Below are 144,179 nucleotides of genomic sequence, written 5' to 3' on the forward strand. Positions count from 1 at the left end.
ATTTTACTCAACATTTTAATATCACCCTCACAGGGTTTATTTGCAACAACTCTGTTCCTATTTTATTTTACTGATAAGAAAAGAAGTTTAGAGAGAAGGTAACTTTCTGAGGTTTTGAGTGGTCAGATAAGTATTTGAAATATGTCTTCTGCTCTGGTCTCTCTGTTACCTCTCTACCATGCTTAATATGCTTTCGTGCTTGGTGAGTAACTACACACACACTCTTTAAGTTACAGGTTTATCAAGATACTGTTCACATTCTGTGCAGTTCATGCAGTTACAACAACGTGCAGTTTAAAGTTTTGAATGCATTCAGGGTTGGGTGGTCATCAGTTCAATCCATTTTACAACATTTCCATGTCTCCATAATGAAAACCCCTACCTTTCAGCCATTATTCCCTACTTCCTATTCCCCTGCAGCTGGCAGTTGCTAATCTGATGTCATCTCATACTTGCCAACTTTGGGTATTTCACATGAGCGGAATCATGCTAAATATCATCTTTTGTGTGTGGTTCCTTTCACTTAGGATTGATGTCTTCAAAGTTTGTCTATGCAGTAGGCATATGTTAGAACTTCATTCCTTTTTATGGCTGAATGCTATTCTACTGTATGGCTAATATCCCATTTTGTTGATCCACTTATTAGCTGATGGATATTTGGGTTGTTTCTACCTGTTGGAAATCATGAATAATGCTGTTATGAACATGGAAATGTTTATTTAAAAATACTTTTATATAAGATTAAGTCTAATTTGTATTTAAATTATATCACAGAAGCATTTTTTCCTTTTTAAACTCTCAACTAAAAATTTCTCTTATGTCAACATACTGGTTAAGTTTCATGGACAAATGGACTTGAATGAAGAAATAATGTGAATAATAAATACTTCGATAGTTAGTGTTATTGTTGCTAATCAATTACAAATCATGCTGAGATAGCAATATAGTGTCCTGCAATTGAATAGCATGTTGAAACTTATCACTTACATGTGACATTATTTTAAAAATTCTATTAATATAAAGATGAGTTCATGTAATTCATAGATACAATTTTAAACAGATTGTGTATCTCCAATTTATTTAATTATAAACATAATGAATAGAAGCTATTGCAATAGTTCAGGGTGGCAAAAAAAGGGATGGTGTAAGTTTATTATTACAATGTTAGCTCATGGCAACGTTCTGTTGTGATGACAGATACACATCAAGTATGTTCATGTAAAACAAAATATGTACCATAAAATCTTGGGATAGTTTAGTGTCCTGAAAGCGGAAAAATCTTGCAATTATGAAATAAAAAAATTTCTCGAAAGACAAAAGTGGTTTTTAAATTTGAAAATACATATGGGGGCTATTGTCCCGTTAATAAAAGCAGCATATTTGTGGTATTTAGTCCCAGGTGGGAGGATTTTTTTTTTTTTTTTTTTTTTACTTATTTGAAAGGAGGAGAGACAGAGATATCTTCCATCCTTGAGTTCACTTCTCAAAGGCAGCAACAGCTAGGACGGGGCAGAAACCACGACCCTGGAACCAAGGGTGGCAAGGACTCTCTTGAGCCATCATGTCTGTATCCCAGGGTGGACATTAAGAGGAAGCTGGATCAGGAGCCTTGCTGAGACTCCAACCCCTGCACTCAGGCATCGGATGCCTGTTTCTCAAGAGGCATCCTAACCGCTGCCCCAAACACTTGCTCCTTGATTCAACTTTTATTGATAACGAATGAATCTCAAATTGCACTAGATTACGTTGCATTTATTAAATTTACACTTCAGTCTTCACAGAGTCCTTTATGGATGGTTAGCTTCATTAAAAACTTGATGTTCATCAATATTGTGTGAAACTTCTAAGTTGTAACATCACATGTCTATTAGCAGCCAGCGGTGTCAGACAATCGTGAAATTGAGGTCCAATTCCTGCTTCCACTTGGTGGAAAAGTAACCAACGCCACCACTTGTAATCCCACTAACAACCGCCAGGGAGAGACCAAAGAGGCATCACTTTCATCTTTACGTGGAGTCTTGGAAATCTCCAGCACCATGACGTCCCCCGAAGACGTAGGTGTAGACGAGGAACAAAAGACCCTCGTGGACGCGGCCCTAGGTCCGCCTCCCTCGGGCGCCGTCTGTCCCTGGCCCGGCTCCCGGGGGAGCGCGGGGGCCGCACTGGGTGGGCGAAGCGATGGAGCCTCCATCAACCGTTGAGGACAAGGAGATGGTGGAGAGGCCGAGGGAGGCCGGGGAGGGCCAGCGCACGGGTGTGCAAAGAAGACGGCAGCGCTGGGGGCGTCCCCAGGGCAGGCCTGGGTCCCATGAGCGGGCGGGAGCCCAGCTCCAGGGGAGCCCGCAACTCCCTCCATCTTGGTTGATGGAGGCGGGGAGCGGCGTCTGGGTCTCCCCACCGTCGCGCCCGCGCCCACCCCCCGCCACGGCCACGGGGCCGCGGCCGCCGGAAGCGGGGGCCGTTCCCTCGGCCGAATGGCAGAACCCAGTGCGGGCCGCTCAGGGCCAAGTTTCTGGGCCCCACGGGGTTAGGATTTGAAAGGGTCCCAAGTTCCCAGAGCAGTTCCGACAAAATGGAGGACGTCGTCTCCTCCTGCTGCAGCCATGACGGGAGGTGGGGGGACTCTTCCCCACGGGGGCGAGGCGAGGGTGGAAGTGTCCCCCTAGCCCTCAGAGCCTCTGGAGTCCCCTTATTCCGTGGCCCGGACCGCGCCCTCGGCCTCGCTCTGATTCCTTCCTGGGCTCGCCCCTCGCGAGGGGGATTCAAGGGACTGGACAGGGAGGGCGTTGGGGCATCGAGGCCGCGTACGTCCTCGGGCAGAGTCGTTAGGAGCCGCGGCGGCCTGCGCGTCCCGGTCCAGGCTAGGGCAGGCGTCGCCGCGTCAGCCCTCGGGCCGTCCCAGCCCCGGAGAACCCTCGGGTCCCAGGGGTCGAGCCGCGGCCCGTGCGGCTGGCCACGAAAGTCGGGCTCCTGACCCTGGCGGCCCCGGGGGTGGGGGCGGGGGCTCCGAGGGGAGGGGACGCGGCCGCCAGCCGAGGGCCGGCGGAGGGGGGAGTGGAACGGCAGGGCCGGGGGTGTGGCTCTCGCCAGACAGACAGGCTTTCGGACCACCCCACCGAGGGGGGTCTTGAAGGAAGGCGGACACATCCAATGGCAATCTCTCAAGCTCCTTGGCCCACCTCCGTCGCCTGCCAATGAGCGCGTGGAGGGCGGGGCCTCCCCGGGCTCGGCCGCGCTGCCGCCGCCTCCGCCTCCTCCTCCTCACCAGCGCTAAAGCCGGGACTGGACCGAGCGGAGTTGTGCGTGTCGCCGAAGGGGGGTGGGCCGGGGGAGGGGAGGTTCGTTCCGCGGAGCCGCAGCCAGAACCGGGTGAGGCTTCTCCCCGCTGTCTTTCCAGTCCAGGGCCGCCGAGAGTGGGGGAGGCTGGGAGCAGCGCAGCCTCCGGAGGAGGAGGCGGAGGCGGAGGCGACTGGGGAGGCGGAGATGGGTGAGGGCAGCCTCCGGAGCCTCCCACCGACCCGGGCTTAATACCCCGCGGCGCGGCCGCCGTCGCCGCTGCCGCGTCGGGGCCTCGGGGGCTGCTCGGGGCTGCGCTCATGTCACGGGCGCCTTCGCGTGCGGCCCGAAGGCTGCGCGGGCGCGGCCGGGCGGGCTGGGTGAGGCGGACGCCGGCGGCGGGGGTCGCCGGGCCGGCGGGGCCGCGGGGCGGGGGGTGCGGGCCGGCGGGGCGGTCGCGGGGTATTTTCCTTTCTCTCCTGCGGGGGTGGGGGGGAGGGGCGCCGGTCGGCGATCGCGCTCTCGGGGCTGCGCGCCCACCCTGTCGGCCCGAGCTGAGGTCTTCAAGTTTTTTCGGGGCGAGGGCTGCTGCCTGTGGCCCCGCCGGGTCCCCTCCTTCGCTCTGCTCTTCCCCGGCGCTGCGCTGCGCGGCTCTTGCTCCTCACGTATTGTTTGGCTGGGTCTCTAATGGCGGACGGGGAGGCAGCGCTGCCGGTCGCCGACTGCAGGGGGGGGCAAACCTCGGGCCCAGGGCAACAGCTTGGGGCAAATATGGGCGATATCTGCCCAGCAGTGACGTGAGCCGTCCCTACTTCCAAATTGGTGCTGAGAGTGATGGGAATGACGCTGGTGGGCGAATTTAGGAGGGAATGCACATCCCTGGCTGGCGTCGAGGCAACGTTTGCCCTTCCCCCTCCCTTTCCAGGAGCGGGCTTGGTGCCCTCGGGCCACTCTCTCCCCCAGATCTTGGCTTTCACGTGGATTATTGGCCCCCAATACATATTTTTGCTGCTGTTGTGCCCCACTTACGTTGGAAGGGGCTGTTTGCAGGGTGGGGGTAATAATAGAAGGGCCGTACTTCCTTGACCTCTTATTGCCTTTTCTGCCTCCTTCTGGCGAAAAAGGCTCGGTGTTCCCACCAGGTTGGGTATTCTTGCTCCATTTTCCATTTTTTCTTTTCATCCCAGGACCAGGAATCACCTACAGCCCTGTCTGGTGCATCTTTGGCAGAAAGTGAGGAGGAAAACACCCCCATTGTGAGTCCTTTGCTCCTGATTTTGCTGCTCTGTAAAGAGGATGTTGTCAGGTTGTAGAGGTTCAGCCTTGGGACATGGCCCTTCCCGTTGTTTTGAGGGGGAGGAGCTTTCCCCTTGGGTGGCAGCTGCCCCCGGGGCGAAGCCCGGGTAATGGCTGTTGAGGCAGCTGGGAGTGGGCGCTGCTGTTTGCACCGCTGCAGACATCGCTCCTGCTGCTGCAATACCAACCTCAGCAACCAGACGACGGGCTTCTGCAGCTGCTCACGTTACTGGAGAGGAGGGGTGGTGCGAAGGAGGGCATATTTCTGGTGCCCTCTAGAGTTCCAAAGTGGGAATTCAAGTTACTTCATTTTAAATGCTATGTATGTATCCATTTTTGACATCCCCCCCCCCCCAATGGATCACTGATTTAAAGGATTGGGAGCAGTCTTTTAACTTTTTGGTTATATCCTGATCTAAAATAAAAATGTTATGTCCTGATCTAAAACACAAATTTTGTCTCTTATGGTTCATGAGTTACTAGATCTTTTTCATATTTTTGCTTGGGAACGGGCATGGAGGGCTGGCCTCTGATCTGTAGTGTCTTAGATCACCAGCTTGTATGCTGGTTCGACCAGTATACCGATCTAGTTACCTTTTCTCCCATCTAACGTGTTGGTCATTCTTAAGACGCATTCTTGATTTGATGCTTGTAATTTGCTGTGCAATCTTGGAGTGTGTTAGACAGTGAGATAAAGGTTACTGGTTAAATTGTACTTCAGTTCCTTGAAACTAGTTACAGAGTGTCAGTGAAGTCAGCACTCTGGATACATTATATCTCTTGAACCTGTTTACAGTTGATACTGTAACTTTCAGGGCTCTGGCAATGGTGGGACATAAGTGTAGTAGCTTATGACTAAATGTTTTGTCCAAGTGGGTCAAAAGATACTGAATTCAAGATAAGGAATTGTCTAATACAGATTGTGAAAGCTGATATGATGTTGGCAACTTAAATTGAATACACACTATTTTAGGTACAGTGGGACACATTTATGTGTTAATTTCCTTTAATCTTAGCAAGTATTGTGCAGAGTAATAAAAGCATTTATTGAGCTGTATATACCAGCCCAATTGTAAGCTTTTAAAAAAACTTTATTGTGGAAGCATTACAATTCCTAAGTGAGAATAGTATACTGGATGTCCATACTTCATATTCTAAAATTGACACATGTCCAAACCAATCTTGACATGTATTAAGTAATTTAATCATAACCCATTGATGGAGAGACTGTTTTTATTGCTAATTTGTAGAAGAGTAAGCAGACATAGGGAGATACCCAACAAGAGTATTCAGTAGAGCAAGGATCTGAATTTAAGCAGTTTCTTTACAGAGGCTAAGTTCAGCAGCTATACTCTACTGTTTTAAAGTACATTAAATGCTTGTTTTACAAATTAGAAATTTAGACAGTGAAAAAAAATCCAAGGTTAGTCTTCTCAGTTTATTGTCTTTCTACTTAGCAAATGGTGTATAAACAAATAGAAAGTACTGTGCCTCATTGAGTACCTTTTTTTTTTTTTAAATAAGAAAGCTATAGTTATCAGTTACTTTTTAAAAAAAGATTTTACTTACTTGAAAGGCAGAGTTAGAGGGGGTGAGAGAGAGAAACACAGAGACCTTCATCTGTTGGTTCATTCCCCAAATGGCCGCAATGGCTGAGCCTGGGCCAGGCCAAAGCCTGGAGCCAGGCATTTCATATGGGCCTCCTGTGTGGGTGACACGGGCCCAAGTACTTGGGTCATTTTCCACTGCTTTTCCCAGGTGCATTAGCAGGGAGCTGAACTGGTAGTGTAGTAGCTGGCACATGAAGCAGTACCCATATGGGATGCCAGTGATGCAGGCAGCGACTCAACCCACTACACCACAGTGCTGGCCTCATAGCAGTTACTTTTTCATGCTAACTCACCAAATGCCTGCAGCAGCCAAGGCTGGCACAGCTGGAAGCCAGGAGCTGGGAACTCATTCCTGGTCTTCCATATGGGTAACAAGGGCCCACCTACTTGAGTCATCACTTCCTTCCTCCAAGGGTGTGTATTAACAGGAAGCTAGAATAGAGGGTAGGTCTGATAACTTGAACCCAGCCACTCTAATAGGTGATGGGTGCATCCCTAGTGGTGTCTCAACTGATAGGCCAATTTTACTGTGTCTGTATGATTTAGTCTGTAGTTTCCTAAATAATATAACTTGAATGAATATATGTTCATTATTTCTCTAATGAGTTTAAACTCTTTAGGCATTAGATCATCCAAATATGATAGATCAAGGATCACATCTTTTCAAATGGATGGACAGTACTTATTACCACATATTTTAACAAATGATTTATCTTTCCAGGATTATTTCTTTTGTTCTTGGTTGAATTGTTGATGATTGGTTAAGTTTGGTAAGAGATTTGGAGATGAGGGACTTAGAAAATGTATAGTTAGGATTTTTCTGAAATATCAGCATATATATTAATGGAATACAATGATTTTTTAAAAAACATCTATTTCTTTTGAAAGAGTTACAGAGAGAGAGGGAGAAACAGAGAGAAAGAGACTTTACATCTATTGATTCATTCCCCAGATGGTCTCAGTGGCCAGTGCCAGGCCATGGTGAAGCCAGGAGCCAGAAACTTTGTATGGGTCTCCCATGTGGATGGTAGGGACTTAAACATTTGGGCCATCTTCTGCTGCTTTCTGAGGCCATTAGCAGGGAGCTGGATTGGAAGTGGAGCAGCTGGGACATGATTTGGCATCCATATAGGATGCCAGTGCTGCATACAGAGGCTGTACCTGCTGCACCACAACACTGGCTCTGATTCTTTTAAATAATACCAAAATGTGGTTCTCATTTTGCTATTTAATGACTTAACTAAGAATTAAAATTTATTAGCAATTCCAACTGGTGGTGTTTTATTACTATATCTTATAGTAAGATGAAGATAACCTGACAATTTTTAATTGACCTTAACTAAATAAGTTGCCTTATTAGATTAGCATTTATTGTACATTTAATGTGAAGTGAGTGCTTTTAGATGTATTCACAAAATATTTTGACTTAAAAATACATTGTACACTTTTTGTGTCTTAGTATATTCTTTTTTTTTTTTTTTTTTTTTGACAGGCAGAGTGGACAGTGAGAGAGAGAGACAGAGAGAAAGGTTTTCCTTTGCCGTTGGTTCACCCTCCAATGGCCGCCACGGCCGGTGCGCTGTGGCCAGCGCACTGCACTGATCTGATGGCAAGAGCCAGGTACTTATCCTGGTCTCCCATGGGGTGCAGGGCCCAAGGACTTGGGCCATCCTCCACTGCCCTCCCTGGCCACAGCAGAGAGCTGGCCTGGAAGAGGGGCAGCCGGGACAGAATCCGGCTCCCCGACCTGGACTAGAACCCGGTGTGCTGGTGCTGCAGGCGGAGGATTAGCCTAGTGAGCTGCGGCGCCGGCTTTAGTATATTTTTTTTTTTTGAAAGATTTATTTATTTATTTGAGAGGTAGAGTTACAGACAGAGAGGGAGAGACAGAGAGAAGGTCTTCCCATCCACTGGTTCACTCTCCAAATGGCTGCAATGGCCAGAGCTGGGTGTATCCGAAGCCAGGAGCTTCTTCCACTGTCTCCCAAGAGAGTGCAGGGGCTCAAGTCCTTGGGCCATCTTCTATTGCTCTCCGAGGCCATTAGCAGGGAACTGGATCAGAGGTAGAGCAGCCAGGACTTGAACTCACCCTTATGGGAGCCGGCACTGCAGGTGGCAGCTTTACCCACCAAAATGTCAGCCCCTCACCTATCTTTTTAAATAGCTGGGGGAAAGATAAAAGGTGATCTTTACTTTCCCATGTTCTGCTTTTCTGAAACCTCATGTGCTGGACTTTTGTACCTCATTTGGTAGGACAACTCTGAATCAGTTATCACACAGATCCTGATATAAATTTTTTACTTTTGTGTTGATGTAGAGCTTGTGATATCATTTGTAAATCATTATTCATACTTTTAGATATCTCCTATCTTTAGGCATTGATATTGATCACCACCATAGTTGACAATATTAGCATAATCTTACATTAAGAGACATTTTAAGAAGATTTTGGCATAATTTTTTTAAGATCTATATTTATTTGAAAAGCAGAGTTAGAGACAGAGTGAGAGGTCTTCTATCCACTGGTTCACTACCCAAATGGCAACAATGACAAGGGCTGGGCCAGGCTGAAGCCAGGAGCCAGGAGCTTCTTCCAGGTCTCCTATGTGGGTATAGGAACCCAAGCACTTGGGTCATTTGCTGCTTTCCCAGAAGCATTAACAGGGAGCTGGATCTGAAGTGGAGCAGGCAGGACTCAAACTAGTTCCCATTGTATGAGATGCTGGCATTGCAGGCAGTGGCTTTACCTGCTATGCAACAGTGTTGGTCCCTGGCATAATAACTTTAATGTGTTTTTTTCCAAGAGATGCAAGAAAAGCCCACATTAAAGTGTTTTCTCACATTGGATTCTCAGATGATCTTAAGTTAGGAAACAGAGATGGCTTTGAATTCATTTGTTTTCCTTTTTTTTTTTTTTTAATTTCAGTTGATTAATTTTTTTCTATTGCTGTCCCAGCATAGACTCAAGATTTTAGAATTGTATAGACTTTTGAAGTTTTCAAATCTAAAACAATGTGTTAGACTCATAAAATTGTCACTAAGAATTTCTGTCAGATAAATCCATAACTTTGAACTATAGGGTTCTGCATAAATATTGCAGTTCATTTTTGTGTTTTATTTTGATTGTATACCAGTCAGGAAGTAATGTATTTGCAACCTGGTTTTTAAGTAAGTCACCTTGTAATCTTAGATTTCTTATAAAGGTGGGAAGAGGATCTTTGTGGAGGCCAGCAAAAAATACTTAGGTGATACGGAGATGAATTGTGTTAAAATTTGGATTATAACACTTTAGAACATGTCTGTTACTTTGTTACATATTTTAGGATATATTAAATTTTTGAAAGATTTATTTCTTTATTTGAAAACCAGAGTTTTAGAGAGAGAGAGGGAAATAGATTTTCCAACTGTTGGTTGACTCCTCAGATGGCCGCAACAGTTAGGACTGGGCCAGGCTGCAGCCAGGAGCCAGGAGCTTCCTCCAGGTCTCCCACATGTGTGGCTGAGGCCCAAACACTTGGACCATACCCTGCTGGTTCTCCTAGGCTATTAGCAGGGACCTAGATCAGAAGTGGAGCTGCAGCGAACCAGTGCCCTTATGGAATGCTGGCATCCCTCCTGGCAGCTTTACCCTGTATGTCACAACACCAGCCTAGGATATATTATTTTTTGGATCAAGTTTTACCTAGAACTTGAAGCATTTCTGTTGGACTGTAAAGTAAATTTGTGTAAATCACGGAAAAATCTTCTTTAAATAATGTGTAGAGAGGTTAACAAAATCACTTGGTCACGTGACTTTGGGTTGATTCTATTTTATTTTTAACTTAAGAATCATTGAAAAATGGAAGTAATCAAATTGAATAAAAATGGTGTTTAATTTGAAAGGAGGGATTGACTTGGATTTTTAAATGTTATTGAATTGATCAATATTCTGTTAAGTATTTGTGTTTGCTATTTTAAGAAGGAATTTGAGAGTAACCTTTGGATATTTAAAAGTAAGTAATGAAAATTTAATAGGTCTGGCTTTAAGAAACTTGCATTTATGTTTTATTAGTACCAATTATCTTGCTTTTGTTTGTTCTTTAAATACTACCAGATTATTGCTAGAGAATTTAGGCTGCTCAGGATTAGATTTTCTCTTACCTCTTTAGAGGGTTGAGATTTTTTTTCTTTCTAATGTTCCTAGTAAATTGGAGGGTCAGATTTCATTTTGTGCATTTATAAATTAGTCTAAAGGTTTAAAAATATTTTATCCTCAAATTATTATATTTTTAAGTATGATTTTGATTTTAAGGTAAACTTCATTTTTCCAGATAAATTTAGTAGAAACAGAATTACTACAACTTCGTAAAAAGTTGAGAAAGATCTGTTGCTATTCTTGCAGTACACTTTTTTTAAAAAAAGGTTTTATATGAAAAAGTTACAGAGAGGGAGAGAGAAATTTTCTTTTTAAAGATTTATTTATTTATTTATTTGAAAGTCAGAGTTATACAGAGAGGAGAGGCAGAGAGAGAGTCTGCCATCCACTGGTTTACTCTCCAATTGGCCACAACCACTGGACCACTGGACCACGACTGGAGCTGTGCTGATCCGAAGCCAGGGGCCAGGAGCTTCTTCCAGGTCTCTCACATGCGGGCAGGGGCCCAAGGACTTGGGCCATCTTCCACCACTTTGCCAGGCCACAGCAGAGAGCTGGATCAGAAGTGGAGCAGCCAGGACTGCAGGCGGTGGCTTCATCTGCTACGCCACTGAGCAGGCCCCAAGAAATTTTCCATGCATTGATTCTTTCCCCAAGATGGCTGCAACTGCCTGTGCTGGGCCATGCTGATATAAGGAGCTTCATCCAGATCTTCCACTGGAGTGGCAGGGCCCAAGTACTTGGGCCTTCTTCCATTGCTTTCCCCAGGCCATTAGCAGGGAGCTGGATCATCAGTGGAGCAGCCAGGACTCGAACCAGCATCCATATGGGATGCCGGGGATGCCAGTGTCACAGGTGGCAGCTTTACGTTTTATGCCTCAGCACAGACCCCAGTAAATTTCTTTCTAATCATACATTTAGATTTGATAAGTAAAGTAGTTAGTCATTTTTAAAAAAAGATTTATTTATTTATTTGAAAGGCAGAGTTACAGATAGAGAAGGAGAGACAGATTTTCCATCTGCTGGTTTACTCCCCAAATGGCTGCAACCACCTGGGCTGGGCAAGGCTGAAGCTAGAAGCCAGGAGCCAGGAGCTTCTTCTGGGTCTCCCACATGGGTGAATGGGATCAAGGACTTGGGCCATTCTCCTCGGCTTTCCCAGACACATTAGCAGGGAGCTAGATTGGAAGTGGGACAGCTGAGACTCCAACTTTAGCTATGATAACACAATGCTAGCCCCAACAAATTGGATATTATAACACCTACTAGATTTAATTTCAGGTAGTCAGAAAAGATATGTTCTATTAATGGTTGGCTAATCAGTTTTTTTGGCTTTTTTATAGCCAGGAGGAGTATTTCATTTTGACTTTTGATGCTATACTATACAGGATCCTAATTAGGAGTTTGTAAATTTTTGGTTTTGCTCAATAATTATCAGATTAACTGTGATTCCATTTCTATAAAACTAAGTAAAGGTTTGAGTAGAAGTGAAGCTTTAGGGGCCAGCATTGTGGCGCAGCGGGTTAACGCCCTGGCCTGAAGCGCCAGCATCCCTTATGGGCGCTGGTTCTAGTCCTAACTGCTCCACTTCCGATCCAGCTCTCTGCTGTGGCCTGGGATAGCAGTAGAGGATGGCCCAAGTCCTTGGGTCCCTGCACCCTTGTGGGTCGGCACAGTTCTGGCCGTTGCGGCCAACTGTGGAGTGAACTGTTGGGTGGAAGATATCTCTCTGCCTCTCCTCTCTCTGTGTAACTCTGACTCTCAAGTAAAAAAAAAAGAAAAAAAAGAAGTGAAGTTTTAGGTTAAATGAATTTTTTATTTTACCCTCTTTTTTTCTTTCAATCATATCATATTTTGTTTGAATTATTTTGTTATTTTAATTGTTTTTGGCCCCAAAATGGTAAAGATTGAACATCCCTAAACTGAAAATCAGAAATCTAAAATGCTCCAAAACTCAAAACCTTTTTAAAAAAAGATTTATTTATTTGAAAGGTAGAGTGACTGAGAGAGGGAGAGACAGAGAGAGAGAGAGAGAAAGGCAGATGTTCCAGCCAGTGGTTCACTTCCCATGTGGCTGCAATGGCCAGGGCTGAGCCAGGCCCATTCCAGGAGCCTGGAACTCCATTCTAGCCCATCCTGAGATAGCAAACTGATAAATATTAGGGCAACACTTTTATTTTGTTATAAGATTTATTTATTTATTTGAAAGAATTAGAGAGGAAGAGATAAATCTTCCTCCTGCTGGTTTACTCTATATGGCCACAATGGCCAGCATGGGGTTAGGCTGGAGCCAGGAGCTTCCTCTGGGTCTCCCATGTGGGTGGCAGGGGCTCAATTACTTGGGTCATCTGCTGCTGCTTTTCTCAGGCTATTAGTGAGAGCTGGATTGGAAGTGGAGCAGCAACCCACATGGGATGCCTGAGTTGCATGTGACTCGAGGTGTCACAACACCGGCTCCTATAACTTTGTTTTATTGTTAACAATTTCATTGAGTACAATTTATATACAGTAAAATTTATGTTAAAAGCTTCATAAATTTTAATAAATGTATATGTTTGTTCAGCCAATACCACAATCTAGTTTTAGAACACTCCATCACCCAAAAGGTAGACTAGGGTAGATTTGGAATCTGTCATGTGAGAACTTTTTTGGGCAGAAAAGCTCCAAAATTAAGTTTTTAGCCTTTTAACCTCCTTCGTTCTCAGTAGTCCCTTTTCCATGTGACGTTCCCACCCACATCCCATGATCGCAAATTCAGAAGTTGTTACTAACAAGAAAATTCACCCTGAGAGCAAGGTATAAGTAGACTTTAGGACATAGGATGTGGTAACAGATGTTGTGTGGTCTTGTTAAAAATACAAAAGGAATGGAAAGGAAAAAAAATACTTAAGTTTAGGGAGAAGATAGAGAAACAGCCAGGTAAGGCCATTAAGATGAAAGGTCTGATATACAAATGGAGAGAAGATGGAATAATTTAAGTCAGGTGCATGTGTCATGGAAAACAAACAATCAAATAGAAACTTCTCAGAGCAGTGTAAAGCTATTTGGAGATATAAGATGAAATTACATAAGGCAGGATTAACACTTATTTGGAAACAGGAATGTACAATATGAAAATATTAAATGTACAATATGAAAACAGTATTTGATACTCAAAAATTGTAAAACTAAATTTCACAGTAATGATTTTGTGGATCTGATTAAGAAATGGGTGACAGAGAATCATGAACATAGGAGAGTTCAGGGACAGCTTGAGTACCCTGATCCAAAATGCTAGGGGCAGGTGCTGTGGCGCAGCATAACACCCTGGCCTGAAGCGCTGGCATCCCAGATGGGCACCTGTTTGAGACTTGGCTGCCACTTCCAATCTGCCATGGCCTGGGAAAGCAGTAGAAGGTGGCCCAAGTCCTTGGGCCCCTGCACCCATGTGGGAGACCTGGAAGAAGCTCCTGGCTCCTGGCTTCAGATTGGCATAGCTCCGGCCGTTGCAGCCAATTGGGGAGTGAACCACTGGATGGAAGACATCTCTCTTTCTGCCTCTCCTCTCTCTGTGTAACTCTGACTTTCAAATAAATAAATAAATCTTAAGAAAACAAAAAAAAACAAGACAAAATTCTAGAGACCAGAAGTGTTCTAGATTTCATATTTATTTCAATTTTGAAATATTTGCATCTATATACTAAGGTATCTTGAGTATGAGACAAAAATCTAAACATGAAATTCATTTGTGTTTCATATATAATTTTGTATATAACCTGAAAGTAACTTAGTGAATTATTTTTAGGGTGTCTGAATTTTGACTGTGATCCATTGCATGAGGTCAGGTGGGAAATTTTCCACCTGTGGCATTATGTCTGAGTTCAAAAGTTTTTTGGGGGAGCAGTGTTGTGGCACGGGGGTTAAGCTACTGTTGGAACACCAGCAAACTATATCAGAGTGCTAGTTTGAGTCCTGGCTACTCTTGCAATGCAGCTCCCCTTGGAAAAGCAGGGGATGATGGCAAGTCACTTAACCTCTGAATTTTAGTTTACTCTTTTAACAAATGAGTATAGTAATACATGCTTTCCTGAAATTGCTGACATAAACACTTAAAATTGTATAGGGTATGTGACTGGCCAGTAACTAGTTGGGTATTCAGTTAATAGCAGCTGCAATTCTTAACCTGTCTGTATTGACCAAACATGATGCTTGCTGTGGCTTCTGATACAGTAAAGGCAACATGTGCTCATCTAATGGTGGCTAGGAATTCTGTCTTTTGACCAACGTGTCTCTGCATGCTGTTACTAGTTTATCAGTATGCCAAGTGATCTTTCCTTCAGCATCTTTTTCATGCTACTCTATTATATATTTTTCCCATACTTTTTGAAAGACATTCACCATTCACTGCCAGTTTGTAATCTGTCAATGCTATACCAAATTTGCTCTTTTTGAAATCACTGGTACATAATTGCCAATTCCTTAACTGCTGATTTTTGGTTTTAATTTGGTAGTATTTGAAATTAATGTTTCAAATTTAACTTTTATTTAATTTTATTTATTTATTTATTTTTCATTTATTTGAGAGAAATTTTCCGTTCACTAGTTCATTCCCTAAATGGCTCCCACAGCCAACACTAGGCCAGCTGGAAGCAGGCAGCCGGGAATTCCATCTGGGTCTCCCATGTGGGTTGCAGGAGCCCAAGTACTTGGACTGTTTTCCACTGCTTTCTTAGGTGCATTAACAGGAAGCTGGATCAGAAGTGGAGCAGCCAGAACTGGAACCGGTTCTCTAGTATTTAGGGTACCTTAATCTGCTGTGTCACAACACGAACCTCTCAGATTTAACACTTAAACTCTTAACTTCTGGCACTTTGATTTTTTTTTTTTAAGATTTATTTATTTGAGAGGTAGAGATACAGACAAAGGGAGAGACAGAGAGAAAGGTCTTCTGTCTGCTAGTTCACTCCCCAAATGGCTACAACGGCCCAAGCTAGGCTGATCCGAAGCTAGGAGCCAGGAGCTTCTTCTGGGTCTTCCATGTGGGTGCAGTGGCCTTTCCCAGGCTGTAGCAGAGAGCTGGATCAGAAGAGAAGCAGCTGGGACTCAAACTAGGGCCTATATGGAATGCTAGCACTACAGGTAGAGGCTTAACCTACTACTTCACAGTGCCCGCCCTGGCATTTTGATCTTAATGTGGTCTCCTACTGCTGACCATCTTCTGTATTGCCTCTTCTTAGGGTGAAATGTTGAGATTTTTAAGTATCATTATTTCTTTTTTTTTCTTTCTTTTCTTTTCTTTTCTTTCTTTTTTTTTTTGACAGGCAGAGTGGACAGTGAGAGAGAGAGAGACAGAGAGAAAAGTCTTCCTTTGCCGTTGGTTCACCCTCCAATGGCCGCCGCGGCTGGCAGAGTAGACAGTGAGAGAGAGAGAGACAGAGAGAAAGGTCTTCCTTTGCCGTTGGTTCACCCTCCAATGGCCGCCGCGGCCGGCGCACAAGTATCATTATTTCTTAAGGTAGTATCTTTAGATCTCTCCTGTTTTGCTTTGTTCTTGAACCTTAACCCATTATGTTAGGAAGCAGGGAGTTTATTTGTAACGCAGTTTTCCTGTGGTCCACAGTCAGATAAATTTTTCCTAAAGCCCAGTCTGATCACATCACTTCCTTGGCAAAAATGTGAGGGATTCCTGTGGCCAGCACTGTGGCGTAGCTGGTAAAGCCTCTGCCTGCAGTTCCGGCATCCCATGTGGGTGCTGGTTCAAGTCTCATCTCCTCCACTTCTGATCCAGCTCTCTGCTATGGCCTGTGAAAGCAGTAGAAGATGGCCCAACTCCTTGGGCCCCTGCACCCACCTGGGAGACCTGGAAGAAACTCCTGGCTCCTGGCTTTGGATCAGCTATTGCAGCCATTTGGGGAGTGAACCAGTGGATGGAAGACCTTGCTCTCTCTACCTCTTCTTCTCTCTCAGTGTAACTCAGCCTTTCAAATAAATAAATAATCTTTAAAAAAAAAGTGAGGAATTCCTGTTGGCATATGAAACAAAATGCGAACTAAGCCTGGACTTTAGAAAGAAGAATTCAACTAGGAAGTGTGGTGTGTGTTTTTTAGGTAAGTTCGCACTACAATTTGGCAAGATAGTTATATAAATGAATAAATATGAACAATGAGGTACGGTTGGCAATATATAGAAATGAGTAACTATATGCATATCAGAAAAGGATAGTTATAAAAGACTATTTTGGTTCTAAAATTGAATATGATCTTAAACCTTCAAGCAGTAAAAATATGTGACAAAAATCAAAGTTACCCCATAGTCTCACTCTGAGGCCAGTTTTAAATAGTCTTAGAATTTTTTCCCAGATTTTTATACTCATTATATATATATATATATGATATGCTATCAACAATTGACATACTTGACAGTTTGACATTCTTATAATTCCTGTCCATATGTTATGAAAGTCTTCAGCTAATTGTTTGAATTCTAATGGTCAGTTCATAAGGCTCAGTTCTATTTGAGTAGGAGACATGTGATATAATGAAAAGTGTGTGAACTTTAGGTACAAACTCTGGGTCTGCCACTTAGCAACTGTGTGCCATAGGAAATTTGCTTGATTATATAGTGTATTCATTTGCAAAATGATATAATATATTTAAGAAACAATATTTCAAGGTAGTTGTGATTAAAGTGGTACCAAATGTATCTTTTATGAAGTTGGTAGTTTATGATCTTGTTAGATGTAATGAAATTCAGAGACAAAAAGTAGAACTCAAGGGATTGAATTGAGGGATTGAATAAAGGGAATAAGTAAATTAAAACTTAATATTTTCTTTACTTCAGATTCATTTTAAAGAATTTTAAGTATTCACTAGGTAAATAAATAAATTGGAAATCTGTAAATGATAGGGTAGTCTGTTTACTTTTGAAATTTGTTTATTAATTTTGTTTGATGTACTCCATATTCTCTTCCTTTGAATTTTGAAGGCATTTAGTGAAATACATGAGGAACACATCTCAAGGAAAAGATGGTATTAAACATTGTCATGGATTTTGAATCTTATGAAACATTTTATTTAATAACTGCATTAGAGAAATAGATTCTTGGTAGCTGAAGTCTAGCCTTTTTGAATCTGTGGTCTCATTTGCTTATTGATGCAAGTGTTATTGTTTCTTTAGGTTAGATGAGGTCTAATCATGGAGCATTTGAAGTCATGTAAAGAAGGTAAACTTTTTGAGCCCTCTATTCCATCATGTTTAAACATTGGGGGAGAATTTGTAATCAAAACATAGATTTGGGACACAAGTAGTCATAAGAATAAATTAATGTTTTGATGATTTGTTTCCAAATTAACATATGTAGTGGAAGTTTATTTGTGTTGTAGTTTTTTTTTTTTTCTTAAGATTGATTTTTATTTATTTGGAAGGTGCAGTTAGAGAGAGATCTTCCATCCACTAGTTTACTCCCCAGATGGCGGCAACAGCTGGTTCTTGGCTCGTCTGAAACCAAGAGAAAGGAGTCTGGGTGCAGGGGCCCAAGGATGTGAGCCATCTTCCACTGCTTTCCCAGGCATGTTAGCAGGGAGCTGGATTGGAAGTAGAGCAGCCAGGACCCTAACTGGTGCCCATATGGGATACTGTCATAGGCATAACTGCTGACCTCATAGCCTTAACCACTATATGACAATGTCTTCTCCTTCCCCTTTGTTTTAAAAGATGTATTTTTATTTATTTGATAGGCACAGTTTCAGAGAGAGGGAGGGTGGGAGGGATGATAACCATTTAAGGGACTAAGATCGTATTACTAAGTGTAATTATGTAAATAATAGAGAAGTAAAGATAGTAGGACTGAGATTCTTATTTTAGCTTATTTCCTGTTTTATAATGGGGGAAACAAAGGCTCAGGGATGAAGTGATTGTACTGTGGAACACAGGAAAGTTTGAATTAGAATTCAGTGGGCTAGGGAAGAATTAAAAAATAAAAAACACAGAAAGATTATTCACTTTATTTATTAGGAAAAATATTCATTCAGTAAATATTTATTTACTAGGACTTTTAAGTTTAGGGGATACAGCAAAAGACAGTAAAAACACAAGTCTTTACCCTCTTGGAATATGCAGTCTAATGAGGGATACAGATTACAAATTAATAAGTAAACATAATTACATATTAGATAAGTATAGTTGGGGAAACTATGCATTTTGATGTGAGAGTAGAGCAGGAGACCTAATTGAGATCAGGGATAGGTTAGTAGAGTGTTTGGCACAGAATAATCTTTGAGACTAAATTGATACTTTGGAAAGAATCCTGAGACAGGAAGGAACTTGGGCCTTTCCTTGAACCAAGACAGTATAGCTGAAGCTTTAGTAAGCAAGACAGAGAAAGAATAGTGTTGAAAGTGAACCTGGATTTTAGGCAGGGATCAGATGAGGTAAAAATCTCACATGTTGAGGGAAGAATCATGTTTTCTCTTAAGTGCTCTAGAAAACCATCTACACTAAACAAAGTAAATGGTGTAGTCTGATTAAATTTTTTTTTCTTTTTTCTTTTTTTTTTTTTTTTTGACAGGCAGAGTGGACAGTGAGAGAGAGAGACAGAGAGAAAGGTCTTCCTTTGCCGTTGGTTCACTCTCCAATGGCCGCCGCGGCCAGCACGCTGCGGCCGGCGCACCGCGCTGATCCGATGGCAGGAGCCAGGAGCCAGGTGCTTTTCCTGGTCTCCCATGGGGTGCAGGGCCCAAGCACTTGGGCCATCCTCCACTGCACTCCTTGGCCACAGCAGAGGGCTGGCCTGGAAGAGGGGCAACCGGGACAGAATCCGGCGCCCCAACCGGGACTAGAACCCGGTGTGCCGGCGCCGCTAGGCGGAGGATTAGCCTAGTGAGCCGCGGCGCCGGCCTGATTAAATTTTTTAAGAGTTCTTTAGGTATGCTAGGGACTAGAGTAGATAATGTCATTAATCCAGCATAAAAGTGGTGGTGGTTTTCTAGGGGTAGAAAGCTATCTGTAGAGATAGGTAAAAGTGAAGTTTCAAGATCTATTTTGAATGCTAAAAAAAAACTTCAAGAAAAATTTTACTTATTTATTTAAAGACAGAGTGTCAGAGGAAGTTTCAGAAATCTTTTATCTGCTGGCTTACTTTACAAATGCCTGCAGCAGCCAGGGCTGGACCAGGCCAAAGCCAGGAACCAAGAACTCCATCTAGGTGTTCCTTGGAGGTAGTAGGAACCCAAGTACTTGGGCCATCATACATTGCCTTCAAGGTATAGCTTAGAAGGACATTAACAAGAAGCTGGATCAGAAGAGGAGGCAGGATTTGATTCCAAGTACTCTGATAGGGGATAATAGTCATCCCAAGTGGAGCCCAACCAGTTGTGCTACAACTCCTGCCCCTTTTTAAACCTTTTGATCTTTGTCAATATAAGAGAAAATTGGTGGCCTTTAGAATTCGCGATTTTTTTTGGAGCAGGAATTAGCTTAGCAGCTAGGACTCCTGTACTCTACATTGGAGTGCCTGGCTTCCATTTCTGGCTCATGTTTCCTGATGTCTCCTGTTTGGAGAACTTCCAGACTGAATACATGGAAGTTTCATGGAGTGGTGTCTCAAAGAGGGCATGAGAACTCCTATCCTTTCTCACAAGCCCTGTTCTATGCATCTGATAATTTGTATCTTTTGTAATATTCTTAATGATAAATCAGTAAATGTAAATTAAGTGTTTCCTTGAGTTCTGTGGCCTGCTCTAGCAAACTGAAGTGAGATTTTCAGGAACCTTGATTTATTGGTAGTCTATCAGAAACACAGATAAAACAACAAAACCACCTGTGGCTTGCAATTGGCATCTGAAGTGGGAAGTCAGTCTTGGGACCAGGCCCCCAACCTGCGCTGTCTCCAAGTAAAGAATGTCTGGGAAGGGAATTAGAGGACACCCAGCTGATACTGGCTTTAGACTGGATTGTTTGCTTGCTGTGTAGTATTTTCACCTATATGGGTAAATGATCTTAAATTTCCTTTCTTTTTTCCTTTTTTTAAAAAGATTTTTATTGATTTATTTGAAAGAGTTAAATAGAGAGAGGGAGAGAGAGATCTTCCATACTCCGTGGTTCACTCCACAGATGGCCAGAATGGCTGGGGCTGGGTCAAGGTGGACCCAGGTGCCAGGAGCTTCTTCCAGGTCTCCCACATGGGCAACATGGACCCAAACACTTGGGTCATCATTTGCTGCTTCTCCCAGGCCTTTAGTGGGGAGCTGGATCAGAAGTGGAGCCTCTGGGACTTGAATCTGCCCATTTGGGATGCTGGCATAACCCTCTATGCCATGACACTGGCCTTTTTTTTTCCTTTTTAAAAGAAATTCTGGTATAAATACTAACATAAAATATACCATTTTTAAGTGCATACAATTCAGTGACATAGTGTTTTGCAAATATCACCACTACCCATTTCCCAAACTTTTTTGTTTGTTTAAAGATTCATTTGAAAGGCAGAATCACAGAAAGAGGGCAAGACAGAGAGAAAGGTCATTTCCCAAACTTTTATCATCCTAAAAGGACACTCTTGTAGATAAAAGAATCCCAGTCTCCCAGCCCCCTGTTTTCTGGTAACTTCTGTCTTTTTGTCTCTGAATTTGCCTGTTGTAAGTAGTGGAATAATACAATATTGTCCTTTTATGTCTGGCTTATTCACTTAGTATGCTATTGTCGAGGTTCATCTACATTGTACACATGTATAAAAATTCGATTCATTTTTGTGTGTGGGGAAAAACACTGAGTAATATTCTATTTTTTTTTAAAGATTTATTTGAAAGTCAGAGTTACACAGAGAAGGAGAGGCAAAGAAAGAGAGAGGAGAGAAAGAGAGTTTTTTCATCTGCTGGTTCACTCCCCAATTGGCCATAACAGCCAGAGCTGCACAAATCCAAAGTCGGGAGCCAGGAGCCTCCTCTGGGTCTTGCCTCACAGGTGCAGGGCCCCAAGGACTTGGGCTATCTTCTACTGCTTTCCCAAGCCATAGCAGAGAGCTGGATTGGTGGTAGAGCAGCCTGGACTTGAACCAGCACCCATATGGGATGCTGGTGCTACAGGCAATGGCTTTGCCTGCTACGCCACAGTGCTGGCCCCAGAGTAATATTCTTTTGTGTATGTATACCAACATTTTGTTTATCTATTCATTTGTTGATAGATACAGGTATCTATTGGAGTCTTTACTTTCAATTTTTTGGGGTATACAGCTTTCTATGTGACTAATTTATTTATTTGACAGATGGGGAGAGACAGATAGAGGTCCTCTCTGCTGGTTAACTTGCCAGATACCCCCAATGGCGAGGGCTAACTCAGGCCAAAGCAAAGAGCCAGGACTCCATCTGTGGTGTCTCCCACATGGGTGGTAGGAACAAAACTAGTTGAGCCATCACCTGCTGAGCCACAGGGTGTATATTACCGTAAAACTGGGATGGAGAGTAGAGTGGGGACTCAAACCCAGGCACTGTGATATGGATTGCAGGTGTCCCAGCTGGTGGCTAACAGCTAGGCCAAATGCCTGACCCTATATACGACTTTTTGAAGAACTGTCAGGCTATTTCCCACAATGCTATACCATTTTTAAAATTCAACCAGCTGTTCACAAAAGTTCCATTTATAGACATCCTCATCAGTATTTGTTATTTTACTTTGCCTTTTTTTTTTTTTTTTAAATTTATTTGACAGGTAGAGTTACAGACAGAGAGAGAGAGACAGAGAGAAAGGTCTTCCTTCCATTGGTTCACTCCCCAAATGGCTGCTACGGCCAGCGCTGTGCCAATCTGAAGCCAGGAGCCAGGTGCTTCTTCCTGGTCTCCCATAGCACTTGGGCCATCTGCCACTGCTCCCAGGCTCTTAAGCAGGGCGTGGGATTGGAAGTAGAGCAGCTGGAACTTGAACTGGTGCCCATATGGGATGCTGGCACTGCAGATGGTGGCTTTACTCACTATGCCACAGCGCTGGACCTTCTTTACTTTATTCCTTCCTTTCTTTTCTCTTTTTTATTTTTTTAAGGAAAAAATTCAATTATTTGAAAGTTAGTGTTACAGAGAGGAAGAGGGAGAGACAGATCTATCTTTCATCTGCTGGTTCATTCCACAGATGGCCAGTGCTGGACCAGGCTGAAGCCAGGAGCAAGAGCTTCATTTAGGTCTCCCATGTAGGTGGCAGGGACCCAAGCATTTGGGCCATCTTCCACTGCTTCCCCAGGCCATTAGCAGGGAGCTGTATCAGATGTAGAACAGCTGGGACGTGATCCAGAGCTATATGAGTTATGTGTGTTGAAGTGGCAGGTTTGGTGGCTTTACCAACTACTCCACAATGCCAGTCCCTCCTTATTTTTTATTTCTAATTGTAGTTTAAAAAAAAAATAGGGCCAGCACTGTGGTGTAGTAGGTTAAGCCTCTGCCTGTGGCATTGGCATCTCATATGGGCACCAGTTTGAGTCCTGGCTGCTCCACTTCGATCCAGCTCCCTGCTGATGGCCTGGGAAAGCAGTAGAAGATGGCCCAAGGGCTTGGGCCTCTGCATCCTTGTGGGAGACTCAGAAGAAGTTTCTGGCTCCTGGCTTCTGATTGTCTCAGCTCTAGCCTTTGTGGCTATTTGGGAAGTTTACCAGCAGGTGGAAGGCTTCTCTTTCTCTCTCTCCCTCTCTGTAACCCTACCTTGCAAGTAAATAAATAATTTTTTCTTTTCTTTTTAGAAAAAAGGACTGAACATTTGGCACATAGGTTCAAATTCTGCTTGGGAGGCCTGGGTCCCTTGTTGGAGTTCCTGGGTTAGAGTCCCACCTCTGCTCCCCATCCAGCTTCTTGCTAAGCATCATGGGAAACAGCTGGTGATGACTAAAGTACTTGGATCCTTGCTACCCATATGGGAAACACTGAGGGAGTTCTTCGCCTTGGTTTCATCCTGGCACAGCCCCAACTCTTGTGGGCATTTAAAGAATGAACCAGCAAATGGAAGATCTCTGTCTCCTTTTCAAAATAAAATAAAAATAAATAAAAAAGAAAAAAGAAATTTACCATCTTAACCATTTTTAACTGTACAGCAGTGGTAGCGTTAAATATGTCATTGTAACAGATCTTCTGAAATTTTATGTCTTGAAAAACTAAAACTCCAGGCTGGCGTTATAGCATAAGCCTGTAATGCCAGCATCCCAAATGGCTGCAACAGTTAGGGCTGTGCTGGGCTAAAGCCAGGAGCCAGGAACTCTGTGGAAGTCCATTTTGGTCTTCCACAGGGGTGGCAGGATTCTAAATATTTGGGTCATCTTCTGCTGCCTTCCCAGGTCCGTTAGCAGAAAGCTCAAATAGCTGGGACTCCAATATGGAATGCTAGCATTCCAAGTGGTGGCTTAACCTGCTGGGATACAACGCTGGTCCCTGGATTCTGTTTTTTTTTTTTTTTTTTTTTTTTAAACAATATTTTTGATAGCTTTTTATGAGAAAGCTTTTGGAAAATCATATTCTTTTTTAATTTATTTGAAAGGCAGTTACAGACAGGGAGAGGCAGAGAGTGAGTTTCCATTTACTGGTTCACTCCCCAAATGGCTGCAATGGCTGGAGCTTGGCCAATCTGAACCTGGAGCTAGAAGCTTCTTCCAGGTCTCCCATGTGGGTGGAGGGGCCCAAGCACCTGGCCATCTTCTGCTGCTTTCCTAGGCCATTAGAGAGCTGGATCGGAAGTGGAGAGCTAAGACTTGAACCAGTGAACATGTGGGTGCCACAGGTGGGGCTTAACCTACTACACCACAGCGCCAGTCCTGGATTTTTTTTTTTTTTTTAAGATTTATTTATTTATTTGAAAGGCAGAGTTGCAGAGAGGCAGAGGCAGAGAGAAAGAGAGAGAGAGGTCTTCCATCCACTGGTTCACTCCCCAGTTTGCTACAATGGCCGGAGCTGGGCCCATCTGAAGCCAGAGGTAGGAGCTTTCTCCCACATGGTGCGGGGGCCCAAACATTTGAACCATCTTCTGCTGCTTTTCCAGCAGCAGGGAGCTGGATCGGAAGTAGAGCAGCCTCCCCCTTCTCCCCACTGTTTTTTAATTGTACCTGTCAGTCTCTTTTATAGGAGAATTTAATCTGTTTACATTTCAGATTTTGCTATTTTTTGTATGTCTCATGTTTTTTCTTCCCATTTCTTTTTTGTGTTAATTTTTTTCCTATTATCTTGATTCCTGTTTCTATATATTTTATTTTTTTTTTAAGATTTATTTATTTATTTGACAGAGTTACACAGAGAGAAGGAGAGGCAGAGAGAGAGAAAGATCTTCCATCTGCTGGTTCACTCCCCAATTTGCTGCAATGGCCAGAGCTGCACCGATCTTATGCCAGGAGTCAGGAGCTTCTTCCAGGTCTCCCACGCGGGTGCAGGGGCCCAAGGACTTGGGCCATTTTCTGCTTCTTTCTCAGGCCATAGCAGAGAGCTGGATCTGAAGTGGAGCAGCCGGGACTCTTAACTGGCACCCATATGGGATGCCGCCACTGCAGGCAGTGGCTTTACTGGCTGCACCACAGCGCCGGTCCCTATATATTTTATTTTATTGAAGATTTACTCCATTTATTTGAAAGAGTAGCAGAGAGAGAGAGAGAGAGAAAGAGATCTTCATCTGCTGGTTCACTCCCCAAATAGTTGCAGCAGTCATAACTGGACCAAGCTGAAGCCAGGAGTCAGGAGCTAGGAGCTTCTTCCACGTCTCCCTTACGGTGCAAGGGCCCAAATACTTGGACCATCTTCTGCTGCTTTCTCAGCCACATTAGCATGGAGCTAGATTGAAGTTGGAGCATTAGGGACTTGAACCAGCTCCCATATGGTATTACCAACACAGCAGGTGGCAGCTTAACCTTCTTTGCTACAGTGCTGGCCCCTCTGGAAATGTTTTAATTTCTCTTTATTTCGGGAGGAGTCTTTTGATGGATACAGGATTGTTGGTTGACAGATTTTTTTCTTTCATTATAGAAATAACTGACAATGTAAATTACCCTTTTGAGAGTCCTTTATATGTAATGGGTCACTTCTGTCTTGCTGCTTTCAAAATCATTATTTTTGGGTCCACAATATGTATCTCTAGACTTTATCCTGCTTTTTGAGTGAATTGAGCTTCTTGGGTGTATGTATCTTCAACATGTCTGGAACGTTTCTGACCAATCTTCAAATATTTTTTCTGTTCCTTTTTATTTACAATGTGGATGTTGGGAGCACTTGATGGTATCCCACAGGTCCTACTGGCTCTGTTCACTTTTTTTCTTTTTTTGTTCATTTTTTCTTTCTGTTCCTCAGACTGGGTAATTTCAGTTATGTTATCTTCAAGTTTAGGGATTCTTCTGTTTTGATCTTCTGTTAAACCCTGCTAGTAACATTTTCATTTTGTTATTGTACTCTTCATTCCCTCAAATTTTTGGGTTACTTTTTATAATTTTATTTATTTATATATTTTTTATTTATATTGTTCATCTTTCTGATTTCTTTTAGTAATTTGTATACATTTTCCTTTAGTTTGTTGAGCATATTTAAGATAGTGCATGTCTTTGGTAATTACAGTGTTTGGATTTCTCAGAGATGGTTTTCTTTCAGTCTTTCATTTCTGTGAATGAGACCTTTTATTTTTGTTTTCTTTTTATGTTTTGTAATATTTTTGTTGAGAATTAGACATTCTAAATATTATTATGTTTTGGTAGCTCTGTAAATCTGATTCTCCTAATGTATAGTTTGCTGAATTTTACTTAAGAAATTCAGCCACTCATGTGACTTTTTTTCCTAAACTATTTTTTCTTGCACAGTTTGTATTTTTTTAAAAACCTGACATCTAGAATGTGAGCCATTTTATATTTATTTATTTTAGCTATTTGTAAGGAGAGAGAGAGAGTGAGAAAGAGAGGAGATACAGAGATTTACCTATTGATTCATTAGCAGGAAGGTGGAATCAGAAGCAAAACTGAGACTTGTGTACTTCAATACAGGATATTGGTGTCCTAAGCAGCATCATTCCTGCTGTGCCAGACTTCTGCTCCACATGGTTTATATTTCTTGTTTTTTATTTTATTTATTTATTTATTTTTGTGGTCATTGCAGTTTCTATTCTATTATTGCTGACAAAGATTTTCTTAAATGTCCAGATTGGGGAAAAAAAAAAAAAGATGGGGAAAAAAGCATTATGTCTGGTTAAATCTTCTGATAGATGCTCCAGGGGAAGCAGCTGTTGCCCAGAAGGCTGAAACCACGAGAAGTATTGGCGCTAGATCAACCCAAGCACACAATCCCAAATTTTGGTAGAAGATCTCACAACTGCTAGCCTTGTATCCAATCAGCTGCTCTAGTAATGTAGAATGAGGTGGAGTAAGGAATGGGAGCTGATGTCTGGGTTGTGCTAGTTTTATGAATAATCAGCAGCCTCTTTGCCTAGTACTCACTCGCCTGGTTGTTGCAAGTGTATTTAGGTTTCAGGATTGAAAGAAATTGGATCCTATTACTTTTTCCAACTTAATGGTTGTTTAGCTGGAAGTATCCATAACTAGAATTTCTCACTTCATTGTTTTGCCTGAAGTCTGTCTTCATCTAATTTTTGTGTGTGTTATATTTACAAGGGCCTTGCCAACTCCAAGATTATAAAAAATAAAGTATCATTATTTTCTTGTGATTTTTTTAATCCATTTTTGCCTTGTTTAAAAACAATTTTTATATTGAGGTTTTTTTAGTTGTTCAGCGCCAGCCCCCTTCAAGGTACCATTTTCCCATAGCTTCTTGTTGTTTCATAATACTTTACTGAAGAATTCATATCCCTGTTAAAATCACCATTGGATACTAAGTGTCTTCATATATTGAGTGTAAAGACTTTCTTATGTATTTTGCCTGTGGTCCATTTTCTGTACCTTTTATCTGTTTATTATAGCTTTATAATATGCTAATTCCTTCTAATATTAATTTCCTTTCATAATTTTCTTTTTCCTGCTTATTTATCTATGTAAATTTGAGAATCAGTTTATCTAATTAAAAATTTTGGTTATTTTTATTAGGATCAAAGTAAATTTGAAGATTAATTAGGGAAAATTGATATCTTTTATGTTATTGAATCTTCCTTTGTAATTAGAATTGCTTTTGGTGGTATTAGATCATAATCAACTCATGGATTTAAACAAATTCGATGCATTTTATTCATTGCAGTGATTTTTTTCTGCCATTCTTTCTTACTGGCCCATTTGGAGCTTATTCATATTAGCCCTGGAGTCCTTTAAACCTTTATTCCAACCCCCATCTCTGCCTCCAGTAATCACAATAGTTTATGTTTTAGGCTCATCTTGTGCATTTCTGGTCTCTGACCTGTAATAAACCATTTCTTCAAGGAGTTCTTGCTTTTTTAACACAGAGGAATAAGTTTTTCCTCTAAATATTTACTTTTTTTAAAAGTGTATTTATTTACTTGAAAGAGTAACAGAGAGAGGGAAAGGTATCTTCTCCCCAAATATCTGCAATAGCCAGGAATGAGCCAAACTGAAGCCAGGATCCCAGAACTCCATCAAGGTCTCCCATGTGGGTGGCAGGAACCCAAGTATTTGGACTGTCATCTGCTGCTTCCCAAGCTTATTAGTAGGGAGCTGTCTTGGAAGTACGGATTTGCCTGGATTGAAACCAGGTACTCTGGTATGGGATGCAGATGTCCCAAACTGCTGCTTGACAACCACTGCCTCACAACAGCCCCTCCATCCCATCCCCTGCATGTGCCGCATTTGTGTTTTCATGAAGGTAATCGTTCATACTTTTTCTTAGTTGATAATCCTTGGTTGTCTGTTCATAATCAGAAGTGAACTCCTAAGAGCTGTCTGGATATGCTAAGCCCTTGAGGGGAGTAAGGGTACTGTTGGATATCTTACTCCATTATAGATGATCTGAGTGTGTGTTTGTTTAGAAATCCCCATTTCTGGTATCTTTTAATGTTGTAGTGATGTTTCCCAGAAAAGAGTCTGCTTCTCAAGTGGAGAGATTTGTGGACTGTGATTTTATTTTTTTAGCTTTTATTTAAAAGGCAGAGAGATGGCCAGAGACAGATAGGAGGCCGGCTCCGCAGCTCAATAGGCTAATCCTCCACCTGCAGCACTGGCACACTGGGTTCTGGTTCCGGTCGGGGTGCCGGATTCTGTCCCGGTTGTTCCTCTTCTAGGCCAGCTCTCTGCTATGGCCTGGGAGTGCAGTGGAGGATGGCCTAAGTCCTGGCCCCTGCACCTGCATGGGAGACCAGGAGAAGCACCTGGCTCCTGCCTTTGGATCAGCGTGATGTGCTGGCCGAAGTGTGCTGGCCTCGGCTTCTATTGGAGGGTGAACCAACGGCAAAGGGAAGACCTTTCTCTCTGTCTCTGTATCTCTCTCTTCTCACTATCCACTCTGCCTGTCCAAAAAAAAAAAAAAAAAAAAAACAACACAGGGAGAAGGTTTGTTTTATATCCTACATTCAAATGAAATAAAGTACTTGGCCTTAAACTGCCAAAGTCCTTCTTCCTTCTTGTACTTTCTCAGTAGATTAAACCTCTGGCTGTACTTGAATGGGAAGGAAATATAGTACCTAATGACTTTTCAGCTACTTTTTACTTACTGCTTATGCAAAGCTCTAGTAGGGATATCATCTCCTTTGGGTCTTCTTTCTCTCTTTTTTTGGTTAGTTAGGCCAAAGATACATCATTGTTTTATTTTTTCAAATAACTCGCTTTTTGTTACCCTGATCTTTTGTAGGTATTTTTTTTTTTTTAAAACAACTTTTCTTTTTTTTTTTATTTTTTTTTATTTTTTATTTTTGACAGGCAGAGTGGAGAGTGAGAGAGAGAGACAGAGAGAGAAAGGTCTTCCTTTGCCGTTGGTTCACCCTCCGATGGCCGCCGCTGCAGCCGGCGCACCGTGCTGATCCGATGGCAGGAGCCAGGAGCCAGGTGCTTTTCCTGGTCTCCCATGGGGTGCAGGGCCCAAGCACTTGGGCCATCCTCCACTGCACTCCCTGGCCATAGCAGAGAGCTGGCCTGGAAGAGGGGCAACCGGGACAGAATCCGGCGCCCCGACCGGGACTAGAACCCGGTGTGCCGGCGCCGCAAGGTGGAGGATTAGCCTATTGAGCCATGGCGCCGGCTCTGTAGGTATTTTTTTTTGTTTCAATTTTGTTGATTTCTTCTCTAATTTTAATTATTTTATTTTCTCCTACTAGTTTTGGTTTAGGTTTGATGCTGTTGTTCTATATCCTTATGATATATTGATAGCTCATTTATTTGTTGCCTTTCCAATTTGTTAAGGTATGTACCTATTACTATAAACTTTCCTCTTAAAACTGCTTTTGTTGTATCCCATAAATTTTGATATGTTCTATCGCCATCTTCATTCGTTTCCAGAATTTTTTTGAGTTGTCCTTGGATTTCTTCAATGGCCCACTGTTCATTCAGGAACATGTTCAGTCTTCATATGCTTACATATGTTCTGGAGATTCTTGAGTTGATTTACAGCTTTTTCCCATTGTGGTTAGAGAAGATGCATGGTATGATTTTGAAGTTGAGACTGTACTGTTTGAAGACAACTTTTACTGTTAATTCTCATAGTACAGCTCATTAAGGACGGAGGTCCTACATGTGGAGCAAGTACACACAAGTGACTCCTGTTATTGATTTAACAATTGACACTCTTATTTATGACATCAGCGATCACCCGAGGCTCTTGTCATGAGCTGCCAAAGCTATGGAAGCCTTTTGAGTCCACAAACTGTCATTATTTAGACAGGGCTGTAAGCAAAGTGGAAAGTCTTTCCTCCCTTCAGAGAGAGATATCTCCTTCTTTGATGGTCCCTTCTTTCTCATATAGTGTCAGTTAACTCTGTTGTTCCTTGCTGAATTTCTTTCTGGTTGAGCTGTACGTTGTTGAAAGTGGAGTATTGAAGTCCCCCATTATTATTGTATTGGAGTCTATGTCTCCCTTTAGATCCATTAGCATTTCTTTTTGTCTGATACTAGGATGGCTACACCAGCTCTTTTTTGGTTTCTGTTAACATGGAATATCTTTTCCCATCCTTTCTCTCTCTCTCCCTCCCTCCCTCCCTCCCTCTCTCTCTCTCTCTCTCTCTCTTCCTTCCTTCCTTCCTTCCTTCCTCTTCTTCTTCCTCTTCTTCCTCTTCCTCCTCCTCCTCCTCCTCTTCTTCTTCCTTTTTTTTTTTTTTTTTTTTTTAATTTGACAGGCAGAGTTAGACAGAGAGAAAGGTCTTTCTTTCACCCCCCAAATGGCTGCTATGGCCAGTGCGTTGCAATGATCTGAAGCCAGGAGCCAGGTGCTTCCTCCTGTTCTCCCGTGTGGGTGCAGGGCCCAAGCACTTGGGCCATCCTCCACTGCCATCCCAGGCTACAGCCTAGAGCTGGACTGGAAGAGAGGCAACCGGGACAGAATCCGGCGCCCCAACCAGGGCTAGAACCCAGGATACCGGTGCTGCAGGCAGAGGATTAGCCAAGTAAGTTGCGGCGCCAGCCCATCCTTTCACTTTTAATCTGCATGTATTGTTGTTGGTGAGATATATTTCTTGTAGGCAGCAAATAGATGTGTTTTTGCTTTTTAATCCATTCAGCCAGTCTGTACCTTTTAACTGAAGAGTTGAGCATTCAAGGTGACTGTTGATAAATAACGACTTGGCCTTGCCATTTTCCCATAAATATTCCTATTGTTTACTTTCATTGTCTTTTTTATTTTTATTGGGAGTTTTTCTGGCTTTACCTTCTTTCATAGTGATGACCATGTTTCTGTGTATAGCACATCCTTAAGCATCTTTTGTAAGGCTGGACGAGTGGTGAGAAATTCTTTGTTTCTGTTTGTTATGGAAGGTCTTTATTTCTTTTCTTTTCTTTTTTTTTTTTTTGACAGGCAGAGTGGACAGTGAGAGAGAGAGAGAGAGAGAGAGAGAGAGAGAAAGGTCTTCCTTTGCCGTTGGTTCACCCTCCAATGGCCGCCGCGGCCGGCGCACCACGCTGATCTGATGGCAGGAGCCAGGAGCCAGGTGCTTTTCCTGGTCTCCCATGGGGTGCAGGGCCCAAGCACCTGGGCCATCCTCCACTGCACTCCCTGGCCACAGCAGAGGGCTGGCCTGGAAGAGGGGCAACCGGGACAGAATCCGGCACCCCGACCGGGACTAGAACCTGGTGTGCCAGCGCCGCTAGGTGAGGATTAGCCTAGTGAGCCGTGGCGCCGGCCTTGAAAGGTCTTTATTTCATCTTCATTCATAAATGTGAGCTCTGCAGGGTACAGTATTTGGGCTGTTTTTTCTCTTTAGACTTGGACTATGTTTTGCTATTCTTCCTAACCTGTAGTGTTTTTGATGAGAAGTCATCTGTGAGTCTAATTGGAGATCCTCTGAAGTTAATCTGATGTTTCTCTTGTGCACATTTTAGAATCTTTATGTTTTTCTGTGGAATATCTGACTACTGTGGGTTGTGGTGAAGATCTTTTATGGTGATGTCATTAGGAGTTATATGTGCTTCCTGTACTTGAATGTCCCTTTCTTTCTCCAAATCAGGGAAATTTTCTGTAGTTATTTCAATTAAAAAAAAAATCCCTCTAATCCGTTTTGTCTTTCCATGCCTTCAGAAACTCCCAAGACCCATACGTCGGGTCATTTGAAGTATTCCATAAATCTCCAGCACTGTTTTTTAGTTTTCTAATTTCTTCTTCCTTTTTTTTTTTTTTTTTTTTTTGTTTTTGGTCTGACTGTAAAATTTCCAGAGATTTGTCTTCTAACTTGGATATTCTTTCTTCTGCCTAACTGAGTCTGTTCTTAAGGCTTTCTACTGTATATTTTAGTTGTTCTGTTGAATTCTTCATTTCCAGTATTTTGTTTGTTTCTTTTCAAATTCTTAATTTTGTGGAAAAAATTTTCATTCATTCCATGTATGATTTCTTTAGTTAATGAATTTGCTTCTGATTACTTCTAAGTAATCCACAAGTTTTTGAATTCCGTTTCTGGTATTTTGTCAGTCTCTTCATCTTCACATTCTGTTATTGAAGTGTTGTGTTATTTTGGGAGCATCATGCTATCTTCCTTATTCTTGTTTCTTAAATTGCTGTGTTTATTATTAGGCATTTGTGGTGATACTTTTTTTCTCCTGTGATGGCTTTTATCTTTGGACTATGCCTCTGTAGCTTAGTGGAGTGTTTGCTGTTTCAGTGAATACCAAGAGTCTTGTGCTGTGTGTTGTCTGGTCTGGGAGTTCTGTTCAGTGCCCTAGAGTGAGGGGAGTGTCCAGAGTGGCATCCAAGTTGGGTGTGGTAAATCTCTTTTTTTTTTGTTTTTTAACAGAGGGGAATTTTGTTTTGTTCTGTTGGTGTATTCTCCTGATCACTTCCTCTCCTCAAAGAAGACCAATGCCTGGACACTGGCTCTAGTGTGTAGTTTTCATTGGCACTGCTGTTAAGAACCACACGAAGGATCCGTGTTGTCTTTGCTGTGAACACAGATCCTGCAGCAGTGACCTTCACCAGGGAAATCAGGAGTTCCCAAGCATATGGAGCTGCCTATGGTGACTGCCCAAAGTCCTAGCTCCCACAGTCAAGCGCTCCCAGTCCCCTGTCAGTTCTCCCAACCAGACTTAGTCATCTCCTCTTGGCTGGTTGCTGGGTGCAGGGACATAAGCTGACACAGCTGTCGCTTATGTTTAAAATGGCACTGGCTCTCTAGTTACAGGACATTGGTGATGGGTGGTCAATGGGAGAGAAATGTATCCCTTCTTTTTCCCTCTAGGTTGGCAGGTATAGTGTCTCCCACAGGGCTTCAAGCTGGACTCAACGCCAGCCTCTTCCCTCAGCTTTGTCACCAGTGGCTTGGGCTGCTGCAGTCTGGTCTCAACCTTACTCCAAAGCTGGTGCTGAGGCTTTCTGCTGCTGGGTTCCTGAGTTGTGTGCTTCCACACCCTCTACATAGTGTCCCTCTAGTTTGCTATTTTCTTCCAAACTCATCCCTGAGATTCCTCTCTCTCCACTTTTTTTAAAACTACCTTTCCCCTAGACAAGAGCAGTGAGCTCCCTCCCTATTCTGCCATCTTGAAAAACTCCATCAGATACATTTGTAAGTGAAAAAATGTTTTTGTCATAGAGCTTTGAAGTTTTTTCTTTGTAATTTTCTTTGAAGATTCATAAACTGTTTCAACAATTAGTATTTTCTTGTTATAAATACATCATTTATAGATTTATACTGCAACTGCATTGCTTTTGATGAGAATATCAACTGTTAATTGATTCTTATTGAATCAAAATTGAAAGCATTTATGATGAAGGAATATTACAAGTTAACTTAAAAAGTATTTGGAGATTTTCTGAAATCCTGTGGTACAGGAAAAGTTGCCTGGTAATTCTTTTGAAAGGAGTATGTGAAGTGGTGCTTTCATATCCAGTTATGTCTTTGAATTCCAAAAAAGCCTTGTGAATCATTTTTACATCATTTACTGTAGGAAAAATTGAAGCTGAGAGGTGATTTTTTTTTTGTGGCCAGTTTTAATAAGTAATTAGAATTTATTTGAGGTAGAAAAGTAGCTAAATTGAGTAGATTTTACTTGGAAAATAGGGAAGTGTCTTTATAGGTTTGTGGTTGAGATATAGTCTCAGTAATATGAGAGGTGACCAGATTTATAGTCTTAAGCTTGAAAACAGATGTCATCGTTGAATGGCTGTTCTGTATGAGAAGTAGGTTACTGCAGTGCGCAGTGACTGTGGTAATAAAGTCCTGCTATTTATTCTGTGCCCCACTGTTTTCTTCTGAGGAGACTGAATATACATGAACCAACCACCAGAGGGCACTGTGAAGCCAGTTCTGGCTTTTCTGTCTCATATTTTCTCCCCAGTAGGAAGTATGCTAAAACTTAGAAGGATCCAGAGAACTCACACATTAAAAGCATATACATTTTGTAATATTAGTAGCTGTTGCCTCATTTCTGTGAAAATGGTTTTGTTGATTAGAATATCTCTTACCTTATGAAAATGCTTAGCCACAAAGTTCAACTTTTTATTTTTTACTTTGATGATTTATTTATTTATTTGAAAGTCAGAATTAGGGAGAGACAGAGATCTTCCACGTGCTGGTTCACTCCCCAGATAGTCTGCAATGGCCAGGGCTGAGCCTGGCTGAAACCAGGAGCAAGCCAGGAGCTTCATCCAGGTCTCCTGTGTGAGTGGCAGGGGCCCAAGTACTTGGGCCATCTTCTGCTTTCCCAGGTGCATTAGCAGGGAGTTGGATTGGAAGTGGAACAGCCGAGACTCAAATTAGAACTCATGGGATACTGGCGTTGCAGGTGACAGCTTAACCTGCTGTGCCACAGCATTGGCCCCACAAGTTCAACTTTTAAAATTTTTAAAAATTTATTTATTTGATAGAATTAGGGAGAGAGTGCTCCCATCTGCTAGTTTGCTTCCTAATGGCTCTGTGCTGAAATTGGGAGCCAGGACCTTATCTAGGCTCTTCATGTGGGTGGGAGGAGCCCAAGGGTCCCTATCAGTGGAAATTGGGAATCAGAAGCTGGAGCTGGTGCTGGCACTGTGGAGTAGAAGGTTAAGCCTCTTCTGCAGGGACCCATGTGGGTGCGGGTTCAAGTCTTGGCTGCTCCAATTCTGATCTAGCTCTGTACAAATGCACCTGGGAAGGCAACGGGAGATGGCCCAAGTATTTTGGGCCTCTGCATCCACGTAGGAGACCCAGAAGCAGCTTCTGGCTTCTCCCTGGCCCAGCCCTGGCCATTGCATCTATTTGAGGAGTGAATGGGATCTCTCTCTCTCTCTCTGTGATTCTACCTTTCAAATAAAATAAATCTTAAATAAATAAATAAATAAAAAGCTGGAGCTAGGTATTGAAACAAGGTTGTATAATGTGGGGTATGGACTTCCTAACATCTTAAGTGCAAGTCAGTTGCCCATCCCTAGTTTATTAGTTATTGATTTTGAAAGGCAGAGTGACAGAGAAGGGAAGGGGGAGGGAAACAGATGGGTAGATATAGATTAGTCTTCCATTTGCTGGTTTACTCACTACCCAAATGGCTGCAACAACCAAGTCTGGGAGAGACCAAAGTCAGGAGCCGGGAACTCCATCTCCCATGTGTGTGACAGTGTCCAAGTTTTTGGACCAAGCAGAAAGCTGAATCAGAAGTGGGGTAGGTGGGACTCCATAGAATTTTGGCATCACAAATGGTGGCTTAATCCATTGCACACTGGCTCCATCTCATTATTTTTTACAATCTTTTAACTTGCCACTTTGGGCTTGATATTCCTTTCTTTTGAAGCTTGTATGTTTTGAATATTGATTAGGTTATTTAATTGAATGGCTGCAGTTAAAAGGTTGTATTATTTATCTTATTTAATACTTAATTGCAGGGGCTGGTGCTGTGGCTGCAGCCTGCAGCATTGGTATCCCACATGGTCACTTATTCAAGTCCTGGGTATTCCACTTCAATCCAGCTCCCTGCTAATGCACCTAGGAAACCATTGCAGGATTGTTCAAGTTCCTGGGTCCCATCATCTACGTGGGAGGCCTGGAAGAAGCTCCGGGCTCCTGGTAGCCGTGGCCATTATGGCCATTTGGAGAGTGAACCAGTGGCTAGAAGACCTCTCTCTCTCTCCCTCTCTTTGTCTGTAACTCTACCTTTCAAATAAATAAATCTTTAAAAAAAGTACTTCATTGCGTAATACATAGTAGTTATGAATATTTAAATTCTGACTTTGACTACTTCCTGGCTGAGGTCTTGGTAAGCTTTCATAACTTTTGAGATCTTTAAAAATAAAATCTGTAAATAGAGGTAATATTAATTCTGCTTCATGAGGTTGCTATAATGCTTAACTGTCTTGAATATTTGGCTTGTAAAAAGCATTATTTAAATGTTAACTATTATTAAATTGGCTGTACTCACATTTAAAACACCATTTTAACTGAATTGGTTATGAAACTTTTAAATCAATGTTATTTGATGTTTCAAATTTCTATAGCAGTAATATTAAAACATTTCACCTTATCTGAAGGTTTCACCTTTCATCTTATCCTTATTTCTAAGGATAGGAATGCTTCCTTGTTGTGTTTACTGATTTTTTTCCCCGTGTGTCTGAAAAGGTGTCTGTGCATACTAGGTGCATTATAAATCTGTTGAATATAACTAATGAATTTAATTGTTGGTCTGGGTGAATTTTTCTGCACCTATTTTTCCTTGTCATCTCATTCTCCTCTTCCCCTCCTACTATGTTCCCACCATATTGACTTTATTCTGTTGCTTAAATTGGACAACTTCATTTCCTATATATTTTTTTTTAATTTTAATTTTTATTTGAGAGGTAGAGTTATAGACAGTGAGAGAGAGAGACAGAGAGAAAGGTCTTCCTTCTGTCGGTTCACTCCCCAAATGGCTGCTACAGCCGGCACTGCACCGATCCAAAGCCAGGAGCCGGGTGCCTCCTCCCAGTCTTCCATGCCGGTGCAGGGCCCAAGCATTTGGGCCATCCTCCACTGCATTCCTGGGCCACAGCAGAGAGCTGGCCTGGAAGAGGGGCAACCGGGACAGAATCCGGCGTCCCGATCGGGACTAGAACTCGGTGTGCTGGTGCTGCAGGTGGAGGATTAGCCTATTGAGCCGTGGCGCCGGCCAGTCTTTATCATTTCTGTTTTTGAAAATTTAAATTTAGAGGCCCATGCTGTGGCCCAGTGGTTTAAACTGCATCCCATATCAGAGTGCTGGTCCTTCCTACTCCTTTCTGATCCAGCTTCTTGCTAATGTGCTTTGGAAGCAGCAGAAGATGGCTCAGATTCTTGAGTTCCTGCAACCTACATGGTAACCTGGAGTGGAGTTCCTAGCTCCTGGCTGGCCAGCCCTGGCTGTTAACAGATTATTTTGGAGTGAATCAGCAGATGAAAAATCTCTCTCTCTCTCTCTCGCTCTCTCGCTGACTTTCAAATATGTAATTCTTAAAAAAATTAAATTTAAAGGCAGGTGTTTGGCTTAGCTGTTAACTTGGGACACCTACATAGCATATTGGAATGCCTGGATTTGAGACCCAGTTTCTTGCCCTCACTTCCAGCTTTCTGCTAATGCACACCCTGGGAGGCAACAAGTGTTGGCTTAAGTATTTGGGTCCCTGTGACCTGACTGGTAGACTTAGATTCAGTTCCTGACCCCTGGTTTCAGCCTGACTCAGCCCTGGCTATTGTGGATATTTGAGGAGTGAATGATGGATGGGAGATCTCTTTGTGGCTCTGTCTCTAAGCGCTTCAAAATAAATTAAATAACTTTAAAGATTTAAGTTTATTTAAAAAATAGATGATAAATCATGTGGTCTAAAAATTAAGAAAATGCTTTAAGATAAACAACATTTTCTCTACTCTATGACCCATTAATCATAGTTTTTATTTATATTAGCCTCTCTCTCTCTCTCTCTCTTTTTTTTTTTTTTTTATGACAGGCAGAGTGGATAGTGAGAGAGAGAGAGACAGAGAAAGGTCTTCCTTTTTGCCATTGGTTTACCCTCCAATGGCTGCCATGGCTGGTGCGCTGCGGCCGGCGCACCGCACTGATCTGAAGGCAGGAGCCAGGTGCTCCTCCTGGTCTCCCATGGGGTGCAGGGCCCAAGCACTTGGGCCATCCTCCACTGCCCTCCCGGGCCACAGCAGAGAGCTGGCCTGGAAGAGGGGCAGCCAGGAAAGAATCCGGCACCCCGACTGGTACTAGAACCCGGTGTGCTGGCGTCGCTAGGTGGAGGATTAGCCTATTGAGCCGTGGCACTGGCCTATATTAGTCTCTTTCTAATCCTTGTGAAGGGTGTTTCTTTTTTAAGTAAACATCTTTTAATTCTATTTTTCCATAAATTACTATTATTACTTTTTAAATATTTATTTATTTTACTTGAAAGCCAGAGTTACACAGAGAAAGAAGGAGAGGCAGAGAGAGAGAGAGAGAGGTCTTCCATCTGCTGGTTCACTCCCCAATTGGCTGCAATGGCTGGAGCTGCACTGGTCTGAAGCCAGGATTCAGGAGCTTCCTCTGGGTCTCCCACGTGGGTGCAGGGGCCCAAGGACTTGGACCATCTTCTACTTCTTTTCCAGGCCATAGGCAGAAAGCTGGATCAGAAGTGGAGCAGCAGGGACTCAAACTGCCACCCGTATGGGATGTGGGCACTGCAGGCGGCGGCGGCCTTACCTGCTACGCCACAGCGCTGGCCCCTGGCTCAGTGTTCTTAAGCCAGTGTTTAAGATCTGTAAAAACCCTGTTTCCTCACCTTCTCAATAATTTACTCTATGAAAATGAGGCTGACTTCCATTTCCCATCTTTCCATCTATGAATTTGCCTACAGTGTATACTCACTCTTCATTTTTTTCCTTTTAATTGTTTTTTTCCTTCTCTTTTAGTCTGTGAAAACAAAGTGACTTCAGGTCAGTGTTAGTCATACTGTCAGCTGTGCCCATTTAATATATTCCCTCCATCTGCTGGAGAACTTTGTTCCAGGCTCTTTGGCTTCAGCATAGCCTGGCACATAGTAGGTATACAGAAAAAAATAGATGAATATAGCAGAGTGATGAAGAGTTTGAACTTTTTGAGTTTTAGAGACCTTGGTATTCATCCTAGCTAGCATCTGAAGCTAAAATTTCTTATCATTAGCATGAAACAGAATTTATACCTATGTCAAGGGTTGTTTTCTCTCATAGTTTTGGAGGATAAAATCTATTTCATTGGGATCAGTCAAGGTGTCTGAAGGGTCATGCTTTCTTGGGAGGCTCTAGGGGAGAATCTGTTCTTTGCTTCTTTTCTGTGTTCTGGTGACCACCAGCATTCTTTGGCTCCAGTTAGCCCCCAAGGTCACATCACTTCTCTTCTTTTTGTAGTGTAGTCTTCTACATCGATCTTCTCTCCTCTCCCCTCGCCTCCCCTCCCCTCGCCTCCCCTCCCCTCCCCTCGCCTTGCCTCCTCCCACCACACCACAGCATTGGCCCCTTCTGTATCTTTCTTACAAGGGTATTTGTAACTGCATTCGGGGTCTACCCAGAGAATCCCAAATGATCTCTCTTTAAAATCCTTAACTTAAATCATATCTGCAAAGACCCATTTTCCATGTAAGATTACATTTATAGGTCCTAGGGATTGAGATGTGATATTTTTGGCAGCTTTGGTATAAAGCACACCGTTTAGTGCATGGCAACAAAGGATTTAGGCTTTTTAGTTAGGGTCAAGAAAGATTTTATGAGGTGGGCATAGTGATCCAGTGGGTTAAGCAGCTGCTTGGGAAACCGGCATCCCATATTAGAGTGCTTTGGATTGAGTTCCACTTACTCTTCGAATCTGTTTTCCTACTAAAATGCCTGGGAGGCAGTACATGATGGCTCAAGTTCCTGCTGTTCATGTGGGAGACTCAGGATGGAATTCCTGGCTCCTGGCTTTGGCCTGGATCTGCTTCTGGGGAGTGAACCAGTAGATGGAAGATCTGTTTCTGTCTCTTTGTCTCTCTACCTTTCAAATAAATAAATAATTTTAAAAAGGAGCAATTTCAAATTTTCAGAAAGATTTGATCATGTAGTTACATGGGAGCCTGGAGAAATGAGAAAAGGAGATTACAGGAAGATAGAATTTGGGAAATTAGTGATTAGGCTGAATCATTTTTTTAAATATAATGAATAAATGGGATAATATTATCAAAGTGCTGATCTTTATTGTTATATTTTGGTTTTCCTATTCAAATATGTAGAAAGATTTACTTATGTTTTTAGTGTTAATGTTTTTAAATAGTGTACTCTGGGAAGGAGGTGTGACAGAATATATTGCATATGATTACTGGCAATTAGATAACTGCCTTTCTTGTTATCCTATAATGCATGAAATGATTAATGAATGAGACGATCACAGAATGTATGCTGTATATTCCCTGGATATTAGATAAGAATTATTTTAATTTAGAATTAAAAAAAGAAAAGAAAATTGCCTTTTAAAAAATGGTTTCATTTGAGTAACATGAAATGTCTTATCCTGACATTTTTTTCTTTTTTTTGACCTCCTTCACAGGTTCTTTGGCATGGATACAAGTTCATTGGGAGGATTAGAATTGACTGATCAGACTCCTGTTTTATTGGGGAATACGGCCATGGCAACCAGTCTCACGAATGTAGGAAATTCATTCAGTGGTCCACCTAATCCTTTGGTGTCTAGATCTAATAAATTTCAAAACTCATCAGTGGAAGATGATGATGATGTTGTTTTTATTGAACCTGTACAACCTCCCCCACCTTCTGCACCAGTGGTAACTGATCAAAGAACCATAACATTTACATCTTCAAAAAGTGAAGAACTACAAGGAAATGATTCCAAAATCCTTCCTTCTTCAAAAGAGCTGTCTTCTCAGAAGGGAAGTGTAAGTGAGACAATTGTCATTGATGATGAAGAGGACATGGAAACAAATCAAGGGCAAGAGAAAAATTCCTCCAATTTTATTGAAAGGAGACCTTCTGAAACTAAAAACAGAACCAATGATGTGGATTTCTCCACTTCCAGTTTTTCAAGAAGTAAGGTAAATGCAGGAATGGGTAGTAGTGGTATCACCACAGAACCAGACTCTGAAATTCAGATTGCTAATGTTACAACTTTAGAAACAGGTGTAAGCTCTGTGAATGATAGCCAATTAGAAAATACTGACGGCCGAGATATGAACTTAATGATTACACATGTAACATCACTGCAGAATACCAACTTGGGCGATGTCTCTAACGGACTGCAGTCAAGTAGTTTCGGTGTTAATATACAAACATACACCCCATCTTTAACTTCACAGACCAAGACTGGAGTAGGACCTTTTAATCCTGGTAGAATGAATGTGACAGGAGATGTATTTCAGAATGGAGAATCTGCAACTCATCATAATCCTGGTAAGCAGTGAGAGATATTCTACCTCATCTAAGTGAAGTTAAAACTTTTGGCTGAATTTTTTTTTTTTGTAGTGATTGGGGCTACCTTGTTAAGTGTCTTTGACATGTGAAATATGCCAATTCTATGGACTTTGTTTTAAATTTGTCATCTTAACTAAAAGTTGTAAAACAGTGTTTAGTATTTCTGTGAAGACTGTTAGACAATTAATTACAAAGTGATTTATGTTTAAAGGATTAAAAAATATTACTCTACATTTGGTACCACCAATGTCTGATGGTTTCTTTATTATCTTGTTAATGTTTTTACTAGTGTTGTTTTAATATGTAAATTGGAGAACAAAAAGATTCATGACACCTGTAAAGAAAAATTTAATATTATATGATAATTACATTTGGCCTGGTTGTTTGACATGCTGGTTAAGATGCCTACATACCATATCTTAGTGCCTGGGTTTGAGTCCTGGCACCACTTCTGATTCCAGCTTCCTGCTATTGTGTGCCCTGGGGGTAGCAGGTGATGGCTGAAGTGTTTGGAGTCTGGACGGAATTCCTGGCTCCTGGCTTCTACCTGGGCTAATCCTGGCTGTTACAGGCAATTGGGGAGTGAACCTAAAAGATCCCTCTCTGTGCCCCCCCCCCCCCCCCCCCCGTCTGTCTTTCAAATAAGTAAATCTTAAAACAAATCAAAACAAAACAAAAACTAGGGGCTGGCATTGTGGTGCCTTTTGTGTCATTACCATCCCATATTGGAGCACTGGTTTGAGTCCTGGCTATTCTGCTTCTGATTCAGCTTCTGCTGATGTGCCTGGGAGGGATGTAGATGATGGCTCAAGTAGTTTGGCCACTGCCGCTCATGTGGGGGACCTGGAATGGGGTTCCTGGCTCTTCACTTTAGCCTGACCAAGTCCTGACTGAACCAGCAGATAGAAGATCTCTTTCTCTGCCCTTCCCTTTGTGTCACTCTACCTTTGAAATAAATAAATATTTTTTAAAGTAATGCACATTAAAAAAATTTGATTCAGATTACACTTCTGCTGTTTTTATAATTTTTATTAAGAATTTAAGGTTTTATTTTTCTTACTTTTGAAAAAAAGCCAAACATTCTTTTTAAAAATCACTTTACAGTTATGATCATGATGTAAAAGGCTGTGCATACTTAATTGCATACAGTTGTATGAGTTTGGAGTTCCTGTGTATATTTTTGACAGCCTATTTATATTTTAGCTTTTAATTAACATTTTACTTTTTTTTTCATTTTTGAAGATGGGTAGATTTCCTGCTTGTTTGAAAAATTTTTTGTAATCAGCCTTGGTCTGAGAAGACGTTACAATTTAGAAAATAGGGGTGAGTGAATGACTTAGTGGTTAAATTACCTGCATCCCATATTGGAGTACCTGGATTTGAGTCCTGACTCCATTCCCAATTCAAGCTTCCTGCTGATATGCAACCTGGAAGTCAGTTCAAGTACTTGAGTCTGCCACACACATGAGAGAACTGGATTGAGTTCCTGACTCCTGACTTTGGACTGGCCTAGATTGGTTGGTTGTTGGCATTTGAAGAGTGAACCAGCAAATGGGAATGCGCACTCTCTCTCATTCCCTGTTTGTCTGTCTTTTTGCCTCTCAAGGAAACATTTTTAAAAGGTTTAAAAACGTAGAAATTATAAGAACTATCTGGCTTTTTCATGACTCTGTCTGTGTCTGTCTCTCTTACTTCCCCACCTAAATCTGTGCACGCATGTGTGTGCATGCCTCTTTCTCATATACCTCTCCATAAGCCTATGTTATTTTTTCATTCTAATAACTTTATTAGCTTAGGAATTACAGAGAAGTAGGTAGTAACTAGAATCTAGGTAGTATAGAATGCTCTTTTGAGTGCTATTTATTTATTTAGACAATAGTGTCTAATTATTGAAAAATGTATAGCAGGTAAAGCCACCGCCTGCAGTGCCGGTATCCCATTTGGGCATTGGTTCAAGTCCTAGCTGCTCCACTTCAGATCCAGCTTCCTGCTAATGTGCTTGGGAATGCAATAGAGGACAGCCCAAGTGCTTGGGCCCTTGCAACCATGTGGAGGACTCAGAAGAACCTCCTGGCTCCTGGCTTCAGACCAGCCCAGCTTCACTCAGTGTGGCCATCTGGGAAGTGAAGCAGCGGATGGAAAACCTCTCTGTCTCCACATTCACCCCAACACCCGCTCTGTAACTCTGCCTTTCAAATAAATCTTAAAAAAAAAAAAGAGGGAGAAAATGCCATGTAATTTTACTAAGTAAAAATGACTACTGTTATTGCTTTCAATTTGTTTCTATATTTTTTAAGTTAATTTTAATTTTTAATTAGTTTTTAACATATTCAATGTGATTTGCAGATAAAATTCTAAGAACATAATGGTATTCCCTTCCTTCCTTCCTCCGTCCCTGTTTCTGTATTCTTTTAAACCTTGTACCCATGTCCCATATTTTGCTATTATAAGCCTGTGATGAACCCATCAGTTCACTTTCTATTTCTTTAGAATATATTCCAAGTGGTAAAAGTTACTGTACCTGCATTTATTTGGAGATTTTTATTTTTGAATATAACTGGTTTTTAGTTTTAAAAGAATTAGGCTTCTTATTAATCAGTCTTGAAATTTCTCAATATGTATATGTATTTGTAGGTATGTAGAGATATATTTGTATGTATATGGGTGTTGGTGGGTGTATGTATGAGTTTGTATGAGCATTTCTTTTTTTTTTTTTTTTTTTTTTTTTTTTTTTTTTTTTTTTTTTTTTACAGGCAGAGTGGATAGTGAGAGAGAGAGACGCAGAGAGAAAGGTCTTCCTTTGCCGTTGGTTCACCCTCCAATGGCCGCCGCTGCAGCCGGCGCACCGCGCTGATCCTGGCAGGAGCCAGGAGCCAGGTGCTTTTCCTGGTCTCCCATGGGGTGCAGGGCCCAAGCACCTGGGCCATCCTCCACTGCACTCCCTGGCCATAGCAGAGAGCTGGCCTGGAAGAGGGGCAACCGGGACAGAATCCGGCGCCCCAACCGGGACTAGAACCCGGTGTGCCGGCGCCGCAAGGTGGAGGATTAGCCTATTGAGCCACGGCGCCGGCTCTGTATGAGCATTTCTAACTTATAGAAATATATTGTGATGTTGCTTTCCAGAAGGTTCTTAGCAATATATATTGCCACCAGCCATTCATTAGAATGTTTTTAATTATAACTTTCTACCTTTGTATAAAAGTCTAAAAAATGATAATGTTTAAAGTAGTTTTAAAATGTTGTGTTTCTAATAAGAATACCAAAATACTAGAGTATGAAGAAGAAAATGACAGTTTCAACATTGAAAATTAATTACTTAAGGGTATGCATTCAGTTCTAACTTGAGATTATAATGTAGGTACAGTTTTGCAGCCTCTCCCTTCCTGCTGGTCCTTTACCTAACAATAGATCTTAAACTTTTATCCATATCACACATAAATGTGTGAAATCTGTTCTCTGTTTAGCTCAGTTACAGTTTTTCATATTTAAATACCTCTTTGAGAGTATTCTTGTGTGTATATATATTTTGGGATATTCAATTCCTTAGAAATATTGCTGGGTTAGAGGAGCTATATCATCATAAGAAATATGTTCCTGTTAAGCTTTTTTTTTTTAATGTATTAGTTTATTTGAAAGAAAGAGTTGCCCAGAGAGGTTTTCCATCCTTTGGTTCACTCTCCAAATGGCCACAATGGCCAGGGGTTGGCCAGGCCGAAGCCAGTAGCCTGAATTATCTGGGTTTCCCACGTAGGTGGCAGGGGCCCAAGCACTTGGTCCATCATCTGTTGATTTCCCAGGTGCATTATTAGGGAGTTGGACTGGAAGTGGAGCAGACAGAACTAGTATGGGATGCTGACATTACTGGCTGTGGTTTAACACACTGTGTCACAATGCTGGCCTCCTATTAAAACAAGGGAATCTATAGGCCTCATCAGAACAACTGAGAGCAAGCAGACATACCTCTTGTTCTAAACATTTATGAAGTGGCTCTTATGTTTATGTGCTGTTTTTATTTGTAATAGAGAATACAGTTCAAGAGTTATAAAATTTTGGCTAAAAATTTTCTACTTGTTATTAGGCTAATTGTAACTTGGGCAGATTTAAGTGCTATTCTCTTAATATCTTTTGTACGTAATTGGGGATTTAGACAAAATGATTAGGTGTCTTTTCTTTTGACATTGGGAGAGGTGAAAGGATGAAAATAAGGGAAAAGTTAAAAATATAGTTATTATATAGTTAATATTATAAAATATGATAGTTAAATGGTATATATATATAAAAGTTAAAATATAAATATAGGCCTTTATTTATACAGGGCCTAAATTGAATCAAAAAAGTCAAGGTGGTTGGCTGAAATCCTTAAATTTAAATAGTCTTCTTTAAGTGTATATTTAAATGTGAAACCTATAAATCGAAAATCCTTTGGAACTGGTATTTTTGTTGCAAAAAGCTATTCTTCCAGCATTTTTCAAACATAACGTTTGATTGAAGACCCTGTTTCTTTCATAAGATTTGTTTTCTTTGTTGATTTGTATTTTTACCTGTTTATTAAAACTCATAATAGCAAGATACCAGGATACCAGAATGTACTGTGTGTAATGTGTGTATAAAGTCTTGCTTGTTTGTTTTAATTGAGGGGTTATATGGAGTCAGGTAAAAATCTGAATAGCTGTGTATGTAACCCCTTAAAAAATCATTAGGTTCATGGAATGAATGACTCTGAACTAAGATATTGCTGCCCTCTTCAAGGTTTTGATAGTCATTTCCCTAAGCTCTGTTGTATTTGTATTTTTTTTTTAAAGATTTATGTATTCATTTGAAAGAGAGAGAGGTCATCCATTCACTTCTCATATGGCTGCAATGGCCTGGGCCAGGCTGAAGCCAGGGGCCTGGAGCCTCTTCCAGGTCTCCCCCGTGGCTGCAGGAGCCCAACACTTGGGCTGTCCTCCACTGCCATCCCAGGCACATTAGCAGGGAGCTGGATCAGAAGTGGATCAGAAGTAGCTGAGAATTGAACCAGCACCCATACGGGATACCGGAGTTGAAGGCAGTGGCTAAACCCACAATGCTGCTGTGTAGTGTTTATGTATGGAAGTTCAAAACTCAGAAGAAATTGAAAGGAAATTTTTTGAGAGATGGTAGTAGAAATTAGAAGTAGTGATGTGGGGGCCAGTGGTGTGGCATAGCAAGTGAGGCCACTATCTGCAGTGCTGCCATTCTGTATGGGTGCCAGTTCAAGTCTCAGCTGCTCTACTTCCAATCCAGCTCTCTGCTATGGCCTGGGAAAGGAGTAGAAGATGCCCAAGTCCTTGGGCCCCTGCACCCACGTGGGAGACCTAGAAACCCAGAGGAAGCTCCTGGCTCCAGGGTTTGGATCGGTGCAGCTATGGCAGTTGTGGCCATCTGGGGAGTAAACCACTGGATGCAAGACTTCTCTCTGTCCCTCTCTGCCTCTGCCTTTCGAATAAGTAAATAAGTCTTAAAAAAAAAAAAGTGGTGGTGTGGAAAATTTTAAAATGAAGAAAGTTTGTAATATTGTAACTATTACTTGAAGCTGAAGACATCTTGTTAAGTACTAAAGAGCTTAGAATGAAAGAGAATATCTGAATACTCTTTTATTAATAGTTACACAAACTCAATGTTGTGCAGTGCCTCTGTAGTGGTAGTAACTTGCAGAATAATGTTGGATTGGTCAGTATTTGTTACTGCATCATTTCTGTGTAATACTCTTCTGTGAGATTATGCAGTATATTTAGAGGGTCTAGAACTAAATGTATATGCAAAAATTTCAAAAGCTGTTTTGGAAATGATATTTTTATACAAATTTGTATAATCTGTGTTTGTCAAAAATTCTATTTGGTCAAGATTTTGTTACATGTTGATGTGTTCTTTGCCAAAAATAATATTCTCTAACTTCATGCATGTCATTGCTTTATTACCTGTATCATCTCATTTATTGTTTACTATTCATAGAGATTAGTACCATTTCCAGTTTAGAGAACAGTAAATTATAAAGTTGAAGTAGTCTCCCAATCTTGTAAAAGTGATAGAGCCAGAATAAGAACAATCTTTTTTAAATTAATTTTTAAATTTTTTTTAGAAAATTGACTGTTTATTGTATAAAACATGTTTTGTAATATATGTGTATATGTATATAGTGGAATAGCTAATCAAGCTGATTAGCATTTGCATTATCTTATACTCAGCCATTTTCAAGACTAGAATACTGGGTTGTGAAACATGTTTTTACTGTGAAACTTGTGCTATATAACTTTTTGCTATATGTTGCTGATGCTTTAACATCTTAAATTTACAAGATGGGAAATTAAAACTATTCTCCGGTATAAAATTTACTATGTGTAAATACCTGTTTCAAATGATTTTTTTTTTCTTGTACGTTTTGTTTTTAAGATTCTTGGATCTCCCAGTCAGCTTCATTTCCCCGTAATCAGAAACAACCAGGGGTGGACTCATTATCACCAGTGGCCTCGCTTCCTAAGCAGATTTTCCCGCCTTCAGCCCAGCAGCAACCCACTAAACCAGTTAAAGTCACCTGTGCAAACTGCAAAAAACCTTTACAGAAGGGACAGACAGCATATCAGCGCAAAGGATCTGCTCACCTCTTTTGTTCTACCACCTGCCTTTCTTCTTTTTCTCACAAACCTGCTCCAAAGAAACTTTGTGTTATGTGTAAAAAGTAAGGTTTGCCTCTCAACATTCCATATGGTTGACTATTGGTGACATGAAATTTTAAGAAAGTTGTTAGTAAGTCTCTTAGTGGTGATTTTCTTGTATTTTAAAAATGAGTAAGCAAGCTTGAATCTTGAAGCCAAACTTATAAGAGATAGCAATGGAAGTTTACCAGTCTAGGTGTTAATGGAGAAGAGGCTTCCTGTTTGGTTAGGTATTGAGGTTGATTTAGATAGGTCTTTATATCAATTTTATTGTAGTCTCCATTGCACTCTTTGAATTTATAAAAATATGTATTTATTTACTTCAATTGTAAGGTTTTAGTTCTATCTAGATAGAAATATTAAACATGAAATGCTTACATATAATTATCTCTGTGTTAATGCTATCTTCAGATTGAGATTATTTAAAATCAGCAACTGTGAATTTTATATATGTTTGTTTGTTCTGAACATTAAGGCACTGGTAAAGACTCAGGTATGATTTTTGCCTGCCTTGGAAAAAAGAATCATCTCTTGCCTCTTTTTGGGTCTGGCTACACTGGTTAAAAATAGCTGGAATGGTATATCATATGCAAGGTCAAACAGGGTGGATTTTCTATACCATGTCTTGAAGTAGCCAAGTCTGTGAAGTTATGTTTAGATCTTGGTAAACTCTGGAAAGGGCTTAGTGCTCTATACATGTTTATTACAGTTAAATATTAAAGCAATTGTTTTATAGGTTTTTGATTGCTTTATTAAGGTAGTTGACTTAAACACTGTAGTATGTAATCTTAAAATTCAGAATTAAAATCTTCATAGATTTGAATATTATTTCCTAACATTTCTAACATCTTTCTAGGAATGATGTATAGAATGGTGGTTGACATTATTTTGGGGTTGGATGGCAAAGAGGGTGGATTTACCTTTAGGCACCCCTCTGGGATGCATGCCACATTCCTGTGACCTTAGGTGTCTCATGTTTTCTGCTTATCTAGGAGCAAGAGGTGGGTGGAAACAAGGGATGAGGGAAATGAACAGGTACAAATTGAGAATCCCATAACCCTGAAGACCAGAAATCTGAAATGTTATAAAATTCAAAACTTTTGAGCACTAACTTGCTACAAGTGGGAAATTTCATATCTCACCTCTTGTGACAGGTTGTAGTCAAAATACAGATACTCTAAAATATTGTATAAGGTTATTTGTGTATATAAGGTATATGTGAAACAAATAAATTTCATGTTTAGACTTGGGTCCCCTGCCTAAGATATCACATTATGTAAGTACAGATATTCCAAAATCTGAATTCACAGTCAGAAACATTTCTCCTTCCAAGTGTTTTTGATAAGAGATATTTACCTGGATTATGCATTTATACCTCAATAAAATAGTTCTCAACATTAACTCCATATAGTTAATAACTTTTTTTTTTTTTTTTTTTTTGACAGGCAGAGTGGACAGTGAGAGAGAGACAGAGAGAAAGGTCTTCTTTTTGCCGTTGGTTCACCCTCCAATGGCCGCTGCGGCTGGCGCACCGCGCTGATCCGATGGCAGGAGCCAGGTGCTTCTCCTGGTCTCCCATGGGGTGCAGGGCCCAAGCACTTGGGCCATCCTCCACTGCCCTCCCGGGCCACAGCAGAGAGCTGGCCTGGAAGAGGGGCAACCGGGACAGAATCCGGCGCCCCAACCAGGACTAGAACCCGGTGTGCCGGCGCCGCAAGGCAGAGGATTAGGCTAGTGAGCCCCGGCGCTGGCAGTTAATAACTTCTTGTTTGATGTTTATGGGATCTGTAAGGAAGCCTTATTGAATTTCAAGATAGGTCAGGTAGTGGCAAGGATTTAATAGTATGAAATAGTGTTGCTTTTCAGTCTTTATTGCCAAGAGTTTCTCAATAGTAAAAATGATGTATTGGATCCAAAGATGGTGTTTAGTTTCCAGGATTTACTCTGTAGAGGTGAAAAATGTCAACTATTACTCTTAGATTTTAATTCTTTTAAAATGAGATTTTACTGTAAGTTGTCCATCTTACATTTCAGAGACATAACTACAATGAAAGGAACCATTGTTGCTCAAGTGGATTCAAGTGAATCCTTCCAGGAATTCTGTAGTACATCTTGTTTGTCTCTCTATGAAGACAAACAGAATCCTACTAAAGGAGCTCTAAATAAATCAAGATGTACAATCTGTGGTAAACTAACAGAGGTTTGTATTTTTTCAGTTGGTTCTATCTAAGAATCTTCTAAACTGTATTTAGCAGTTATTACCTACTCTATAACTATCCTACTATGTAATCACTTTCCCCTCTAGGGAGAGTGATTAAGAAAAATCACAATGTTAATTGCCTGTTTTTTTATGGAGGTTGTTGGGAGCACTAACAGATAAGGTGATACAGCACATGGTTGATTTTAGTCTAGAATGTTTATACAAGTAGGTCACTATGCAAGAAAGCCAATTTTGCTGAAAAGTTGAACAAGTGTATGCATAATGTCATTTGAATTATTTATATTATTTCTTTGGAGGAGTGTACTTTACATGTCATTTAGATTTGTCTGAAGATTTCCAATCTGTTTATGAAATTTAATATTAACACTAACTAAACTTGGTTGTTTTTCTACCATTTTTGATACCTCTAGAGAAATTTGTAGTTATGTAATTGGTGGAATTTTCTTTTTCTTGGAGCCATACATGGGTTCTGTGTGTATAAAAACAGTATAAAATAATTGTGAAATATATTTTGTTTCTCCTTTTCCTCAAACCAAATTGGGGCATCTTTGTTTCTGTTTGAACATCTGGATTTTTAGCTACTTTGTCAGACTGATACTTTTTTTGTTCATTGTTTTTCTTTTAGATTCGACATGAAGTTAGCTTTAAAAATATGACTCATAAGCTGTGCAGTGACCACTGCTTTAATAGATACAGAATGGCCAATGGTCTAATAATGAATTGCTGTGAACAGTGTGGAGAATATTTGCCCAGTAAAGGTGCTGGAAATAATGTTCTTGTGATTGATGGTCAGCAGAAGAGATTTTGCTGTCAGAGTTGTGTCAGTGAATATAAGCAGGTAATTCATATTCTGATCAAAATTTGGCATTCTTTGAATGTATTGGAAAGTTCTGTAATAGTTTTACGGTAATATTTTATTAACCAAGTGTACATTGAAATCTCATTTAATTCTATTAAATGTAATGTCATGGGCATAATCTACTTGAAATAAATGCTGTATGTAGATTATTGGAAATAAGGTTTTTGAATTTTCTCTTTTGACAGTTAGGGGTTAGGAATAGAATTTTTCAAACTGTTGAAACTTAGCTTGGCAATGATTATCTTGTTTAAATTTTAAGGTTAATTTTAAGATTTTAAAATTTATTTTTGTATTAAAACATGGGATTCAAAAGTAAACATATATAGAAAGCTATACTCAGAAAAGTTTAATGGGGCTGGTGTTGTGGCGCAGCATTAAAGCCCTGGTCTATAGCGCTGGCATCCCAAATAGGCGCCAGATCAAATCCTGGCTGCTCCACTTCCAATCCAGCTCCCTGCTATGACCTGGGAAAGCAGTAGAAGATGGCCCAAGTTCTTGGGCCTCTGTACCCATGTGGGAGACCTGGAAGAAGCTCCTGGCTCCTGGCTTCGGATCTGTGCAGCTCCAGCCATTGTGGCCATCTGGGTAGTGAACCAGTGGATAGAAGATCTCTCTCTCTCTCTCTCTCTCTCTTTTTCTCTCTGCCTCTGCCTCTCTAACCTGCCTTTCAAATAAATGAATAAATCTTTAAAAAAGAAGAAAGAAAAGTTTAACTCCCATTTTTATTTTCTGTTCTTGGCATTGTTTTATAGGTATCCCTTTTCAGTTCTTACTATTTTATATTTCCTGTTTTTGAAAAATTTAGAAAATACATTGTCATTGTTTTCCTTTTTTCTTATACAAAAGGCAGCTAATTACATAAGAATCGTATATCCAGATACTGTCATGCACTTAATGACAGGGATGTTTTCTGAGAAATGTAGAGGTTATGCTGTGAGAAATGGATCATTAGGTAATTTCCTGTGAACACTGTAGACTGTGAGGTATATTTACACAAACTTAGGTGGTACAGACCAATCACTTGAGGTATCCTATTAGTGCAATCAAGAGACGTGGTAAACATGAAATGTATGAAGCTGCTGAAGGTGTGATATCTTTTAGTAATTTAAAAAATTTATTTATTTGAAAGGCTGAGTGACAGAGAAGGTCGGCAGGAGGAAAAAAGAGATCTTCCACACTCACTGATTTATATCCCCAATGGCCAGGTTTGGACCTTCCTGATCTCCCACATGGGTGTGCTCATATTCTTGGGCCATCTTCTCCTGCCTTCCCAGATACATTAGCAGGAAGCTTAATTTTAAGTGGGGCAGCCAGGACTTGAACTGGTGCCCTGATACAATACATTTATTTTATTTGTTTTAAAGATTTATTTATTTGAAAGTCAGAGTTAGAGGAGAGGCAGATAGAGAGTGGTCTTCTATCAACTGATTCACTCCCCAAATGCTTGCTGTGCCGATTTGAAGCCAGGAGCTTCTTCCTGGTCTCCCATGCTGGTGCAGAGGCCCAAGGACTTGGGCCATCCTCCACTGCTTTCCTAGGCCATAGCAGTGAGCTGGATTGGAAATGGGGCAGCCAGGACTTAAACCGGCACCCATATGGGATGCCAGCACTGAAGGCGACAGCTCCAGCCCCTACATTTATTTATTTTAAAGATTTATTTATTTGAAAGGCACAGTTGCGGGAGGTCTTCCATCTGCTGTTTCACTCCCCACATAGCTGCAATGGCCTGAGCTAGGCCAATCTGAAACCAGGATCCAGGAGCTTCTTTGAGTCTCCCATGTGAGTTTAGGGGCCCAATTACTTGGGCCATCTTCCTCTGCTTTTCCAGGTGCATTAACAGGGAGCTGGAACGGAAGTGGAACAGCTGGAACTCAAACCAGCTTCCCATATGGGAAGCTGTGCTTCAGGTTGGGGCTTTAACTGCTGTGCCATAGCACCAGCCCCTGGCACTGTGGTATTGAATGCTGGTATTGCTAATGATGGTTTAACCTGCTGTACTGCAAGAGTGTCCTCTGTCCCTGCCCCCTGCCTTTAATATAACTAGAAGGACTACACTTCAAAATAATAATTAAAGAGTACAGTATAATGAATACATAAACCAGTAACATAGTCTCTTGTTATCCAGTGTTAGGTATCCTATGTAAATTGTTATATGGCTGGTAGTGCAGTAGGTTTACACAATTGTCACCATAAATAAGTAACACATTGTGCAATGACGTTATGCTATCAGTAGGTGATAAGCATTTTCCAGCTCCATCATTAATTTTTATGGTACCAGCATTGAATATGATTGTCATTGACTGAAACATTCTTATTTGGCACATGACTGTAAGTTAAGTCAAGATACAAGTTTGAGGGACCGAAACGCAATTGGCTTAGTTGGTAAAGCCACCGCCTGCAGTGCTGGCATCCCATGTGGACGTTGGTTTGAGTTCCAGCTGCTCCACTTCCGATTCAGCTCTCTGCTATGGCCTCGGAAAGCAGTAGAAGATGCCCAAGTATTCGGGCCCCTGCACCTGCATGGGAGACTCTGGAAAAGCTCCTGGCTTCAGATCTGTGAAGTTCCGGCCATTGTGGCCATTTGGGGTAGTGAACCAGCAGATGGAAGACCTTCTCTCTCTCTGCCTCTCCATGACTCTGCCTTTCAAATATATAAATAAATCTTTTTTTTTTTTTTTTTTTTTTAAGATACAAATTGAGCTGGTGCCATGGCTCACTTGGTTAATCCTCCACCTGCGGCGCCAGCATCCCATGTGGGCGTCGGGTTCTGGTCCCCATTGCTCTCTTCCAGTCCAGCTCTCTGCCGTGGCCTGGGAGGGCAGTGGAAGATGGCCCAAATGTTTATTTTTTAAATTTTTTTATTTGGGAATGGTATGTTTTTCATGTTTCAAACTCATCTTTTCTTTCCTGCAAATTGTTTGTTTCTTGATCTTTTACCCCTTTTTTTGTTTGGGCTTTTTCTCAGGTTTTTTTCTCTTTAAATCGAACATTTATTTAACGGTGAAAATGAGTATGTGATTTCTTCATGAAACACTTATCCATAAGCTACTACGCTCCAGACACTGTGGTTGTTGCTAGGAATAATATAGTGGAGATATAAAATGGACATAGATCCTACCTTCATAGAATTTACAATTGGCGTAGCATACTTCAAATTCTTGGAGATAGGGAGAGCTACATAATGATGGAAATGTTCAGACTTTTAAAATTCTTTGATTAATCATATTGTATGATGTTATTATTGATGTTGCCTTTTCTGTATTTTGATACCTAAAAGGTACTTTTTTTTTAGTTGTTGAGAGGCACAGAGAGAGCTCCCATAGCTGGTTTGCTTTGCAGATTCCTGCTGCAGCCACAGTTGGGCCAGGTTGAAGCTGGGAGAAGGGAATTAAATTCAAGTTTCCCATGTGGTTTGCAGAAACCCAGTCACTTAAACCATTACTCTACCTGCAAGTCTATTTCAATAGGAAACTGGAATCAGGAGTCAGAGACAGGAATTGAAGCCAGGCTTTTCAATGTAGGACCTGGGTGTCTTAACCATTAAGCTAAACACATACACTACCTGGATGGTTGGAGTACTGACTTCACAGTTAGTTGGCCTGGGTTAAAATCCTGGCCCCACCAATTATAAACTTTGTGATCTGGACAAATTACTTAACCTCCCTGGGCCTGGCCTCTTTTTGTCATCTGTAAAGTTGGGAAAATATTAATCCTTGGTTTATAGTTTTATTATAAAGTCTTTGCCTTTCATCTTGATTTTATAAAAATTATTTTATTTGGAAGGCACACAGCAGACAGAGTGAGAGCATCAGAGTCAGATTATACATAGGTCTTCTGTCTTCTGGCTCACTCCTCAAAAGCCCACAACAGCTAGGGCTTGGGCAGGTTAAGTAGGTAATTCAATCCAGGTCTTCCCTGTAGGTGGCAGGGACCCAGAATACTTGAGCCATCTACCAGCTATTTCCCAGGTGTGTTAGCAGAAAACTGGTATTGAAAGCAGATCTGGGACTTGAACCCAGGTACTCTGACTTAGAATGTGGGCATTTCAAGCAGTGCCTTAATAGCTGTACCAAAAGGTCTAACTCAGTCTTGATTTTCAAGAACTTCATTCAAGAAATTGAGCATTAACAACATTAACAACTTTCTATCTGCTCTTACGTCCTTGAACTTAACCACTTTATTTGACTAATATTTGATGAAGTTCAGCCTTGTTAGTATATTTACTGATATGGGATGCTAGTGTTGCAGGCTACATCTCAACCCATTGTGCTACAGTACTGGCCCCTAAATTCCCAATTTTAATAGAGTTTTATTGATTCTGAATTTTGCATCATAGGCTTTTCCTTCTAGGTTGTAAAGGAATATTTTCTTTTAATATTTGTAATGAAAATATTCAACTCAAATAACTTGCAAATGAAAACAAAAGAGAAGTAAATAAGGGTAGAAGTTAATAAAATGTAATACTGAAAGAATTTAGAATACTATCTCTGAAAAATGTCTTTGGAAAACTAGAAATGAAAACAATAATTAATCAGTCACAAAAAGAGGTTGAAAAATAAATGCAAAGTAAGGGCAAGTAGGCTTAGACAATATTTATCAGTATTAGCCCTAGTTACTAATTTGGACAATCCCATATAAAAATGATGCATCTAGATTAAGTGATTTTCTATGAAAATAGTTTCCCTAAATTGATTTCACAACAGATAACATTAAGTAGGTGAACTTCCACAGAGAAAATAGATTAAAAATAAAACTAGCCAATAATTTAAGTTTCAGATTGTTTTTTCAGGGAAATTGCATCAGATTTAAACAACACCTCAGTAGTATTTTTTTTAAAGATTTTGTTTATTTGTTTGAAAGATGGAGTTACAGACAGTGAGAAGTAGGGACAGACAGAAAGGCCTTCCATCCACTGGTTCACTCCCTAAATGGCCACAATGGCCAGAGCTGGGCTGGTCCAAAGCCAGGACCCTGGAGCTTCTTCTGGGTCTCCCACACAGATGTAGGGGCCAAAGGACTTGGACCATTTTCTACTGCTTTCCCAAACCATAGCATAGAGCAAGATAGGAAGAGCAGCCAGAACACGAACCAGCTCCCATATGGGATGGCAGGGCTACAGGCCCTAATTTATGTTTTGTCTCTCTGAATTTTTATATTCTATACATTTCATTATAGTGGGATTGTACGATATTTGTTCTGTTATGTCTGGATTATTTTACATGGTGTAATGTTTTGAGTTTTATCAGAACCTCCTTACCTTTTATAGTTGAATAATCATTGTATGTGTCACATTTTGTTTATCAATTCATTATTCATATGATGGAGACTATGGTTTTCCTACCTTTTGGTAATTATGAATAATGCTTCAGTGAATGCTAGCAGTTTAATATAACTGTGTCCTGGTTTCCCATTCTTTTGGTTACAAATCTTGGAGTGGAATTGCTGGGTTATATGGTAATTCTATTTGTTTAGCTTTTTGAGGAATTATCTGTTTTCCACAACAGCCACAACATTTTCTGTTTCCATCAATCCACAAAGCTTCTGTTATCTGTGTTTAAATTTTATTATTATTTCTTTTAGAGGTAGAAGGATAGGAACCCATCTACGGTTCATTCTCCAGTTGTCCAGAGCTAATTAGCTCAGATCTAGGGGCCAGAAACTCAATCCAGATCACCACTATAGGTGACAGGAAGCAAGTTACTTTAACAGTCACCACTCCTTCCCTTCCAGGGTTTGTTTTAGCAGGAAACTCATCTGTTGTCAGGAATCAGAGATTTTTTTTTTTTAGACAGGCAGAGTTAGACAGTGAGAGAGAGAGACAGAGAGAAAGGTCTTCCTTTGCCGTTGGTTCATCCTCCAATGGCCGCCGCAGCCGGCGCGCTGCAGCCGGCGCACTGCACTGATCCGAAGTCAGGAGCCAGGTACTTATCCTGGTCTCCCATGGGGTGCAGGGCCCAAGCACCTGGGCCATCCTCCACTGCACTCCCTGGCCATAGCAGAGAGCTGGCCTGGAAGAGGGGCAACCGGGACAGAATCCGGCACCCCGACCAGGACTAGCACTTGGTGTGCCGGCGGCGCAGGTGGAGGATTAGCCTATTGAGCCGCGGCGCTGGCCGGTTCATTCTTCAGTTGTACTCAACAGCTAGGTTGGACCACAGCAAAGCTCAGAGCCTGAAACCCAATCTGGGTCTCCATGTATGTGGCAGGGACTCAAGTACCTGAACTGTCATCTGCTACTTCCCAGGGTGCACTTTAGCAGGAAGTTGGATTGGAGGCTGAGTAGCTGGGACATGAATCAGGAACTAGGATATGGAATGTGGGCCAAATGCCTACCCTGTGTTGTTTATACTTTGGATGTTGAATTGTAGGGTTCTTCATGTATTCTGGGTATTAATCATGGTCTTGAAAAGTTTCATGGAAAATACGTATTATGAAAAAAAAACCCATTTGTGGATATTAATTTTTTTGCACCAAAGTAAATTTCTCATTTAATTTTATTTTTCCATGAACTTTTTGAAGCATTTTTGGAAATTTTATTTCCCATTCATTGGGTTGTTTATTTATTGATTGATTTTTAAAGATTATTTGAGAGGCAGAGTTACAGACAGAGTTTGTGTTCTTCCATCTGCTGGTTCACTCTACAAATGGCAGCAGTGTTTGGTGAAGTCTTAAAGTTATAGTCATCTTAATGTTATTGTCATTCAAATGTGGTGCTTTGCTCACATTTTTTGGTGATGCTATTGTAAACAAATCTGTACTGCCTTTCATATAACAGTATAGCGTGTAATTGTATATAGTTACTAATATTTGATAATAAACAACTATGTTAACTGAGTTATGTATTCACTATAGTATACTTTTTGTTACTATTTTATTTATAAAAAATGCTGACTGTAAACCTGTATGCTGCTTTTACAGTTGCAGCAGCCCAGATACCTCATGTTTACTACATCTCTTGATTTTACACATTTTTTTTCTTCTTGTGCTTCTTTTAATCTGTGGTGCTTTGTTCCTGATAGCCCCTAAACATACAAAATCCATTGTTATTGTTAGTGAGGAAAAGGCCACAAGTGATTGACCTGGGAATAGTATTAAAAGTGGTTGATTGAGCCGGCGCCACGGCTCAACAGGCTAATTCTCCGCCTAGTGGTGCCGGCATACCGGGTTCTAGTCCCAATCGGGGCGCCGGATTCTGTCCCGGTTGCCCCTCTTCCAGGCCAGCTCTCTGCTATGGCCAGGAGTGCAGTGGAGGATGGCCCAAGTGCTTTTGCCCTGTACCCCATGGGAGACCAGGAGAAGCACCTGGCGCCTGCCTTCAGATCAGCGCAGTGCGCCGTCCGTGGCGGCCATTGGAGGGTGAACCAACAGCAAAGGAAGGCCTTTCTTTTCTCTCTGTCTCTCTCTCTCACCGTTCACTCTGTCAAAAAAAAAAAAAAAAAAAAGAAGAAGAAGAAGAAAGAAAAAAAAAGTAGTTGATTGTTATGAAGGTGAAAAGTCAGTGATGGTTATGCCTCACCAGTTTGGCATTCTCATTTAAATAAAATTCCCATTCAAATTCTGAAACATTTTGAGAATATATCATTAGATGATTTCATCATTGTATAAATTTTTTTTTTTTTTGACAGGCAGAGTTAGAGAGAGAGAGACAAAGACAAAGGTCTTCCTTCCTTTGGTTCACCCCCCAAATGCCTGCTACGGCCAGTGCGTTGCACTGATCCGAAGCCAGGAGGCAGGTGCTTCTTCCTGGTCTCCCAAGTGTGTGCAGGGCCGAAGCACTTGGGCCATCCTCCACTGCCTTCCTGGGCCACAGCAGAGAGCTGGACTGGAAGAGGAGCAACCGGGACTAGAACCCGGCACCCATATGGGATGCCGGCACCACAGGCATCATTTAGATAACCAGAGCTAGCAATAAATTCAACATCACAGTCTGGGTAATATCTTTTTATTTCAACATTACAAACTTTACTCTGGTCATGATTCATCATGGTTCTGGGAAGGAAATACTTTTTGACGGCCTCCCTGTATGGATGATTTCAGAATTTTTGGCACTAAAATAAACACTTTCCAGTTAGATTTTTCCATGAACTTTTTTGAAGTTCCCTCAGTAGGTGTGTCATTTTCCTCCATAGGTTTCAAGATTGTTTTCTTTGTGCATTTTCAGAAATTTGTGGTGTATCTTGTTGTTTTATCTTTTTTTTTTTTTAAAGACTTATTTATTGTATTTGAAAGGCAGAGTTACGGGGGTGGGTGTTGGGCGGAGAGAGAGAATTTTCTATCTGCAATGGCCAGGACTGTGCCAGACTGGAGAAAGGAGCGTCCTCTGGGTCTCCCACGTGAGTTCAGGGGCTCAAGTTCTTGCTTTCCTAAGTGAATTAGTAGAGAGCTGGATCAGGGGTGGCACAGCTGGAGTCTAACGGGCACCCATGTGGGATGCTGGCAATATAGCCCAAGGCTTAACATGCTATATACAACAGTGCCCGCCTTATCTTTTCTGGGGTTTGCTTATCTTTTTCTATATGTATTTCCCCAGATTGAAGCATTTTCAGACAGCATTGTTTTAGAGAAACTTTCTAGTGCTGACCTCTTCCTCTTCATCCAAGACTCTAAAGTTATGTGACTTTAATTTTTTGTCACAGTTCTGCAGGTCCCTGATGCTCTGTGTTCTTTTTTTGCCCCACCTATTATGTTTTCTTTGTTGAGAGGAGGTAATTTCTATTATTATATTTTCCAGTTTACTGATACTTTCCATTTGAATCTTTATAACCTCTATTTCTTTGCTGAGAGTTTGGCTTCTTTTTTCATTGACTTTTTAAGTTTATTATTGTTTTCATCTGAGAGACTGAGTAAGAGAGCTCCCATCTTCCGGTTCATTCCCCAGATGCCCACAGTGGCCAGGACTGGGTCAAATGGAAGCCAAGCCAGGAACTCAGTCTAGTTATCCCATGTGGGAGAGAGGAAACTAACTACTGTGTCATTACTGATGCCTTAAGAATCTGCCTTGGCAGGAAGCTGGTACATGGAAGGTAGACCCAGGATTCAAGCCCAAGTGTTGTATAGGCAACCTAAGTGTTGATTGTCTTTTTGTTGGACATCTATTGATTATCATTTTTTTTGAAGTTGTGCTTTTCCTGCTTTTGTTGTAAATGATTTTTGGTTAAAACTTGAACTTCTGAGATACTGTTAAAAAATTCTAAATCTTTGTTTGAACCTTGTGTTTTAGTTGGCTACATATCAAATGAAGCCACACCTCATTATTGCCAGGTTGAGGCAGAAGACCATCCTCTTTGCTTGGCCTCTCTTGACAACATTGCATGAGAGAGGGAGCCCTCATTGTTGCTGAGTGGGTGTGGGAGTTCTCGGCTCTCTTCTGGGCTTTAGCTTCTTCCTGCCTGACTGAGAGCAATAGGAATTCCTTGTTACTGTTTCCTACAAAGCTTCCGCTGACGTCAAATGATTCTGTTCTAGTGGATATGGACAGTGTTCTTTGTACTTCCAGTAAATAAAATGAAAATTATTTTAAAATAATGTTTTATCTTTCATTCTTTAAAATATTATTTGCATGTATTTTATAATTCACATAACATGTTCATAATTCACAAATAAATGAATAATTGGGACCCTATGCATAATTTTTTTACTGATAAAGGGACCTAGTCAGATAGGTTTGGACATCACCTTGAGATATACTCTAGTGAATGTCTTATTTTTCTGCAGTCAGAGTACTAAAATTATATAGTGATAAATTTCTTATTTTTTCCTCCTTTGACCTTTGTCTCTAACATTTAACTCTGGCTTTGTTGTTTGTCCTCACTATTTTAATTATTTTCCAGAATATACTGGTTATAGCTAATTAATCTAGATTCTGGATATAGAGAATATATAATGCCTACTTAACCTTTTAGTAGTTTCTTTGATTGGGGATACTATTTTGACTTCCACAGAAAAAAGTAAGTATAGGTATGACTTCTTGAATGTTCTATAAAGATGAAAGATGTAAATTTTCCTATGCTGGAAGCTTTTTTTGCTATAAAAAAGAAATCCCAAAACAAACCATTTTGAAGATGATGAAAATTTCACTGTGAGCTCGAAATCATTTGACTTTTGAAAGTTTTAAGATTTCATTATAGCTATTATAGTTTAATTGGTTTAAAGAAATCTGTGCACACATAATGTAATCCAAGAAAAAGGATTCTTCTCAGAAGGAGGAAAAATTTTAAAGGTATATGTTCAATTCCTTACTGCATTATTATAGAACCTTACTGCATTATTATAGAAGTAGTTTATCATTACATCATTTTTTCTTTTGGAAATTTAAGTTATTTGGGTAAATTTTCTGTAGGTGTGACATAGGGACAGATTAGATAGGCATTTAAAAAAGTTGAAATGAGTTTGTAAGTCAAAAAACAAATGATTGAGAAGCAGCTTTTACAGACTTCTCATTTATCTTTCAGTCTACCAGCACTTCTTTATATGTTTTTATAAAGTTAAAAAAAATTTTTTTTTTAGGTAGGTAGCCATCCAAGCTTCCTGAAGGAGGTTCGCGATCACATGCAGGATTCTTTCTTACTGCAGCCTGAGGTAAGCAGGAATGTAGATGGGGTGTAGGGCCCTAACATTTTCAAGCACTGCTACTTATCTTTAATGTGTGATTCCATTTAGTTTGTATCTGGAAAGTCACATGCATGTTGAAGTACATTAAAATTTATGAGCTTAGATGATGAATGTTCTATCAAGATAGATACATTTTTATTTTCACTAAGTTTTACATGTATTTTCTTGTGTTATACTTACTTGCTTTTATATATTTATGTTCTTAAAAATTATTTGCAGATTTTTTTTTAAGATTTTCTTACTTATGTGAAAGAGTTACAAGAGAGAGAAGGAGAGACAGAGAGAGAGGTCTTCCATCCGCTGTTTCACTCCCTACTTGGCAGCAACAGCTGGAGCTGGGTCTCCCAAGTGCGTGGCAGGGGCCAAAGCACTTGGGCCTTTTGTTGCTGCTTTCCGAGGTGCATTAGCAGGGAGTGGGATAAGAAGTGGAGCAGCCAAGACAAAGTGGCGCCCATGTGGGAAGCTGGCAATAGGTGGTGACTTGATCCGCTGTGCCACAATGCTAGCCCCATCTTTCCACTCTTAAAACAGATAGCAACACAGGGTACTTTCAGTCTCTTATGTCCTTTGGGAGTTGTTTTGCCTATTTTTTTCCTGGTGGTTCCCTTGTTCTTTATCTGGCCTCAGACGGTTTCTTTCCATAAATACACAGCTCAATTTGGATTCTTCTGAAAATACCTGATTAGATACTCAGAGCTATTTTTTGTATCACTCCATTGTTTTCAATACTCTGCTTCCCAAATTCTACTTGCTCTGATCTTCTGTTTCCTTAGATCAGTGAAACTAGTAGGCTTTCTCCGCTATCTACCCAGCTGCCTGCAGATGTAAGCTTGTTGGCTGAAGAGCTCAATTAAATTTTTTCCCTTTTCTTAAACAGTCCCCGCCTACCTTGTGTACAAAGTTTGAAAACCATTGTTTCCTATTTTTTGTCTAGTTATCTAGTTGCTAAAGGTGGGAAGTTGAGTTAAATCTAGTTCTGCTAGTCTGTCATGGTTAGAGATGGAAAGTCTGTGCTGCATCAGTCTAAACATTTCCTTTCTTTCATGACCTACACATTTTGAGTGTTCCTTAATTTATGTTTGTCCAATATATTTTTTTAAGATCTATGGGCCGGCGCCACGGCTCACTTGGCTAGACCTCTGCCTGAGGCGCCGGCATCCCATATGGGTGCCGGGTTCTAGTCCCGGTTGCTTCTTTTCCAGTCCAGCTCTCTGCTGTGGCCTGGGAGGGCAGTGGAGGATGACCCAAGTGCTTGGGCTCCTGCAGCCACATGGGAGACCAGGAGGAGGCACCTGGCTCCTGGCTTGGGATCAGTGTAGTTCTGGCTGTGACAGCCATTTGGGGGGGGTGAACCAACAGAGGGAAGGCCTTTGTCTCTCTCTCTCTCTCTGTCTCACTGTCTAACTCTATCTGTATATATATATATATAAAAGATCTATTCTATTTTTTTTTGAAAAGCAGAGTTACAGAGAGAGGTAGAGACAGAGAGGTCTTCCATCTGCTGGTTCACTCCCCAAATGGCAACAATGACCTGAGCTGAGCTGATCTGAAGCCAGGAGCCAGGAGTTTCTTCCAGGTCTCCCATGCGAGCGCAGGGGCCAAAGCACTTGGGCCATTTTTTTTTTTTTTTTTTTTTTTACTGCTTTATGGGATTCTGGCACTGCAGGCAGCTTTACCTGCTATGCCACAGCACCAGGCCCCCTGCAGCATTAATAACTTGTTTTGAAGTAAAGTTTATCATAGTTATACTGAGTATCTGCAACAAGTATGATGTAAAAAATTGAGAAATTTTAAGTCACAGGTTCCACTAAGCTTATGTGGTTTGTTTGTTGTCTGCAATGAGAATGAAGGAGAGTGTTGCTTTTCAGGTAGATGTTAATAAATATAAAATAATACATTTTCCAGACAGTGTTATGGTCTCCTTGTTTAGTTGATGCCTTAAAACTGTTAATAATTTTTATTCATCCTGACAAGTCACTGTCAGAATCACAAATTTAAGTGATAGAGTCACTCAGTCAACTTGAAGAATGTTAAATCCAAGATTTGTACTTCATTTATGTTGGTAAAGAAGTTTCACAGGTACCGATCCATGAAGGCCTCACATATAGATAGTAGGAGCAGGTTTATCTTTTCTCTGTGTAATCTTACAGCACAGTGGCAGGTGTTCTGAATATTTTTCAGTATTCCTAATCTGTATTGTGTTTTCAAACATTTTGTTTTGTTTTTGAGAGCAGAGAGACAAAGATAGAGAGCTCTCATCTATTGGTTCATTCCACAAATGTTCACAATGGCTGGGCCAGTGTTGGAGCTGGGAACTGGGGATGAAATCCAGATCTTCCATTTGGGTGGCAGGAACAAAATTACTTGAGCTGTCACTGCTGCCTCCTAGGGTTTGCATTAGCAGGAGCTGCAGCTGGGTATGGAACCCAGGTGCTCTGATTTGTGATGTGGATGTCTTAACAGACGTCTTATCTTGTAGGCTAAATTCTTGCTCCCAGTTCTGGATTTTAAACATTCTTTTATCTCCCATCATTTTGTTGATCTGTTTTCTTTTGACTTTTTTCCAGTATAAAAACTTAATCATCAGTGAAGAACTCAGAAGATAAAACCAGAGTAATCTCTCTTTTCCTTGTACCATTGGTAGGGTCGTAATTCGACATAGTATGTTTGCAGGCATCCTTTTCTGTTAGTATTTTTGCTGTTGTTAATTAGGGCTTCCTTTGTGAAAAATTGAATAAGTGAGGAATAGGCAGCATGTGTTTTTGTTTTCTTTTTGTATTTTGAGACTAAAACATATATTCCTGACATATAAATTAGTATATCTTTCACAAGCCTATTGTATTTGTTGTATGCTAAGAAAGCTGTCACTGGGGCCCAGTGCTGTGGCATAGCTGTTAAAGCAACTGTCTGCAGCACTGGCATCCTATATGGGTGCTGGTTTGAGTCGCAGCTGCTCCACTTCCAATCCCGCTCTCTGCTATAGCCTGGGAAAGCAGAAGATGGCCCAGGCCCTGCACCCATGTGGGAGACTTGGAAGAAGCTCCGATTCCTGGCTTCAAATCATCCCAGCTCCGGCCGTTGCGGCCATTTGGGGAGTGAACCAACAAATGGAAGACTCTAATCTCTTTCTGTCTCTCTCTCTCTAGCTCTCTCTCGCTCTCTTGCTCTCTTGCTCTGCATCTCTGTAACTGCCTTTCAAATAAAATTTTTTGTAAAAGAAGGCTGTCGTCTTATTTATTTTGATGTTGATGTTACTTTTTTGGGTCATTATTTTTACCTTCAATGTGTTTTTGGGGTGTGTGTGTGTGTTAACATCCTGTGTATTTTAAGGGAACTTCATATGTAGTTTATCCATTTCACATGTTATTTTTGGCCTTACTGTCATCTCCCTGGCATCTGTTGTTCATCCATCCATGGAACATTTTCAGACCTTCTTAGATCTTTATGTTGTAGAAGATAATCTCAGGTATTAAGATAGAGTTAAATAATCTCAGAATCACGCATGTACAATTATTTTGCAACATGATTTCTGATACTAGGTTTCAACTTCCTTATGACAGAAAAAAAGGGAATTAAAATTGCAGTAAAGGCTTGCTTTTCCTTATGGTTGATTTTGTGACCGTCAAGTTAATTTTTTTAAATACAGACACTAGTTTATCAGAATTACGTTTTTGTAAGACAATGATAATACTTTTGTTCTGTCAGTTTTTAAAAGTCTTGTGTTTGTATTCTTTGTATCATTTATTTGAGGTACCTTGTTGGCAGATAATCAGCTGGCAGGAGGACTATTAATTTTTATAACTAGAAATCTCTTAATGTGCTTACGATTCTTTTTAATTAAAAAAATTTTGTATTTTGTGGTTGAATGAGGTCTCTGTTTTTTGAAAAGTAGGTATTTGAGAGAGCTCCTGTCCTCTGGTTCATTTCTCAAATATTCACAATGGCTGGGGCTTAGCTGACTTGAAGCTAGCAGCTGGGAACTCAATTCAGGTCTGCCACATGGGCAGCAGGGACCCAATTACTTGTTTTATTAACCTCTACCTTTCTGGATGTACTTTAGTAGAAAACTAGAATGGAGAGCAGAGCTGGAACTGGAACCCAGGCACTTCAGTATGAGATTACAGGCATTTTAACTACTAGGCCAAATACCTGCCCCGTGAGTGAGGTTTTATATGTTGTGGATAGGTGACTAATCATGTTTAAAGAGAAATCTCAAAAGTGCTTGGAATAATAGCAGTTCAATGAAAAAAATATTAAAAGTCTTAAATTCCTTCTTTCAAAGTATTACAGCCTTTTGATTAAGGCTTGTGTTTCACATTTCCATTTTTATTTCTCTTATCAAATGACAAAGAAGTGTATCTTCATTGTAAACAAGAAAACTGAATTTTTTCTAGATTTTCAATATTTACTTACATGTAGGGATTCTGTTGAGCTAAACTAAAAAACACTTTAATTTTAAAAGAGACTTAGCTTTGATCACTGCTTTGTTTGAACTTGATTTTTAGCAGTTGTTACAATTAAACCTTTGCATTCATACAAAGAGTTTTGGCTCTTTTAATAGAATTATTTTACAAAGACAAAGATGCCATAAAAATACAACTTTTTTTCTAATTAAATTGTAGCTTTAAAATTTTCCTTTTTATGTTTCAAATTGTAGAAATATGGAAAACTGACAACTTGTACTGGTTGCCGAACACAGTGCAGATTTTTTGATATGACTCAATGTATAGGTCCTAATGGATATATGGAGCCATATTGTTCAACTGCTTGCATGAACAGTCACAAGACAAAATATGCAAAATCACAAAGTAAGTTTCAGGTATTTGGCAAGTTAAACTTTAATATCATCATTACTTTTTACACAAATAGTATGTTACCTTTTCTCCTTTGCTTTCTAACTGCTTTTATTTTCTTATCACACTGAACTTTCCCACCTCAAAACTGTTTTGGTGAATTTGATCATTATATACTTTTTAATTTACTTCCCAATTTTTTTAAAGTTACTGATTTTCTATGTTCTTAGCTAAAATTGTTGTTCCTTCCAAAACTTAATTAATTGGATGTATTGTATATGTTTAGGATGTAATACCAGAGTTGCATTTCATGACAATATTTTTTAAGCTGCAAATAAAAGAATACAGAAGGTTCTTTTAAAAGAAAAATCATCTCAGCATTCAAGATTTTTAAAAAAAAAAACTTTAGTTGCTTTATGAAGAAATCAGATATGTGTACCTTTTATCTCCTAGGTTTGGGAATTATTTGCCATTTTTGTAAGCGAAACTCCTTACCTCAATACCAAGCCACAATGCCTGATGGAAAACTGTATAACTTTTGCAATTCCAATTGTGTGGCTAAATTTCAGGTTTGTTATTTATTTTGTATACCCTCCAATCCTAATAAAAAACATAGAAAATAAACTGTAATTAATGTGCTTTATCTTATTAGTTAATTTTAAATGTTATTTTGAGGGTCAGATTGATGGGTGGAGATTTTAAAATGAGTACCAGATGACCTGGTTTCACTGTCTACTTAGCACAGATAATCTGACTTTTGAATTGTTACAGTGATACAAATTTTCAAGAAAAATTTAATATAATTGAGTTCAGTACTTGAAGTAGTCTCTTCTCTTGTTAGATGGTTTGGATAAAGCATGAACCTTATGGAAAACCTACTCCCTGATAAATGAATGAAAGACCTAGGTGTATGTACCCAGGAAGTGATGAGTATACATGGTTTCTTCATAGAAATCATATAAAAATAGGATTTGATGTGATAGTAGGTTTTAATTTAATACAGATCAGTGTCAGGGAGATATTTTTCATTTTGGTAAATGTGAAGAACTTTCATTCAGAGATCTGTGTTTCTCAGGAGGTAGTATTACTGGAATTGTTCAAACTTAATCTGTTGACCATTAGGAAGGAATAATTTAGAAGGGATTCAAGCATTAATAAGGTAGTAACAGAAGGTTTACTTGTTGTATATTAAAGTTTCAGGGTACTACCTAAAGGTTCAAGCCAATGCACAAAATTTTGCTTCATGAGTTAATTCATCCAACCTTTCTACTTTGCTCCAGGTTCTATGCTCTTATGTAAATTTATTTAAAATGAAAATATAAGTCTCATAAGTATGCTGTGATAGTTGCTATAAAAGATATTAGTGCCTTTTTTAAAAAAGATTATTTTTATTTATTTGAAAGGAAGAAAGAAAGGGAGAGACAGAAAGAGATCTTCCATCCACTGATTCACTTCCTAAAACACTGCAGCAGCCAAGACTGTGCCATGCCAAAACCAGGCACTCAGAACTTCATCCAGATCTCCCAGATAGACAGCAGGGGCTGAAGTATTGGGCCATCTTCTGCTGCTTTCCCAGGCACATTAGCAGGGAGCTGGATCAGAAGTGGAGCATCTGGTACTCAAAGCAGGTGCTCCCATATGGAATGCTGCATCAAAGGTGGCATCTTAACATGCTGCTCCACAATGGAAGCCCCAGTTATTAGCATTTAAATTGAGATGGTTTTGAATTTAGCCAAGTGACTGTCAAATTTATTGACTTTTAGATTCCTGCTGAACTTAGGTGATAAACCACATTCAAGTCTAACTTTTATTTTAAAAATTGAGATCATGGCAATTGATATGACTATGGTAAATACTGTTTCTACCAAGTTAGCTTTTTTGTTTTTAAAGATTTATTTATTTATTTGAAAGAGTTATACAGAAAGAGAAGGAGAGACAGAGAGGGGTCTTCCATCACTGGTTCACTCTCCAGTTGGACACATGGCTGGAGCTGGGCCAATCAGAAGCCATGAGCCAGTGATTAATTAGAAGAGAAAGACATTGTCTGTTGCATGCTGTATGTCAGTTCTTGAACTTTTATTTTTTGATTTTGTTGGGTAAAATGAATTGATTATTGGGAATGTTTTAACTACCTTTTTGATTTAATTGAAACTTATATTGCCTATGATTTAATGAGCCCCTCTGTGTATGTTTACATTAATATTTTAAAGAATAACTTAGGCTCTTAATTTTGAGAATTATGTCCAGATAAGTTTGTAGCCCGCCTCAGCAGAATGTCTGCACAGGTGATAGGATAGTGTTCTCTTAGTCCATTTAGACTGTTGTAACATAATACCTTAGACTGGGATTCTCTCAGTCCTGGAGACAGGGAGGGATAAGATAAGGCTCTGATAGATTTGTGTGTGTTGAGGACCTTTTCCCATAGATGGTATCTTTTCCCTGTACCCTCACATGGTAGAATGGGCAAATATGCTCCCCCAGCTTCTCTCAGATTATCTAAACCTCACTTAGATCATGAGGGTGAGTTGTAATCTGATCGCCCCAAGTGCCCCTACCTCAAGGTTTAGGATTTCAATATGAATTTTGGGGGATTACAAACATTCAGACTAAAACATATTCCATTTGATTTGAAAGAATAGTTAACTTTAATGGAAAGTTTCAAAATTTTGGAATCTCTAATGGTCATGTTGATTTTTGTTTTAAAAAGTTATTCTTAGTAAATGTAAATGTCAAATATATATGTTTTATTTTTCATAAATGTGTTCTCTTTAGGAGTTTTAAACATAAAGGTTTCTTTCACCATTGTATTACATACATATATAATTATATATAATTTGTAATAGAGTTGTAAAGAATGATCATTAAATAGCATTGTACTCACTACTGTGTTTAGGAATATTAAAAAACTCAGGGGCTGGTGCTATGGCATCGTGGGTGAGGCCACTGCCTGTGGCACCAGCATCCCATTTGGGCACAGTTCATATGGAAGTCTGAGCTGTCCACTTCCTATCCAGCTCCCTGATGATGCACCTGGGAAAGCAGTGGAAGATGGTCCAAATGAATGGTCTCCTGCTCCTATAAGGGAGATCCTGATGAAGCTCCTGGCTCCTGGCACAGCCTTGGCCATTGGGGCCATTTGAGGGGTGAACCAGTGGATAGAAGACCTCTCTCTGTTTCTCTTTGTCTCTGTCTTGTCCTCTCTGTAACGCTGATTTTCAAATAAATAAATAACTTTTTTAAAAAATAAAAAATACTTTTAAAGTCCATATTTGCTTATATCCTATCTTACCTTATTTTATTTAAAAAAAATTCCTAGTATGAATTTCTTTCTCTCTAACTTTGTTGAAGGACTGTAAAATTTTAAAAAGTAATATAGGTTTTCAGTGATGGACTTGGAGTGAAAATGTGACAATGATACTGTGGGACAAATTGTTTAAAAATTAGATGCCTTATGGTTATTGGAGAGGGCAATAGGTGGCAAATGTTTTTAAACTTTCATGTGCTAGTTCAGAATTTGGCAAGCTTCCTATTGTTTACTTATATTTGCTTTAAGTAAAAAAAAATCCATAGTTGTACTATAAGGTTTTTTCATACTGTTTTTGGTATTTTTGGTGAATAATAGTTAATCCTGTAAAAATATTGAATTTTGATTTTATAAAACTAACTTAGAATGCCACTATAATTTTAAATATAAAATTCAGAAATGTAATTTTATATGATGAAAAATATTTATATACATATTGTTTTCTAGAGATAATACACATTTAACAGTAGTCACAAGTAGAAATTCTAAAATATATATGAGCTACATATATTTTGTTTTTTTTCCCAGGCTTTAAGCATGCAGTCATCTCCCAATGGTCAGTTTGTAGCACCAAGTGATATTCAGTTGAAATGCAACTACTGCAAGAATTCCTTTTGTTCAAAACCGGAAATCTTGGAATGGGAGGTAAGTCATGTTTTATTACATATATTATTTAGTGCTAAAATGAAAAGTCTGGTGAATTACCTATAATATTTCCTTTTTAGTAGATAGGAACAAGCTTTTCAGGTTTTGTGAAGAATGGATTATTTGCTTTCTTATGGCTGTGAAACCAACAGAAGATCTGTTTCTTTGCAGATTAGACAAAAATCATTGATGTCATACTCAGAATATATTCATAGTAGTTATACAGGATGCTGTTATCTTTAGCTAGGGTCCCTGGTGTGACTGTAAATTGTTTTTCCTCCTGTCCTTTTAAATACTACCTGTGAAGTATAATATCTTCTGTCACCAGTACTTGTAAAAGTGAGAATTTCTTAGTCATATATACCACATTGTGTTTTAATGAAATAAGAGAGCCTTATCCCAATAAAAGTTTCTTTTATTTAAATAAGAGTGCTAACTTTTACAAGTTTACTAATTTACTTTGCTCTTAGCTGCTACTCTGAGCACTGGGTTTTGTTTCCATTAAGGGAGCAGTCATGGATAGATAGATGGCTTGGGTTACTGGTTACCTGTTGCTTTCTTGAGCTATACTCACTTTGGCCATTATTTCTTTTCACTTTTTTTTTTTTTTTTTGGAACGGCTAGAGTAGGGATATGAGGCATGGAATATGTAATAAAATGGTATACAAGATGTAGTTAGTACTAACAGACTATTCATGGGTCAAAATTTATTAGTGTCGTGGCAAATCCCTCAGTATGTAAGTTGTAGGCTAAAAAGCTCATACCCAGAATTGGACTGTGATTTCTAAAGTACTTTGGAAATATGAAATTTCATTATCTTAACACCTTACTGCCTGGAAAATTTTTAGCTTATTTAGTTTGGTGCTATCTCCAGAGCATTTAAACCAGTCATCCTTTGAGACTGCTATTGGCATCCAGTGATGATTTTCTTGTGAATAATAACCCTGTTTCAGCAAGAGCAGGAATAATGTTGGATGCCTAGTAAGAGAAGAAAGAAATGAAATGAGAACAAGTAAGGACTGGCACTGTGACACAGCGGGTTAAGCCATGGCCTGCAGTGCTGGCATTCCATATGGGCACCTGTTCAGGTTCTAGCCGTTCTGTTTCTGGTCCAGTTCTCTGCTGATTTGCCTGGGAAAGCAGTGAAAGATGGCCCTAGTGCTTGGGCCCCTGCACCCATGTGGGAAACCCAGAAGAAGCTCCTGGCTCCTGGCCTCTTATCGGTGCAGCTCTGACAGTTGCAGCTAATTGGGGAGTAAATTAGTGAACGGAAGATCTCTTTCGCTGTCTCTTTCCTTCTCTCTCTCTGCAACTCTGGCTTTGAAATAAATAAATAAATCTCAAAAGAGAATGAGTAAGGAAATCCATTAGCAAGCACATGGAATAGTGTCATGTAGGAAATGAAGATCCTGCATAAATTGAATTTTGACCATCCTAGATGAAAATGAGGTCCTTTCCAGCAAGAATGTGTCAGTATTGCACCACTTTTGTAGCCTTGTTGCTGTGTTGTTTTTGTTAACATGAAGGTTAAGTGTTGGAAGCAGTTGAGAGACTGTCATACTGAATGAGAGTTGAACGCACCTCAGGAGATTGGAGTTTCTTACTCCATGGTTGACAGTTGTAGTTCCCTTGTTGCCTTTTTCTGTTGCCAGTTAGTTATCATGCGGCAGCTTTCACCTAATGATAGCCTTATTAGTTGAGTTGATTCCTGTATTTTGTCACTGTCTTTATTCTGGTCTTCAGCTGTCTTTACTATGTTTTAGGTTTAGTCTGTCTTCACAATAATTTGGGTTTTAGAGCCTGCTTTCTTGGAAGTTTTAAATTGTTCATCACTGCTTGGCTGGATATGAGGAATATTCAAAAAGTTCATGGAAAAAAGTGTGTTATGAAAACTGAATGGATTTTCTACATTTTGTACTTTTTATTCCATATTCCATGAACTTTTATGAAGTATTCTTATGTTTGAAAAGTAGCTTTGGTTATTGTGAAATAACTTTGGTTACAGAAGAATTAAAGTTCTAGCCATGTTCTATTTAAGGGAACCAACTCAGTCTCAAGTTCAGTAGCATACTGTGTGATGGCACCAAATTGAATACTTTTATCCATGATAGATCTGTTAGGTGTAATAGGAATGTGATTGAACCTACTTGCCTGTCCTCAACAAGGAATTTTTTTTTTGACTGAAAATGTTATTGCTGTCATACTTCTCATCTTTGCTTACCTGTGTTATATTTCCCATTGCTTTTTCCCCATTTCTCTAATTCTCTTAGCAATATCAAACTGCCATTTTATTTTAGTGATACTTTTGCTTTTACTGAGTAATTTCAGAGTAGTTAATAGTGTTGAGTTCTGTGGCACTATTTACATTTAGCAGTGAACTGGTTAAACTAGGTGTCCATGTACCATAGCAAGTATGTCCCAAAGGATCATCACATTAAGTAGGTAAATGATTTAACTTTGTTTCTGTAAAAGTGGCTTGTTTATTTCTTAAACGTGTTCTTGAGGTGGTTGTCATTTACTTACCAAGGTTCCCATTGTGCATTTAGAACAAAGTGCATCAGTTCTGCAGCAAAACTTGTTCAGATGACTATAAGAAGTTGCATTGCATAGTTACATATTGCGAATACTGTCAAGAGGAGAAGACTCTTCATGAAACAGTAAATTTCTCTGGCGTTAAGAGACCTTTCTGTAGTGAAGGCAAGTGTATATACAGTGTTGTTCATAACTTTTATTGATATTTAATGTTTTTTTGCCAAAATATTTCTAAAATACATAAGTATATGTCCAGAGTAGCTGCCAATTTTAATGTAGCTGAACTAAAAAAATTAAGTTCACCTTTCTACTGACTTGCTTTGTGATTTTGTATGTTTCTGTAGATCTCTAAGACTCTAAAAATTGGGTAACCTCTTTTTTTCCATTAAAAGGAAGTTCTGAAAATTAAATTAAAGCATTGTTATTATACCATGTCATCTCTAAGCCTACACATTGTGATTTGAAAGTTGGTTTTCCAAATAGATGAGAATGGCTTCCCGTTAGCTCCATTTTTCCCTGCTCTCTTTACTGCTTAACCTGCACAGGTTTTCAGTAATTGAACATTCCTAATTGAACAGATTGAACATCCTAATCCAAAAATCTGAAAATAAACGGCGTTGTGGTTTAGTGGTGAGCATAGCTGCCTTCCAAAAATCTGAATATAGAAAATCTCTTACTGCTAACATGATTCTTAAAATGTTTTCGATTTTGGGGCTTTTATGGTCTTTAGGTCAGAGCTATTCAGTTGGTAGTCTATGCAAATATGCCAAAATCTAAAAAAAACCAACCCTGAAGTCTAAAATACTTGCTGTCTCAAGCATTTCAGATAAAGGATACTCAATATGTTTCCTGTAGCAGTACTACAATGGGAAAATGCTTCTAAAGTTTCAGTTTGGGATATCAGGAAAACATTCAAGGATTTTCTTTCTTCTCATCTATACTTTTGCTGCTGTGATTCTAGGATGCAGATTATAGAAGGAACTCTAGTTCTAAATGTACTTCTCCAGTGATAGGAACCAAGATCGTAACTATGGGTTTTGGGCTTTTGTTATTTTTTCTATTCCCCAAATGTCATATCAAATTCTAAGCTGGCTTTCAGTTTCTGTTCTTTCTTTGGCCCTTGTCACTGAACTTCCACCAGCTTTCCTATTTGCTGTCTTCACCTGTTATTTTTCCAATGTGGAATTAAAAAAATTTTTTTGGATCTACTTTTTCTATAGATTTCTACTCTAGTTTGGGGTAAGAGAAATCCTTAATGCCGGTAGTGGTAGGGAATGGCAGCAAAAATAAAAGATTTATGAATCCATTCAGTTAGTGTCTCTGTTAGTACTTTCCACATGTGATAAAAAACTATATATGTAAGAGTGTGCTGTCTATAAACCAAGGCATCCTATTTAGGTTTAATTAGTACATTTTTACCTGGAATTAAAGGTAATCACATTTTACTGTTATTTAAGAGCCAAACCGTGCAAGTGACAAATCCTAAAAATGTCTCATTGGAAAAATTGATTCTGAATTAATTTAATTATCTTCCTATACCTGAATTTTTGTGTAATGACAATCTTATTGATTGATAAGTCTGAACACATTGATACTAATTGCATACATATATGATTTTGTGCTATTTAGATTACAGTCATGCATCATTTAACAGTGTGAAATCTGGGGAATGCATCTCAATTGTTTTATGAACATCATCGAGTGTATTTAGACCATCTAAAATAGTTATGTTACTAGACAATATAATCTTACAGGACCACTGTTCTATATGTGGTCTCTTGTTGGCTAAAATATTTAGTTTATAGTACATCACTGTATATGGATTTTACAAAAATGGATAGATAGTGGTTAGTAAATAGCATAATTTTCAACTGGTGAAACTTGAAAGTTTAGATAGATAATGAAAAGTTAAATTCATACAACTTTTCTTGTTAGATATGGCTTTTGCTTTCTTTTACTGCACCTAGTTCTCTTGTAGGACCTATCTGAAATAAGAAAATAAAATATTAAAAATTATCAACAAAACCTGGTTGCATAAAGCAACAAAGATAAATTTTTCAAAATGTTTTACAGTATATTTCAAGGTATACATATACACTTATGTATAAGTTCATATACATAAGTGATTCAGATAAATTATATGGAAAACAATTGTAATTCATGTTCTTAAAATTAGTTTCAAGATGCAGTGTTTCTGGTGGCATTGTAATTTGAGCTCCTTATTACAAAGATTGATGAGACATTATAAGTCATTCTACTTATATGACCCAGCAAGAGTAAAGGCATGGAAGAGTATTTATTTAATCCTCATAGATATTTTAGGGAATAAATAAAATAGATATGTAAAGATATTTAAAATAACATATTTACTTAGTAGGTAGAAGAAATATTTTCTTAAGGAAGAGATGAGCAAATATTTTCTTTGAAAAAATCCATAAACCAGTTTTACTTCCCTGAAGGGTGAGGTAAGCTGGAAAATTTGGCTACAGTATCTACTTAGCTGAAGATTTCTGTAAGTTTATTTTATTTAGCAGTCTACATTGTTTGGTTTCTCTAAAATATCTATTTGTGGTGTGCTTATTCTTATACTGCAAGATTTTACTAGACAGAACAATGAAAACAGTTAAAACACTTTAATAGATTTTAATGTCTTAAAAAAGTATTTGAAACCACATGCTAGAAAATATTATCTAGTATTCATCTTCTGTTCCAGTTTTTACAGGTTGATGTTGATCTATAGTTTTTCCAGCTTTGGTCAGGCAACAAAAGATAACTTTATTTAAATATATAGGATGCTTTCTAAAGCTAATAATCAACTCGATCTAGAAGATCTGTGTCAGCTCAATAATTAGTTTTTGATTTTTTTGTTTTAATATTTAAATCTTGTATTTTTCAGGCTGCAAACTATTGTACAAACAGGACTTTGCCAGACGTTTAGGATTGAGATGCGTTACTTGCAACTATTGTTCTCAGCTCTGTAAGAAGGGTGCAACTAAAGAACTTGATGGTGTAGTGAGAGATTTCTGCAGTGAAGACTGCTGTAAGAAATTTCAGGATTGGTATTATAAGGCAAGTAACTCCAGATTTTCACTATGGCAGCCATTTGAGCAGTCTTAAAAAACTTTAGCTATTTCCATTATCAATATGGTGACCCATTTATTTTTAAAATGTATACATTTTAGGCCTAGCCTCAGTTATACTATCTTTTCAGTTCATTGTTTAAAACTTTAAGTAGAATTTTCACTTTCTTAAAAAAAAAAAGTTATGCAATACTAAAGACGAAGAGACACCTATACTCAATAAATGTAGTTTAATCAAATGGATTATTTCCCTAAATTTGCTGTTTCTTTATCTTACTAAAAAATTATTTGAGGGGCCGATGTAGTGAGTAACGCCACTGCCTGTGATGCTGGTGTCCCATGTAGGCACTAGTTCGTGTCCCAGCTGCTCCACTTCCAGTCTAGCTTCCTGCTAATGGCCTGGGAAAAGCAGAGAAAGATGATCCATGTGTTTGGGCCCTTGCCAGACATGTGGGAGACCTGGATCAAGCTCCTGGCATCAGCCTCATCCAGCACTGGTCATTAATTTGGGAAGTGAACCAGAGGATAGCAGATCTCTCTTTCTCCTTGTCTCTTCTGTAACTCTTGACTTTCAAAATAATAAATAAATCTTTAAAAAAATTATTAGAGAGCTCACTTCTATTCACTGGTTGATTAACCAACTGCCTACAGTTGTGTTGGGGCTAAAGCCTGGAGTTGGGTACTCAGTCGAGTTTGCTCATATGAGTGGATGGTAGGAACCCAATTCCTTGGGTCATCACCATTGCCTCCAAGGGTCAGCATTAGCAGAAATCTGGAGTCCGGTAATGAATCCAGGTATTTTCATTTTTAATTTTTTAATTTTGGAGACTTTGAAATGGGGAAGATACTTAATAGAGATTTAAAACATTTCATTTGAAACTGTGTGTATGTATGTTTTTAAAATCCATGTTTTTAAAAGTAAAGATAAATTCCTTTTAGTTCATTGCATTAGTATGTTTCTGGATAAGAAAATGTGGGGTATAAATATGGATGTTGGGTAGTCAGATATTACCCAAGAAACAGTTGTTAATTCCTGTGTCAATAACATGGAAACTGTCTCAGGGCTGGAGCTTCATTGTGAATAAAATTATAAAGCATGTGAAAATAGGCTTGATAGTAACATCCAAATTATGAGATATCTATAAAGAATGAAAATAGAAAGGTTGAAAGATGGAGAATAATACTATTTATTTTACTTTTCATGATTAAGGTTAAAATGATACTGCTAGGAGAGTTTATCATTTTTTGAATATCTACAACTCAATATGCTAACTAGGATTTTGTAAATTAAAAGAAGATACTTCCTTAATTGTCAGAAGTAAAATAATTAGCTAAAAAGTTTGGCATTTACTTTTTTAAAAAAGTTGCTTTATTATTTTACTTTGGATTCCCAATGATTTAAGCCTTCAACTTTAGGTTAAATTTTAAAAGTACACAGAGGACAAACTTTACTCTCTCTAACATGGATTCCTTCTCGTCCGAACCAACATTTTGTGGTATTGTAGATGACATTTTGAGAAATCCCTCAGAAAAATGTTACTTTGGCTTTTGAAGCTTAATTTTAGTTTAACACACATAAATGCACCTTTTTCCCCATGGTTTAGGAAGTTTTGTTTTTGAAAAATTGTTTTGAGAGACTGGTGGTGTGGCATGGTAGGTTGGGCTTCCACCTCCTGCGCTGGCATCCCATGTGGGTGTTGATTCAAGTCCTGGCTTCTCCTGTTCCAGTCCAGCTTTCTGCTGATGCACCTGGGAGGGCAGGAAAGGATGGCCCAAGTTCTTGGGACACTGCACCCACACGGGAGACCTGGAGGAGGCTCCTGGCTCCTGGCTTCAGATCAGCCCAACTCCAGCCATTGGCGGCAATTTGGGGAGTGGATTAGTGGATGGAGGACCTCTCTCTGTCTCTCCCACTCTCTGTAACTCTACCTCTCAAATAAAGAAATTAATAAATCTTCAAAAATGGTTTCGGGCTGGCGCCGCGGCTCACTGGGCTAATCCTCCGCCTTGCGGCGCCGGCACACCGGGTTCTAGTCCCGGTCTGGGTGCCAGATTCTGTCCCGGTTGCCCCTCTTCCAGGCCAACTCTCTGCTGTGGCCCGGGAGTGCAGTGGAGGATGGCCCAAGTGCTTGGGCCCTGCACCCCATGGGAGACCAGGAGAAGCACCTGGCTCCTGCCATCGGATCAGCGCAGTGCGCCGGCTGCAGCGCGCCGGCTGCGGCGGCCATTGGAGGATGAACCAACGGCAAAGGAAGACCTTTCTCTCTGTCTCTCTCTCTCACTGTCCACTCTGCCTGTCAAAAAAAAAAAAAAAAAAGGTTTCGAATACTGTCACAACAATAAAGCTATTTAATGACCACCAATTTGGAAATCACATTGTATTCTTATACTTATTATCTTAATGTTTGAGACAGAAGTTGTTAGGAACGTGATTATGAAGATTTCTGCCTGATTCTGAATCTTACAATTTTAATATTTTAAATTAATCTGTTGGTGGATTTTGTTTTTTGTACACAGCACACAGTAAATGTGTTTGGCTTTCTTTTGTTTCAGTACTTCCTGTTTTATATTATTTTTAATTAAAATGGAGAAATCTGTTGGCCTCTTTGTTGAGGAAGCAAAAATAATGCTTTTTGACAAAAGACTGTGGTTAGCTGAATAAAAATTCAGTGAAATGGTATGTTTCAGAATATATAAAAATAAATTAGTTTAGTATCTAGTTATAATTATATAATTGTGTTTAATGTAAACCTTCTGCATAATGAACATATTTTTGCCATTCATTGCTTGAAGATTTTAAATAAGAAATTATATAACAGCCAGTGCCGCGGCACTCTGGGTTCTAGTCCCGGTTGGGGCACCGGTTCTGTCCCGGTTGCTCCTCTTCCAGTTCAGCTCTCTGCTGTGGCCCTGGAAGGTAGTGGAGGATGGCCCAAGTGCTTGGGCCCTGCACTCGCATTGGAGACTAGGAAGAAGCACCTGGCTCCTGGCTTCAGATCAGCGCAGTGCTGGCTGTAGTGGCCATTTGGTGGGTGAACCAACGTAAGGAAGACCATTCTTTCTCTCTCACTGTCTAACTCTGCCTGTCAAAAAAAAAAAAAAAAAAAAAGAAATTATATAACATAACATATACACAATTGCATTACTACATATTTTGCTAATCTCAGGAATAAAGGTAAGCAGATTTTTGTCAGATGGTAGGAATTTTTTTTGTTTGTTTGTTTTTGTTTTTGTTTTTGTTTTTGACAGGCAGAGTGGACAGTGAGAGAGAGAGACAGAAAGAAAGGTCTTCCTTTGCCGTTGGTTCACCCTCCAATAGCCGCCGCGGCCGCCGCGCTGCGGCTGGGCACCACGCTGATCCGAAGGTAGGAGCCAGGTGCTTCTCCTGGTCTCCCATGGGGTGCAGGGCCCAAGCACTTGGGCCATCCTCCACTGCACTCCCTGGCCACAGCAGAGAGCTGGCCTGGAAGAGGGGCAACCGGGACAGAATCTGGCGCCCCAACCAGGACTAGAACCTGGTGTGCCGGCGCCGCAAGGCGGAGGATTAGACTAGTGAGCCGCGGCGCCGGCCAGATGGTAGCAATTTATAAAACAAATAACAATTCTGATTTTTCTATGCAATACAACTTCTGAAGAGTTGCCTCTTCCTAATCTCCCTAACCTCTGTTTTAAGCAGCTATTACTGAAATCAAAGAGCAAGTTTATCCTACCTGGTTTTCACTGTATTTTTTGGAAGTATGATTTATTTACTTAATTGGTATCTCAGGGTGAGAGAGAGAGAGATTTTCATCCGCTGATTTATTTCCTAAATGGTGGCAGAGGCTCAGCATCTGGATCTCCCACATGGGTGGCAGGGGCCCAAGTACTTGGACCATCTTCCTCTGCTTTCCCAAGCACATTAGCAGGAAGATGGATTGGAAGTGGAGTAGGCAGGATTTGAATCAGTTTTCTAATGCGGGGATGCCGGCATTTCAGGCAGCAACATAGCCCGCTGCTCCACAGTGCTGATCCCTCTATTTTCTTATACCTCTCAAAAATCCCTTCTGTTTGCTGCCACTATCACCAGGATCATCACCTTGAGAACAGGGTAAATTAACTCTCTACTAAATATATGTTCTTTATAAATGTACTCATTCTGTAGTTTATCTTTTTATTTTAAATATTCAAAATTTTAAATTTTACCCTATTAAAAATACTGACCCTTACAAGTAAATCCAACTTTAGGTATATAAACTTCAAACTCCTCAACAGAAGTACTTCATAGGTAAACCTCAAAAACAAGAGCCAGCCAATTCAACTGTTGTTATTCTAAGTTTAGTCATGAGCATTTGCTGTACACAATATTCTTACTTTGTCTTATCTTTGTGTTTCATACTGAGAAACTAAAAAGAGTATATATAATTTTTACATTTTTATTTAAATATTTACTGTGCTTCAAAAATCTGTTTATATTTCTTTTACTTGATTATTTTGAATGATATGTGTTTTTTGGCCCATGTAATAGCTTGCTCTGAGTTTACAATAGAGGCTTATTAAATATTTCAAATTAGAATAAAAAAATCTTTGACATCATGCAGCCAGAACATTCTGAGAATAAGATTAATATCTTTTTCTTCTTCTATATAACTTTTTGGAAGGAAGTAGATAGATGTTTCCTTAAAGTGATTGTTTCCAGGCATAATGTGAAAAGCTAAGTGGGAGGATAGTTATTTAAATTTTTGTATGTTTAAGATTTTTCAAAGAAAAGGATTTAACGTTGAAATGAAATAATAGCTAAAATGTTTGTTAATATGTTAAAGATAATACTTCAGAACATTCACTGTTTCCCAGCTGTATGTGACCATATTTTTAATAGAACTAAGCTTTTCTTTTAAACTTTCAACTTCAGACTGCAGTTTGTTAGCACAAATTTTTACTTATTTTATATACCATTAGAGTGAATAATGAAAATAATAAATTCTTTAATATGAATATCCTGTAATAGTGTGACTTACGAATTTTAACTGATAATTAAACATATAAATTTTTTCTTTGGGGGCCAGCATTGTGGTACAGCAGGTTAAGGACCTGCTTGCCATGCTGGCATCCTATATCAGAATGTTAGTTTGAGTCCTGGCTGCTCTGCTTCAGATACAACTCCCTGATAATGAACCTGGGAAAGCAGCAGCAGATGACTCAAGTACTTGGGCCCTTGCCACCCATGTGCAAGAAACAGAGGAGTGCCAGGCTTCTGGCTTTTGGCTGGTCCAGCCTTGGCTGTGTGGCCATTTGAATAGTGAACCAGCAGACTCCTGGAAGATCCCTGTCCCTCTACCAAATAAATAAAATTAATCTTAAAAATTTTTTGTTTCTAAACTGCTTAGGTGTATTGATTTTTAGAAAATTGTTTTTGAAATTAATGTTAGAAATAGTGCCCAATATTCTCTCGTTAAGTGTGCTTTTTGGAATGCTTTGCATTGTACCCAGTAACCTACTGTTTTATCACTGAAATCTTTTTTTGGAGGCAGTGAATCATTTCCTTTGACTCAGGATAGCTACATTGGGAAGTTGTAAAAAAATTATTTTAAAAATGTCTGTAAAATACCACTATTTCATTTGTATTGATAGTCCCTCCCATTCCCTACAAAATTAGGTTTGTTGAAATGGAGAAAAAATGGATAGGAAAATTGTAAATATGTATACCCATGTATTAATCAGAAATGAGGAGTTGAAACTATCTATGAAATACAAAAGATTGTCAATATAGACCAAATGACCTTTTTATCAGCTTTTGAAAAGTAATATATACTTCTGTTTAGCTGGTAAGTTGGATTAGAGTTTTCGAATTCACAAACAATTCTTGATTTACCATGATACAAGGAAACCGTGAAATAGATGATGATGTACTATTTTTAAATTGGAGACTTATGTCAAGCTTTGCTAAATATTCTCTCATGGATGGGGCTAGGCTGGAAGTTGGAGTGGAATTGTTTTTTGGTCTGGAATGGTAGTCATTTACAATGCTTTTAATTTTTCATCATAATTTATCTCAGTTCCAAACATGTTGCATGAGTGGATGTCAAGGAAACAAACAAACAAAAGTTCACAACCTTCCAAAATTTTGATTATGGCTTTAAGCATGCATTTATTAGTATTGAATTCTTACTCTCCTTTTCAGCCTGAAAAATTTGGTTTCCATTTGTAAATTGGCATTAATCTTGTCCTTTGTTGTTTGGATAAAGAAAAGTCATCTAAATTTGTTTTGAACATTCTGGAAGAAAGGAGCTTCACGTATTGTTTCTGCAAAAACCAAGTGTCAGTAATTACAGAATGATGAGGTGATTTGATTGTTCAGATTCTTTTTGTGAAATGTTTAGTTTTATGACCTTGACCTTCTAAATTATTATATAAATGGACGTATTATATGCTACGAGTTAGTTAGTAGTACTTGGAATAACTTGAATTTATGTTTTTGCTATTAAATTGAGAGCCTTCTTACAGTATTTTATTTTGATTCAGAGTTTTACTACTTAGTCATTTATGGTAACTCATTTTGTCTTTTCATTTTCTTTATAACTTAGTATACAGGATAAAATTCAGGTCTTACTCTTTTTGTTATTAGATGGCATGGGGTTGTGCTGAGAGATAGTAAAATTGCTCCCATCCACTGGTTTACTGCTCAAATACCCATAACAGCAAATGAGGGAGCATACTGAAGCCAGGAGGCAGGAACTCAATCCCAGTCTCCCACGTTTACTGCAGGAACCAATCTACTTGAGCTATCACCTGCTACCTCCCAGGGAGCACATTAGCAGGAAGCTGGAGTTGGAAGTAGAGCCGGCACTCTGGTATGAGATGTATGTGTCCCAAGCAGCAATGTAACTGCCATGCCAGGTGGCTGCCCTGAAGCCCAAGTTTTGACTGGAGTTGTCTGCTTTGAATCCTGTCTCTTTAATATTTGACCTTAGTTATTTATCTTTTGGACCTTAATTCTCAGTACCCACTTTTTTATTTTTTTAAGATTTATTTATTTAGTTGATAAGTCAGAGTTATAGAGAGGAAGCGGGGGGCGGGGGAGATAGAGATAGAGAGAGATCCACTTTTTTTCCACTAGTTCACTCCACAAGTGGCCACAATGGCTGGACCTGGGCTGATCCAAAGCCAGGAGCCAGAAGCTTCATCTGAGTCTCCCAATTGTGAACAGGGGCCCATGTACTTGGGCCATCTTCTGATGCTTTCCCAGGTACATCAGCAGGGAGCTGGATTGGAAGTGGAGCAACCAGGACTTGAACTGGCACCTATATGGGATGCCATTTCTGCAGACAGTGGCTTTACCGGCTATACCACAGTGCTGGCCCCTCCAGTACTCATTTCGAAGCGCCGTTGTAAAAATTATAGGGAGGAGATATAAAGCATTGGGTTTTTATATCAGATTCTTTGAGATAGTTTCTGCGCAGGTTTACTTTTGCTTTTTACTTCCTCTATTCAGAATTATGTTCACTTCCTTTTTTTTTTTTTTTTTTTTTTTAAGATTTATTTATTTGCTTGAGAGGCAGAGTTCAATTCCTAAATAGCCACAATGGCCTTAGTTGGGCCAACCTGAAGTCAGGAGCTTCTTCCAGATCTCCCACATGGGTGCAGTGGGCCAGTTACTTGGGCCATCTTTTGCTTTCCCAGGAAGATCCAGAAGTGGAGCACCTGGGACTTGAACCAGTACTCATGGGCTACCACAGGCAGATGCTTAAGCTACTACATCAATGTGCTAGCTCTACTTCCATCTTTTTTTTTTTTTTCTTCCTGACAGGCAGATTTAGACAGTGAAAGAGAGAGACAAAGAGAAAGGTCTTCCCTTTTCCCACTTCCATCTTCTTTATTATTATTATTATTATTATTATAATATTTATTTTTATTTACGTATTCATTTGACAGGTAGAGTCAGACAGTTTGAGAGAGAGACACAGGGAAAGGTCTTCCTTCCATTGATTCACTCCCCAAATGGCTGCTATGGCTGGAGCTACGCCAGTCCGAAGCCAGGAGCCAGGTGCTTCCTCCTGGTCTCCCATGTGGGTGCAGAGTCCAAGCACTTGGGCCATCCTTCACTACATTCCCAGGCCACAGCAGAGAACTGGACTAGAAGAGGAGCAACCGGGATGAGAACCTGTTGCCTATATGGGATGCTGGAGCCACAGGCAGAGGATTAACTTTGTGTGCCACAGCGCTTGCCCTAGATTTTCTTTATTTATGCTTTTGTCTTTTCTTTGAGAATAACTCATAGAAAGAGAAAAAAAGAATTGGATCCTGGAACATTTCTTTTTTTTTTTTTTTTTAAGATTAAATAAATTTATTTGAAAGAGTTACACAGAGGAGTGAGTGGCAGAGAGAGAGAGAGAGGGGGGGGGGGGTCTTCCATCCAATGGTTCACTCCCCAATTGGCCACATTGGCCGGAGCTGCGCTGATCCAAAGCCCGGAGCCAGGAGCTTCTTCTAGGTCTCCCATGTGGGTGCAGGGGCCCAAGTCCTTGGGCCAACTTCTACTGCTTTCCCAGGCCATAACAGGGAGCTGGATCGGAAGGGGAGCAGCCGGGACCCGAATTGCTGCCCGTGTGGGATGCCAACGTTACAGGCTGGGCCTTTAACCTGCTGTGCCACAGTGCCAGCCCCTCTTTTTTTTTTTTTTTTTTAAAGATTTATTTATTTATTTGAAAGCAGAGTTAGAGAGAGGCAGAGGGGTCTTCCATCCACTGGCTCAACCCCAAAATGACCACAGTGGCCAGAGCTGGGCTGATGTGAAGCCAAGAACCTGGAGCTTCTGGGTTTCCCATGCATGTGCCCGGGCCCAAGGACTTGGGCTATCTGCTGCTACTTTCCCAGAACATAGCAGAGAGCTGGATCAGAAGTGGAGTAGCTGGGACTTGAACCAGCACCCATATGGGATGCTTGCACAGCAGGCGACTACTTTACCTGCTATACCACAGCGCCAACCCCCTTGGAATACTTCTGTGGTGATTTCTAGAGCAGTTCGCTGGTAAGAATTTACACAGGGACTTTTTACTATGGAGTAAGATGTGACTTCAGTTGTGCTAATGTTACTGAGCTTACCACATAATACTACCAGCAATGTAAAATTTGGGCTCCAAGGTTTTTTTTTACAAGAGGTGTAATATCGGAATCACTGAGTGGTTGTAATTCATGCTACAATTCTTCATTTAACATCTATTCAGCAGGAGACATGCCTGTCTTGGAGGTGGGAAAAAGCCTGTGTTCTAATCTTAGGGTGTATTTGTCATGTAAGATCTGTTTGCCAAAATGGTATTTGCTGACATCCCTGACTAGGAATTTCAACAGTGGTGGTTTATTCATGGAATTCGTTTGATATATAAAAAGAGATTTCAAAATCTGCACTATGAAATTCTAGATTCATTTAGAGTAATAAAGGAAAAACCACATCCACAATTAGTATGCACTACAGAATGCTCAATATTTATTACTTTATCAAAAATTTCAAAGGTGGCAGCCAAACCAGATGGTAGTTTCTCAAAGCATAGTGTTTAAAATGAATCACATCTTTTTGTCCCTTCACTGATTATGATGTTAAGAAATAGTGAAAATGAGCAAATATAAAGGAAAGTGGAATTTCTAAAATGTAATGTGTGAATGTTAGTGGGTCCCCCCTGCTCCCAATATTACATTATGGACCAGTTAGGGCTGATTCTTTGCCTAGATGTAGGTCAAATTGGTTTTCTTAAGATAATTATGATTTTTAAAGAGACAGAGGAGGGAGAGATCTTCCACCTGCTGGTTCATTCCCCAAGGGGTCGCAACAGTCATGGCTTAGCCAGGAGCTTCTTTCAAGTCTCCCACATGGGTGGCAGGAGCCCAGACATGTGGGTCATCTTTCACTGCTCTCCTAGGTGTATTAGCAGGGAGCTGGCTTAGAAGTGGAGCAGTCAGGACTTGAACCAGCACCTATATGGGATGCTGGTGCTGCTGGTGGTGACCCAATCTGCTGTGTTGCAGCAGCAGCCCCCAGAATTGGTCTGTTCTTAGATAATTAGCCTGAGAAATCTTTATTAATCAGAAATTCTCAATATTATTGTAGTCAGCTTACATGAGTATATCATTATGGATCTAAAATTATTTTAAAATAGTTTGATCTACCGATGTTCTTTTATTTATCCTATCTTTATAACGCTGGCCTTTGACTTCTGGTAAATATAGAAAGGTGCTTTGTCAATTAGATTAATTGATTCATTTTCCACCTACTTTTATTTATTATTGATTTTATTGTCTGTGCTTCATATTCTGTTTTTCCTTTTTAAAATTTTTTTTAAGTTTTACTTATTTTTATTTATATGAAAGGCAGAGTTATAGAGAGGCAGAGATAGAGAGGTTTACTTCCCAAATGACTGCAGTGGACTGAATTGGGCTGATCCAGAGCCAGAAGCTTCCTCCAGGTCTCCCTTGTGTACTCAGATGTCCAAGGACGTGGCCCATCCTCTGCTGCTTTCCCAAGAGCATTAATTATCAGGGAGGTGGATCAGAAGTGGAGCATCTGGGACTCGACCTGGTGCCTATATGGGATGCTGGCACTGCAGGCTGGGCTTTAACCTGCTGGGCTGCAGTGCTAGCCCCTATAATTTTTTTTTCTTTATCAGATATTACATTTGCTAATATGTGATAATAAATTGGAGAAAATAGTTTTTTTTTTTTTTTAGAAAGCCGATGGAAGACCTCTCTCTCTCTCTCTCTGCCTCTCCTCTCTCTGTGCAACTCTGACTTTCAAATAAATAAATCTTTAAAAACAAAAAAAGGAGGGAGGGCGAGACATCTTTGCTGTTTCAAGCCCTTGGGTCATGCTTTGCTTTCGCAAATGCTTTAGCAGGGAGCTGAATTGGAAGTTGAGCAGTAGAGACTAAGAACTGGCGCTCACATGGGATGCTGGCATCGCAGGTGACAGCTTAATTGCTGCACCATAGTGCTAGCCTCAAAGATAAGCTTTTAGAAGAATCTTTTAAAATGGTTATGCATACGTGATATTTTAAATCTTCTAATGTCTGAAACTTTTTTTTAAGGCTGCAAGATGTGACTGTTGTAAATCTCAAGGGACTCTAAAGGAGCGAGTGCAGTGGCGTGGCGAAATGAAACATTTCTGTGATCAACATTGCTTATTACGTTTCTACTGTCAGCAAAATGAGCCCAACATGACCACTCAGAAAGGACCTGAAAACTTACATTATGGTGTGTAATAAATTAGGTGTAATTGAAAAACCCTGTGTATTAGTCTTTATTTTCTTAGTTTTGAATCCAGGGCATTGATAGTGTATAGTTGATTTTGGAGATTATTTAACAACAAATTCTTCCTGAGATTCATTGGATACTCTGGATTAAGTACCCTATATGATAGTTTTATAGATGCATTGCTTTTCCTTGTATTTCCTTTTAAAAATTAAATACTAATTGAAAAACAGGGCCTGAAAAAAAATTTTCATTTTAAATGAAAACCATTTTTAGCAAGTTGTATATGCTCAGGATAATTGGGAATAACAGCAGCAACCCTTAAAAGCTGTGACTTTTTATTTAAGAACTTTCAGAAGGGGCAAAGTGAGCAAATGGTTAATTCTACTTACTTAGTTCTGTGTTTCCAAATTTTATATTCCAATTTGAGATTTTTTTTTTTAGTAAAAATAGTTTGAAATATTTCCTTCAGTAACATTTGTTAGAAAGCAGTGAAATTTAATTGAGAAATAGAGATACAGAAAATTCTAAGGAAAGTGATGTTTGTCTTATTTTAAATTTGTTTTTTAGATCAGGGTTGTCAGACGTCCCGAACCAAAGTGACAGTAAGTATTGCTTAAATGAAGTGCTAAATTGTGATTTTTATAATATGATACGTAATTAGTTTAATTTGATCTGATTATAATTGTTAAAGTATTTTACTTTCCTCTTTTGACAGTGGAGGTATTCAGTGGAATTGTATTAATATCAGAGGCTTTCATACATGCTGGCTAAAATAAATTGAATTAATTATAGCCTCTTACATGGGAGTGAGACATCTATGTAGTATTTGAGTTGATAGATGCATCTTTGTGACAATAGGTATAGTATGAATGAAATGATTGACTGTTATCTTTTCCTAGGACAAGCTTAGAAGGTATCACTGGTAAAAACAATTGGAAATCAGACTGAAATAGTCTGGGTCACATTATTAATGGCTTTATACATTCATTTCTCAAGTACAGCTCTGAAGATCTATGCTAGCAGCTAAGATTCATGAGATTTCAAATTTAGTGTTTTGTGTAATACATTAAATTCTGCTTTTTTGCTAGTATTTTAAGAGTTTTTGGGTTGAAATTTGCCATGTATATGTATCATTACAGTAGGTCTTTTGTCACACTTTTAAAAGCAGTGAGGCACTGCCTTCTCTCTCTCTGTGTATGCTGTGCCTGAAACTCATCACCAGTATCGAAACATTGGTATATCAGGCCTCCATTTGCAAGGGACGTCATTCAGGATTATTTACAGCAACACAGAAAGCCTGTGGGGCAGTTCTTGTTGTGGCTATGCATTAAAATCACCTGGCAGGATTGTAAAACCTTGAGATGCCTGGGCCTGAGCCCAGAAATTCTGTATTTTTGAAAAGTTTTTTAAGTGATTCAAATATGTAACCAATATCACTAATATAGTCAGCTCTCTGTATCCACTGGTTCACAGCTACTGATTGAACCAATATAGGATTGAAAATACTGAGAGGAAAATAACCAAAATGGCAAAAATGAAATCTTGAAATTGCCATGAAACAAGCATGATGCTGAATCCATCGAACACACCCTGCTGCAGCCTCTGCCATCAGCCCCTCAGTCTCTCCTCAACACTTATTTGAGCAGGTTGCATCCTCTGATTTGTGTGCTGTGAAGTTAGGCCTACAATGTTTGCATCTGTACTGAGCATGTACAGACATTTTTCTTGTTATTATTCCCTAAACAGTACAGTGTAACAACTAGTTACATAGTATTTGCATAGAAGTAGGCCTTATAAGTAATTTAGAGATGATTTAAAGTCATGGAAGGATGTATAGATTCTTTGCAAATGCCATATCATTTGTTATATGAGAGACTTGGGCATCTTTGAATTGTTGTGTCTAAGAGAGTTCCTGGAACCAACTATGCAGCCGAGTTATCCTACTTTACTACCGGACATTTTTATCCACAGCAAAGAGGATAAATCATTATTCCTATTTTGTGTTTTTATGCAGCCGTAAGTCCAACCTTGTTTCAAAGATGTAAGCTTTTGAACAAAACTTTAAGAAACTCCATCTCCCAGCACAATGTTAAATATTTTTTTCCCTATATCCGTTGAACTATATTACAATGACAAAAAGATGGAGGGTGGGTGCACTATTAGTAGGAAAGGAAGGTCAATTTTCCATTGCAGCTGTTGCCTTTGTCTTATAAAGCCCTCTCTCATCTTTTCTTTGTAAATTTTGTGGGATCTTTTAGTTCCCCATCCATAAACCTCAAAGGATGAGAGAGTTTGGCTGTATAATTTTTTAAAAGATTCATTTATTTTTTTAGAGTTACAGAGAGAGAAAAGAGAGGTCTTCCATCTGCTGATTCACTCCCCAAATGGCTGCAATGACCAAGGCTTGGCCAGGCTAGCTAGGAGCCAGGTCTCCCACGTGGGTACAGGGGCCCAAGCAATTGGGCCATTGTCTGCTGCTTTCCCAGGAGCATTAGCAGGGAGCTAGATCAGAAGTTGAGCAGCCAAGACTCAAACCAGCACCCATTTGAGATGCTTGGGCTGCATACGACAGCTTAACCCACTATGTCACAGCACTGGCCCCTGGCTGTGTAATTTTGAGGAATTTACTTCACTATGTTTCTCGTGTTTCATTATTTATACAATAGTGATGACATTGTTCTCCACCTCAGTGTGGTCATATAGTAAATAATAAACCCACAGTAGCTGTTTTGATCTAGATCTCATAGATACAGTATGCATAGTGGTTAAGAACATTGGCTTTGACCTTTGATGTATTTTTTTTGAATCCTAATTATAGAATTTTAGGTCTGTGACCCTTGCCAGTTTGTATAATATCTGAGCCTCAGCTTCCTCACATATTAAATGAGAATGATAAAAAGATGTACCTCTTAAGATGTTAGGAGGATGAAGTAATAATGGGTCCCTTGTGTATAGCAGGTACTGAACAGATGGGATTTTTTTTTTACTATAATTTTCATTATTTGTGATCCTTCCACAGCTTTGAGCAATACCAGGACATCATGATTTTGGAGATCTCATCTAATTCTTTTTTGTTTGTTTTCTTTTAAATATTTCTATATTTATTTTGAAAGTCAGAATTGGAGAAAGAGAGAGCTTTCTTCCCCTTCATTCAATCCCTAGCTAAAGCTGCTCTATACTAGGCTGAAGCCAGGAGCCAGCAGCTTCATCGGGGTCTCCTGCATGGGTAGCAGGCACCCAGAACAGTTGGACCATTTTCTGCTACTTTTCCAAGGCCAGTAGCAGGGAGCTAGATTCGAAGTGGAACAGCCAGGACAGAAACTGCTTGGTGCCCATAAGGGATACCGGCAATGGCTTTACTCATTGAGCCACCATGCTAGCCTCAGCCCAACCCATTCTAAAATGGGGATATTATTTTCCAGTTCAAAGTTGCCCAGTGCCCAGTTATAGTAGTTACTGGTTGTTATGTTATTATACAATTAGGAAAATTGAGACTTAAGAGATTGAGTCACTTGCCTGATGTCATGGTCCAGTAGCATTAAAACCTAATTACTTGGCTCATTTTTCAGGACTGTGTGTCTAGTAGCTGATGAAGTGTATGTCATTTGAAGTTCTGATGAGTCTGGAATAAGCCCATCCTAGTGCCAGACTGCTTGGCCATATTTATGAGACAGCTTGTAAAAAGTTTTTTTGTGTTACTCTTTGAGACATTTTTTAAAATACACAGATGAGGTTTTTTATAAGTACAGTTGATCTTCCTCTTCATGGATTCCGTATTTGTGAATTTGCCTACTTACCAAAATCCACTTGTAACCTTTGAATCATTGCTACACTTTCACAGATGTGCAGAGGGGTAAAATTTTGAGAGGTTAAGTGTGCATATTCCCAGTGAGGTATAGAATCTGATACCATACCTGGTTTCAGCGCTCATCTTATGAACAGTTGTCCTTTTTATGGTCTACTTAGCACCATGTGTTTGCTTTTCATTGCACATGATGATTTTGCTGTTTACCTTGACCCACAAGTGTCATGCTAAAGTGCCATCTAGAGTACCTCAGTGCAAGGAAGCTGTGATGTGCCTTATGGAGAAAATGTGTTAGATAAGTGTCATTCTGTTACGGTGCTGTTGGTGTGAGTGTAACATCAATGAGTTAACAATATAGTACATCTGGAAAAAGGAAGAAGAAATTTGCCAGTTTGTATACAAACCTGCTCCAGATGTTGAGGTATCATCTCTAGTATGTGGTGAAGCTATGGAAAAGATGCAGTAGCACCTAAATTTGTAAATTCATAAGATTATGGCCAATTTTTTTAGGTTTATTTATTAAGTTGAAAGGCAGAGTTAGAGACAGAGGAGAGAGAGATCTTCCATCTGTTGGTTCACTCCCCAAATGGCCCCAATGGCCAGAGCTGGGCCAATCTGAAGCCAGGAGCCAGGAACTTCATCCCAGTATCCCATATAGATGGCACGGGTCTGGGCACTTGAGCAGCTGGGACTCGAACCAGCACCAATATGGGATGCTGGTGTCGCAAGTGGTAGCTTTACCCACGATACCACAATGCTTGCCTCACCAGTTTTTTTTTTAAAGTTTTATTTATTTACTTTGAAAGTTAAAGTTAGAGAGAGAGAAAGATATCTTACATCCACTGGTTCACTTCCTAGATGGCTGCATCAGCCAGTGTTGGGCCAAGCTGAAGCTTGGTCTCCCATGTGGGTGACTGGGGTGCAAGTACTTGGACTATCCTCTGCTGCTTTCCCCAGACCATTAGCAGGGAGGTGGTCAAAAGTGGAACAGCAAAAAAAAAAAAAGAAGAAGAAGAAGAAGGCCGGTGCCGTGGCTCTAGGCTAATCCTCCACCTAGCGGCGCCGGCACACCAGGTTCTAGTCCCGGTTGGGGCGCCGGATTCTGTCCCGGTTGCCCCTCTTCCAGGCCAGCTCTCTGCTATGGCCCGGGAGTGCAGTGGAGGATCGCCCAAGTGCCTGGGCCCTGCACCCACATTGGAGACCAGGAGAGGCACCTGGCTCCTGCCATCAGATCGGCCGCGGCAGCCATTGGAGGGTGAATCAACGGCAAAAGGAAGACCTTTCTCTCTGTCTCTCTCACTGCCCACTCTGCCTGTAAAAAAAAAAAAAAAAGAAAAAGAAAAGTGGAACAGCTGGGACATGAACTTGGTTCCACATGGGATGCCCGCCTTCCAGGTGGCAACTTTACCTGCTGTGCCACAATGCTGGCCTTAGATTGTTGCAAATTTAAAGAAGCTTAGTATACAGCATTGTTGAGACTTTTAGCTCCCAACATTACCCAGGTTTAGGAAAATGTTAAATCATCTCCGCAACATTGGCTAGTTCACATATTTTACGGCAAAAGGTGTGAAAATATTAAACTTGAAGGTGAGGTGCTAATCAGGGCACTATGGAAGAATAACTGCTAAGCGTTATACAAGTAAAGGATGTATAGAAAAACTATTTCAGTGCTAATGACAGTGGCTTGTTTTTACAAGGTTGTTGATAAACAAACTCAGTGGTCTCCAACATCCCTGGCTTTAAATCATTCAAATACTTTAAGTTATTGAAAGACTGTGCAACCTTGCTGTTTGCACTTTTAAGTGCAAATTTGTGATGATACATAGATCTCAAAATCCATGAGCACATGTCATTCCATGAGAGGTGGGACAGACAAACTGAGTGTCTCTGGCATACTTTGAGATTGATAACAACATTGCATTGTCCTAGAAGCTGTGAATATAATCTCCATGGTGAAAACTTTGCCTTCATGGTTTTACTACTGGGTAATACCTAAGTTTGTTGTTGTGAAGACCCAAAATACTCATCCTAATGTAGTTATTTTCATGCCTGCAAATATGTTGTCTCTTATCCAGCCCTTGATCAGGGCATACAATGCCAGGGAAACTACCATGATGGACTACTGAAGTCAGTCCTATGTGCAGTGTACTGATTATGTTGACACAGGCTATGAGGAGTGATGCAGGCTCCAATCCATAACTGGCCACACTGAAAAATTTCCAGGACTTTGAAGATGTTACAGAGACCATAAAAAGCAATGTTAAAAACAGATGTATATCACACAGAAAATGAGTGGAGAATGCTTTAGCTATATGAAGAAAAATGATAATAGAATGGAATTCTACCTTGGGGAAAAATTGTCAATGACATGGGAAAATGTGACCTTATGCTTAAGGGCAACCTCACATTTAAGCATCACTCTGACAAGCTGTACCACAAGATAGATACTTAAAAGATTTGAGATGGAGACAAACAGATAAGGATAACACAGTTTTTAGAGCCAGTATGTGACAGAAAAATCATTGATAATTGTGAACGAGTTGCAAGAGCCAATTCTACCAACATTTTCTTTTGTTCTCATAGTGCACTCCTAGGTTGAGAGTTAAAAATGTTTTTATAAAACTTTAAATGCTTAATCTTTGTTTAATGTATTTTTTCAGGACTTTGTTTTACTGTGTAGCATATAGTATATGTATAGTTTTGAGTCTACTATGAGTACTGTACAGTATACATGTGCTATGTGTGTTGTTGGTATGCATGTACTGTATGAGTATAGTATGTGTGTGCTGTATGTGAGCCCTGCTTAGTATTTATACACTATATTATCTGTATACAGTATGTGTGCATGATGGAGTTCGAGTTAATATCATTAATTGTATTTAATCTCAACACAGTACTGTGTATTGCACAGCAATGCTGTAATAGGAATATTTTATTATAAAGCAATTACTGCATATAATTATTTGTAAAAACTACTAAATAAAGTGCCTTTAAATAGAAACATGCTTCTGTGTTGATCAGTTGATGAAAAGGTGACCAGAGGTTCACAAGAAACCTAGCTAACCCTGCATTTCTTCTTTTAGCAGTGGTTTAGTATTCTCCAAGTTAGTGTTCTGAGTGATTATGTAGAACATAACTGCTGTGAATAGTGAGGACTCATTGTGTTAGTATTCAGTACCTACCCTTCTCCCATATCAATGAATTGTATGGAGAGTACCATACCTCTAGTCTTATGGACAGACCTTCAGCTTATTTCAGATTTTTTTTATTGTGTTTTTGTTTTGTTTGTAATGCAAATAAAACTGCTGTGAACCGTGTGTACAGTGTTTATGAGACTGTTTCTGTAGGACTGCAGTTGGCTCAGTCACAGGAAATATACAACTTAAAGTTTGATAATACTTTTGGTAATTCTTTAATTTATAATTTATTTAAATCTTCTTTTTCCAGTAGAGGGAGCTAGAGTATCAGCCATAATGTGAAAATTTTTTTTCTTTCTACAAAAGTAAATTTAGAAGAGCCTGCTTATTTTCAGTTCACATTTGCAGCTTTGATTTTGTGCTTGAAAGATGACACAGATCTAATTACTTTACCAGTAGTTAGGATAGATTCAGATTGACCCTACCAAATTAAGATATGGTAAACATAGTGACAATATCATGTTTCGTTTATCTCTTCAACTTTTTCATGTTTCTTTCTTAGTACTTGGAAACTACATATTCATTAGCAGCAGGAAGTAATGAAGATTAAAGGCAAAACTAAAAACTTTTCTTTGCTTCTCTGTAGGGTTCAGCACCACCCCCTTCTCCAACACCTACAAAAGAGATGAAGAACAAAGCGGTTCTTTGCAAACCTTTGACAATGACAAAAGCTACGTACTGTAAACCTCATATGCAGACCAAATCTTGTCAGACAGGTAAATTAGGAAAATTTGACTTCCCATACTTCCTTATATTCCTTATACTTATGCCTCATTTAATTAAATAGACAGCTTTCTTGAGTGACAGGTTACAGAATAGATTCCTTTGGTTGTTTTGACATTTGCCTTTGATTTTTGCTTATCTGATTATAGATATTACCTTGAGAATATTGCATATAATTTAAAATATCAATCTCTGATAAAGGCCTACAATACAAATGATGTCAAAAGTGAAGCAATAGCTATCAAAAATTTCCTTGGGGTTAATTACAGTGTTCTCTCTGAGAAAATCATCTCTTTATGTGTGATTTGTAATGATAACAATTGTGTTTCCTTCCTATTGGAATGAGATGAAACTATTTAGATATGTATTTCATTAAGTTTACAGTGTTATCTCTATTCTAGTTTGAGTAAATAAAACTTTGTAGGGGTGAGGAAGGTGTCTCACTGTATAATGTTTTAAAGAATGTTTTCTTTCTTTAAGAAAAAAAGCCTAAATTTTATTTGAGCTGTCTTTAAGTTAGAAAAGTTGCTGTTTTCTGTTCTGTTCTGTTGTTTTATATGATCTAATCTTATAAAAGCTGGAGTTCTGAAGTGTAGTTTATTTTTTTCTTGGTTATCAAATTATTTTAACATTGAGCAGGTGTGTATAAATGCTAGTTGACTTTGCTCCATAGACATGTGTATTGTGTTTTTAGATGATAATTGGAAGACCGAATATGTCCCAGTGCCTATCCCTGTGCCTGTGTACATTCCAGTACCTATGCACATGTACAGTCAGAATATTCCTGTTCCTACTACAGTTCCTGTTCCTGTAAGTCCGATTTTAAGCTCTTACTCATTTTGAGATTTATTTGGCACAAGTGGGAAAACAGTGTGTGAGTAGTTGGGTTTATTAGCTTAGTGAAGCTTGTAAAACTGTCTTTTGCCTTTAACAGCTAGATCTGGTTGTATCTCTGTTTCCTTGATTGCTTTGTGTTTAATCAAGTATATGTTTGTCCTTGAGAATGAAGTTTAGCAGATGTCTGCGTTTTCTGTATGCATATTGTGTTTTATATTTGAGTTCATTTTCAAAAGAAATAGTTGTGAAGGCATGAGATTTAGAACTGAAGCAGAGAAAAACATTTCTTGTAAAAGAACATTACATTATTTCATCCCAGATCACTTAGGATATTTATGTGTCAGAACATGGCTATTGTAGGCCCCTGTAGGAATGAAATACCTCAAAAATTCTTTTCCCTTTATTTCAAAAGGTTGACTTTTTTTTTTTTTTTAAACTTCACTTGAAAGGCAGAGAGAACAAGATATATGGAGACAGACTTTCCATTTGTTGGTTCATTCACCAGATGCTTATAACAGCCAGGTCTGGGCCAGCCTGAAAAGAGCAGGCAGACTGAAACCTGGTCTCTCCTATAAGGGTGGTGGAGACCAAGGTACTGGAGCCATCATCTACTGCCTCCCAGGGTGCAAAACACTGAGATCACGAGCGGGGCCAGGACTTGATCTCATTCCAAGCAATATTTCAAGTGCTGCACTAGATGCCTGTCCTTACATTTTAGTTTTGATATGTACTCTTGCCAAAGTTTTTATCTGTTTTATATAGTAGATCATGTGTCAGAGTAACTTTTAATTTAGAAAAATACCTTTAATGCTTAGTAAACTTAACACTAAATACTTTGGTTAATTAGGTGCCGGTTCCTGTTTTTCTACCTGCTCCGTTGGATAGCAGTGAGAAGATCCCTGCAGCAATTGAGGAGCTAAAGAGCAAAGTTTCTTCAGATCCTCTTGATACAGGGTTGCTTACAATGACCGATATCATGACAGAAGATGAGGGGAAGACAGAGGCCACCAGCATCAACAGTGAGCTCCTCTGTATTACCTTTTGTGATAAGTTCATTGTTGATTGTTTACAGGTGTTGCAATACTTTCAAGGCATATCACTGTGTTTCAACTTGATTTGTGAGTAGGGAGGAGCATTATAAAAAGAATATATTTTATATTAAGAGTTCCATATTCTATCTAGCCAGATGCCTTCTCATGCCTCACCCAGTCACCAAAACAGGAACTTGTATGGTCTCTTTTAACAGGATTTGATTCAGAAAAATCAGCTTAATATAATGCTTGTTAAGAATAATACTGGTGCTCGCTTTGGCAGCACATAATACTAAAATTGGAACGATACAGAGAAGATTAGCATGGCCCCTGCGCAAGGATGACATGCAAATTCGTGAAGGGTTCCATATTAAAAAAAAAAAAGAGTAATACTGACAGAAACTAACTTGTAGTCTGCTTTAATAATGATCCAGACTTTTATTTTGTAATTTTTATCTCCAGTTTTTCTTTATTGCTTCTATCAATCATTTACATTGTGTAGATCAGGATTTATCATAACCTATATGAGTGTTTTGTAGGTGGTTCCAAGTCTCTGAGGATATTTATTCCTACCCTTGGCCCTCTGGTAATACCCAGAGTTCTATTTCAACCATGAGATACCTAATTTCTTCTGCCCTAGAGGACAATCACAGCATGTAATTTTCTAAATATTTCATAATGTGACAGTGTTTTTGGAACATTGTGTTAATGAGTTGAGAAACAGAGAGAGATCTTCCATCCACTGGGTCACACCCCAAATGGCTGCAAGGGCTGAGAGTGGACCAGGCTGAAGCCGGGAACCTGGAACTCTATACAGGTTTCTCATGTGGTGGCAGGGGCACAACTACTTGGGCCAGCTTTTGCTCCTTTGCTGGATGCATTAGGAAGCTGGTTTGGAAGTGGGGAAGCCAGGACTTAAATCAGTGCTCCAGTAATGGGATGCAGGCATAACAGGCATAGGCTTATCCCACTGTATCATTATGTTGGCCCTTTATGCTTTTTCTTTTTGTGACCTATTGTTTCAAGTTTTTATTCTTATATCACATTTACAACTAATTGGCTTCTTTTTGCCAGCTACTTTTCAGATTTTCTATTTTGATTTCTAATGATTTTGTGACTTTATTACAGGTGTGATTATTGAAACAGATATAATTGGTTCAGATATCTTGAAGAACTCTGACTCAGAGACACAGTCCAATATGCCTGATGTACCCTATGAACCAGATTTGGATATTGAAATAGATTTTCCCAGAGGTATTCAAAATACTACTTTATGGCTTTAGCAACCAGTTAAGGAGTCATAACTGTATTTTATGATTATTGACTTTAATGTTTCTTAAATGAGGCATAGATTCGGATTATAGAGTTTAACAAGAATTTCTCAGAGCTATACAAAAAGAAGATTTTTCTTTTAAAGATTTATTTATTTGAAAGGCAGAGTGACAGAGAGAAGGGGAGAGACAGAGCTCTTCCATCCATTTGTTCACTCCTCAAATGACTATAACAGCCAGGGTTGGCCAGGCTGAAGCCAAGAGCCAGAACTCCATCTGGGTCTCTCATGTGGGTGGCAGGGGCCCATGTACTTGGACCTTCTTCCCCTGATTTCCGTGGTGTATTAGAAGGGAGCTAGATTGGAAGCCGGTACCCAGGACTTGAACTAACACTCTATTTTGGGATGCCAGCATTGCAGGTATCAGCCTAACCTGAAGTGCCACAGTGCTGGTCCCAATAAATCTTTTTGAAAGTAATTTATTATGGAATGGTTTCAAGATAGAGGAACAAATTAAGGAGATTTTGGTGCCTTTTTAAAATATTGATAGAATTAAGTTTACCTTCAAAGGGGAAAATTTATTTTCAGGTCTTTTGTAAAAGTAATGTGTTACTGTTTGTCATGATTTATTTTCTTAATCTAGATGACTAGTGGACACATTGAATAGAATATTAAACATGTTTTTAGAAAAAGATTTAATAGATTGACGCAGATTTGCACTGAAAGTACTTAGATCTTATGATTGAATTTCAGGTTGTAATGATTTTTCTGATATCACATATTTCCATGAAGATTCCTTTTTAGGAGTTTAACAGGATTTATCAGAGCTCACAGGTCATGTTAAGATGGCAGCAATTCATTCACCATCCCCCCAACCCAACTCAGTTTATCCCTATGTACATGTTAGTGCTTTGTTGGCCTTGTTTTATGTAAGTATGCTTGTGCTGTTTCATTTGGAATAACAATTCTTTTGATTCATTTGTCAGCTGCTGAGGAGCTTGATATGGAAAATGAATTTTTATTACCACCTGTTTTTGGAGAAGAATATGAGGAACAGCCTAGACCTCGAAACAAAAAAAAGGTATAAAAGTCAATCGTAGACTTGCATTCACTATTACAATACTCCAGGATAGCAATATCTTTGTAGGCACAGAGACAAATACAGTGATCTTTTGGTATCTGAAGATTTGGGAAGATAGTTTATTTTCTAGGTTGTAAAAGATTTCAGGTGGTAATTTATTTTTAACTAATGTCTCAGATTTATAGTTGTTACAACATAGAAAAAGAGTGAATATTATTACCACTTAGTTTTTCTTTATAAATTGTCTTTATACAAATAGAAATAAAAAAACTTCTAAGAAAGCAATTTCAGTTCTTTTACAGGAATTGAGAGCTGTTCTAGACAGCTGTTTTTTTCTACCATTATATTTGATGAGGATGAGGTATACGGTTTATTATATCATCTATTTTAAGCGTGTGGATGCATAAAAAGACAGGTTTGGAATTTGATCACGTGTTAACAGGTGTAATTGTTGTAATATTCTATCAACAACTTTGTGTTTCTGATTTTCAACATAAAAAGCAAGAGCAAAAGACACCTTAAAAAAAATGAATTTCATAAATTAAGCCAAAAAGAAAGAAAATTGAAAAAGGAGTACCTGCAGTGTAATCAAGGCAAACTCTGATTTGACACCAAACACAAAAATTAACTTCAAATGGGGTAATAGACCAAAATGTCAGAGATAGAAATATAAAACTCTCAGAAGAAAACATAGACCTAAATCTTCAGTACCAGGGCCGATGCTGTGGTGGGGCATGTTAAGCTGCCACTTGCAGTGCCAGCATCCTAGATGGGTGCCTGCTCCTGTCCCCACTACTCTACTTTCAATCCAGCTCTCCACTAATATGCCTGGGAAAGCAACAGAGGACAGCCCAGGCCTCTGCACTCTCTTGGGAGATCTGGAAGAAGCTTTTGGCTCCTGGCTTCGGCCTGGCCCAGCCCTGGCCATTGGGGCTATTTGGGAAATGAACGAGCAGATGGAAGATCTCTGTCTCATTCTTTCTCTCTAACTCTGCCTTTCAAATAAAATCTTTAAAAAAAAAAAAAAAAACAGCTAAGAAAAATCTTCAGGGCTTTGGGTTAGGCATAATTTCTTAGGTTCAACACCAAAAGCAGAAGGAAGAAAAGGACAAAAACAGATACATCGTATTATTATCAAAATTGAAAACTTACACTGCAAACAATACCTATAAAAAGTGAAAAGGAGTTGAGTGTGGTTTGCCCTGTAAGGGAAATATTATGTTAATATTTGGAATACTTTTATTCTAAATTGTTAGTTTTTAAATTATCTTATTTTTAATTGTTTTCTCACTGTACTGTCTCTTACAAAAAAATTTTCTATGATCTTCTTTTGCAAAGTGATTTGTGTAGAAACATGACATTCCCTGGAGTTGTATTTTTAAAAATGTTATAGGTAACCAGCTATTGTCTGATTGAGGATAACCAATTGGTTTAAACAAATAGATATTTCCTTTTAATTGGCCTTTGCTAAGTGATGGCTTACATAAAGTCATGAAATAATGTAAGTTTAAGAAAATAATTTCGTAATGGTATTTTATTCATAGGGAGCCAAGAGAAAAGCTGTGTCAGGATACCAGTCTCATGATGATAGCTCTGACAATTCGGAATGCAGCTTTCCTTTCAAATACACATATGGGGTAAATGCATGGAAACACTGGGTCAAAACTAGGCAACTTGATGAAGATCTGCTGGTATTAGATGAGCTAAAATCTTGTAAGTTTTGATTTTTTTCATGTAAGTCTTAAAATTGAGATTTCTGTTATTGATTACCTTTAACAAAAAAACCATATGTGTAACTTAAAACAATTCTGAGAATGTTTTTTATTTTACTTTAAAGTTCATGTAAAGAAGAAATTAATTTCACAAAGTTTTGAAAGTTGTAACAATAAATAGTAACAACTACTGACTTTTTCTTTCTTTTTAGCTAAATCAGTAAAATTAAAAGAAGATCTACTCTCTCACACCACAGCTGAACTGAACTATGGGTTAGCCCATTTTGTCAATGAGATCCGACGACCAAATGGAGAGAATTATGCACCTGATAGCATCTATTATCTTTGCCTTGGAATACAAGAGGTTAGTAATTTGATGGCTGCTTTCAACAATAATATGTTGTGCTTCCAGAATATTAAAGGGATTCCTGAACCTTTATTGCTTTGCCAAGAAAGACTGGAATTTAATCTGTTGGGAAATACCAAGATACTATATGGATGTTCTTAGCTACTTTGAACTTCTGCTACAATGCAACATATATGTCCCTAAAAACTTCAAAGTTTTCTAGAACTGTGTACCAAAACCAAAAAGGATTTATGGGAAAAATAGGGTACAGACAGGCCACTTAAAACTTGTGCATATTTTTCACTATTGCTAGTATGGTTTGAATATTGCTAATATGGTTTGAATACCTTGTCTTCATGTGTTGAAATTTAATCCCCATTGTGAGACATTAAGAGGGTGGAAATTTAATGAGACTATGATACTTAGAGGTGGAACCTTTGGGAAGTATCAGATTAAAATGAAACTTAATAGTGGCAGGCACCTCCATGATTGAATCCTGGTGTTTTTTTAAGAATAAAAAGGAAGAGATACACATATACAGATGTGTGCTCCCTGTCTCCTGCCATGGGATGCTGTGCCCCATCCTGGGACACTGCCGACCAGAAGGCCATCACCAGAGGAGGCTCCTAGATTCCATACCTCTAGAACCATGAGCCAAAATAGATTTTTTTTCCTTTGTTAAGTTGCCTGCTTATGGTCATCCAGTATAGTAATAAAAAGTAGACTGATACAAAGTCTAATAAATATTCTCCACCTATACGTACATATATACCTACACACACATTCATCTATGTGATAATTGGAGTGATACAATTTTTTCCTTATCAGTTACAAATAAATGAATTCACAGTATTACATATAGCCACATTTGACTATAGATGCTTACTGATCTGCCTGTAGAGAGTATCTTAACCTCTGTGAATATTTGGTCTGTTTCATTATCTGCTTCTGTTGTATTTCTAACTTGGGTAAAATAATATAACCACCTGTTAATTTGAAATCTCATAAAAACGGCTCATTATCTTTAGGGATAACCTTCATCCACTTATTAATGACTCTTGAGTGTTTTCCTGACAATCAGCTTTTTAAAAGTGATGACCTGCAGATTTGAATAAGTTCTAGTGGTTTGAGCCATATGTATTTTGAAATGTATGTTACAGGGAAGATCTTTAGTTAATAGTCCTACAATTGAATGCTGTGCTGCTAACAATAGATAATTAATGAAATAAGTTACTGAAACAACTAGAATTGTCTTAATTTGTATGTAATTTATTTAAGAGCAGGGATTTTTTTAGGGGAAATAGTGCATAGCTGTTAGTTACAGTATACTGAAGGGTCATCAAATATTTTATAGTAGCAATCCAAAAAAAATATAATAGATTTTACCTTATTCCCCTTTGCTAGATATACATGTACTTGGAGCTTCATGCTTAGATGGTGGTATAGGTTTGCCATTCCCAAATCCCCAAATCTCTGAAAACAGAAATTTTGTCCTTTAGATTTTCATAAAAATGCATTTGAATTAAAATTTGACTTTAAGAGTTGTGAAGCTATTATTGTCTCTTGGTTATGTTTAGTGTTAATATTTATAGGATATTAGAGAATTTGCTATAGAATATTATATAGATAGGTGCTTATCTTGTATTTCCACTTAAAAAATTCAAAAAATTGTTAGTGATTCTAGCTCTGGGATTACAGAACTGTGTGTGAATTTCTTCCCTTCCTCTTTTATTAAACCTATCATAAAAAACAGTGGGAACAACACTGATAAATACAGTACCAGATAGAGATGAAATCTTCTAAATCCTTTTCAGAACAAGCTATTTACATATAAATCTCCTTTAGAGCAAATTGGAGCACACATAATCATTTTGTCTGTGATTCAGGACAGTTTTATTTCATCTACTCTGCATGTCATTTCTTGGTTATTCCATTAGTATTCCTCTTCTACAATGGTACAGTGCTGACTAGAAATAGTGAAAGCAGAAGCCCTTGCCTTGTATCTAGTCTTAGGAGGAAAATATTAAATACAGGCTACCTCTAGGATTTCTTGTATCTTCTGTTACCAGGTTAAGGAGGCTTTCTTCTATTCCTAGTTGACACAGAAATTTTTAAAAAACTTTCTATTTTGTTGCTGAGAGTTGTTATCATAAATGGGTATTGAACTTTGCCAACATGCTTTTTTTATATTGAGAGGATCATGGTGTTTACTCCTTTAAACCATTAATAATTGTATGTTATATCAGTTGATTTTCTGATATTAAACTAGCCTGACATTTTTGGATTAGACTCTCCTTAACAATGGTATATTACTCTCTTTATGTAGTCAGATTAGATTTGGTAGTGTTTTATTAGCAGTTTTTACAGATAATACATGAAAGATAATACACAATTTTCTTGTGTTGACCTTAGTTTTAGAGTAATACTGGTCGTTAAAATGAGTTGGGAAATGTTCATTTCTCCTGTTTTCTGAAAGAACTTATTTGAATTGGTGTTATTTCTTCCTTAAACATTTGATAAAATTCACCAGAGAAGTCATACAGGCCTGGGATTATTTGTGTTTGTTTTCTTGGGTGCCTGTGTATGTGTGAGGTGGGGGTAAAGAGGGCTTTAAGTCACTAAATCAATCTCTTAGTTAACATAGGACTATTTAGATTTTATCTTTCTTCTTAAATTGGGTTTTACAATTGTGTCTTCCAAGAAATTTATGCGTTTCGTCACAGGTTGTCAGATTATTAACATAAATTGATCCTTGTAATGTGTGTGGGACATGTTAATCCTCTCATTTAAAATGTTGAGAAGTTGTACTTTTTTGTCAGTCTAGCTCAATAAACTAAATAAACTTTAAATTAAAAGGCCATGTAATGATAATATAAGCTTTGCAGACCAGGAAATAACTAGGATATTATATGCCCACTTAGATAACTGCTTTAAATTAACCATTTTTAAATGTAAAAAAATTCTTATTCACAAGATTTTTTTAAAAGATTTTATTTATTTATTAGAGAGGTAAAGTTACAGAGAGAGGGAGAGACAGGGAGAAAGTTCTATCATCTGCTGGTCCACTCCAAAATGGCTGCCATGGCCGGAGCTGGGCTAATCCAAAGCCAGGAGCCAGGAGTGTCTTCTGGGTCTCCGACGTGGGTGCAGGGACAGAAGCACTTGGGCCATCTTCCATTGCTTTCCTAGGCCATACCAGAGAGCTGGATCAGAAGAGGAACAGCTGGGACACGAACCAGAGCCTATATGGGATGCTGGCACTGCAGGCGGCAGCTTTACCCACTGTGCCACAGTGCTGGCCCCATCAATAATTTTGATGAGGAAGTCAAGTTAAGTGGATGCCCAAGTTGCACAGCTAATACATTTTAAATCTGGTGAGCAGTTTGTCTTAATAGGTACTAAAAGGTGCTCCACTCAAGGATTTGAAATATATACACAAAAAACGTATTTAAACAATGCTGTACTCATGGTTAGTAGCACACAATTGGGACTAATTCCACCTAAGAATGTAATTTGGACAAGACATTCTGAATTGAGCTTTATAGTACATTATAGAAATTCATTAGGCAGGCCCTTGTGGCAGGTTAAGTAGCTGTCTGCAGTGCCGACAATCCCATATGGGTGCCAGTTCAAGTCCTAGCTGTTTACTTCCAATCTAGCTCTCTGCTATGGCATTGGAAAGCAGTAGAAGATGGCCCAAGATATCATCTGCTATCTTCCGTCCTTCCTGCATTAGCAGCATACTAGAATGGAAAGTGGAGCTGGGACCTGAACCCAGGCACTCCAGTACTAGATGCAGGTATCTAACTGCTGTACCAAATGCCCACCCAGGGGGCCTTGTTTTTTATAGATTAAAAATGCTTTGTAGGGTAAAACAGCACATTGGTACAAGTCTGTTTACTTAAGTGGAAATTAAGGTACTGGTATTTGGAGAAGCAATGAAAGTCCCTTAAAACATATTTAATAGTCAAAAAGCACATATTTTAGAGAATATGTTCAGACCCTTAATCTGTTCAGATACGTATTGTCACAAATAAAACAAACATGTTGGCAATGAATGTTTTGGCGAGCTAGCTAAAGCTAGAAAGTTCTGATGTGTTACAAATGTATACAATAATTTGTGACATGAAAATAAATGTGAGAGGCCAGCGCTGTGGCACAGTGGGTTAAAGCCCAGCTTCCAGTTCAGGCATCCCACATGGGCACCTGTAAGTCCCAGCTGCTCCTCTTCTGATCCAGCTCTCTGCTATGGCCTGGGAAAGCAGTAGAAGATGGCCCAAGTCCTTGGGCCCCTGTACCCACATTGGAAACCTGGAAGGCTCCTGGCTCCTGTCTTCAGATCAGCTGAGCTCTGTCCATTGTGGTCATTTGGGGAGTAACCAGCAGAATGGAAGACCTCTCTCTCTTTCTCTACCTCTCTCTATAACTCTGTCTTTCAAATAAGTAAAATAATTCTTTTTTAAAAAAAGAAAAGAAATGTGAATATTAAATAATTGGAGGGCTACTGGATATATTTAAGCAAGTCTACTCTTAAAAAGTTTCTACAACTGGTTAGTTTATTAAATGTTATTCAAATAGTTTCATTAAAAATTGCGTAAAATAATCCACCAGTAATTTGGCAACAAGCCAATAGTTCTACACAGCAATTTGTTTTAACAGTAATATTTCAGTTTTCACAAGTCTGCATTGGAAATCTGTGTACTTGTTTCTCTTTTCTCACCCTTCCTGCCTAGCGATTTTTTTAAAAGATTTATTTATTTATTTGAAAGCAGAGTTAGAGGCAGAGAGAGAGAGAGAGTTCTTCCATGTACTGGTTCACTCCCCAAATGGCCACAAAGGCCAGAGCTGGGCCAGTCCGAAGCCAGAAGCCCAGTACTTGAGTCCCTGCTGTGCATGGAGATCCAGATGGAATTCTCAGCCCCTGGCTTTGGCCAGGCCCAGCCTTGTCAGTTTCTGGCATTTGGGGAGTAAACTGGTGGGTAGAAGACCTCTCTCTGTCTCAGTCTCTGCCTTTCAAAAAAAAAAACAGAACAGGGCCTTTGAAATGAGACTAGTCTGAAATGAGAAGTATCTATCTGAGCATTAAATACAAGATATCAAAGGATTTATATTTTTTAAAATGTAAAATCTTGGCTGTCGCCACGGTTCAATAGGCTAATCCTCTGCCTTCAGCACTGGCACCCCGGGTTCTAGTCCTGGTTGGGGTGCCAGATTCTGTCCCGGTTGTCCATCTTCCAGTCCAGCTCTCTGCTATGGCCCGGGAGTGCAGTGGAGGATGGCCCAAGTCCTTGGGCCCTGCGCCCGCACGGGAGACCAGGAGAAGCACCTGGCTCCTGGCTTCAGATCAGCGTGGTGCGCTGGCCGCAGCACTCTGGCCCCCAGTGGCCAATAGAGGGTGAACCAATGGTAAAGGAAGACCTTTCTCTCTGCCTTTCTCTCTCACTGTCCACTCTTCCTGTCTCCCTGCCCCCCAAAAAGTTAAATCTCATCAAGTTTTATATTATGATATGTAGAAATTACATATTTTAGATATATTAGGTTAAGTGAAATATTTGAAGATTTATTTATTCATTTGAAAGGCAGAGTTAGAGAGAGAAGGAGAGATAGAGAGAGGGAGCTTCCATCTGCTGGTTCACTCCCCATATGGCCACAATGGCTAGGGCTGTGCCAGGCTGAAAGCCAGGAAACCTGGAGCCTCCTCTGGATCTCCCGTGTGGGTGCAGGGGCCGAAGCACTTAGGCCGTCTTCTACTGCTTTCCCAGGCACATCAGCAGGGAGCTGGATTGGAAGTGGAGCAGCCAGGACTTGAACCAGTGCCCATGTCAGATGCCAGTGCCACAGGCTGCAGCTTAACTCTGCTGTGCCACAGTGCTGCCCGCCCCCCAATTTTATTTTTATTGTTTAATACTGTTCTATACGATCATTCTAAAATTAAGCATAGAAGTCTCATTTTCAAAGAAGTTGTAAGTACAATGAGAGTACAGTAATCTGTATATTTTAATAAGATACTTACTAAATGAAACAATTTTTTTTTAAGATTTATTTATTTGAAAGAGTTACACAGAGAGAGAAGGAAAAGCAGAGAGAGAGGGGGCAGGGGGAGGTCTTCTCTCTGCTGGATCACTCCCCAGATGGCTGCAGCAGTTGGAACTGCGCCGATCCGAAGCCAGGAGCCAGGAGCTTCCTCCGGGTCTCCTATGTGGGTGCAGGAGCCCAAGGACTTGGACCATCTTCTACTGCTTTCCCATGCCATAGCAGAGAGCTGGATCAGAAGTGGAGCAGCTGGGACATGAACTGGAGCCCACATGGGATGCCAGCACTGCAGGCGATGACTTTACCCACTGTGCCACAGCGTCAGCCTCCAGACTTTAGTCTTTTTTTTAAGCCACAATTTAATTACTCTGAAATTTTCAGTATTTTTCCATGCAGTACATAATAAACACTAGAGTTAGATAATTTGTTTTGTCTGACAGGCTGACGATTCTCATCTAACTTTTACATTGTGGATTCTGGGGTGTGTATTTCAACTTTGAGTGTTTTAGCAACAGATTAATTGGTAATTTTTGATTATGATCTCTGTGTATACACAAAAAGTTAGTGATCCCTCATGCTTTATTTTAAGATACTTTTTTTTAGGTATAAAGTTTTCTTATTTTTTCTTAAGAAATACAATAGGTTATATTCACTCTTTATGATAAGCTGGTTTTCCTTCAAGATTTTTATTTTTTTTTTTGTAGTACTTGTGTGGTAGTAATCGAAAAGACAACATATTTATTGATCCAGGATATCAGACATTTGAGCAAGAATTGAATAAAATACTCCGAAGTTGGCAACCAAGCATACTTCCAGATGGTAATCCTATTTTAAAAATAAAGGTGTTAGTAATTTGTTACTGGGATTGTTATTTTTATAGAAAATATGTTAAAAATAATGAAGAAATTAATTTAGAGTACTCTTGAGTTCATCTGGTCGTGTCTTACTGAATTAGAAATGTATATTACAAATAGCTAATTTTCAGGCAAAATTTTCTAAGAAATGTGATTGCCTTCTCTGGAGTAAGATACTGGGTGGTTACAGTGGAGATTCTGGTATTAAATTCTCTTAAAGCAGTTTTAAAAATAAGAAAAAATTAATGTATATGGAAATCACCTTTTTTTTTTCAGGAATTTTACAAAATCTTTAAAAGATTTATTTAAAAGGCAGAGTTACAGAGAGGCAGAGAGAGAGAGAGAGAGAGAGAGAGAGGGAGAGAGAGGTCTTCCAGCTCCACCGATCCAAAGCCAGGAGGCAGGAGTTTCTTCTGGGACTCCCACGCATGTGCAGGGGCCCAAGCACTTGGGCCATCTTCTGCTGCTTTCTCAGACCATAGCAAAGAGATGGGAAGTGGATCAGCCGGGACTCGAAACGGTGCCTATATGGGCTACCAGCACTGTGGGCAGCGGCTTTACCTACTACTCCACAGCGCCGGCCACTTTATAAATTTGATTTCCTTTCTGGTTGATGGCTGCTTGTCCTGCTGAAGAATACAAGCAGACCTCCAGTCCCTGATTCTAGAGGTGATGGTTCCTAGCTTCTGTATTGCTAAAGAGCTATGTAGGTAATTCTGAATTTGTTCCTGTTGAGCTGCCTTGAATGGAGGATTAGTATAGATTTGTTCTTAAATTAACTTTATTTCTAGATGGTTAAATAAAAACTTTTATTATAATTCTTTTAAAATAGTTTTCTCTATTTAAGGGTCAATATTCTCTCGAGTTGAAGAAGACTATCTCTGGAGGATAAAACAACTAGGATCACACTCTCCAGTAGCCCTTCTGAATACCTTATTCTACTTTAACACTAAGTATTTTGGCCTGAAAACAGTGGAACAACACTTAAGACTTTCCTTTGGCACTGTGTTTAGGCATTGGAAAAAAAATCCTTTAACAATGGAAAACAAAGCATGTCTGCGATACCAAGTGTCTTCCTTATGTGGAACAGATAATGAAGGTAGTGTAACTCAAATTGTTTTCAGATCGTTTGTGGTGGGCATATTTAAATCTTGCCTTACTAAAGATTGTTTGGGTTACTTGTTAGGAACCTAAGGCTTGTAATTTTCATGGAATAAGATAACCTGTATCTTCTTAATATGTTTCAGTTCCTTTCTGAAAAATTATGCCTGAAGCCACATCTTAACATGCTGAGGCAGACCCTAGATCCCATTCTTTCATTGTAACAGACACTGTGAGTGAATAGTTCTGCCATTCTTCAAGGTTGGTTTTATGAGATTTATTTTTCATTTTTTAAGATAAAATTACTACTGGAAAAAGAAAACATGAAGATGATGAGCCAGTATTTGAACAAATTGAAAACACAGCCAATCCTTCTAGATGTCCTGTGAAAATGTTTGAGTGTTACTTGTCTAAAAGGTGAGTGTTAATGATACTTAAAGTTAAAAAATGATAGTATAAATTGCTGGTTTTCAATTTAACACTACCAAGAAGTGACATTTTTCACTTACCCTTTTCTCATTGAAATCCATGTCCATTCAGTTAGAATTATACTCCCATTGTAGTGAAATACCCAGTTTATACTTGATATACTAATGTTTTCTCATGTTAAGAAATCATTCTCTACTAATGAAATTACTGCTGCTTTTATTTTCTTTTAAATTAGAGCAGTTTGAATGACTGCAAAACAGGAGGCACAAAGTGTTTTTGTAGAGTCAGATAATAAATATTTCAGGCTTCTTAAGCAATAGGGTTTCTATTGTAACTACTGGTTCTGTCTGCTGTTAGAACTGGAAAATAGCCAAGTAGTATATGAGGCAGTTTCAGAAAAGTTCATGGAAAAATTCACATTACTTTTTTGATCCTTTTTAAAAATTATTTATTTGAAAGCCAGAGTTACAAAAAAGAAGAAAGGGTATGGGGAGAGGGAGGGAGGGATGGCTCTTTCATCTGATGGTTAACTCCCCAAATAGCTGCAATGACCAAGGCTAGGCCAGGCCAAAGCCTGGAGCCTGAAACTCCATCTGGGTTTTCCACGTGGGTATAGGGGCCCAAGCTCTTCAACCATCTTCCTATGCTTTCCCAGGGCCATTAGCAAGGAGCCGGATCAAAAATGGAGCAGCCTGGACTCAAAGCAGTGCTCGTATACGATTCCAGCACCACAGGCGTCGGCTTAACCCACTGTGCCACAATGTTGGCCTCTCACATTACCTTTTAATTCTGTTGGTTCTCAAACATGGCTGTGTTAGTAAAACTTTACAGTTTACTGACTGTAAAGAAATATTCAAAGTTAGAATAGATAGATGGAGATGAAAAGTACTTAGATTTAGCAGAAAATAGTCTCTTTTTTCTTTTTTAAAGATTTTATTTATTTATTTGAAAGAGAGGGAGGAGAGGCAGAGAGAGAGGGCGGGGGGCGAGGTCTTTCCATCCGCTGGTGCACCTCCCAATTGGCTGCAACAGCCAGAGCTGTGCTGATCTGAAGCCAGGAGACAGGAGCTTTTTCCAGGTCTCCCACATGGTGCAAGGGCCCAAGGACTTGGGCCATCCTCTACTGCTTCCCAGGCCTTAGCAGAGAGCTGGATCGGAAGTGGAGCAGCTGGGACTTGAACTGGTGCCCATATGGCATGCCAGCACTGCAGGTAGCGGCTTTACCTTCTACTCCACAGCACTGGCCCCTCTTGGCACCTCTTTTAAAAATAGGTTTATTTATTTACATGAGTTAGGGGGGGGGGGCGGGGAGGAGAGGAGAGTCAGAGAGCTCTCTATCTGTTAGTTCACTCCCCAAGTGGCTGCAACAGTCAGTTCTAGGCCAGGCTGAAGCCTGGAACCAGAAGCTTCTTCCCGGTCTCCCATGTGGGTGTGAGGGCCCAAGGCTTTGGGCCATCCTCCACTGCTTTCCTAGGTACATTAGCAGGGAAGCAGAGCTGCCAAGACTCAAACTGGCACCCATATATGAGATGCCAGCATAGCACTCTACGGCTTAACCTTCTGCACCACAGCACCGACTCCCAAAAATGGTCATTTAAGAGGTCTGAAAGATACAGTAGTGTTCTGAGAATACTATTTATTTCAGTACTGTTTTCTTCAATATGAGACCAGCAAGCATTTAAAAGATATTTCAAACCAGTGAAATGTTTAGGAACAATAGATTATTTTATGCATTTCCTTTGTTTTAAATACTCTATAATATTTTCAAAATATTAGCACCAACTCAGAATGTACTTACTTACATAACAAAAATTTGTAAATCACAGTTAGGGCCGGGATAGCTTTTAGAAACTCCTAAAGCCCCGTCTATACAGTGATAGCTATTTTTGACTGTGATTTAGGGGAGCTCTGTCAATATCAAGGTCTTCCAGTAGTAGTAACTCTTTGTTAGGTAGATATTTGTGTCTCAGAAATTTATTATTTGTTGGTATTTTATTTTACTTTATTTTAAAGATTTATTTATTTATTTGAAAGTCAGTGTTACACAGAGAGGAGAGGCAGAGAGAGAGGGTCTTTCATCTGATGGTTCACTCCCCAGATAGCTGCAATGGCCGGAGATGTGCCGATCCGAAGCCAGGAGCCAGGAACTTCCTCTGGGTCTCCCATGTGGGTACAGGGGCCCAAGGACTTGTGCCATCCTCTACTGCTATCCTAAGCTACAGCAGAGAGCTGGATTGGAAGAGGAGCAGCCAGGACTGGAACCGGTGCCCATATGGGATGCCGGCACCTCAGGCTAGGGCGTCAACCCACTGCGCCACAGCACTGGCCCCTATTTGTTGGTATTTTAAAAGTTAAGTCTGGGGGCAGGTGTTTGGCCTGGCAGTTGTGATACCCGAGTTCAGTGCCTGCCTCTGCCTGTCAGTTGCACTTCCCTGCTGACGTGGACCTGGAAAGGCATCTGCGGTAGCTCCAGTAGTTGGGTTCTTATTGCCTATGGAAGAGTTCCAGCTGCTGCAGGCATTTGGGAGTGAACCAGTTTGATAGGAGCATTCTCTGTTTCTCTCTGACTCCTTCTCACTCTGTCAAATGAATATTTAAAGATAAATAAAAATTATGTATCATGCTGTAAGGATTTCTATTATGCGCTGCCACATTTCATCAGTTCTGAGATTTTTTTTTTTTGCATTTGATTGCATTTTTCACATTTCACCTTCTGAAACTGGGGTCCTTAAATTGGTGCACATTAAAATTACAATTGGCTGTGTTTAACTTACTTCATGGTAACAGTAAAATAATGTCTACCAATGGTGTCTTGGATTCAGTGAAATGCAGAGTTTACATTATGGTGGGGAAGTAATCGAAATTAACTGAGACATCATGTTGGCAGTGAGACATAGAGTGAGTATAAACTGTGCTCAGTGGGGTCTGAATTAGTCTTGAAAGAAGAGGAAAGTTGTGGGAAATTTTTTTTGTTTTCTGGAATTGACTCTTTTTCCTTTCCCCCAAGTCCACAGAATCTCAATCAGAGAACGGATGTTTTTTATTTGCAACCAGAATGCTCTAGTTCTACAGATAGCCCTGTCTGGTACACATCTACTTCGCTTGACCGAAACACCTTGGAAAATATGCTTGTACGGGTTCTTCTAGTAAAAGATATTTATGATAAAGACAATTACGAACTGGATGAAGACACAGACTAAAAACGAACGTTTCAGAAGCAATCGGGATAAAACAGCATTAGATAGTCGTGCTGCTAGTCTTTATTATGGAAAACATTTCAAGTTTACTCCTTCTGTTTTGAGTTTTGTAGCAGTGTACCCACACTGGGTATTACCATGTAAATAATCCGTGAGTGAAAGTTGCCATTATTCTATGTAGTGGTTTTAGAATACTTAACAAATACATTCAAATTCTTTTTTTATTATTATTTATTTGATTAGGTATGTTTGTAACTTTTTACATTACAAATATGAATGAGAATGTGCCATGTATAATTTTTTTCTTGTAGTAAGAAACATCCCATATTGCACAACTCTACTGTTGCAAAGCTTCCTTGAAAGGGGGCTCCTTTACTGGGTTCTCGACCAGATGGTTGTGTGTGGGTAGCACTACTAAAGTTTAGAACTTGCAGTGTCTTTCAGAATTTTTAAAATAAACTGTAAACTAATAGGCTTGGTTTTTTGGGTTTTTTTGGTTTGCTTTACGTTTTAGTTATTGAAGCCTTACAAAGTTATGTAGAGAGATTCCATCTTCTGTACCAAAAATAGACAAGAGAATGCTGTCAATACTGGTGTACTGTAATGTGAATCGATACTGGTGAAAACAACTTTTTGTTCCCTTTATTAAAACCTTAGTGTCCTTTTCTCATTTGTGGCTTTTCTGCATCATCCCAATCAATAAGATAGGTATACATACATATACATTCAGATGTATATGTATATATAGAGAATGATTAAGTTGAAAACAAGAACATCAAGACATTTTCATTGTAAAATGTCTGATGAAAGCTTAAAATTCTGTTTTTCTTTTGTGACACCCATAAGTTTCTGAAATCTTCATTTATATGAACTTGATTTTTTATTTATTTATTTTCCCCTTCTTAAGGGTACAGATCATGCTGAAGTATTAACTGTGTAATACTCTAAAACTTTACCAGTTTTATTAGAATTCTCACGCCTGCTTCCAAATGTGACTGATGCATACAGTGGATACTTTTAGAAATGCCACTCCTGAAGTCATTTTGCTAGAAAGTCAAGCTACTTTGGGTAAGATAGTGTCACATTTTACTATGAAGATTACCAGTGTAGTGATTCTGATATTTCAGATTGAAGAACAGAGAAAAACTGATGGATGAAGTCTATCTCAGAGGAAATCACGTTCAATGTTAGATTGTTTGGCTATTAAAATATAATTACTTCTTATAGAAGAATGCATTAAAAAAAAACTTTGTGCTTCTGCATAGCAATTTATCTGTTCAGACCTTTTCTTTTAAAATAAGGCAGTTTATTTCAAATTCTGCTTTCAAAAGACCGAGCAAAGTGCTGTCTGCAAATTATCATAAAGAAATCATTTGACTAACTTCATATAGCATGTGTATAATCATGTTGTTTTTCTTTTTCTAATTCCTGAATTGCCATAGTGACATTAGCTTGTAAAAATTGTTCTGGGGGACATAAATTGGGCTAATTTCCACAGTGGGTAGGCAGTATCCTCATATCCCTTAGATATTTCATTCTCCCTTAGGGTAAGTGTTAGTATAAAAGAGAAATTTTCTTGAACAAAATTTGGAAAATTTCAGAGGTTGTAATCACTGTATATTTAAGCAATAAGTATCTGAAATGTTTTTGGCATAAAAATTAATTTATAATGCTCTAACTTGTTTTATAAGTTTAAATAACTTTTCTGTCCCTTGATTTTGTATTTGTTGAATGATGAACAGACTGACATTAGCAAATCTGATACTACTTTACTAAGATAGATTGCTGATTGTCTGTTTAATAAAGTGGGTACATATTTAAAACAGATAATACAAAAATTTCCTGACTTAACCTTTTCCAGAACTACTTCTTTAGACACTTTTCCTATAAATGCATATTGTTGATTAAAAGGTGGTTAATCCTAACCATCTTTTCTTCTTCAGTGGTGCTTATTCCATCAACAGCAATAATGTTTTCCCCAAATGTCACTTATGTATATTTTACCAAATACCATAATTTCCTGCCATGATACTACTATTAAGCTATTTACGTTTCCTTCCTTTTGTACATTTTAGCTCTTCAAAGTGCAAATGTCTACATAATTTTGTTCTTAACATGATTGAGGATTTAGAGCTCTTTGTCTTGATTGCAATCCAATGGATTCTCAGGGGGAAAAGAAAAAAAATACGTATTGTATGAGAATGCTTTGTTCTGTGAAAATTACTTCACCTAGAACACGTTTCATTGATTCCTGGATCTCCTTAATTTTTGTGGTCTCTTTTGTTGAGAAAAAGGACAATGAAATGATTGCAGTGTACTTTTGCTTCTTGGTGATTTCTAATTATAGATAGCATCCTGTAAATATAACTTTATTTCTTGAGAAGTCTATTGAGATGCTATATTTTTCTGTTCTAAGAAGATTTTGCCAATTAAAATCGCCCAGTGAGAAACATTTACCTATTTTGAGGGAGATGGATTTCACATGCAAATGGAATCTTCATTAATGCATTTTTAAGGGTTTTTACTGTATTAGATAACAAGATATTAAAGGATTTTTCTAGGCAAGAAGCTCATTTTTTTCATAAAAAATACTTTTTGCTTAAATAAGAATTCATGTTTTTCCTTTATTACATGGAGTTGTTACCAGTGTGTGAAACATATTGAAACAGGAGGATGCATATTGTACTATGCATTTACGTTTATTATTGTTTCTCCCTGATGGAATTTCTCTCTGTCCTGGCAATTTGTCATTTGGGAAGGGGTTAACTCATTTATGCATAGAATTTAAGGATTACAGCATTGGAGAGGTGGCAAGTTTTGATTTGCACTATAATGAGGTCCATTTAATCTGAGATCTTACACCTATTTCAGTCTTAATTACTATAAACATTTACATTTTACCAATTATTTCCAAAATGTATTGTTATACATATGTCACTTGTGTTCTAAGCTAACATTGACTGTAGGATATAATCTCCTTGTTCCCCTCAAAATAGTCATGAAAGTGTACATGAAAATATTTTTCAAGAATAAATTTCTTTAACTAAATTACAATACTTTTGGATTTTCCCCCTTAATAAGCCCTTTACACACTTTGAAAAATGATTTTGAATATCATTTATTTTACTGTACTATTTTCCCTGGATTAGACTAGTTTTAATGTTGTTTTTCACTGTTTGAGTGATTTTGTGCTGCTGTTTCTGTGTGTGTCAACTACTAACACATTCTTAGAAGTCTAGAAGCTGATGTCCAGACATGTTAGCTCCATCAGCCTGAGTCTGAGAATAGAAACTGGCATTCTAGTTTGTAATTTTTTTTCTTTGCTTGGAAGCTAGGTGTTAGAATAACACCCCAAATAAGTGACTGTGGTTCCTTACCCTTTAATGAACTGGAAAGGCGATGTCCTTAAAATCTGGGCAGTTGATGTCCTCATTAAATACTGAATTCAGTTCATAACTTTGGGCTTTTTGAGAAAGAGAACCAAAGAGAAGCTGAGTTTTTTTGGGTTTTGGAGCATTTTGGATTTTTAGGATAGGGATGCTTAATTGATGAAGTCTATGCATATATTCCAAGATCTGAATAACTCTGAAATCTAAAATAGTTCTGGTCCCAAGCATATCGGATAAGTGATAATAAACCTGTATTAAGAACAGAACCAAAGAAGAGGACAGAGACCATGAGTTGTTGATGGCAGGTATAAATGCTAATGGCATATTTTTCTTTTGTAATGCAGTGAGAAAAACAATTATAAATCTTGCCAAGACTTTAGGTACTTTATTCTATCTGGGCTTCAGTTTCTTTATAAAATGAAGGCATAATTAGTTAAATTTACAGATTCACATTTGAATCCTGATTTATTCAGAGACATATTCTTGGAGAGGGGGAACATGTTTTAGATCTAGTGTTCTAAAAGCCCAATTCAGGTAATTCCTTGGAAGTAAACTGCACAAGTAAAAATTCATTATCACAAAATTCACTGTAGTGTTTGTTACATATTTCCTCTGTGTCAAAGAACTGGTGCTAACCCGGGTAGTTAGGGAGGAATAGAAAATTAAAGAGGAAGAGCGTGGTTGTGTTAAGGCTTGTAATTTGTACATTTAACCCCAAAGGAATATACAGAGGATGTGTTCATGACAGTTTAGAACAGTGAATATTTGTGGACACTTAAGTACACTAAAAGGCTATTATGGTCTAGGATGGTTTTCAGAGAGGACTACCACTACCTGTGAGAAGGTAAAACATGAGATTCTTCTAACTTCAACATGGTTTATAGCTGTGTTACAAATGGCTTGTAGAGCAATTTCATTTGTTTTGATGCTATCATTTTTTGGGCATCAGTCTTTATCTCTGGCTTTCAGCCCAATTCAATACAAGAAGGGTTAGGAGTATTCCCCAGAAGAGTAGACAGAACACCCATCAGGGTGAGTTACCCAACTTTTGGCTTAATGTAGTGTGGAGAGGACAAAATTCAGCATCTTGAAGCTTATTAGAACTCTGTACCAAGGATTTTTTTTCATAACAGTAGATTTTGTAAATAGAATTTCTCAGCTGTCCCAAGCTGTGGATGTGATATTCTTAAGCAAGATGAAACCTTTCCTTTTGTAGTATGTACTGTAGTTCCAAGCTGGTGTCAGCAGATGGCAATGGTGCATAGCACAAGGCTTTCATTTTGATACTACATGCTACAGTCCTTTATCTGAAACCCTAAGTGGTTTCAGGAATTCAGTATTTTCCTCCCTTTTCAAACATGATACATACATGCTGTAGATGACATAACAGTGTCTGGGGCAGCACCCCATCAACTGGAGGCTTCTGGAAAATTTGCATATTAGACTAAAAATACAGAGATACTTAGAACAGGCATACATAGAGGGCAACATAGAAGCATTAAATACTAAAACAAAAGTAAACTTTGCTTTTGTTTACTTTCCATCTTGCTTTGATAATTTTTGAAGAGCTGCAGTCATGTCAGAGTGAATCATTTATCCATTCAACACATAATTGAGTGATTATTTCTCTAGGCGCTAACCTGGATGCTGGGAACTAATAGGACGTAAGACCCAGCCCCTCTCAAGGATTTAATCTTACTGGGGAGAAACTGGAGTATGATGAAATAGAAGAATGAGATGGATGTGGAGCCTTACTGAGCACAATCACTTATATTTGAAGATGAAATAGGACAGGTGCAACCAGCTGTATCTCCCAACCAAGGTCCCAAACCTCTGTCATTCCAGTCTGTTTCCTGTTCTGGAAAGGTAGAGGTGCAGACTGGAAAATAGTGAATATCTACCCCTAGAATGTAATATAGGGAACATTTTTGTTCCCTGCTGTATCCTAAGCATCTAGGCTGGTACCCAGCCCATAATAGTTGTTAATAAGTGTGTTGAATGAGTCAATGATTGTAACTATTTACAAGTTAAGAGAAAATACAGGCAGTATTGGAAATGAGACCTATGATCCATGAAGTGCATCTGAGACGTCTTGCAGAGTTTGATGGCTTGTGGTATAAAGATGCAATAAAATTGGAAGAATAGAATAAAGGTATTTTCTTCATGAGACTCGTTTCCTATTTGTGTGCATTGGCTGGCAAGTGTAAAATAGATTTTTGTTTTCGGAGTTGGAGAAACCCTCCCCTGGGAGACTCAGAGAAGTTCCACGCTGTGGAAGTATTTGGTGCTGTTCTCTGTCTCCCATTATTCATAGACCACTTCTGAACTTCATCTACACTGAGCTCCAGAGTTGTGAACTGTAGGGAATACATGCAGGTAAGTGACTAGTCAAAGCTAGCACAGTGGAGTATTTGAAATACCCACTTCTCTGCTTGCTTGCCATTAGATTGAGGCTTCTTGGGGAGGGGGCGGGGGCAAGAGTTGCTGTGGGAATAAGGATAGTAGTTACTGAAGTGTTTTCTGTTTGCTAACCCAAAATGCTTTGTTGGTATTACCCCAATTTAAGGATCAGGGCCACACACTACTACATGTCAGAGCCAGGACCCACTTTAGGTCTTTGCTTGAGAGGCTGTGTGTGCTCCTGGCTGTTTCTAGAAGAGTCTCCCAGGCTACCCCTGTTGCTCGTGGACCTGTTCTCACATGCTGAGACACTAATAGGTGAGCTTGCAGCAAAGTTGGGGAAGGGAGAAAGCAGACGAATGAGCACCAGCGCCGCCTGCCCACCTCACAGCCACCACTGGCTGTGACCACAGAGCAGAGCTGGCAGTGGCTGCACTACCGTTCCAGACATCTCCAGCCCCACAGCTCTAACATGTCTGCCACCCTTAGATTCAGGAGCCACTAGTCTGTGAAGGACCAGCAAGTCAGTATTAGGCTTTGAAGACAAAGGAACATCAAGAGCTTTACAGAGGCACCTAGGATTTTGTTCACAAAATTCCAAAGACAGTACAAGTTTTTCTAATACAGGTCTGTGACTGAGAAGGATGGGATTGATTTTTATTATTTTTTTAAAGATTTATTTTTTTTTTATTAGGCAGAGAGAGAGATCTCCCATTTGCTGATTTACTCCCCGAATAGCCACAATGGCTGGAGCTGCGCCAGTCAGGAGCCAGGAGCTTCTGGGTCTCCCATATGGGTGCAAGGGCCCAAGGATTTGGGCCATCTTCTGCTTTCCCAGGCCACAACAGGGAGCTGGATCAGAAGTGGAGCAGCTGGGACTCAAACCAGCGCTCATAAGGGATGCTGGCACTGCAGGCGGCAACTTCACCCACTACGCCACAGAATGCTTTTTAAAGGAGTAGCTATTTTGCTTAATTGAGGTTCAAAGTTATTAATTCACTATCAAGATTGATTGCAAATGTTCATCTCTAAGAATTTAAGTATTTCATTTTGAAAATGTCTTTTCAAACAGGTAGGCACTGCCAAATACTGGTATCCATCCATGAGCATGATTTTAATCAAGCATAATTATCTCTCAGAAGGCATCGGTATAAAACTGTTTCTTTTCTTGATCTTTTCCTCTCAGCATGTCATTATGTTGCAGATTAATCACAAGTTAAATGAAATCTCAGTTGCACAATTAAATGCTTTTGAAATTCAGAAACTTCATTTACACGGTTGTGCTCTAAAGTACACTGCTGGAACTGTTTGAGATTTGCCAATGTGGGAATGGGATGTTGCTTTTAACTTCCGACAGCATGGAAAGCACACCAGCAGCTTGATGTTAGCTTGTGATTCAAGCAGCATTAGTAGTTGGAAATAGCTGCGGTATGCCTTGTGTATTAGTACTCTTTTGCCTTGTAATTTTAGACTTAGTTTGTAAAGAGATGTTATCTATCAAGTCTGCAACAAAGAGCTTATTTCGAAGCTGTTCAGTAATAGTGGTTGAGTGTAATTTGCTCATTCAGATATGGTCTTGGCACAAAACAGTACAGTGAAACCTTCTCACTGGTAAGCTGTGGAACGGTGTGGGAGGGCGATTCAGGTTATCCGTCTTGAGAAATTCATAGACCTGATGGTGACATCCACAAGAGGGAATGAAGTTCACCCTTGGCACTGCTGGTTCAGTAAGAGATATTTGCTGCACGGTACCTGCTGGTGCAGACTACTGTGAGCACCCTTGGGCTTTAACCACTTACATGTCAAGTAAGACTTTGCCTGCTTTGTATTTTTAACACCATCAGTTGTACCCATCTTAGCAGACTCTACTTTCAGGCTTTACTGAATGTTTTCTCCACTTGGAGATACTCTAGCCTGTAGTTACCTACAGATCTGTTCATCAAAGCAAATTCTTCTTGACATTTGACTCTTGGGAAAGACAACAGTCATATTGGTAAAAATCTTCGGACTCATCGAGAGTGAAGAGAAACCATTGGAAGACATCTGCCTTGTTTTTACATTTCTACAATGACTCTTAAAGCAACTTTTATTGCCAAAAGGCCAGTAATGTTACAAACAAGCTTATTTTCTCTGGATATATTTCTTTGGCTACTGCAATCAAATATAATTTATTTTACCATCATTAAACCGCTTTCCTTACTCAGCTAGCAAATAAGCTACTTGGAAACTTTGAGTTAAAGCCTCATTTGAAGTTTTCATTTTTCGAGGAAATTCTATTGGAATGAGTATGTATTAAATTTCCTAATTCTGACCATTGCTTTCTTGTCAGTTGGAGATCTTGAGATGGGTGCTTCATTTCGTAATGTTGATGGGTAATTGTGTTCTTTTAGCATAGCTAACTCTGTCACATAAACCCATCCTCCAATATGTGTTAACAGGTGACATCTGAAGTACAATTTTTTTTTTCTAAGTTTTTGTTTGTATTAAAGGTTTGTTTATTTATTTGAAAGGCAGAGTTACAGAAAGTTCTTCCATCCTCTGGTTCACTCCCCAAATGTCTTGCTTAACAGCCAGATCCGGGCCGGACGAACTCCATCTCTGTTTCCCACACGGGTGCAGGGACCCAAGCACGTGGGCCATCTTCCACTGCTTTCCCAGGTGCTTTAGCAGGGAGCTGAATCAGAAGTGGAGCAACTGGGACTCGAATCCACACCTGTATGGGATGCTGACGTCTGAGGTGGTGGCTTAATCCACTTTGCCGCGAACACAGGCCCGGAAGAATACTTTAACTGTTTTGACGTGAGGTCATTGGGTTGGTGAAAATAACAAAATGTTGGTGTGCAGCAACCCATATGGCACTTGAAACACTGTCGTGTTCTACCATCACTGCCATTGGTAGTATCCTAGCGCACCAAGCCATCGTGGGCACCACATCCTGCGTTGTCCCAAACATTCAGCCTCACGCTGGTAGTGCAGAAGCAGCCATCATTTCTTCAACCTTTTAATAAACATGGAAAGCATTGTTGCTAGTGTGCCATGCAGGAATAGAGGGGTAAGACCTGGCCTGCAGCCAGTAGTTTGCCAATCCCTGCTTAAGTTGCTGACCTTGCTTTCTACTTCAGTGGGAAAATCCATGCGGTTTTGGAGCAGTCAGAAGGGCTTCAATTGATCCCACCGTCACGCACACCTGTGCCTCAGCGTTAGTGCACTAACAAGCTGAACGCTGTTTTAAACTATCTCCCTCCATCTCACTCTCCCTTTAGTAGCAGAACTCCTCAAAAGAATTGTCCTGTCTTCATGTTCTAGTTCCTCTTTTGTTTTAAACTTCAAGAAGATTTTTGACCCCATGCTCTGCTAACTGCTCTCACCAGTCACCCCTGACCTCCATGTGGTTAGAGCCAGTGGGTAGTTCTTCCACCTGTTCCTAGCAGCATTCAAAACTGTGAATCATGTCTTCCTTTCTGAAACATACTTAAAATGTGGTTTCCAGTATTCTATTTTCTCCTAGTTCATAAATGTCCTTCTCAGTATTCTTTTCTGATACTCTTTGCCCTCTGATCTCTACAGCTAGTGTGTGCTATGAGCAGAGTTCTTGGGCCTCTTATTTAACTTAAACATTTGGGCTTCCAAGCAGTCTCAAGCCATCAATATACTGAAAACGCCACACATGTATGAAACGTGTTTCCAGCCTGAGGAGTGACCTTGTTTTGTGTAGTGCTTTGCCGGTATTAGTAAGGCAGAGGTCACAAAACATTTTTATAATGAGGGCCAGAGAATATTTTAGGCTTTGTGGGCCTCTTGATATCTTGTTGCATGCTCTTGGAGTTGTGCTGGATTTTTTTAAAACAGTCGTAATGAAGTTGTAAACATTCTTGACTCATTGGCGCTATATATATACATCAACAGCCTATGGACCAGATTTCCCCCCGGCGGCTGTCGTGTGCTGACATCCGCTGTAACTATTACAGGGCATTTGTGTCATCATCCCTCTTTCATAAATGGAAAAACTGAGGCACAAACAGTGTAAATAACTTGCCCATGCTCACCAGCAACTAGTGAAACAAGGGTTTTGACAGACAGTCAGGTTTAATCACCACTCTGCCTGGAAAGCTAAAATATGTCTGCAAAAGAAAAGCTCGCTACAGCAGAAATCTACTGATGGATGCGCCAGAACTCCGAAAAGTCTCCAGCATGGGCAGGATCAGGTACTCCTGCAGATGGGGCGTAGGAGATTGTTTAAAAGACTGTCCATTCAGTCCTTTCCAAGGTCCTCTCCCCAGCCTTTCCCCACACTCGGCCTCTAGCAAGACCGCAGCAGGTGTGGAAGTCTCCCCCTGGGAGGGCAGCAGGCAAGTCAGTAAGCTAAAGTGAGCTTCAGTCTTGGGCCAGGCTTCTGGCCCGTCAGGCAGAAGAAATGAGGATTGCTGTGGGCTGGGGTGAGGGGACAGACCAGGACGGGACAGAGATGCCTCGGTGGCTGACATCACAACCCTGCCCAATGACCCCACAGTGACCCGCAGCAGTCAGCAAAGCCGCCCAGGCCCATCGAGCTTCCCCCCTCTCCACGACGGACTTGAGGAATGCTCTCTGTGGCAAAGTTGGAGGTAAACTGAGTAAAAAGTGGAAGAAGGCTGCAATATGTAGGAGGCAAAGCAAAGCTTTAAAAAAAATAGATTACATGCAGAAGCAGTTAGCAGGGGCTATGGAATAGGGATGCTAAGAAAGACTGGAAAACTTATGAGAGCAGAAATAAAGATTTCAGTAGACTGCATGACAGGGTTGGGAAAGTCTTACATGAAGTTGGGACAAAGTATGGAGGGGGAGCTTAGGATTCAACCCTGGAAATTCAGCATCAAACAACGGAAGTTCTAGAGAAAACAAAATACACAGGAGGAAACTGGCAAAGAAATAACATGGGAACGCTTCCTTGTGAGAAGAACAATCCAGGACAGATCATGAAATTTCAAAAATACAGATGTGAAGGAAAGAATCCAAAAGCCATAATATGGAAGAGGTCAGGAGTCCGGGTGGTCATTTGGCGTGGCAGTTAAGATGCTCCAAGAGACACTGGCCTCCCATATAGCAGTGGGCTCTACTTCTGATTCCAGCCTCCCAGTAATACACACCTTGGGAGCAGTGGGTGACAGCTCAAGTACTTGGCTCCCTGCCACCCATGAGGGAGACCCAGACTGAATTCTGGACTCCTGGCTTCAGCCTGGTCCAGCTAGCTGTTGTGGGCATTTGGGGAGTGAATCAGAGGATGGAGGATGGAGGATGGATCTCTCTCTCTCTACCCCCTCCCCCGCCTCAAATAAAATGAAAGTAAGGGTTTTTTTGTTGTTGTTTTGTTTTTTTAAAGATTAGGAATCAGACAGTCTTTGAGCTTTTTAATAGCAGTGCTGCAAGTTAGAAAATAATGCCTTTAAAACATTGATGGAAGGCCAGCGCCACAGCTCACTAAGCTAATCCTCCGCCTGCAGCGCCGGCACCCCGGGTTCTAGTCCCAGTTGGGGCGCCGGATTCTGTCCCGGTTGCTCCTCTTCCAGGCCAGCTCTCTGCTGTGGCCCGAGAAGGCAGTGGAGGATGGCCCAGGTCCTTGGGCTCTGCACCCGCATGGGAGACCAGGAGGAAGCACCTGGCTTCGGATCGGCGCAGTGCGCTGGCCGCAAACACCAGCCGTAGCGGCCACTTGGGGGGTGAACCAACGGAAGGAAGACCTTTCTCTCTCTCTTTCTCTTACTGTCTAACTCTGCCTGTCAAAAAAAAAAAAAAAAAAAAAAAAAAAAAAAAAGCCGGCGCCGTGGCTCACTAGGCTAATCCTCCGCCTAGTGGCGCCCGCACACCAGTTTCTAGTCCCAGTTGGGGCGCCGGATTCTGTCCCGGTTGCCCCTCTTCCAGGCCAGCTCTCTGCTGTGGCCCGGGAGTGCAGTGGAGGATGGCCCAAGTGCTTAGGCCCTGCACCCCATGGGAGATCAGGAGAAGCACCTGGCTCCTGCCTTCGGATCAGTGCGGTGCGCTGGGGCGGCCATTGGAGGGTGAACCAACGGCAAAGGAAGACCTTTCTCTCTGTCTCTCTCTCACTGTCCACTTTGCCTGTAAAAAAAAAAAAAAAAAAAAAAAGCCTCTGATGGAAAATTATTTCCAGCCTAGAATTCTGTATCTAGCCAAACCATCACGGGGAGGAAGAGCATTTTCCAAAACGCAAGTTTTCAGAAAGTGGACCTCTGAGATGCCTTTGTCAAGGTTCGCTAAAGAGGGGTCAGTGCTGTGGTGCCGCCACGCCATGTGGGCAGAGCTGCTATGAGGACCCCAGCAGGCAGCAGCCCAGTCTCGGCCTCAGCCCCTGTTCCCCCGTAGGCGCCTGTCTCCCATCTTAAAGAGAGCAGCTGTTCTCCATCCCTACAATGGCTGCATTCCTTACAGTTCTTTCTATTCCTCCTGGGAGTTCACTCCCTGGTTACTGGTTAAGCGTCCTTTATATTAACTTTTCTTTGTCAGTGTCACTGGTGTGGTTTCTGTCTCCTGCCTGGACCCTGACTGATCACAGATTGCTATCAAATGCCTGCAGCAGACTCACTGAGACCACAGCAGAAGGGAGACTGTGCATGTACAAGGGCCGTGTGGATGCCGGAGAAACTGCTCTTCCACAGTGACGAGTCAGCAGTTCACACAAAAGTTGAAAACTGGCACAGAGGATAAGACCCTGCTTGGGAGGCCTGCACCCCACATTGGAGCATCCAGATTGGAGTCCCATCTCTACTCTCCATTCCAGCCTCCTCCTAATGCATACCCCGAAAGGCAACAAGTGATGACTCAAGTTGATTGGGTCTTTGTCATCCTCATGGGAGACCTGGATTGAGTTCTAAGCTCCTGGCTTTGGCTTGGCCCAGCTATGGCTGTTGTGGATATTTGGAAAGTAAACCAATGGATGTGAGCTCAGTCTTTGTCTCTCTGCCTTTAAAATAAAATTTTTAAAAACATAAGTTTAAAAATAATCATTTTTTTAAACTCAAGAACATGCACTACTCTACAAGTATGTTTAGAAAAATGTAAGTAATGACCAGAAGAAAGAGCTAAATAATAAGACACTTACTGCCTCTGGAGAACAACAGGAATGGAATCAGGAGTGAGCCAGAGGCTGTTAGTTTGTTAGATGCCTTTTAGTACTACTTCATTTGTAAATTTAAAATGTATTACTTAGGGGCTGGCGCTAGCAACACCAGCATCCCTTATGGGTGCTGATTTGAGTCCCTGCTTCCCCACTTCCCATCCAGCTCCGTGCTGCTGCACCTGGGAAAGCAGTGGAAGATGGCCCAAGTGCTTGGGTCCCTGCACCCGTGTGGGAGACCCGGAAGAAGCTCCTGGCTCCCAGCTTCAGCCTGGGCTAGCTCTGACCTTTGTGAGGTGAACCAATGGATGAAAGATACCTCTCTCTCTTTCTCTCTCTGTCTCCGTCTCTGTCTCTAACTCTGCCTTAGAAAAAGGAAAAAGAGGGGCTGGCGCTGTGGTACAGTGGGTTAACGCCCTGGCCTGAAGTGCTGGCATCCCATATGGGCGCCAGGTCAAGACCCGGCTGCTCCATTTCCAATCCAGCTCTCTGCTATGGCCTGGGAAAGAAGTAGAAGATGACCCAAGTCCTTGGGCCCTGGTACCCACATTGGAGACTTGGAAGAAGCTTCTAGCTCCTGGCTTCAGATTTGCACAGCTCCAGCTGTTGCAGCCATCTGGGGAGTGAACCATCGGATGGAAGACCTCTCTCTCTGCCTCTCCTCTCTCTGTGTAACTCTTTCAAATAAATAAATCTTAAAAAAGAAAAAAGGAAAAAGAAAAAAAGTATTCATGGTAGCCAAAAGGTGGAAACCACCCAAATAACAGTGAACAGGTGGATATGCAAAATGTGGCAGGTAACACAATGGGATTTTTTTTAACTTTTATTAGTAGATATAAATTTCCAAAGTACAGTTTATGGATTACATTGGCTTCTACCCCTCCCCCCCTGCAATGACTTCCCTCCCACCCGCAACCCTCCCATCTCCCGCTCCCTCTCCCATGCCATTCACATCAAGATTCATTTTCAATTATCTTTATATACAGAAGATCAATTAAATATATATTGAGTAAAGATTTCAACAGTTTGCCCCCACACAGAACACAAAGTGCAAAATACTGTTTGAGCACTAGTCATATCATTAATTCACATTGAACTACACATTAAGGACAGAGATCCTACATGAGGAGTAGGTGCACAGTGACACTCTTGTTTAAGGCATCAGTAATCTCCCCAGGCTCTAGTCATGAGTTGCCAAGGCCATGGAAGCCCCCTGAGCTCACCGACTTTGATCTTATTTCGACAAGGCCATAGTCAAAGTGGAAGTTCTCTCCTCCCTTCAGAGAAATCCCATCAAGGTTGCATGTACCAATGCCATCTCACTAGTCCAAGTGATCAATTTCTGGTCACAATAGATCATAATGATAGGTCTAATAGTCAAAGGGATCACATAAACAAGATTAGTGTCTGCTAATACTAACTGATAGAATAAAAAAGGGAGAGAACGATCCAACATGGGAAGCCGGGTACACAGCAGACTCATAGAATGGCAGATGTCCTAAACAGCACTCTAGCCTCAGAATCAGCCCTTAAGGCATTCGGATCTGGCTGAAGAGCCCATGAGAGCATTTTAGGCATGGAAAGCCAAGACACTCCGGCAAAAAAACAAAACAAAACAAAACAAAAACAAAAACAAAAAACCAAAAAACCTAAATGAAAGATTTCTGTGAGTGAGACACCAGTGGAAAGAACGGGCCAAAGAAGGGATTTTTTTTTTTTTTTTAAGATTTATTTATTTGAAAGGGTTAGAGAGATCAATCCGATGGTTCACTCCCCAGATATCCTCAACAGCAGGAGCTGTGCCAATCTGATGCCAGAAGCCAGGAGCCAGGAGCCAGGAGCCAGGAGCCTCTTCTAGTTCTCCCATGTGGGTGTAGGAGCCCGAGGACACGAGCCATCTTCTACTGCTTTCCCAGGCCACAGCAGAGAGCTTGATGGGAAGAGGAGCAGATGGGACTAGAACTGGCACCCATATGGAATGCCGGTGCCTCAGGCCAGGGCTTTAACCCACTGTGCCACAGTGCTGGCCCCCACAATGGGATATTGTTTAGCCTTAAAGAGAAAGGAAATCCTGACATGCGCCACAACATGCATGAATGTTGAGAACATTATGCTAAGTAAAATAAACATATTTTGTCAGAAAAGGACAAATGCTGTATGGTTCCACTTATGTAAATAGTCAACTCAGAGAGAAGTGAGCTTCTCCTCTCTCAGCTCCCAGTTTTGACTTGGCCCAGTCCTGGCTGTTGTGGGCATTTTGGGGAGTGAACCAGCGAAGGGAAGATTTCTTTCTGTCTCTGTGTTTCAAATAGAAAAGAAAAACACACCCTGCTAGAAAAAAATACAGTTAACATGGCAAACTTCGCATGCAAATTTTTCCACAATAAGAAAAATGTAATAAAATCATTGCATTCAAAATGATTGACTCCTAGAAAGAACATCAATTCATACCTCATGATTTGCAATGTTAGCATCTGTTGAGTAAGTTAGGCATTAGCTGGGCAAAGACATTTTGGGTATTTCATTTTATTTATGATTTCCTCTCTATCTTATGGAGTACATGGCCACTCCCTTGCTTCCTTTGTTTCCTGCATTATCTACACCAGACAAGAACACTTCTGCACAGAGAGGTTTTCAGGTCGCTGCACTTTGGGACTTGCTCAGGGGACACGTTAGCCTGCGACGATCCAAGGGCCTCCTGTGTGGCAGGAATGAAGAATCCAGCCTCAGATCATCCTCTGCTAATGGGAGAGACGGGCAGAACCAAAGGGCCCGAGGGGCAGAAGCCTGGGATGGACGAGGGGGTGCCCTGGGGAGAGTCGCTGTGTTTGAAGCCGGGCTCTCTCGGCCTCTGTGGGACACGCGTCCTCCCAGGCTCATTCCCACGCCGATGGCCCCCGCGGCTCCCCAGCACCGGCTTGCCCGGGCCTGGGATGCGCAGGTGCTCCCGAGGGACCGAGTGGCCTCACCGGCGCTCGTGGAAGGGGTGGACAGGTGCGCCCCCACCCGGTAGCCTGTGCTTCGCAGCTGTCGGCAGACCTGCAGCTGTGGCTGTGAGTGCCAGGAGGCCCCTCCGTCCCCGCCAATGGCTCTGCTGCAGCCCTGTCTCTCCAGGTCGAGAGACGTGCTGTCCTTGCCGCCGCTCCGACCGCGGCCGCCCTGTGCCCACCCTGCGGCCTCTGTGGGCGCCCTTCGCGCTCCACCCCGCCGGGAACCGTTGCGGCAGGGTTGGTCCCTGGCTGCCTATTTCTTACCGCAGAGGGGTTTGTAGGATTAGCTAGCATCTTGGCAGCTGGGAGTTTATGAGGCTGAGTTGCCAGCTGGGAAGGAAAGGAGCGTGCGGTACAGGTCCTGGGGACTGAGCCGCAGCCCCAGCTCGGAGAGGGGCGGTTAGCACAGCTGGCTTTGAGCTGCTCAGGGCTGCAGCTGTGTGTGTGGGTGGGTGGGTGGGGGCCACTAATTATCTGGCACCTCTTTAAATAATATATATATTTTTTAAAGATTTATTGTATTTATTTCAAAGACACAGTTACAGAGAGAGGTAGAGACAGAGAGAGATCTTCCATCCTCTGGTTCACTCCCCAATTGGCAGCAACGGCGGGAGCTACACTGATCTGAAGCCAGGAACCAGGAGCTTCTTCCGGGTCTCCTACACGGGTGCAGGGGTTCAAGCACTTGGGCCATCGTCTACTGCTTTCCCAGGCCTTAGCAGAGAGCTGGATTGGAAGAAGAGCAGCTGGGACTAGAACCAGCTGCCCATATGGGATGCCAGCACTTCAGGCCTGGGCTTTAACCCGTTGCACCACAGCACCAGCCCCTAAATAATATCTTTAAAATACTTGCTCAATTTTTATTTAATAAGTGATGCTGACCTGACGCTGGTGACAGTGAGGGCTCATCCTCTCCCTAATGATCTGAAGGCCTCTGATTTGCACATCCCACTCACAAATGGCTCCAGGTTCACCTGGGTGCGTGGGGGGAACCTTCCACTATGCTGTAGGTAGCCCTGGGGCCTCACCTTCCTTCCAGATGGCTGATGAAAGTCTGCCTGCCTTCTTTCCTTCCTCCCTCTCTTCCCCCCTTTCTTCCTTTTTAAAGATTTATTTATTTTAAAGACAGAGAGAGAGAGATATTTTTCATCCCTTGATTCACTGCCCAAAATGACTGCAGAGGCCAGGGATGAGCCAGGCCAAAGCCAGGAGCCTGGAACTCCATCCGGGTCTTCCATGTGGGTGACAGGGGCCCAGGCACTTGGGCCATCTTTGGCTGCCTTCCCAGGCGCATTAGCAGGGGGCTGGACAGGCAGCAAAGCAGCTCCGATGCTGGGGTCGCTTGCACTGATGAAAGCCCTGCTTCCCACCACTGTGCTACTCTCAGCTGGAAGGGGTCCCGCCAAGGTCAGTGTCCTCGCTGCCTGATTTCTGGTCCTGTCTCAGCTCCTTTCCTTAGCATGGCATCCTGCAGCCTGGCTGATGGCTTGCTTCTGGCTCTGGGGGAGGAGTCTGGCTTTGTGGCAGGTGACAATACCCAGCACACAGTCGCAGCACTTCAGGGCTACCAGCTGTTCAGGAGGTTGACTAAACTCACAGAATTCTCTAGATGAGAGTTTGCAAGCGTGAAACTGTGTTCTTTTTCCTGAACCTGAAGGGGGCAAAAATGAAATAATCTAGGGAGTAGGGGCAGGTGTCTGGTCTAGGGGTTAAGATGCCAAGTGGACATCGTGTCCCACGCCATAGTAACTGGTCCCATGCCCAGCTCTGGCTCCCGACTCCAGCTTCCTGCTAATGCAGACCCCAGAGCAGCAGTGCTGGCTACAGTGATGGGGCCCCTGCCCCCGACGTGGGAGACCTGGATTGAGTATAAAAATAAAGAAGCATTATCTTTTGTGTCTTGAGCCCCTCAGGGTCTTCTTGAGTACCCTCCTTTGGGTCAGAAAACAACGTTTGATGCAAGCGGCTCCACATTGAATGCCTTGTGTAGGGGACTTCGAAACATCTGTGGACAATGGAATTGAAAGATGTTTATTTTGCTGCAAAAATCCATGCATGGCTGTTTCTCATAGCAAGCAGTTTCCGTGAAGACCCCCTACTGTGTGTGGCTTGCACAAATTCTGCAGCCCAAGTAAACCCCCTCTCCGAATTCCATTCTCCATGGACTTTTCCAAGAGCCCTCGTGTCGGTCAGACTTGATTTTCACTATCTTTCCCCAGTGCTGGCGGGCCCTCTGACCGAACCGTGCCGGCTGCCAGGGACTTGGGGGCGTGGCCACGCCCCCTCCCCGCTCCCTGGAGGAAGAAGCAGGTAACTGTAACTGAAATCTCAGCTCTCTGGGAAGTGCCAGGAGCAGCCAGATCTAGGAGTTTTGCTCAGAGACTTGCGTGTGAAGAGCCAGCCCTTGTGAAAGAAGAGGTGGCAGCTTCAGCTCTCTGCCTTCTCTCTTCTTCTCTCCCCACAGTCTGGTGATGCAGCCCAGAAGCTTCTGTGTCGGCGCGTGGTTGTGCTCACGCAGAGCTGAGCCGCGAAAGGCTGATGGAGACACTTTCTGGCGAAATGCAGGGGATCAGGGCCACGAAGCAGAAAGAAAGGAAAGAGCTTTGTGCGGGGGATGGTGGGAGTCCCGGTGACTTTATGGAACTGAAACATCAGCTTTCTGGACCTGTCGGTAAAACATTTTTCTTTCTCCTTCCTGTCAATAAAATATTCTGCCTTGAGATTTTAAATATTTCAAGTCTTTTTTTTTATAAAACCAGTAAAGAATGTAAATGGGAACCAGAAAGGAGACACATTTTAATACAGTGAGCATGGCTACAATTTCGTCCCCTGGGGATGTCAACATTTCCTTCATCTGCTTCTTCTCCATTACTTGTAGCTAAATAAAATCATCTCTAATCCACCTGCTCCCAAGTGTGTTTCATTTTTATGTAGTTTCTCTGAGGAGTTCTGATTATCTGAAATACTTCCATAATTTACTGAGATGCCCTATAAAAGCTTTTGTTTAAGTGTGTGAGGCCTTTGGGCAAAGGCTGCCACTCTGTGTTTCTCTGATATTATTTTATTTATTTATTTATTTATTTATTTTAATTTTTTTTTGACAGGCAGAGTGGACAATGAGAGAGAGAGACAGAGAAAGGTCTTCCTTTGCTGTTGGTTCACCCTCCAATGGCCGCCGCAGCCAGCGCGCTGCGGCTGGTGCACCACGCTGATCCGATGGCAGGAGCCAGGAGCCAGGTGCTTTTCCTGGTCTCCCATGGGGTGCAGGGCCCAAGCACTTGGGCCATCCTCCACTGCACTCCCTGGCCACAGCAGAGAGCTGGCCTGGAAGAGGGGCAACAGGGACAGAATCCGGAGGATTAGCCTAGTGAGCCGCGGCGCCGGTCTCTGATATTATTAAAATGAACCTGGGGGCTGGTGCTGTGGCTCACTAGGCTAATCCTCCACCTGCCGCACCAGCACCCCGGGTTCTAGTCCCGGTCGGGGCGCCGGATTCTGTCCCGGTTGCTCCTCTTCCAGTCCAGCTCTCTGCTGTGGCCCGGGAGTGCAGTGGAGGATGGCCCAAGTGCTTGGGCCCTGCACCCGCATGGGAGACTGGGAGAAAGTACCGGGCTCCTGGTTTCGGATTGGTGCAGCGCGCTGGCTACAGCGGCCATTAGGGGAGTGAACCAACGGAAGGAAGACCTTTCTCTCTGTGTCTCTCTCTCTCACTGTCTATGACTCTGTCTCTCTCTCTCACTGTCTAACTCTGCCTGTCAAAAAAAAAAAAAAAAAAAAAAAAGAACTTGGGGCCAGCACTGTGGCTTAGTGGGTGGAGCCATTAACTGCAGTGCTGGCGTCCAATGTGGGTGCCAGTTCAAGTCCCGGCTGCTCCACTTCCAATCCAGCTCTCTGCTATGGCCTGGGGAAACAGTAGAAGTTGGCCTGAGTCCTTGGGCCCCTGCAGCTGAGTGGGAGAGCTGGAAGAAGCTCCTGGCTTCTCATCTCATTTCTTTCAGATAGTGATTGGGCAAGGCACTGAGCTGTACTGTATTAGCTTCTTTTTGTCACCACAACATGAATACCTAAAGAACCATTCTGACCAAGAGAAAAGGGATAAGGGGTTGCGCTGTGGCACAGCAGGTTAAACCACCATCTGTAGTGCTGGCATCCCACATGGACCCTGGATTGAGTACTAGCTGCTCTGCTTCTGATCCAGCTCCCTGCGAATGTCCTGGGAAAGCAGCAGAAGGTGGCTGCTGCTTTCTCCTACACCTGCGTGGGAGACCTGGAGGAAGCTCCTGGCTCCTGGCTTTGGATTGGTCTAGCTTTTGCTGTTGCAGACATCTGGGGAGTGACCAGCAGATGAAAGACCTCTCTCTCTCTCTCTCTCTGCCCTTTAAATAGATAAATCTTCAAAAAAAGAGAGAAAAAGAAAAGGGACATTTTGGCTTGTGGTTCTGGAGGTTCAGAGTCCACGAATAATGGTGACGATGTTGTTGCTGGCGGCTGCCTGGGTAGTGCAGAACAGAACACGACAAGAGGGAGCACGTGTCTGTCTGGGTCTCTCCTTACAAAGTCCCTGGGATTCATCATGGGGGGTCCCCTCCAACAACGGAACCCACTATGATCACTTCTCAAGGGCCTGCTCCTTTCAACACCAGAATTGGATTAGCCCCTACTCTCCTAGTACCATTACTATAAAACTTTGGAGACCTTGCCTTAAGCACTTGGGCCTTTGAGGAACACTTACACTCTATCCAAACCATCGGACACGTCGTCCTGGGGCACTCGGTGCCTGCCCTTGAGCGCTCATCATCCGTGAGGGGAGGCTCCTGCCACACTGGGCACCAGGTTAGCCACGTGGCAGGAGGGACCTGCAAGCAGGTGAGGAGTCTCTGGTCTACAGAGGACAAAGGATCTTGTTAGACCTCAGTGATTGGGGAGATAATCGTGGAGGGACTGGGCTTTTAATTGGAGTTGGGGACCCGCGAGGGAAAGCCAGAAGACGCTGTCTCATCAGGAATGGACAAAAGTGAAGCTGCTGATGCAGGGAAGCGTGGGGCCTGGGAGAAGAGCAGCGAGCCCACGTCAGTGGAGGGGCAGAGTTCACGCGGGCAGCCTTGGGGAATGGCGCAGACCAGGAGCTGCAGCGGGTACTGGAAGGCCAAGAAGCTGCATCGGAGACTCACCGAGGGTTTGTAAATCACTGAGTGACCAAGATGGTGCTGGAGAATGTTCATCTGGCCAGCTGGGTTCCAGGTGGGCCCAACAGGGGTGGTGTGCAGGCAGTGTGCGTTAAAAACAAACAGACCGGGATGCGGGTGGCAGTATTAGAGCCAGGCAGAAGGATTTGAAGGGATTTCGGGAAGTTCGTGGAAAAGTGGAATTAAGTAGGTTTATTTTGGCACACACAAAAAATTGGAAGTCCGTGCATAGTTTTTTCATGATACGCGTTTGCATGAACTTTTGGAAGATCCCTTGTAGTTCATCCAGAAGAGCCCGTGGAGAAGTGGCCAGACATGGCTCTGTCCTGTGCGTCCCCCGGGAGCAGTGGTGAGGGTCTGTGGGCTGCCCTTCTTCATCCCGCCACCCAGAAGCAGATTTAGCACACCTGCAGACTGGAAGAGTTACCCCTGGTTATAGAGCCGTACAGGAGCTCAGTAAGGCTGAGGCGGATGCTAACGGCCACACCGACGGAGGGAACAGAGCCCCGAGTCTGGCTCGCTCTGACTGCTGCATTTTCCTGGCTGATGCACAGCCCCTGCCTGCCCTGGAGCCTTGGCAGCTCTGCTTCTCCTTCCACCTCACCCTAACACCTGCTGGTATTGGGCAACGTATGTCCCCAATGCTACACGTCCCGAAGTAACAGATTCAAAGACTTCCGGAGTCAGATGGGGCCTTTGAGGCGACTGAATAGAGATCATGAACAGGGATTGGCAATACAGCAGCCCTCTTTGGTCAAGAGGTCTGTGCAGCCACACGCATCTGTCTGCATTTTCCCTGTGGCTGTTTCCAGAGACTGGCAGCACGTAGAACTTGCATCAGAGACCCCTGGGCTTGCACCATCCAAAATACTTACCGTGCAGCCCTGCATGGCAAAGGTCCGTGGGTCTCTGCCCCACATGGCTGCCTAGCGAGCTGTGCTCTTGCTGTGGGTCTTTCTCTTTCAACCTGGGCTAATCATGATGTTTTTAAAAAGCACTAAGAATACTTTTTGGAAGTCAGAGTTTTCCATCAAGTGGCCTTGGCAAGATTCCAAGTCTCTCTATTCAGTTAGCCCGAGCGCTGGACAGGGCACATGGTAGCAAAAACAATTCTCAGACCCCACTTTTGTTTCTGCTCAATCCCTTGTCCTTTTCACACAGCACAATAAAAGTGCTTCTGTCAGCAGGGTCAAGTAGGATAACCAGAGAGAAATGTGAAAGTGAGATTAGGGGCTTTGGTTAGCGACTGGGACGTGTGCTGAATCCCCGGGAATCACGTGACGCTGAACTAAGGCCACCATTTATCATAAAACAAACTGGCCAGCTCTAGGAGGCAGAGAATAGATGACAGCTGCATTTTAAAGTGTTTTGTTCGAGTAAATGAAGCATAGTCACTTTGGAAAACGAAGCATAAAAATAGCTGAAAGAGGTTTAAAATTTTCGTGGTTTTGTGTGTGTGTGTCTGGGGATTTTGGTTACCTTTATTCTTTAGTGAGATGTGAAGTGGGGCTCTTCCACCAGCATTGGGGTCTTTGGTTGTGGAGTGCTTGCAGAAAGAAAAGTGAGTTGACATTTGTGCGGGAAGTCCGCCAACCTATGGCTCACTGACTTTAGTGGAGTGAAATTAGAATTCTCCCCCGTGGTGCCAAAGAGGAGCCATCCACACGATCTCTTTGGAAAGAAGTATGGCAAAAGGCCTCCCCAAACCTCAGCCATCCATGTTGTTCACCCCAGAAATGCCACTTCTAGGAATCTGTCCCAAAGAAATAATCAGTGTTGTAGAAAAACATCGATGTACAACATCGATGTACAACATGTAGTATTTTAAAATCGCAAAAAATTGGAAATAACTTACATATCCAACTGTTGTATTTGCTGCTGAAGGAAATTGTCACACATTTATGCAGTGGAATGTCGTGAAATTTTTCTAATTTTGATTTTAAGAAAATGCATTAACATGGAGAAATGTTCATCATATATTATATAATACATGTATTATATATGAGATCCTCATTTTGTATGAGTATACACTTGTAAAATATCTCAAAGAAAAGAAATCAAAATGTAAGCAGACATTACCTCTGTAATGTAGAGAAATCCCTTTTACATTTGAATTCACACTTGGGTGTTTGTGCTGTCGCTAGAGTGTGTCCAGGGTGCCTTTGGTTGGTTGTTTTTGTTTCTAATTTGGGATTCATTGGGTTTTGAACCTATGGGAGGACGTTTTGTTGATCCCTGTGAATTCTCAGCTGTAATGTTTTCTGTTCTTTTTTTTTTTAAGATTTATTTATTTATTTGAAAGACAGAGTTACAGAGAGTTAGAGAAAGAGAGAGAGAGAAAGAGAGAGACAGGTCTTCTATCCGCTGGTTTACTTCCCAGATGGCTGCAGCAGTTGGAGCTGCGCCGATCCGAAGCCAGGAGCCAGGAGCTTCTTCTGGGTCTCCCAGGTGAGTGCAGGGGCCCAAGGACTTGGGTCATCTTCTACTGCTTTCCCAGGCCACAACAGAGAGCTGGATCGGAAGTAGAGCAGCTGGGACATGAACTGGCGCCCATCTGGGATGCTGGCACTGCAGGCAATGGCTTTACCCGCTATGCCACAGCGCCAGTCCGCAGCTGTAATCTTTTCAAACGCTGTCTCCTTGTCTTTCCTGGCTCCTTCTTTTCAGTGTATGCATTAGACACACGGGAGACCTGCTCTCCATCCTTTGTGTCTCCGGATCTCCTTTCACACTGCCCATTTCTTTGACTCGCCATGCTGCTTTCTAGATAATTCCTTCAGCTCTGTGTTAAATTCATCCATTGAGTTTTTAATTTTGATTGTTAATATTTTTAAATTTGGTCACTATACATAATCCCATGTTCTCTGTATATATTTCTTCAATTTTTCATTTTAAGAATATTTTAACATTTTGACACACAATAATTGTACCTATTAATGGGGTACAATGTGACATTTCAGTATAGGTACATGATGAGGAATAATCAGATTGGGGCACTGGCATATCCATTACCTTAGACATTTATCATTTCTTTGTGCTGGGAACATTCCAAATGCTCCCTACTAGCTACTCTGAAATATTCAATTAATTGCTTTCAACCACACTCATTCTTCTGTGCTGTATAACCGAAGTTCTTCCTGCTATCCAGCTGGAATCCTGTACTTGGTAAATATCTTCTCTCCATCCCCTCTGCACACGTTTCTTTTTTTTTTTTTAAAGAAATTATTGTATTATTTATTTAAAAGGCAGATTGACAGACACAGAAGGAGAGACAGAGACAAAAATAGATCTTCCATTTGTGGGTTCAGTCCCCAAATGGCCGCAATGGCTGGAGCCGGTCTAGACTGAAGCCAGGAGCCAGGACTCCATCCGGGTCTCCCACATGGTGGCAAGGGCCCAAGTGTTTGGGCCATCTTCCACTGCTTTCCCCGGCACATTAGCAGGGAGCTGGATAGGAAGTGGAGCCGTCAGCAGTGAGGACTTGAAGTGACCACTGATCTGGGATGTTGGCATCACAGGCTTTACCTGCTGTATCACAATACTGGCTCCTGTACATGTTTCTTTAACTTTTTTTTTTTAATTTGAGAGAGAGAGAGGAAGCCCCCATCTGCTGGCTCACTCTACTATGTCCACTATGGCTCGGGCAGGCTGAAGCCAGGAGCCGGGAACTCAATCCAGTTTTCCCACATGGGTGGTGGGGATTCAACGACTTGAGCAACCACTGCTGTCTCTCAGGATGTGCATTAAAGGGGAAGCTGGAGCCAGGAGCCAGAGCCAGGCTCTCCGACATGGGATGTGGGCTTCCAACCAGAGTCTTGGCCGTTAGCATAAATGCCCACCCAGTGCAGTTATTTCTAATCCTGTCTTCTCGATCTTCATTCTCCATTCTGTGTCTGAGAGTTCTAAAATCTGAAGTCTTTGGGGGTCTATTTTGACTCTCTCTTGTTTTTGTTTATTCTCACACATGGGGCCTCAATTCTTTGTGCGTAATGAGTTTTCTCTGTGAGCCACATACAGGTAAATGAAGAATGGCTGTCAGTTGGTGCTGAAGGGGGACTAGACCGCTGCTTCTGTAATCGGCTGCTGCCTGGAAAACTCTCTGCGAGCTTCTTCAGTCGGACAAAGGGTGGAAGGGTTTCCTCCAGCGAGGATTTGCAGGGGCTTCTCTACTCTGGGGACACCTTACAGCCCACCCTCAGCTCTGCGGGATCCTGGCTCACCCATCATGGGGTTGCATGTGAGAACTAGCGTATGGTTGTCCCTTATGTGGGCCAGAGTGGCCCCTTTCTGCTCAGCATCAATGATTAAAACAGGCAAAATTTCTTGAAGTCTTAGGAGGGAGCGATTTCAAATACTTCTTCTCTCTCTCTGTAATTTAAAAAAAAATTATTATTTGAAAGAGAGCGAGAGGGAGAGATGGAGATCTCCCATCACTGGTTCACTCCCGAAATGCCTGTAACAGCCAGCAGCTGAAGCCAGCAGCCAGGAGCTCCATCTGGGTCTCCCAAGGCCTTCTGTAGCTTTCCCAGGTGCATTAGCGGGGAACTGGATCAGAAATGGAGCAGCTGGGACTTGAACCAGCGCTCAACAGCTTAACCTGCTGTGCCACTATGGCAGCCCCATCTCCAGGGTTGAAGCTAGATGAGCTTGGCCTCTGCCCTTCACCCCAGAGCCGCTGGAGGCCCTGGAAACAGAATCTGTCCACTCCACACCGCCTCTGGGCTGAGCCACCACCACCTGCAGCCTAGAGGCTGGGGGAGTCCCCGGGGAGTTCTCACTGCTTCTGCCCTTGCCCTCAAACAATCTCTTCTCGACCCAGCTGCAGGAGTGGCTCTTTTACAATGCTGGACCCGGCAATGGACTGTCAGCTCAGAAGCACAGCTTTGCCTTTTTTTTTTTTTTTTTTTTTTTGACAGGCAGAGTGGACAGTGAGAGAGAGAGAGAGAGAGAGAGAAAGGTCTTCCTTTGCCGTTGGTTCACCCTTCAATGGCCGCCGCGGCAGGCGCGCTGCGGCCAGCGCACCGCGCTGATCCGAAGGCAGAAGCCAGGTACTTCTCCTGGTCTCCCATGGGGTGCAGGGCCCAAGCACTTGGGCCATCCTCCACTGCACTCCCTGGCCACAGCAGAGAGCTGGCCTGGAAGAGGGGCAACTGGGACAGAATCCGGCGCCCTGACCGGGACTAGAACCAGGTGTGCGGGCGCCGCAAGGCGGAGGATTAGCCTAGTGAGCCGTGGTGCCTGCCCGAAGCACAGCTTTAACAATGACTTATTAGCAGGGCCTCCTCAAGCTCCTCACTTCTCCGACCTGGCCGGTGGCCGTGACCCCGTGCGTCTCTGCCCTCAGATAGCTCCACTCCCCCAAAGCTTTTCTCCTAGCCACTTTTCCTGCCAGAGGTCTATTTCCTATAGAACAATTTATCTTCCACAGTTTTTCATTTGTCAGGAATGAGGTAGCTCTAGTGAAACTTGCCCACACTGCTGGTGGGGGTGTAAACTGATAAAACCACTCGGGCAAAGAGTTTGCAGTTTCTTTGGAAAATGAATCTACAAGGTGGGCTTTCGGCTCAGCAGTTAGGGTACCCTTGTCTCACATCAGAGGGCCTGGGTTTGAGCCCCACCTCTTCTCTTGATTCTAGCTTCCTCCCCCCCCCCCCCCGCCCCAAGGTTTATTAGAATTACAGAGAGACAGAAAGAGAGAGAGAGAGAGAGATCTTCCATTCACTGGTTCACTCCCCAAATGGCCACAACAGCCAGAGCTAGGCCAGACCAAAGCTAGGAGCCAGGAGCTTCTTCCAGGTCTCCCACGCGGGTGCAGGGTCCCAAGGACTTGGGCCATCCTCCACTGCTATCCCAGGCCATAGCAGAGCTGGATCAGAAGTGGAGCAACTGGGTCTCGAACTGGGTCTCGAGCATATGGGATGCTGGCGCTTCAAGCCAGGGTGTTAACCCTCTGCACCACAGCGCCGGCCCCTGCATGAACTTTTTGAAGACTTCTTATGTGCTTGGATTTCAATCTTTTTTTTTTTTTTTTGCACCAAGATAAACTTAACTTTTAATTTTTGTTTCCTGCAAGCTTTTTGAAGTACCCTTATATGTCTCCACAAAGACTTGTAAGCAAATGTGTGTGTTAGTCCAAACTAGAAAACACTCGTGATGGATAATTTTATGCGTCAACATGACAAGGCCCAAGATGCCCTGACTTCCTGGTCGAGCATTATCCTGGGTGTGTGTGTCCGTGAGGAGTCTCTGGATGAGACTGACAATTGAATCCGTGGACCGGGTAAAGCAATGGCCCTTTCTACTGTGGGCGGGGTCTCGTCCAACTGCTGGAGGCCTGAACAGAAGGAAAGCCAGGCCCTCCCTCCAGTAGGAGGCAGTTTCTCCTGCCCCACTGCCTTCCGGCTGGGACACTGTTTTCTTCCTGACTTCAGACTTGAACTGAAATATCCGTTCTTCCTGGTCTCCAAGTCCGCTGGTCTTTGGACTTGGAACAGCCACATCGGCTCCCTGCATCTCCAGCTTGCTGATTGCAGATCTGGAGACTTCTCAGCTTCCAAATCATACATTTCCTAACCATCAGTCACTTCCTCCCTCCTTCCCTCTCTCCCTCCTTCCCTTTTTCCCACCCCACCCCCCTCAATTCCTTCCTCCCTATCCATCAGTCATCCACTTGCTATTGCTTCTGTTTCTCTGGACAATCCAATAGCCTACCCCAAAGCTCATTAACTCAGATGAATGGGTAAACAATAGGATTCCCAGCAATAAAAAGGAACAGATGGGCTGGTGCTGTGGCTCACTTGGTTAATCCTCCACTTGCGGTGCCAGCCAGCATCCCATGTGGGCGCAGGTTCTAGTCCCGGCTGCTCCTCTTCCAGTCCAGCTCTCTGCTGTAGCCCGGGAAGGCAGTGGACAATGGCCTGGGTGCTTGGGCCCCTGTACCCACATGGGAGACCGGGAGGAAGCACCTGGCTCCTGGCTTCAGAGTGGTACAATGCTGGCCGTAGCGGCCATTTGGGGGGTGAACCAACAGAAGGAAGACCTTTCTCTCTGTGTCTCTTTCTCACTGTCTGTAACTCTACCTGTCAAATAAAAAAAAAGGGAACAGAATACTGAAATATGTAACAACAAGGATGAATCTGGAAGATGTTACGTTGAGCAGGGAAAGGAAGAGGCAGACACAGAAGACCTAGAATGCATGACATTCTAGAAAAGACTAAACTACAGTGTCAGAAAACTAACCCGGGATTGCCTGCAGGTGGAGGAGAGGAACACAAAAGAAATTTAGAGTGATGGAAATGCTGGTGGTGCAGATGGCTAACTATATATCTGGAATATACATTTGGCAAAAGTCAACCCATCTAGCAATGGAATTGATTAGTTCCTGACAAGGACCTAGCTTCTCTGATCTCAGATTCTTTGTTGCCCCCATCTGTTGTCAAATGAAGTTCAAGTGTGCACTTAGAACTTAAACCAAGTGGTGCTATGGTTGAATGTAGTGTGTCCCCTCTGAAATTCATGTTGAAAGTTAGTCCCCATTAGGAGATAGTCTGATGTGGGGCCAGGTGGAACCTATAAGAAGTGCTTGAGAGGGGGCCAGTGTTTTGCTGCCATGAGTTAAGCTGCGGCTTGCATCGCTGGCATCCCTTGAGGACTCCAGCTGCTCTGCTTCCTGCTAATGAGTTTGAACAGACAGTGGACGGGCCCTGCCACCCATGTGGGAGACCTGGATGGAGTTCAGGCTCCTGGCTTTGGCCTGGTCCACTCTGGGCCATTGTGGCCATTTGGGGAGTGAATCAGTGGCTGGAAGACCTCTCTCTCTCTCTCTCTCTCTCTCTCTCTGCTTTTCAAGTAAATGTCTTTTTTTAAACAAATGATAAATTCCAAAATCTTAGTACTGTCAGCTGTTTTGTGCCTTATCCAAATCAGCCTCACCCCATCTAATAAACATAATCATAAAAGGATAAATTTTGCAGCCAATGTTCATTGGGGATCTTACCTTTGCAGTTGTGGAATTAGCGTCCTAATAGTGTTTTCAGTAGCATTAAAATTTCCTACCAGGGTTGGGCATTTGGCCTAATGGTTAGGGTGCCTGCCTACCATATTGGAGTATTTGGGCTTCAACAACTGCCTCTGCCTCCTAATTCTAACTTCCTGTTAGTGCAGACCCTGGGAGTTGCAGATAATAGCTCGAATACTTGGGTTCCTGCCGCTTCTGATAGAGATCTGGATTGAGGTCCTGGCTCCTGGCTTCAGCCCAGCTCAGCCCTGACTGTTGGAGGCATTTGAGAAGTGAACCCGAGGATGGGAGATCTACCCATCTGTGTGTCTGGCTTTCTGCCTCTCAGATAAACTAATCAATCAATAAAACAGCAATGGCCTCCCAGATTTGAGAACTCATTACAGAAGAAGTGCTTGATCACATAATCAGTAGCCCGAATTTTGTCAAAAGTACTGTATTTAAGGGTAGGTGTTTGTGCAGGGGTTAAGATACCACTTGGGATGCTTATATTTCATACTAGAGTGTGTGGGTTCACGTTCTAGCTCTGCTCCTGATTCCAGCTCCCTGCTAATGTGCACCCTTGGAGGCAGCAGGCAATGATGGCTCAAAACTTGGGTCTCTGCCATTCATGTGGGTGACTTGGATTGAATTCCTCACTCTTGACCTTGGTCTGGCCCAGCCCTAGCCAGAGCAGGCATCTGAGGAGTAAACCAGTGGATGGGATCTCATTTTCTCTCTCTCAAGCAAATGAAAATGGCAATTTATTGTTAAATCAATCTATCATCTATCTATATTTCTTCATCATCTATCATCTATCTATATCTATCTTTATCTATCTATCTATCTATCTATAGACTGTATATAAACTTAATTTTAAATAGAAGTCATTGTCCTTACTGGGGGCTTTATGTTGGGCCCTCATGGAAGGCAAAGGCACTGCTCTGTCAAGGTCACAAGCATCACCCTGGGGACATTCTGGCCAGCCAGACCCTCTTGAGAGATCTGAGAACCAGCCCTGCTCTAGTTTGAACAGGATTTTGCCCTGAGCTGATGCAGGGCTTTAAACACAAGAGTTGTAGGTTAATGACACCTGGATGCTGTGTTGTCAGGAGGTGGGCCTGGGTGTCGCTGGAGCATGCCCTCCAGAGGCAGTTCTTGTGAGAGGGTTGTCTCACACGCTTAAGTTTGGGCCCAGCCTCTCTTTCTCTCTGCTTCCTGGCTCACTGTGTGATCTTTCCTCTATACACACATACCATCTGCCATGGGGCTCTCACCAGAGCTAGAGCCTGTGCCACGCCATTGGGATTTTGAACCTCCAGAAACTGTAGGCTAAGTAAACCTCTCTCTCTCTCTTTTTCAAAGAAACGTTTTATTTAACGAATACAAACTTCATGCATTTCATAAGTACAACTTTAGGAATATACCCATACCTGCCCTCCCACCCCCACTCCTACCCCAACTCCTCCTCCCTCTCCCACTCCAGCCCCATTCTCCCATTCTCCACTAAGATCCATTTCAATTAACTTTATACACAGAAGACCAACTCTATACTAAGTAAAGAGTTCAACAATTTACACACACACACACACACACACAAAACTGTTCCTCAACAGTCAAGACAAGGGCTGTTCATAGTCATTGCATCTTGAAGTTAATGTCACTTCTTTTTTTTTTTTTAAGAAACTTAACTAACTTTAAAGAAGCATCCAAGAATGATGCTTTTTTTGCAAGCACTTAGACATAATTATAATACAACTCTTTGAAGACAGAGGTCCTGCATGGTAAGTTAGTGCACAGTGACTCGTGTTGTTTATTTAACAATTGACACTCCTATGTATGATGTTAGTGATAACCCAAGACTCTTGACATGAGATGCCTAGGCTATGGAAGCCTTCTGAATCCACAAACTTCACAAGTATTTAGACAAAGTCATAAGCAAAGTGGAAGTTCTCTTCCACCTTCAGAAAAAGTACCTCCTTCTTTGATGACCACTTCTTTTCACTGGGGTCTCACCCACTAAGGTCCTTCATGTAGGACATTTTTTGCCACAATGTGTTGGCTTTCCTTGCCTGAAATGCTCTTGTGGGATTTTCAGCCAGACTAGAATGCCTTAAGGGCTGATTCTGAGGTCAGAGTGCTATTTAAAGCGATTGTCATTCTATGAATCTGCTCTGTGGATTGCTTCCCATGTTGGAGTATTAACTCCTTTTTAATTCTATCTGTTATTATTACCAGACCCTTAATCCTATCAATATGATCACTTTAACACTTAAGATGATACTTTTTACCACCCAGCTTAAGGGGATTCAGGATCCCATGGCAAGTTTTAAAACTGTACCAACTGTACTAACAC

General features: G+C 40.8%; 1 protein-coding gene and 1 non-coding gene across 31 annotated transcripts; both read left to right on the forward strand.

Annotated features, from left to right (window-relative positions):
- Positions 1-3,172: 3,172 nt before the first annotated feature.
- Positions 3,173-113,420, forward strand: ZMYM2 (zinc finger MYM-type containing 2). 30 transcript variants are annotated; one of them, XM_070049122.2, is made up of 27 exons: positions 3,223-3,369; positions 4,464-4,532; positions 17,473-17,518; positions 40,325-40,826; positions 41,088-41,181; positions 47,614-47,899; positions 49,911-50,076; positions 50,723-50,935; positions 61,463-61,534; positions 66,225-66,375; positions 66,814-66,929; positions 70,193-70,309; positions 72,856-73,006; positions 75,738-75,910; positions 86,973-87,138; positions 87,706-87,740; positions 94,727-94,856; positions 95,558-95,673; positions 96,548-96,719; positions 97,860-97,985; positions 98,988-99,082; positions 100,627-100,795; positions 101,007-101,158; positions 107,878-107,992; positions 108,875-109,126; positions 109,425-109,545; positions 112,565-113,420. In XM_070049122.2, exons 4-27 carry the CDS (start codon positions 40,335-40,337, stop codon positions 112,755-112,757), a joined length of 3,873 nt encoding a protein of 1,290 aa, XP_069905223.1. In that variant the 5' UTR covers positions 3,223-3,369; positions 4,464-4,532; positions 17,473-17,518; positions 40,325-40,334; the 3' UTR covers positions 112,758-113,420. The 30 variants fall into 30 exon arrangements, 29 of the variants coding, with proteins under 29 accessions (XP_051706025.1, XP_051706026.1, XP_051706028.1 ...); XM_070049119.2 differs by having other exon boundaries at positions 3,359-3,487; XM_070049118.2 differs by lacking the exon at positions 3,223-3,369 and adding an exon at positions 3,518-3,656.
- Positions 96,999-97,106, forward strand: LOC127492195 (U6 spliceosomal RNA). Its single transcript, XR_007921355.1, has one exon. It is a non-coding gene; the product is annotated as a U6 spliceosomal RNA (small nuclear RNA).
- Positions 113,421-144,179: the final 30,759 nt, after the last annotated feature.

Source organism: Oryctolagus cuniculus, chromosome 9 (assembly GCF_051225735.1).
Source record: "Oryctolagus cuniculus isolate XC-2025 breed Fujian yellow rabbit chromosome 9, ASM5122573v1, whole genome shotgun sequence".
NCBI lineage: Eukaryota > Metazoa > Chordata > Mammalia > Lagomorpha > Leporidae > Oryctolagus > Oryctolagus cuniculus.

What these genes read in the sequence shown, in the direction of transcription:
- ZMYM2 (XM_051850065.3), top strand. Translation starts at nt 40,335, where the DNA reads ATGGATACAAGTTCATTGGGAGGATTAGAATTGACTGATCAGACTCCT. An exon ending in TCTGTGGTAAACTAACAGAG is followed by an intron (nt 50,077 to 50,722) that starts GTTTGTATTTTT and finishes TTTTTCTTTTAG; the next exon opens with ATTCGACATGAAGTTAGCTT. An exon ending in CTTTCTTACTGCAGCCTGAG is followed by an intron (nt 61,535 to 66,224) that starts GTAAGCAGGAAT and finishes TTCAAATTGTAG; the next exon opens with AAATATGGAAAACTGACAAC.